Source organism: Setaria viridis, chromosome 9, assembly GCF_005286985.2.
Source record: "Setaria viridis chromosome 9, Setaria_viridis_v4.0, whole genome shotgun sequence".
NCBI classification, from domain to species: Eukaryota; Viridiplantae; Streptophyta; class Magnoliopsida; order Poales; family Poaceae; genus Setaria; species Setaria viridis.
This window is the reverse complement of record NC_048271.2, coordinates 5,181,434-5,311,799: the sequence shown is the minus strand read 5'-3', so window position 1 is coordinate 5,311,799 and position 130,366 is coordinate 5,181,434. Positions and strand designations below refer to the sequence as shown.

At 45.1% G+C, this 130,366-nt stretch overlaps 19 protein-coding genes, 1 long non-coding RNA gene and 3 other non-coding genes across 30 annotated transcripts in view; 16 read left to right on the top strand and 7 right to left on the bottom strand.

The window, feature by feature from the left end:
- Positions 1-10,251: 10,251 nt before the first annotated feature.
- LOC117835124 (cytochrome b5) lies at positions 10,252-11,715 on the top strand. The gene is made up of 3 exons (XM_034714497.2): positions 10,252-10,568; positions 11,014-11,080; positions 11,182-11,715. Exons 1-3 carry the CDS (start codon positions 10,482-10,484, stop codon positions 11,427-11,429), a joined length of 402 nt encoding a protein of 133 aa, XP_034570388.1. The 5' UTR covers positions 10,252-10,481; the 3' UTR covers positions 11,430-11,715.
- A 1,870-nt stretch (positions 11,716-13,585) lies between these two features.
- LOC117835122 (COBRA-like protein 3) lies at positions 13,586-16,882 on the bottom strand. The gene is made up of 6 exons (XM_034714494.2): positions 16,476-16,882; positions 15,748-15,827; positions 15,065-15,521; positions 14,441-14,594; positions 14,066-14,346; positions 13,586-13,980 (listed from the first exon to the last, which is right to left on the bottom strand). The coding sequence occupies exons 1-6, from the start codon at positions 16,558-16,560 to the stop codon at positions 13,688-13,690; spliced, it is 1,350 nt and encodes a 449-aa protein (XP_034570385.1). The 5' UTR covers positions 16,561-16,882; the 3' UTR covers positions 13,586-13,687.
- A 2,033-nt stretch (positions 16,883-18,915) lies between these two features.
- LOC117835123 (COBRA-like protein 3) lies at positions 18,916-21,680 on the bottom strand. The gene is made up of 6 exons (XM_034714496.2): positions 21,330-21,680; positions 21,052-21,131; positions 20,369-20,825; positions 19,818-19,971; positions 19,428-19,708; positions 18,916-19,337 (listed from the first exon to the last, which is right to left on the bottom strand). Exons 1-6 carry the CDS (start codon positions 21,415-21,417, stop codon positions 19,111-19,113), a joined length of 1,287 nt encoding a protein of 428 aa, XP_034570387.1. The 5' UTR covers positions 21,418-21,680; the 3' UTR covers positions 18,916-19,110.
- Positions 21,681-31,175: 9,495 nt separating this feature from the next.
- Positions 31,176-35,313, top strand: LOC140221266 (uncharacterized). Its single transcript, XM_072290626.1, has 6 exons — positions 31,176-31,487; positions 31,775-32,156; positions 32,274-32,470; positions 33,131-33,272; positions 34,033-34,186; positions 34,815-35,313. The coding sequence occupies exons 1-6, from the start codon at positions 31,423-31,425 to the stop codon at positions 34,844-34,846; spliced, it is 972 nt and encodes a 323-aa protein (XP_072146727.1). The 5' UTR covers positions 31,176-31,422; the 3' UTR covers positions 34,847-35,313.
- A 478-nt stretch (positions 35,314-35,791) lies between these two features.
- On the top strand, positions 35,792-39,478 carry LOC117837421 (cleavage stimulation factor subunit 50). The gene is made up of 13 exons (XM_072290625.1): positions 35,792-36,157; positions 36,234-36,331; positions 36,435-36,504; positions 36,705-36,788; positions 36,871-36,957; positions 37,223-37,293; positions 37,449-37,500; positions 37,587-37,644; positions 38,029-38,123; positions 38,228-38,382; positions 38,712-38,820; positions 39,014-39,070; positions 39,156-39,478. The coding sequence occupies exons 1-13, from the start codon at positions 35,981-35,983 to the stop codon at positions 39,309-39,311; spliced, it is 1,269 nt and encodes a 422-aa protein (XP_072146726.1). The 5' UTR covers positions 35,792-35,980; the 3' UTR covers positions 39,312-39,478.
- Positions 39,479-39,766: 288 nt separating this feature from the next.
- LOC117840243 (serine/threonine-protein kinase 1) lies at positions 39,767-47,981 on the top strand. Its single transcript, XM_034720722.2, has 18 exons — positions 39,767-40,560; positions 40,670-40,758; positions 40,952-41,059; positions 41,151-41,258; positions 41,424-41,514; positions 41,629-41,681; positions 43,544-43,606; positions 44,049-44,093; positions 44,198-44,233; positions 44,452-44,507; positions 45,326-45,407; positions 45,513-45,629; positions 45,716-45,821; positions 46,342-46,492; positions 46,601-46,835; positions 46,966-47,166; positions 47,280-47,365; positions 47,463-47,981. The coding sequence occupies exons 1-18, from the start codon at positions 39,834-39,836 to the stop codon at positions 47,560-47,562; spliced, it is 2,454 nt and encodes an 817-aa protein (XP_034576613.2). The 5' UTR covers positions 39,767-39,833; the 3' UTR covers positions 47,563-47,981.
- A 2,937-nt stretch (positions 47,982-50,918) lies between these two features.
- On the top strand, positions 50,919-56,552 carry LOC140221265 (ABC transporter B family member 25). Its single transcript, XM_072290624.1, has 17 exons — positions 50,919-51,086; positions 51,194-51,241; positions 51,388-51,423; positions 51,514-51,588; positions 51,951-52,075; positions 52,331-52,430; positions 52,522-52,693; positions 52,916-53,034; positions 53,221-53,331; positions 53,409-53,553; positions 53,730-53,862; positions 53,957-54,032; positions 54,848-54,913; positions 55,013-55,120; positions 55,625-55,732; positions 55,809-56,006; positions 56,119-56,552. Exons 1-17 carry the CDS (start codon positions 51,021-51,023, stop codon positions 56,377-56,379), a joined length of 1,947 nt encoding a protein of 648 aa, XP_072146725.1. The 5' UTR covers positions 50,919-51,020; the 3' UTR covers positions 56,380-56,552.
- Positions 56,553-57,867: 1,315 nt separating this feature from the next.
- LOC117837419 (uncharacterized) lies at positions 57,868-61,230 on the top strand. Of its 2 annotated transcripts, none has more exons than XM_034717037.2 (7): positions 57,868-58,284; positions 58,938-59,987; positions 60,091-60,172; positions 60,257-60,323; positions 60,407-60,592; positions 60,683-60,743; positions 60,826-61,230. In XM_034717037.2, the coding sequence occupies exons 1-7, from the start codon at positions 58,017-58,019 to the stop codon at positions 60,999-61,001; spliced, it is 1,890 nt and encodes a 629-aa protein (XP_034572928.1). In that variant the 5' UTR covers positions 57,868-58,016; the 3' UTR covers positions 61,002-61,230. The 2 variants fall into 2 exon arrangements, with proteins under 2 accessions (XP_034572928.1, XP_034572927.1); XM_034717036.2 differs by having other exon boundaries at positions 57,869-58,284; positions 58,917-59,987.
- Positions 61,231-61,348: 118 nt separating this feature from the next.
- Positions 61,349-63,402, top strand: LOC117837420 (uncharacterized). The gene is made up of 4 exons (XM_034717038.2): positions 61,349-62,028; positions 62,133-62,236; positions 62,352-62,517; positions 62,622-63,402. The coding sequence occupies exons 1-4, from the start codon at positions 61,852-61,854 to the stop codon at positions 62,754-62,756; spliced, it is 582 nt and encodes a 193-aa protein (XP_034572929.1). The 5' UTR covers positions 61,349-61,851; the 3' UTR covers positions 62,757-63,402.
- Positions 63,403-65,385: 1,983 nt separating this feature from the next.
- On the top strand, positions 65,386-67,223 carry LOC117840032 (large ribosomal subunit protein uL13w). The gene is made up of 4 exons (XM_034720487.2): positions 65,386-65,728; positions 65,834-65,950; positions 66,053-66,140; positions 66,906-67,223. The coding sequence occupies exons 1-4, from the start codon at positions 65,457-65,459 to the stop codon at positions 67,047-67,049; spliced, it is 621 nt and encodes a 206-aa protein (XP_034576378.1). The 5' UTR covers positions 65,386-65,456; the 3' UTR covers positions 67,050-67,223.
- Positions 66,400-66,476, top strand: LOC117841244 (small nucleolar RNA R12). The gene has a single exon (XR_004637264.1). It is a non-coding gene; the product is annotated as a small nucleolar RNA R12 (small nucleolar RNA).
- LOC117841216 (small nucleolar RNA SNORD24) lies at positions 66,642-66,724 on the top strand. The gene has a single exon (XR_004637237.1). It is a non-coding gene; the product is annotated as a small nucleolar RNA SNORD24 (small nucleolar RNA).
- Positions 67,224-67,718: 495 nt separating the features above from the next.
- On the top strand, positions 67,719-68,578 carry LOC117840033 (uncharacterized). The gene is made up of 2 exons (XR_004636933.2): positions 67,719-67,890; positions 68,357-68,578. It is a non-coding gene; the product is annotated as an uncharacterized lncRNA (long non-coding RNA).
- A 705-nt stretch (positions 68,579-69,283) lies between these two features.
- Positions 69,284-69,356, top strand: TRNAR-ACG (transfer RNA arginine (anticodon ACG)). The gene has a single exon. It is a non-coding gene; the product is annotated as a tRNA-Arg (tRNA).
- An 89-nt stretch (positions 69,357-69,445) lies between these two features.
- LOC117840031 (LRR receptor-like serine/threonine-protein kinase RPK2) lies at positions 69,446-74,776 on the bottom strand. Of its 2 annotated transcripts, XR_004636931.2 has the most exons (3): positions 71,232-74,776; positions 69,967-70,202; positions 69,446-69,840 (listed from the first exon to the last, which is right to left on the bottom strand). XR_004636931.2 is itself a non-coding variant. In XM_034720486.2 (2 exons), exon 1 carries the CDS (start codon positions 74,463-74,465, stop codon positions 71,277-71,279), a length of 3,189 nt encoding a protein of 1,062 aa, XP_034576377.1. In that variant the 5' UTR covers positions 74,466-74,776; the 3' UTR covers positions 69,446-70,202; positions 71,232-71,276. The 2 variants fall into 2 exon arrangements, 1 of the variants encoding a protein (XP_034576377.1); XM_034720486.2 differs by having other exon boundaries at positions 69,446-70,202.
- A 4,491-nt stretch (positions 74,777-79,267) lies between these two features.
- On the bottom strand, positions 79,268-81,615 carry LOC117836095 (PLASMODESMATA CALLOSE-BINDING PROTEIN 2). Of its 2 annotated transcripts, none has more exons than XM_072291145.1 (4): positions 81,264-81,615; positions 80,907-81,130; positions 80,686-80,719; positions 79,268-79,714 (listed from the first exon to the last, which is right to left on the bottom strand). In XM_072291145.1, exons 1-4 carry the CDS (start codon positions 81,328-81,330, stop codon positions 79,581-79,583), a joined length of 459 nt encoding a protein of 152 aa, XP_072147246.1. In that variant the 5' UTR covers positions 81,331-81,615; the 3' UTR covers positions 79,268-79,580. The 2 variants fall into 2 exon arrangements, with proteins under 2 accessions (XP_072147246.1, XP_034571357.1); XM_034715466.2 differs by having other exon boundaries at positions 80,891-81,130; positions 81,264-81,607.
- A 2,910-nt stretch (positions 81,616-84,525) lies between these two features.
- LOC117838018 (protein CANDIDATE G-PROTEIN COUPLED RECEPTOR 2) lies at positions 84,526-87,449 on the bottom strand. Its single transcript, XM_034717878.2, has 6 exons — positions 87,010-87,449; positions 85,949-86,140; positions 85,378-85,537; positions 85,182-85,284; positions 85,012-85,093; positions 84,526-84,745 (listed from the first exon to the last, which is right to left on the bottom strand). Exons 1-6 carry the CDS (start codon positions 87,307-87,309, stop codon positions 84,668-84,670), a joined length of 915 nt encoding a protein of 304 aa, XP_034573769.1. The 5' UTR covers positions 87,310-87,449; the 3' UTR covers positions 84,526-84,667.
- A 376-nt stretch (positions 87,450-87,825) lies between these two features.
- Positions 87,826-92,521, bottom strand: LOC117838017 (guanine nucleotide-binding protein-like NSN1). 2 transcript variants are annotated; one of them, XM_072290803.1, is made up of 9 exons: positions 92,137-92,521; positions 90,887-91,025; positions 90,629-90,802; positions 90,321-90,535; positions 89,570-89,834; positions 89,211-89,390; positions 88,927-89,138; positions 88,161-88,412; positions 87,826-88,129 (listed from the first exon to the last, which is right to left on the bottom strand). In XM_072290803.1, exons 1-9 carry the CDS (start codon positions 92,398-92,400, stop codon positions 88,058-88,060), a joined length of 1,773 nt encoding a protein of 590 aa, XP_072146904.1. In that variant the 5' UTR covers positions 92,401-92,521; the 3' UTR covers positions 87,826-88,057. The 2 variants fall into 2 exon arrangements, with proteins under 2 accessions (XP_072146904.1, XP_034573768.1); XM_034717877.2 differs by having other exon boundaries at positions 87,826-88,412; positions 92,137-92,520.
- A 552-nt stretch (positions 92,522-93,073) lies between these two features.
- Positions 93,074-97,866, bottom strand: LOC117837300 (uncharacterized). The gene is made up of 7 exons (XM_034716899.2): positions 97,676-97,866; positions 96,070-97,246; positions 94,626-95,591; positions 94,385-94,433; positions 94,070-94,296; positions 93,769-93,876; positions 93,074-93,606 (listed from the first exon to the last, which is right to left on the bottom strand). Exons 2-7 carry the CDS (start codon positions 97,230-97,232, stop codon positions 93,378-93,380), a joined length of 2,742 nt encoding a protein of 913 aa, XP_034572790.1. The 5' UTR covers positions 97,233-97,246; positions 97,676-97,866; the 3' UTR covers positions 93,074-93,377.
- A 134-nt stretch (positions 97,867-98,000) lies between these two features.
- LOC117837301 (protein Asterix) lies at positions 98,001-103,882 on the top strand. The gene is made up of 3 exons (XM_034716900.2): positions 98,001-98,236; positions 98,466-98,566; positions 103,602-103,882. The coding sequence occupies exons 1-3, from the start codon at positions 98,066-98,068 to the stop codon at positions 103,666-103,668; spliced, it is 339 nt and encodes a 112-aa protein (XP_034572791.1). The 5' UTR covers positions 98,001-98,065; the 3' UTR covers positions 103,669-103,882.
- A 3,635-nt stretch (positions 103,883-107,517) lies between these two features.
- On the top strand, positions 107,518-109,712 carry LOC140221440 (UDP-glycosyltransferase 83A1-like). The gene is made up of 3 exons (XM_072291059.1): positions 107,518-108,057; positions 108,351-108,886; positions 109,005-109,712. The coding sequence occupies exons 1-3, from the start codon at positions 107,562-107,564 to the stop codon at positions 109,350-109,352; spliced, it is 1,380 nt and encodes a 459-aa protein (XP_072147160.1). The 5' UTR covers positions 107,518-107,561; the 3' UTR covers positions 109,353-109,712.
- A 1,444-nt stretch (positions 109,713-111,156) lies between these two features.
- LOC117840229 (UDP-glycosyltransferase 83A1) lies at positions 111,157-114,613 on the top strand. Its single transcript, XM_034720698.2, has 3 exons — positions 111,157-111,938; positions 113,344-113,882; positions 113,994-114,613. Exons 1-3 carry the CDS (start codon positions 111,446-111,448, stop codon positions 114,339-114,341), a joined length of 1,380 nt encoding a protein of 459 aa, XP_034576589.2. The 5' UTR covers positions 111,157-111,445; the 3' UTR covers positions 114,342-114,613.
- A 12,231-nt stretch (positions 114,614-126,844) lies between these two features.
- The window catches only part of LOC117837841 (UDP-glycosyltransferase 83A1-like), a 5,290-nt gene continuing 1,768 nt past the window's right edge, over positions 126,845-130,366 (top strand). Inside the window, exon 1 of one of the 4 annotated variants that reach the window (XM_072290753.1) lies at positions 126,845-127,436. In XM_072290753.1, the coding sequence (XP_072146854.1) occupies positions 126,944-127,436 (493 nt within the window). In that variant the 5' untranslated portion in view covers positions 126,845-126,943. Of the gene's footprint in view, positions 127,437-128,557 lie in introns of those variants that run through there. The other 3 variants (XM_072290755.1, XM_072290756.1, XM_072290754.1) reach the window with 3 other exon arrangements.

Sequence of the window (130,366 nt, the reverse complement as noted above, 5' to 3'; positions counted from 1 at the left end):
TCGCCGCCTGACGGACGGGCCGGTGGACGCCGCGGCACGGGACAGACACCAACAGCCGGTCAGTGGGAGCGAGAGCGAGCGACGTGGGGAGAGCCGAGCCAAGCCCAAGAGGCGGGAGGCGGCGGCGAATCCGAGGCGGAGATCCGGGGTCGCTGCCGCGCACAGGAGCCGAATCACAACGTGTCGAGCCGCCGGTGGCGCCGCGCGAAATGCCCGAAAGCTACTGCAGCGGCCCGCTAGCTGCTACCACCGCGCCTGCGCTCACGCAACGCGTCAGGCCGGCCGGGCTACGAGGGGGCGGGGCGCTCCTCATTCCTCAATCCTCTGGCTCCGCCAGCGGCAAGCCAGAGCCTTCCGCGCGGTCAGATCAGCGCTCATCACATCACGCACGGACACAGTCGCGAGAAGAGCCATCGTTTAGACCACTGGCTCACGGCTATTTACCCCGCCACCACCAGTCAGCCATCGTCACCCACCGACCGGCCGGTCGGCACGGGCGAGGCAGGCAGCGCGGTTGCGCGCGCGCCGACCTGGCTGGCACGCGTGCTCCGCCACCGCCTCGTACGCGGCCGTACGCGCGGCGGCCGGCCTCGCTCGTCTCGTCGCGGCAGGGCAGTTGCCGCTGCCGGGAGCGGGACGGCCGGGATCGGACGCGGCTGACTTGCTCGCTACTCGTCGCTACGCATAGTATACGCCGGTAGGGACGCGCGGCCACAGTGCGCGTCGCGTCGCGGGGTCACCGATCGGCCCATCGGCTCCGACGGGTCGTCCGGCCTCACGTGGCCAGACGTCCTCGCCCTTGCCTCGCCGTCAGGGACGATCCATGTCATGTCAGGGAGGAGAGCGCCACCGCACAGTAGTAGTGATGAACAGGCAGGGCACGCCTGGCCAGGGCGCCAGCTAGCCGTTTCCGGTAGTATATCGTCAGTGCTACAGTAACTGCAGTCCGCGGCGGCAGCTGGACCCGCAGGCCGCAGCCTTGCTTTTGCTGTGGCTTCTGGGCTTCTGGCTTGGATAGCATCGTAGGTTTGGTTCAGGTAAACCCATGTTTGATCCCTTCAATCCATGGATTAAACTTTAATCCATAATCTGTTTAGATCTAGGGACTAAAATCAATTAATGCATATGAATAAAAACGGTATTAGAGCAACTCCAAGAGGCTGCTAATCTTACCCCAATACCTTTTTTTAGGAAAAAAGGAGAAAACGAACTCCAACAGTCCACCCAAACCTTCCCCAACTTTTTAGCAACGCTAAAAAACAGCCTACCACCGCGTATATTTTAGCGTTAGCATTCCTCCCCCAATCCTGATTCCCGCACGCTCGCGCGTCCCTTCCAATGGGCCCAATACGATGACGTGGCCTGTTTTAAAATATTAGGGGCTATTTATTAGCGATCTGCTGTGGATTGATATGTTTTTGGAGGAAATTTTTTTTGGAAGAACCCCCAATGCATAGTTTTGGGAAAGAATTTTTTAGCGTACTCTTGGAGTTGCTCCTCCTATTTTGAAGATGGAAACATCCTGCTCAGGACGCCATGCCCGACCGCATTGCTGCGGGTTCTGTGCGCCAGGAAAATGTTCAACATTGTTCATACATTCGAAAAATTGTTCATACATTCGAAAAATTATCCATACATTCAAAACCATCACAGCTATGACCTACTAAACAAACCATCAGCTATCCATGCCTTCCCGTATGTTGCACTATCTTGTTGGCACCACAATAGAGACATGTGTCCCATCTATTGCTACAATGCAATTGTCAAATAACGGAGAAAAACGAGGAGATTGCAAACTAGGATGCACACTCCTCAATTCAGGGTCTACTGCCCTAATAATATCAGCTACAAGCTTGCTCACACTATGTAGTACTTTATCAAACTTCCTACTACATGTCTCCAGTGACCTAGTAAAATGATCTTCAGGTTGTCTAACAGAATGGGGGGCACCACATATCCATAAAAACAGCCCTAAAGCCTCCATAGATGACATCCTTCGTGTCAACTTCAACCCATATGACTCAACTAGCAAATTATGAAGCTTATCAAACACACACCGACTCATCCTAAACATATTGAAGCAAGAAGTGCTATTTGCTAATGTTTTCATGACCCATTCATAACCACTTTCAGTTGGTACTCTGTACTCCGATTTGTTCATGTATGTACCAAAGTGGTACATACCGATCATGGCACTAGTAATAAAAGCAATTCTTCTCCTCTTCTTCTGACACTTCAAGATATGTGCTTGTCGGATTTACTAGCCCGTCAGTCCACCAGGGAGTTACCCAAGTGGTAGATTTGTAGGTAGGGAGGATTGCGAGACCAAGAACTCGAAGGTAATCACAAGAAAGCGAAGGTTTAGACAGGTTCGGACCTCCGGAGAGTAATACCATACATCCTGTATTCTGCTAGATTGCATTGCTAGTATTGTTCACGAAGAGGTGATGTGCCTTCGGGAGGCACCCTTGGCCACCTTATATAGGCTGACGACCTAGGGTTACAAGTCGGTTTGAATCTAATCCTAGTCGGTTGTTACATGAAAAACAATCCGAGTCGAATTACAACAAGTATCCCACGATATCCGGGTTGATTTGAATCGCCCGGCCTCCTTGACTTGTGCTCCAAGTATCTTCACATCCTTGGTCCGCACATTCTGGTTGGGCGGGCCCACTTGTCAGGATAGGCCAGTATCCACCTCCTCTTCACGGACAGGCTCTGACCGACCTCCCGCGTGGTTGTCGTGGTCGCCTCGGCGGTGACCGGATCTGCTATGAGCGGATCGGCTTCGAGAGTCATGGGTAGATGTGGACCGGGAGTATACTGACCTTCTTCAAGAGAAGAGGTTTCACCATCCCTGGGTGGGTCATTGGCAGAGACCACGAAGGCTTCGCGATCTAGCGTGGTGGAGTTGCTCTCGACATCGTCTCCATAAGGGTTCGGAGCCAGGACGATGCGGGGGATATGAAACTTGCCACAATGCGGAAATTGGGCGGATGTGGGTGGGTCTTTAGATCGGATCTGAAGAGGCTGCGCGAGTTTCACGGAAAACATGGCAGCCGAGTTCCTTAGACCAAAGGGGGCACGGGACGGACCCTGCGCTAACCTTGTTGGGCGTAGCGCTGCCTTAGAGGGGTTAATGCACTCAGCAATGGTGTTGCTGATGCAATCAGGCCCTGCGATTAGGTCGGAGGGCGTGGGTGGGTGGGTCGCAGCAAGGATTTTGGGAATCCTCCCGGAGAGAGAGAAATCACCGACCTGCTGGGCAAGTGGTGTGATGATCCTCGAGTGAAGACCTTGCTTCGTCAAATTAGATCCAACGGATGCTAAGCTGGCGGCGAACGTCAAGTCGACAAAGGAAGCCGCGGAATCGGAGTCCGCCGGCATGGTCCTAAAGCGAAGCTGGATCGGGTTGGCAAGGATGCCGTTCATGCTCTCGAGGAAGATGACGCCGGGGCAAGATGCCATCGAGCTCGCTGGGGAGGATCTCAGAATCACTGCCTAGCGCGCCAACTGTCAGATTTAGTAGCCCGGCAGTCCGCCAGGAGGTTACCCAAGTGGTAGATTTGTAGGCACGGAGGATTGTGAGACCAAGAACTCGAAGGTAATCATGAGAACACGAAGGTTTAGACAGGTTCGGGCCTCCGCAGAGTAATACCCTACGTCCCGTATTCTGCTGGATTGTATTGCTGGTATTGTTCGCGGAGAGTTGACATACCTTCGGGAGGCGCCCTTGGCCGCCTTATATAGGTTGACGACTTAGGGTTACAAGTCAATTTGAATCTAAACCTAGTCGGTTGTTACATAGAAAGCAATCTGAGGTAGAATCTAATCCTAGTTGGTTGTTACATGGAAAGCAATATGAGTCGGATTACAACAAGTATCCTGCAATATCCGGACTGATTTGAATCGCCCGGCCTCCTTGACTTGTGCTCCAAGTATCTTCACGTCCTTGGCCCGCACGTTCTAGTTGGGCAGGCCCACTTGTCAAGACTGGCCAGTATCCTGGTCGGTGGGAACCATGGGATATCCATATCCCTCAGTTTTGCTATCTTCACTTCTTCATCAGACCCCTGTTTAATCAAAGGAGCATCAACAGAATAATCAGCAACAAAATTTATTCAAAAAAGCATCAACAAAATGATTAGCAAGACAATTTAATCAAAGCAGCATCAAATTATAATCAGAGGAGCATCACACAATAATAGAATAATCATCAAACATTCAAAGGTTTATCACACAACAACAGAAAAGGTTCCACATAGATTAAGCTACAGCATCAAATCAATTATAGTCATTGCAACATCTCTTCAACCACTTCAACCTGTGTTCATTCTTCTTGAACTGGTAGAAGACTTGTCGGTTGTATTCAAAACTAAACAATTTAGTAGCCATGTAGTATTCCTCTGTGTCACAATCCACAGCCTCCTCCACGGCCAAGGGAGGTAGCCCTTGGTCACCGGGAGCAGCTTTCGCCTATAGGTACTCCTGGTACGAGCCAAGGTAGGGGAAGTCGTCGGCTTGGAAGTTGAGATCCAGATGCTCCATGCGCATCTGGGAAGCGGAGAGGCTGGGAGAAGGGGCCGAAGTCATCTTTGTCACCGGCGTCCGGGGAAGCAGGGAAGGTGTGAGCCGCCGATGAAGAACCCACCTGAGAGAAGTAGTCGCGGTAGCCGTTCCCGTGGCCGTCCATGGTGGATGCGGTGGTGGGAAGGAGAGGGGGCGGTGGCGGCGGCGTGGGGAGGAGCGGGGGCGGTAGCTCCGGTGTGGGAAGGAGAGGGGGCGATGGCGGCAGTGTGGGGAGGAGAGAGTGCGCTGGTGTCGGGGAGGGGAGCGAGCGGTGGGGCTCCTGGAGGAAGGGTTCAGGACAGGTGGGATGGGTAGTAAATGAGGGGCAGGGGTGTCTTCCAGGACTTTTAGTCCACTTTAGTCCACCCCTCTTGGACTAGAGGACTAAAGGGTTTAGTCCACATCTTAATCCACATGTTTGGCATTTTAGGGACTAAAAGGGGTTAAAATGGATGGACTAAAGTTTAGTCCAGAGTATCGAACAAGGCCTAAGCTGGCGGTAACACTAACGTAATCGATAGGTGGTGGTACAACCGTAATTTGTTTGGTTCAACCATGGTATTGGAAACTCATTACAGAGCTCATCCCTCCGATGCGCCGTCTTCCTCACGGCTCGTCAAAGTTGAGTACGTAGCTTAGCGTGTCGGAGTGGAACTCCCTACGGCCGCACCCCGCCGCGCCACCTGGCCCCTCTTCGTGCCCCCCGCATCGGCACCGTTCCCTGGTCGAAGTACCAGCACACCGTGGTCAACAGCTTGTGCCGCAAATTCGATAAGTATGACAGCGACAATGAGGCTGCCATGGATCTCGCTAGTGTCGATCGGATGGATTCACCTCAATTTGCTGCTTCCATTTGCTTCGCTTTAGTACCAGCTCTGTATCCATCCCATCTCGAAGGGCGGCCGAAGGAGCCTACGGCCTGGCAGATGGCCTCTACGGTGGTGGCGGCACTTTCACGACGACAACGGAAGAGATGACGAAAGATCAAATTGCGGCACAACTAAGGAATTTGATTTGTATCTGGGGCCATGAAGATGGGCAGCAACCGAGGTGATTAGTTGATGATCAGGAAAAAAACGAATCATTGATGCCGCGAGGAGACGGGGCCTACGAGAAAGTTGATACGATAGATTTTGGGTGGTATCGGAATTGTACGGGGCTGTATCAGATACCGAGGCAGCCATTTACGGACCGGCCAAATCAATCACAAAATAACGTAATCAAATCGCAGCGTGATCCGATTACACCGCAAAACGGCCTAACCAAACGCTACCATAGTAGCCACCCCATCATAATTGGTTTGAGAGGGATGATCTTGAACACTAGGGTTGGAACTTGGAAGGGAATTCCGGAATTAGATGGTTTTGAGCCGAGAGTGAAAAGAATGCGATGGTCAAATTATTTAGGGGTAGTGGGATATTAAAATTGCAATGACGATCAATTGCAGCAAATTAGGTTATATTGCGGATGCTTCGAGCACAAGTGTTTTTTTGTTTTTAAGAATTGAACACAAGTGTTATATATATATATCTATATATATATCTATATATATATATATATATATATATATATATATATGTTATTAGTTGCCCTTTGCCTATTCCGTGTTTTGGGCCTAAAATCTTTTTAGAGCATGGTTGAGTCGCAACTTTAAAGCAGATAGAATATTACTATTTGTATTGCATCTTCACTGGAGCTATATATAGAGAAGATAGAGCAAGCTAGCCACACATAGTTGTGCATGTGACACAAATCGCATCCGGCTATCTCGTTCATTCACCCTTATCTCTATGGGCCTTTATGCGCTCTTTTTCCTTTTGTCCGACCTATCCACTTATCATTATATGCTGCTTTTCAGGCATACGATATGTGACACCCATTCCCTCAAAAAGGCATATAATAATGAACCGAATATCAATATGATTCTGATAGTTCTTTTTTCATAGGCAAAAGGAGGGGAGGGGGTGTCAGGTCTAGTTCTTCGAAAACCTAAACAGCATTAGCCTAATTAGTCCTATTTAGCACGGCTCCACTCCTAAACTCCAGCAACTCCATCAAAAAATTCAGCCAAACACCCCAACTCCAAAACTCCATGGAGTTGCCAACTCCATAGAGCTGTAGTGCAAATGGAGGTGGAGTTTTGGAGCACCTCTTTTGCTGCTCCAGAAACCTCTCTTTTAAACCTTCTCGTGGAGTTGGTGGGTAATTACCCACCAATGCCACTGGTTACACAAAAAACGTTTCATTCTATTCTCCCGAGCCCCACTCGCCGCCAGAGCCCTGCCCGTCGCCGCCCCCGTGGCCGGCCAACCCCGCCGCCCGCCGCCCCCCGTCGCCACCCGCCACCCGCCGCCACCCGTCGCCGCGCCCGCCGCCCGCCGCCGCCCGCTGCCGCCCGCCGCCGCCCGCTGCCGCCCGCCGCCGCGCCCGCCGCCCGTCGCCCGTCGCCGCCACCCGCCGCCTGTCGCCCGTCGTCGCCTGTCGCCACCCACCCAGCCGCCTGTCATCGCCCGTCGCCGCTCGCCGCCCGTCGTCGCCCGTCGCCACCCACCCAGCCGCCTGTCATCGCCCGTCGCGGCTCGCCGTCCGTCGTCGCCCGTCGCCACCCGCCGCCCCATCGCTACCCACCCCGCCGCCCGTGGAGGGTCTCCCGTGTGCGGCACAGTGCAGTGGAAAAAGGGGAAGAAGAAGATGGGATAGAGAGGATGACAAGTGGGGCCTTAATTGGGGGGCAACAATGGCAATCCACACTGAAATTGATCTTTTTTGGAGCTGAGAGCACCCATCTAGCCAAACACCTCATTTTTGTTCTGGAGTTTTGGAGCGGAGCTGGCTACATGTGGAGTTCTGGAGTGGAGCAGCTCCACCCGGAGTTGGAGCCACCGCAATGCATTCATTCATGTATAAAAAAAATTTATCATCATACAATCCAGAAAGCGATGTTTAAAATTTCTCTATTTATGCCTATTTGTCAACTACGGGCTATTCTTTTCAGTCAATTTACATTTTACACCAATACTGAAAATAACTATATAATTATCGAGGGACTCTTTTTGTTATGAACCCATGGTAACAAATTAAAACACGGTTCGATCTTTTGTGGCCGTCGGATGTTTGGATACCCGGACTAAACTTTAGTCTCTATCACATCGGATGTTTGCACACTAATTAGAGTATGAAATATAGTCTAATGATAAAACTAATTGCATAAATGAGGACTAATTCGCGAGATGAATATATTAAGCCTAATTAGTTCATGATTAGCCCATGTGATGCTATAGTAAACATGTGCTAATTATGGATTAATTAGGCTTAATAGATTCGTCTAATTAGTCCATGATTAGCCCATGTGATGCTAAAGTGAACATGTGCTAATTATGAATTAATTAGGTTTAATAGGTTCGTCTCGCGAATTAGCCCTCATTTATGCAATTAGCTTTATAATTAGTTCACGTTTAGTCATTCTAATTGTATCAAACATCCAATGTGATCCGAACTAAAAATTAGTCCATGGATACAAACAGCCCCTGAGTAAACGGATGGATCAGCGCAAGTGCAACAGAGGATTAAGGGGGTGTTTAGTTCCACGGACTAAAGTTTAGTCCCCGTCACATCAAATGTTTAGATACTAATTGTTTGTATTAAACATAGACTAATTACAAAAAAATTGCACAGATGAAGGCTAATTCGCGAGTGAATCTATTAAGTCTAATTAATTCATGATTAGCACATATTTACTGTAGCATCATGGACTAATTAGGCTTAATAGATTCGTCTCACGAATTAGCCTCCATCTGTGCAATTGGTTTTATAATTATCTTATATTTAGTCCTCCTAATTAGTATCTAAACATTCGATGTGACAGCAACACCCCCTAAGAGAGGGTCGGTATGAGAGTACTGGGCGCTGCGTCCAGCAGAAACCACCAAGGCGTAAAGTGAGGGGGTATCGGTATCTCGATACCAGGTGCTAAACTTTACCCGTGTCATATCGGATATTCGGATGCTAATTAGGAGGACTAAACATGAGTTAATTATAAAACTAAATGCAGAATCCCTAGGCTAATTCGCAAGACGAATATATTAAGGCTAATTAATCCATCATTAACAAATAGTTATTGTAGCACCACATTGTCAAATCATGGACTAATTAGGTTTAATAGATTCGTCTCGCGAATTAGACTACATCTGTGCAATTAGTATTGTAATTAGCCTATGTTTAATACTCATAACTAGTATTAAACATCCGATGTGACGGGTGATTTAAGTACGATAGCAGTCAAAAGCTCCGAGAAACCAAAAGCAAAAAAGATCAATAGAGGAAGTCATGTAGTAGTCGTACGCGCCTACAGTAGTGGAACGGAGCCCCAGTAAAGACGGCAGTCACATCGACGGACGACGGGCTGCACCACGCTTCGCGCATCGCCGCCGCGTAGGGAGGAGATCGCGTCGGCCGGGGAGACATGCCGGGCATCTCGGCCGGCCGTAGGCCCGATCAGAGCACGGCCGCGTCGGCGTCGTCCGCGCGTCTGCATCCATCAGCCCATCGTCCGGCCGCGCGCCGGCCGTGCTAGAGCCCGGGCGGCTGGCCGCGCGCTGCAGCGCGCGACAGCGCAGGCGGCCTCGGGTGTCCGCTCGCGGCGCGGCCGTGGGTGTCCTTGCGGATGGGCTGCCTTCCGTTTCCTCCCGGGCCTGTGCCTTCAGTGCTCGGCGCCAGCGCGGGCTCGAAACGTGGCGCGTGTGGCAGGAGGATGCATCGGAATTGCCTCCGACCCCGGGCGGGCAGGCGATGGTGCGGCGCGCCAGTGGCCGCAGTCCCACTTGGCTAGGGCACTGACCCACGCAAACGCTTCTGCTGCTTTCCCATTGACCCGGCACGTACGCCTCTACTATTTAATTTTCTTCTGGTTTTGTTTTTCTTTTGGTGTGCATACAGCATACAGCTATGTGAACTCATGTGGATTCTGTGCATACATGAGGAACAAGGAATCGCAAATCCCTTTGATTTTCTCCATCTCAATTCTCAAGCAATTTCTTGTAGGTGAGGTACGCTGTGCCGCCGTCTTTTCCTTAGGTCAGTTAAAGAGTGGCGTATCGTAATCAAGTGAGTAAATCAAAGTATCACGTATGCATATTATATAAGGGGAAAAAATGTGTGGCCATGTAAAAAAAACAGGATGCAACTTTATTCTTACTCGTACATCCTTGGTTGATGCAATGGTCGAGATAATTCCTTAGTGCGTGTTTGGATGAACTAAAAGTCGAGGATTAAAGTTTGGTCTTAAGTTTAATAGTGTACTAACATGAATTAATCAGGACTCATAGGATTAGACCACCAATTAGCTAATTATTAGTTCAGCAATTAGTTCATATTTAGTTCTCCTAATTAGTATCTAAATTTTAGGACTAAACTGCGATCCATACCGGACCTGAACTTAGAAATCAAACTTTATTCTTCCTAATTTTAGTCTTTTTTTAGAAAAAGTAAAAGATTTCGTTCGTTCATAAAGTACGAGTTTACAATTTTACATCAAACAAAAGGATGATGACATTGGATGTCTTTGGGTTTGGGCTTCAACACGTTACTCGCCCTCTTTTTTGAATGCGACCTAGTATCGGCCCATGGGCTAGATTCGTACTGGGCCGTGCGGCTACTCGAATAACCCTAGCGGCCCTAACGAGAGACCAAAGCGGACGGCAACTACCCCCACCCCGCCTCCAACTTGTTCTTCCGCAACAAGATAGCAGCACAGGCGCGAAGTCGTGGATCCCAACTCCCAAGAACCGTAGCCTTCTACTGCTACCGTCCTCTTCTTCCCCGGCAAGACGCCACGGTCACTGCCCCCTCACCATATAATCAAATCGCCGCCCGTCGCCAATTCGATTAGATTGATAGAAAGCGGAGCCGACGAGATGCCGACGCTGACGAAGCTGTACAGCATGAAGGAGGCCGCCCTCCACAACACTCCCGAGGACTGCTGGGTCGTCGTCGACGGCAAGGTAGCGCCGCCGTCCCTCTCCCTCCTCCCCCCCTGCTTGCTTCTATACGTACGGTGTCGGTAGGTAGGCATGCCCGGTAGGTATAGAGATGTAAAAGCGCGTGGGGAAGGGTGAGCGGCGTAGCGTTCGAGTTTGATGCGAGGTCGCTGGTGATGTGTTCGATGGAATGCCTGGGAGGCCTTTGCCTCCGTGCGCGGCCTGTGGTGCGCTGTTGTCGATCTAGCGGTGCTCTGGATGTGAGGCTTGGGGGATTGGGAGGGCATGGAGTTAGTAGATTGATTGTGCTTTCACAGCATTAGATAGCCTGTGGAATTTCTTCCTTCTGTTCGTCACTAACTATCAGCACAACTGCGTCAATTGAAGCTTCAAGTTGAGTGGAATCGAGATATGGTGAACTGATATTTCTGCTAAGTAAACTCATGGTCTGCTGATTAATGCAATGCAGATTTATGATGTGACCAAGTATTTGGAAGACCATCCTGGGGGTGCTGATGTTCTGCTTGAAGCAACCGGTACTGCTGCCCTGAACCCCTGGTTCAGTTTTCCTATTCTTGACTATGTGGGTGTTTGCTTCCTGTATGGTTTGTTTGACTCGGTGTCAATCTTTCTGAAGGTAAGGATGCTAAGGAAGAATTTGACGACGCGGGGCACAGCAAGAGTGCCAAGGAGCTAATGCAAGACTACTTCATTGGGGAGTTGGACCCGACTCCTGAGATTCCTGAGATGGAGGTTGTCAGGAAGGAGCAAGACTCGGGATTTGCCAGCAAGCTGATGGACAGTGCGGTGCAGTACTGGGTGATCCCAGTAGCCGCAGTTGGGATATCCATTGTTGTTGCCATATTGTGTGCACGAAGGAAGTGAAGTTCGCCGTGTTAAGCAGATGAACGTTTTGAGAGGGATCAAGCCATTTTTACCTGGAGCATGTACGGATATATGTACTGCTGTCCAGAACCAAAATACACTATGATACTCAATTCTTAGACACTTTTAAGTAAAACATTTACCCGATCGATGGCACTATTTTATCGATATGATGTCCATTTGATGGATTTGTTATTCTCTTCGAACTAACTGTCATGAGTGCTGGCACAATTTTGTTCCATGCCACCTCTGCTGCTTTGAATGTCATGGTCCTGCATTTAATTTACTTGTTCAATCTTTTATCTGAACCACTGAATGGCTTTTGTGTTATCTTATAGTTTCACAATATTCAGAAGATCTGAAACTGAACTGCAGAAGCTTAAAATCAAAAAGCTCTCTATCCATTTTATTGTCAATCTGAGCCAATCTTGAAATAAGGTGTAGATAGTTGGGCAGTACACTTCAGAAGGTTATCAGGTAGCTTTTGATCCTGTCCTTTCACTTCAAGTGTTTCACCGACAATTCAAAATAAAAAAAGTGTTTCACCGTCACCCACTAATATTTGTAGAATTCTCATGTATCCTGAGTAACCTGGAAGAGTGCACTTAGATGGCATTGCTTAAAGGAGTAGCAAAAACCAACGTGTGGAAGGTGAGGGTGATGAGAAGCCAGGGTTTGCTTTGAACCGCAACTAGCCAACAAACCAAAAGCTACGGCCGAACCATCAGCCCATCCTTCGACTGCACTGCATCTATGGTCTCTCCTGGATATATATACCAGGTCATGGTGGCATATGCCCTCCTCTGATCTCTGACTCTCTGAGGCTTCAGAGCACTAGCACGATGAGGCTGGGCACAAGCCAAAAGCTTTGGTTTCCTTCACAGAAGGCCATGTTTCTTCAGAGTGGGTTCAGAGCAATCCAACTGCATCGAATATAAAGTGAGTTGTTTCGATGAATTCGTTTGTTGCTCATAAGATTATGAGATGTATTTTGCAGGTATTAAAATATTTCATTGTTGTGGTTCTGTTATAATTTTGAGTGTTGCTCTTTGCTCTGGTTAGATCTATTATTGAATCTGCAGTTTTGTACTTCCGTTGCTTCCAGCTCCTGGTTAGAACTTCAGCCCTTGTTTACTTCCCTCCAAAATCCCAACTTTGGCACTATGCAAAAAAAAGATTCCCCATCACATCAAACTTGCGGTACATGCATGGAGTACTAAATGTAGATGAAATCAAAAACTAATTGCACAGTTTTGTTGTACTTTGCGAGACGAATCTTTTGAGCCTAATTAGTCAATGTTTGGACAATAATTCATAAATACAAACGAAATGCTACAGTTGCGCATTTATGGCAAAATGCTAATTTTGCCACTCCCAAATTGGGAACTAAACAAGGCCTGCAGTATCATAGGTAGAAATCTGTGATCCAGTTTCGTTCAAGGATATATGTTGTGTACACAATTATATAGCACCTGTCCTGTCAGGCCATTCTTCAACTAGGCAGTAGCCCACAAGCCACAACTATCAGCAAACTATCCTTTTGCTATTCTTCTCAGCGGCTCAGAACTGCTTCCTAAGCATTTGGTATGTGACAAGGCACAGCAACTAAGCAGGCTCCTAGGAGTTCCCAGGCCAACTAGAATTTACATCATCCTTTTATTGATAGGTCATTTTACGATTCACAGTCATAGATCATCTTAATTGATGCTGCAAATTAACATGAGCGCCAATTCATGATTGCGGTTTGCAGTTTCTGTAGTAAATAAACCCAGTGTTGCAATTATTCTTGTTCTGTGTTCTTGCTCTTTTGGTTCAGTGAAAATGACCATTAGTAGATGTTATCTATTTAGCTCAAAAAGCTCAGTGAGCAGCAGGAATGAATTAAGATGCCAGAACTTAGTGATCTCAATCATCATTGTCTTTTCTGTTCAACAAATCTTACAAAACGAAAACCGCGCATTTACTACAAGAGGTCATATAATCCAATGAAAAATTCTGAGTTTGCTATAAAATACAAAAGGTGCAACTGTAATTACCTAGTTTGCAGTAACTAAGTGTTGTGGGGCCAGTATATACGAAACAAGAAATACATTTCGGCCCTTTAACTTACAAAAACACACACACATAAACTTTTTTTCTCAGCGTGGTGTCATCTCTTCTGTGCAACCATGGAATTGAATGAACAAATGACCCGTTGCAGTGCACCTCATGGAATCTGACATCAACTTGAAGCTCACTAAACCTCTTGATCCCACTCATCATGCATATGCCAACAGAGTAGCCAACACAACCCAGAATACTAAAAGTGGGAGGGTCAGCGGTTGTTTTGTTAGAGGGCTTGCGTTGGGCAACCATGGATAGTTTTCAGGAGATGGCATGACACAGTTGTCACCATTGAAGTACACTCGGCGTGGGAAGGCCCATCCCTTTTCGAAGGTGAAAGTCTGGGAGTCCTTGCGGAGAAGTAGTTCTGATTGCACATTCCCAAGTTTACCAGCTTGCATCAGCAAATCATTGTAGAATTTTACACCCCAGAACATAGCCGTATCATCTGAAAATGGGACAAGCAAACAACATCAGGGGAGGGAGGGAGATTATTTTGATTTCTTTTTTTGAAAAGAAGACAAGTTTCTTACTTATGCCACTGCCATATGGGGTAAGTGGTTTGTAGTTGAAGCTGAACAGCTGAGTGATATTATCAAAGTTTGGATGCTGAGCGACTAAGTTCCACTGCGTGTAATTCATGCGGAAGTTGAAGTTGGTGATAGTGATTTTCACTCTCCAGTATTCCTTGTAGTTGAGCTTCACATGCCAATGGATTCTTATCGGGCACATGTGGGAAGTGCATTGTACAAGAGGCTGACCAGTCCATTTTCCAGGGCCATCAATTGCAGATTGTAGATTAGGTGAATCCTCACTGTGAAAATGAAACCATACTCATTAGACATTTATAAAGACAAAATAGAACCTTAGTATGAAGTGTATTAAGAGTAAAAAGTAGGTAAACTCACTTCACACAGTTTGACCCATTTGGATTTTGGCAGCCACAAGAGCATGTTGGGCAGTTCACAATTGTGTCATTGTAAAATGATGAAAGAGAGACACAGCAGGATGGAGTCTTTTGAGCAAGAAATTGGGAATATGTGCAAGTCACATTCCATGTCACTGCAGATAGAGAATGTCTTTATTAAGAACCATCAAGTGAAATAAAAACCTCTACAATAAAATTTTGGCAGAACAGCAACTTGTATGGAATCGGAAACTTTCCTACAACTATCTGCAATTTTAATTTATTATTTTGTGAAGAACAAAAAAAAAGACTACATTTTATTGGGCCTAGCAGCAGCTTATTGTCAAAAGATATCAGTTAGCATTCCTTCTTTGAGAATAAATCCCTCCTGTTAAAACGTTTTCATTTCTTTACTAATCTGGCAAGTACTTCTTAATATATAGATACGCAGCTCTCCTGCATGTTCGAGAAAAAAACTAATCTGGCAAGTAACGTAACCTGAAATTCTGATTAAGGAATAGGAACACGCTGAACAATACGATGATTTAGATGTACCTCATTTCCACAAAGTACACAAGCAACTGATAGCAAGTAAAATGTAGAGTCCAATAGATGAGAAACTTACTAAGAGCTTGGGTTGCCCTGCGCCCATCCGAGGTGAAAAACTTTGTCGGCCTGCCAACAATGGCACGCCCACATGTGTACCCAGGACCTGGAGTCTTAAGAGTGAAGTTCTTCGGCACCTTAACAGTCTTATTGGTAGTCCCAGCAAGACCTACACTAATCTGGAAGGAGGCAGCAGCATTTGCCGGGTCCTGGTTAAATGTATTTATAACTCCTGCTTTGCAGCAATTGGCAATCTGCATGTTGTATGGAGTGCCTGGAAGTAAATCGACGATCGTGGGATCTTTTTTGCAGCAGTGGGGAGTGTTGCCCTTAAACTTCGAACAGTCACCCTGTTCGGTAGTCTGTGCCCCAACCATCGACCATATGACCTCCTTCTTTGCCCATGTCCACCCAAGCTGCCACCCAGGTGCCCCAATGTGCCGGAATTGTTGGTAGTTGAACATTGTGACAACAGCCTGCAGGAGAGATTTTATGGGAAATCATGAATTGGGTATGCGTAGCATGCTGCTGACATAAATTTTGCATGTTATTCTTGTTATCTGTGATGTAGCTTTCTACTCTAGCCATTGGCCATTTTACATATATTGTACAGGTCAAACCGGAACATTCAATAGAATATATAAGGTCCTACAAGGTTGAAGATGAAAGAGATGCAGCTGTTGGAGTGGGCATGCTACTTACGACATATCCATCAGGAGTCCACTGCATAATATCCCATTTTATAGTGATGTTGCCATTTGGATCCAAGGAATCATAAGCCTCTGCAGGAGCAACAAAGGGTCCACATCAAACACAGATCCCAATTACAGAAGCAAGAACAATGAATTGGCACAATAGATGAAGTCTATGTTACATCCCATTCCAAGTTGGAAGATCCACACACCTAAGTTTGCCACTGGATCCCTTTAAAGTGAACTAGAATTAACTAAGATCTTGACTAATTTGATCACTTCTTCAACAGATCTATCATCAAGGTGCTCAGTATGGAGCAGCTCAGGACAAGATTCAGCTGACAGTGGCCCTGGTTAAGTGGTTAGCCTGAGAGGGCAGCTCCATCTCCATGTGTGCTACTCTCCCGATCCCGAGAAGCTAAGCCAACTTAATTTCGAATCATAATTGGAGCAACCGAGAAAGCTCGAAGGATCGAGCTGAATTGGAGAACGGTGGGATCAAAATTAGAAGACACCGACACTGCACTGGAGCCACCGACACTGACCGTACCAGCCAAACGGGGCCGCATTTGTCAGCGCGCAACGGACACCGGGAGCGGAATCATCATCGCAGCTCTCCGAGCTCCCGTTGCATCAGACGCGACGGCGATCGGGCGCCGGATCTACCTAGCTCGCGAATTCGCGGCACAAGCAGGACGACATACACAGAGAGGAAGAGGAGGAGCCGAGGTGCCGAACCTGTGCCAGTCGGTGCGGAGAGGAGCAGCGCGGCCGCGAGCAGCACGGCGGCGCAGTACGCTACGGATCTGCCGCCCGCTGCCATCCTTCCTACCTTCACTTCCTTCCCACCCGCCTCCTCACCGACACCGCGGGTCTCTCCCACCGACAGATACAAGCGCCGCGCCCGTCTGCCCCGCCGATCTCGCTCCTGACAGCGGCGGCGGTTGCGGCCGCGCGGGGAGGGGGGCGCCGGGGAATGTGGGGAGGTGGGAAGAGAGGCGGAGATCTGGGGCGGTGGGGAGTGAGACTTAAAGCATGTGCGGCAGGCAGCGGCCGCGTCCTCGTCTCCCCTCCCCTGTTTTTACTGCGACGGCAGCCAGCACGACACACTCTGCTCCGCAGCGGCTGCTTCCTTCCGCGCCTCGGTGCGGGTGGGGTTATATCGGGGACGTTTCTTGCCGCGAGGGGAGTAGATGTGGACGCCTCAACCTCCGGCGGACATTTACCGGAATGCCCCTCTGGTGATGCACAGCTGTTGGTGATGTTCGCTTGGGGACAGGGACAGCCCGGACAGGTGATTAACGGTAAGTGAAAGCTGAAAATCTAGCGCTTCAGGGACTTTGCACGGGAACAGCGATACACAAGAGGCTGATGAAAAAGTCGATCCTTATTGCCGCTTTTATTGTTCAATTAACTGCATAATAAATTGGAGTGGTGCAAAACATCGTGGAGGAAGTATAACGCCTTTGTTGTTTTCCTAATTTTTTTCCTTTCGTTTTTCTTTCCGGTTTAGCCGGATGTAACCCTCATCTTTATCAATGAAATAGGCACACTCTCGTGCTCCTTTCGTTAAAACAAACATCATGGAGAAAACAGAAGTTTGAATCCAACGGAAGAATTCCCATTGTCGGTTACTATAAAACAAATTTCAAATATCATGCTTTTGATAGTGGGAAAGGATTCAAATCCCTATATTTAGTTGACACTAGATTACTTCTAAAAGATACCATTACAAGTTCTGGAGGTAAAGCCAGAATTGGGCACAGAAGATCACCATCGTGTTCATGTGAACTGTGAAAGAGCGTTCAGTCAGCTGCTGCAGCCTGAGAGTCCCAGTCGCCAGGGGCAAAACCGGAACGACCAATCAGTGCGAAGCTTTACGAGTGGGATTAAGTAATGACAGAGGGCGATGACCACCCCCATGAGGCGAGGCTAAACGCACACATGCGAGCCGACACTGGAGGGAATAAAGAAACGCGGGCACGACAGAGCCCCTCCTCCCTCTTTCTGTCGGTGGAGGGCGAAAACGAAAACAAAAAAAAGAAAAGAAAAGAGCAGCGCCACTTCACTGATCACCAGCGGTGCGCCACGCAAATTGCAGCAGGCCAGGGGACGAGGGGCCGAGCGCGACCGTGAGCCCGGTCCACCAACCAACGCTGTAGACCCCATCGCCATCGCGGCGGTAGGTGCTGCAACCTGGACGTACCAACAACCCGTGGCGAACCATGCGAGATTAATTTAAATTATTAATTGATTTTTGCGCTTAATTAATTAACTAATCGGTATCGGCGTCAAGATCTCCAGCTGTACTAGTCTATAGCCCGGCTCCTCTAACAACCTCCATGTGTTGCATTTCTTTCCCAACGGAAGCATGGAATGAGTGGAGCTTGTAGCTGGGAAAACCGATCCGCGGTGGGGTCCGCATGGCAGCTAGTGGAAGGAATGCCGGGGGAATGTGGACAGCTTAGCTAGGCAAAGGCAGTCTTGCACCGACGTCACGTTGCGAGGGAAAGTTTTTGTGCAGACTGTGGCCATTCATCGGAGGCGGTTTGTCATTCGATGTTTGAGTGCACATATGCACTACGTTTCTGGGAGTGGGAGTGCATCAAAGGGATGACGGGCAGGAAGATGCCAATGCTGCATCCTCTCACTTGGGCGAAGGACCTGCTGGTGGGAGGTGTATGCTCGGAGGAGGAGCTGACTCTCTACATGTGCGGATGCTGGTCACTTTGGACTGGTAGAAATGCAAGACAACATGGTAAGCCAGCGTGGAGCCCTTATGCTGCGGCGCATTATGCAACCAAAATGATTGAGGACCTGTTGCAGATACATCAGAAACCTATGCAGGTCACTAGAACTAGAGTCTCCTGGAAAAAGCCAACACCGGGTGCAGTCAAAATTAATGCAGATGCGGCTTTCTACAGGGAGAGAGGAAATGGAGCTGCTACAGGTGCTGTGGTGAGAGACGAGCATGGCGAGCTGATCTGTGCTCGGGCCCAATGGTATGATCACCTGGAAGATGTTCTGATGGCTTCTGAGGCAGTAGCTGTGCGGGATGGTGGCAAGAAGGTGTGGGCTGGCAACAGAGCCCAAGAACGACCACTCGGTTTGTTTACCTTTGGGCCCAAGAGATGGCTTTGCATCCATCGATCCAATCATCCAACCACACAGATTCACATCATCAAACTTCCTGCTGCAGCTGGTTAATCGATGATGAACTCATCACTTATTCAAGTCACAGCGTAAATCATAACCCGTAGGCCACCGAGTTCTGGCGCAGCCAGCAGTAGCCTTTCATTTTCTAAGTACAAACGATCTATGCGATCAAGCCTGCTCATAACGTTTATTCTGTGGAAATGACAATCAACCATGGTCACCCGGATGGTTCTTTCGGCAACGACGGATAATTTTCAGGAGCTGGCATGACACAGTTATCGCCGTTCAAGTACACACGGCGTGGGAAGGCCCATCCCTTTCCGAAGGTGAAAGTCTGGGAGTCCTTGCGGAGAAGCAGTTCGCCCTGCACACTCCCAATCTTATTGCCGGCTTGCATCAGCACATCGTTGTAGGGTTTTACACCCCAGAGCATTGCCGTGTCATCTGAAAAGGGTCCAAGAAAAACTACATCAGAAAGATAAAAAAGGGGAAGGTTCATAATCTTTCTATGAAAGGCTATCAATGTTTGCTTACTTATGCCGGCGCCGTATGGGGTCAATGGTTTGTAGTTGAGGCCGAACAGCTGGGTGATATTGTCCAAGTTTGGATGCTGAACGGCTAAGTTCCACTCCGTGTAGTTCATGCGGAAGTTGAAGTTTGTGATGGTGATCTTCACCCTCCAGTAGTCCTTGAAGTTCTGCTTCACGTGCCAGTTGATTCTTACCGGGCACATGTGGGAAGTGCACTCGACGAGAGGCTGGCCAGTCCATTTGCCAGGGCCGTCAATGGCAGATGGTAGATGAGGTGAATCCTTACTGTGAAATGCACCAACTTATTATTAGAACATTTGCAGAGAAAAAGAATGGAATGTTAACATCAGGGAGAATACAAAGATTTAAGAGTAGAAATAAACAGTCGACTCACTTCACACAGTTTGTCCCTTTTGGGTTTTGGCAGCCACAAGAGCATGTTGGGCAGTCCACGGTTGTGCTGTTGTAGGAGGATGAGAGAGATACACAGCAGGATGGAGTCTTCTGAGCAAGAAACTGAGAATAGGTGCAAGTAACATTCCATGTCACTGTAGATATAAAATGTCTGTGTTAAAACACATCAAGTTAATAAACTCCACTGAAATAAAACTTATGCAACACAACTTGTGTGGAACCTTATGATGATTCTATGGATTTAAAATACATTATTTACTAGAGAGAAAATTAACTGAAACGGAGACAATCCGTGGAACCTAGCAGTAACCTGTCGTAAAAAAAAAAACTCCTCGTGAACCTTTTCCCATTTCAGAGCAATGCCTCTTGCATTTTCACTTGTATACAACAGTGCTGTGACGCCAATTTTCTCGCAATCATGATTAAAACTTAAAAGAAGGGCTACTATGGTTTACCTTGTAACTAATTTCTACAATTTTAGAAGCAACTGATGGCAAGCAAAATGTAAAGTCCAATAGATGAGCAACTTACTAAGAGCTTGGGTTGCCCTGCGCCCATCCGGGGTGAAAAACCTTGTCGGCCTGCCAACAATGGCACGCCCACATGTGTACCCAGGACCTGGAGTCTTAAGAGTGAAGTTCCTTGGCACCCTAACGGCCTTAGTGGTAGTCTCAGAAAGACCTACACTGAGCTGGAAGGAGGCAACAGCATTTGCCGGGTCCTGATTGAACGTACTTATCACCCCTGCTTTGCAGCAATTGGCGATCTGCATGTCGTATGGAGCGTCCGGAAGTAAATCGACGACCACGGGATCTTTCTCGCAGCTGTGGGGGATGTTGTCCTCGAATCTCGAGCAGTCACCCTGTTCGGTGGTCTGCGCCCCAACCATCGACCAGATGACCTCCTCCTTGGTCCATGTCCACCCCAGCTGCCACCCAGGTGGCCCGATGTGCCGTAATTGTTGGTAGTTGTACATTGTAACAACAGCCTGCACAAGACATTTTACTGGAAATGATGATCCAGATATGCTATATATTCTTCTTATCTGTACTGTATGTTTCTGATTTATGACAACATCAGTGCTACATGGTTTGTATTGTGCTAATCAAACCGGCCTAGCTATTCAATGTAGAGGATCAACAGCCTATTACTAACTAGCAGGTTGAACTTGAAGGTGAAAGGGATACAACTGTTGATGTGGGGATGGTACTTACAACATATCCATCAGGAGTCCATTGCATAACATCCCATTTTATGGTGATGTTGCCGTTTGGATCTACGGAATCATAAGCCTCTGCAAAGGAAACACGAAGGGTCTCCATCAGAGACAAACCCCAAATTTTGAAGCATGGATGCTACAGCATATGAAAAGGGCACAGTGCGTTCAGTTTGAGCACCAAGTTGCCCCCACCAAATTTTGGTCACGGCCAATTTAAAGGCAGGAGCAAAATCTCTGCGAGAGTGAGGTGGATCGGAGGAGGGAAGCAACAACCTGTGGCGTCCGGTGCGGAGAGCAGCAGCGCCGCGGCGAGCAGCACGGCGCCGCAGCAACAGGTGACTGGTCTGCCTCCCGCCGCCATTATTCTCCCTTTCCTTTCCTCACTCCGATCTCGCTCCAGACTGCTCAGTTTATAGCTGCGAGCTCGGCCACAGGGGGTAGCCGGCGAAGAATGTGGAGGAGGACAGGGGAGATCGGCTCGGTTTATACCACATCAGTCAATGCCCTGCAGTTGACCTCACCGACCGAAGCGCCCATAATTGCCGGTCACGTACGCGTCATTGACTGCAGAGTGTTCTCACAACGGCCACGCATGGCGATCCCAATCCCTAACGAGGCTCGCTTCAGTCATAAGCCGCGGCCTAGCGAGTAGAGGGTGATGACTGGGAGTTTCTTTTAACAATGGCCGAGGGTGATGACTGGTGACCCGTGAGAGATCAGATCGACTAATCCCACGCGCGAACCGACGCTCCGATCAGGGAATAAAGAACCGTTGCGCAGGCAGGACGAGGACAGCGCCTCTGGTCGCCAGCTAGCGATGCGCCCGCGCAGCGCAATTTGAAGCTCGGAAAGAACGAAGAGACCGACCCCCCGCCCGCTCCGCCAACAAAAGCGCCGTAGACCCGGCCGGTGCTGCTATATGGACATGGACGTGTACCAACAACCCCGTGGCGGCCAGCCATGCTGCATACAATTGTACCACGCTCACATGGGCTGGCGTCTTGGGGAGCGTGGAGTATCAGCATGTTGATCAAGAGGGGATTTTCTGTGTTGCTGGTGATTATTGTTCGTAAGATGTTGAGAAAAGAAGTACGGGTAAATATTTTTTGGGAAAAAGTTAGTAAAAAGCTTTGAAATACTGCTGAACTAGAGTATTTATAACACGAGCATGATCCCTGCTTGCTATGGAGTATAGTCAAACCAGAAACGAAACCTAAATTACTATTCATTTTGCTATGTATCTGGATATAGTAGGTTCGTTTTGGTTAATTATGGTGAGTGGTGGACATGTGCACCCTCTCAACACTTAGTTTTATATTATAGTATAATCCTTTAAACCTTAAATAGAAAATATCATTTAAAACTTATATAGAAAACTCATTTTCTAAACCTTAAAACAAGCAATAAAATTAGATTGTTCGGAATCAGGTGACCTTATAGCCCATCTCAACATCATCTTCGGTTGCCTTTTGATGGTTGTCGTCGAAGTTGTGGAGGCCTCGTCGGTGTTGTTCTAGACCAGCGGTGGTGGTTGGTTAGGCACGAACTCAAATCTTGCTTTGAGGATCAGGTAACAAAGAAATGCACCCAAACATAGTGCTGCCGCTTTTGATGATCCCAAGATTACCCAAGCATCAGCTAGTTTGGAACAGATAAGGCTTCGAGCGATCTTATGGAATACAATGATGGGTGAGTTTTGTAGAGATCTTAGACGATACTACCTTTCCGAGCAGTAGTAAATAGAAGAACTTAACAATAAGTACATCACTCTCAGGTGGGTGTAACACAACAAACATCCGCTAACACTAATAATTCATGGAAACATAGAAGATAACATACAACGCAGAGTCACATCCTTGAGAAAAAACATAGCACTAATTAACAATGTACTTTAGACAGGTTTATGACATGCCATCATTGAATTGATACCGAATTTATTAGTAAATTCTAATCTACCCCATTCATTCATTGTATATCAATAAATATTCCAATGAATTCTTTTTAACAACGTTTTTTGCCTGATGTCCTTATTTCCATGTGTCCAATCCAAATATTTTGTTTCCATGAATCTTCGGCCAAACAGAAAAAAAGTGTTTACGGCACACATTCTATGTTTTTTTGGGTAAGCCTTTGTTTAATTATTCCATGCGTAGGGCTGCAAGTTCCACTCGTCTGGAGCCATTGAGTGAGCCGACAAAACAAAATATGAACTAGAATGGCATGGCATGTAAGGGGGAGAGAAATGAAATAAATGGCATGCAATTATTTAGTTGATCTAAAAACACTACAGACCTACTCGCGCCCAGACATCCGATCCGGGCGCTAGCTTCGGACGGTGACGCAGCCTGGGAGAACTCCCGCCGCAACATCACACCCGCTGTTTTAATGTTGCATGCAACATTCACGTCCCCAACCTATTTGCACGTGTTCTTCTTCGTTCCTCCTCCCACGGCACGAGCTCTAGGGCAAGCGCCATGCCCTAGACGAAATCCGCTGCTGCGAGACCAAAAACTTGTGAAAAATGTCGCATCTCCTCTAGAAAATCGACCCCCCCCCTCGACAAACCACCACAAATTGTTGCAAAGAACCCTAGGGATCCACCACCATTAGTGTCTGTCCACTCAGGATTTGAGCTGCGTCCATAGGGACTTGAGCTCTGCATCAAGGCTGCAATCTCACCATGTTGCAGGAGCATTAGGGGGTGCGGTTGCTTCACACCAATTGCCGTTTGAATTTCCACCACAGGTTAGTGGTTTTCGACCCATATGCATCTACTCGATAGGATCCGTATGATGTAGGTTTTTTGAGGATTTTTCAAAGTCCGTTCAATCCTTGGGGCTTACATAGTAGATAGAAATTGTATTTGTACGTCCGCAACATCTAATTCAACCTTTCGCAATATGGATTTCGCAGGTGCGTGGTTCCCATCTGCCATAGAGTGCAACTAGCTCAAGGAACAACAACGGTAGCCAACATGATGTTGCAAGATAACATGAAGATTACGAGGGAGCTCAAGCAGATTCAACCGAAGCTCTGATTTTACATTATTTTCTCTTTTTAGCATTAAGTTGAACATGTGAAACATTAAATTATTGGTATTGCAATAATTGGTTTGGTCTGCTGCAACATGTTGGTGGCCTGTTCGTACCTAAAAGGTATTGTTCTTAGTGAAGTTATGTCAATGTTTGCATGACGTTCCCAGTGATGTTATGGTGCACATGTTTGCCTATTTAACTAGGGATTTCATTGGTTAGCTGTGACCTGCAACATTTATAATGTAGTATGGAAACAATGAAAATAAAGTACCAAAACATATGAACATTTTAAATAATCATCGAAGTATATATCATATATGTTGATGTTCCATAAGCAAATCTTCAATGTTTCAAACGTTTTTCACTAATGTTGCAGGTAGAAAAATAGTTCTGCATATTTGCAACATAGGATAAAAGGGGATGAAAAGTTTTATGGCCACATGTGAAACATCAAAAGAATGTCACGGACACATGAGTATGCCACAATATTGAGTACATAAGAAACCAGAGATAGATATACAACCTTGTATGGCAGGAAAACATGGTTAGCCCTATACAATCGTGTATGGTAGGGCAACATGGTCGACCCTAATTGGTACAACTGTGTATAGCAGGGGAACATGTTAGCCCTAATCAGTACAACCACGTATGGCAGGGCAACCATGCATAGATACTAAACCTTATGGTACACAATATATATAATAATGTTGTAGCTAAAACAGCCTAAATCCCTAAAGCCCTAATCAGTACAACCATGTATGGCAGGGTAACATGGTCAGCCCTAATTAGTACAACCAAATATGGCAGTACAAATAAGCATGGTAGGGCAACATGGTCAGCCCTAATCAGTAGTTTAGCACAACTAAGTATGGCAGGGCAACATGGTCGGCTCTAATCAGTACAACCTTGTATGGCAGGGCAACATCGGCCCTAATCAGTACAACCGTGTACGCCACCAGAACCAAAGGCAGATAGAAAAAATGTATCATAAAACATCTGAAAACATTGAGTGACAGACAAAGAGCAGGGATAATAATAGCTGAATCATAACATTTCGGGATTGCAACATTTTAGTATATTTTCTAAGACAATGTCAGATCTCTAATGCAACATAATTCGACACAGGTTCATGTCCCATAAGCAAATTTTAAAATGTTTCAAATGTTGATCACAAATGTTGCATGTTGAAAAAACGTGTCAGCATATTTGCAACACAAGATGAAGGGGGTAAAATATTTCATGGCCATACTGAAACATAAAAAAAAAGATCACGGGCACATGAGCATGCCACAATGTTGAATACATAACCAAAAGATGGATAGAAAAAGGTATCATAAAAACATATGAAAACATTGAGTGGCAGATAGAGAGTAAGGATAATAACAGCTGAATCATAACATTTGGGATTACAACATTTCAATATATTTTTTTGAGACAACGTCATCCCTAATGCAACATAATTTGACACGTGATGGAGAAGAATCTTCCCATATCTTAGCTGAAACTTACAAACTCCATGAGCCAAAATAGAAAAATGCTACTGCTAGCTTAGACAGAAGATAAAAGCCTATAACTAGGGCAGATAGCTCATTAGTTGACATCCTTCGTGTTGCAATACTTCTTGACAAACTCAACTGTTTCGATCTCATTTCTTTGAGAGAGTAGTAGTACCCCAGCAATTGTCGTACATATATCTATGGGCCCACTAGAAGGTTTGGACAGTCCTAAATATGGGGCTGGACACCGAGACACATTTGACATAGAGACCATGCGCAGGATGGCGTAGTCTATATGGAAAGACATGAACTAGTCGATGATTAGGAAAGTACTCTTTGCAATAAGAGTAGAACTCCTCTAGTCGTATCCGACTAGTATTCTTGTAACCAATCGACCTGTAACCCTGCCCCCGACAATATAAGGCGAGGCAGGGACCCCTCCAAAGCAATTCAATCCAACCAACACACAGGACGTAGGGTATTACGCAATCTAGTGGCCCGAACCTATCTATATCATGTGTCTATGTTTACCTTCGAGTTCCTGATCTCGACGAGCCCCACTAATCAAAACACTACCTTGGGTACCCCCTCGATAGGTTGCCGAGTTTAAACACCAACAACAACCAACTTCCTGTAATCGAAGATCATGGGCTGCCATAAAAAAAGTAAGGTACACAAGCATTAGCTAGAAATATTGAAAAAACAAGAGAGCATTCGGAAAAGGATGAGAAAAAATACAGTAAGGCAAACAAGGGTATGTAGAGCATTGAAACATGCATTAATATAGAGCATTGTAACATGGAAGGTATGCAACTTACAAAGTTCTTTGCTACGGGTAGTCCGTGGGAAACAACCATTATATTGAAACATAGACATCTTCTTTTGTAACTCCTGCTAGTATAACACTATATTTGCTTTTGTAACTCCTGCTAGTATAACACTATATTTGCAACACAAATGAAGCCATATATGCACTATGTGGATAGATTCAGAAATCCATAGTATCATAGCAGATACGGCAAAAAGAACATATCTAAACAACATAATATGTGTCATGCTAAACTAGATACAAAAGATTGAAATGAGTTGTAGATGTTTCACAACCAAAAATAACTTTGTTCCATGAGACAAACCACTACTAATTAGGAATATTTATTTTATTGCATGACACCGAGCAGATAAACATGGTATATTTGCAGGTCTAAAATTATACATAGACTAAATATGCCCCAAAAATCATACATCCGGAATGGATCAAAATCAAACATCACAAATGCATATATAAGATCTAAATCACATGGCAAAAAACCTAACAAAATAAATTACTGGATCAATCATTTTGACAATACATGGCTCAGTACATGGCTCAGTTCATAGGTAACCTGGGGATCTAAAAATCTCACAACATGAACTGGGGGAATCTCATGCTAACTATGTGAAACTAACCAGAAAATAAGTACATATCCCACCATTTGTGTCGAACAAGAAACAGTGCAATATGAACAGTATGAGTAGATGAAACTGGATACTAAAGTGAACAAAATCCCCACCCAAATACCTACAAAATCAAGCCGCTAGATGCAGGAAACGTATGAACTCACTAAATTGTTCTCGGGGATGAACCCCTAAATCCTAAATCGAACAAAATCCCAACCCAAATCTGCACAGCTGAAGCGTCCCCATATCAGCGGAGACTAAATGTGATACAAATATCAGTCCCAGGAGGTTGATAACACATTTATTCAAACAGATAGTTCAAATATCGTACAACTCCCGAAGGAGTGGGCGCGAAAGCCACGCCGAAATGATAAGCAAATAAATAACAGCAGCGAGCCAAGCTACTGTCAAGAGACAGCACTCGGGACTACACGGCAGCAAAAGTATTCTGCAAAGGCCAACACCACAGGCAGCGTTGGGTGCGGAAGCGATCTCCTACTCAAAATCCTCGGCGATGAAGTCCGGGTCCTCTGTAGCAACAAAACAAGGGTGAGCACAAAAGTACTCAACAAGTCCAACCCCATCCACAGAGGGGGATACAATCAAGAATGTGCACAGGATATAGTAAGGATAAGGCTAAGGTTTATTTGCCATAAAGTTAGGTTTTTCAACACATGCAGGGGTTCATTTTCGAAAGGGTTTTTTTTTCCAAAACATTGTCTTTAGTAACCGAATCAATAAAAGGGGTTGATCCTACACAAATGATCCAAATTTTAACGCTACTGGACTTCCCGTCCACGGTAGCTCACGGCACAACTGCCGGATACCTTCCAAAATTCAACTCACACCATGGAAACCATCCATCACCCAAACACTAGTTATGTGTCCAAGCCGTAACTCGTCCAATGCCGTGGACACAGCTACTCGGATAGGTTTTAACTCTGCAGAGATTGTATACTTTACCCACAAGTAGGGTACCGCAGCACGATCACCTTAGTGTCGGTGCAGATCCTATCAAAGCCATTACCCACCTTAGCTAAGACTGACTAGCCAATACGGAAGCAACCAAGGGGTTAATGACCTTCCAATGAGGTCTTAACTGGGATCTAAGTTCACAAAATTTTTAGTCCTTCTCCATGGTCTCCCGTTGCTTACCAGCTCTCTTGATGGCTAACAGACCAGCTAGTGGGATTTATGCTAAGCCGCCGCCCACACAACGGTCGAGTGGTTGCACGATAGTGGCTTAGGCAAGATGGCACATCAACTCGGTCCTTAACCATGACAAGATGGATATCTCCCAACCTTGCTCAACCACAAAGGTACGAGCCCAACTTATTGGCATTTCACACAAGAAACACCCATCCATCTCATCTAAGCATTTCCTTTCTTTATTTCCAAAAACTCATTTTCTCATTTGAAAACACTCACACATTTATCCTTTAAATAAACCATTGTGGTCATGATTGGATTTGACTAACAAGGTCCTAAGCATTCTAGCAGTAATTATCATCCAAACAGAGCAAATCATATTTAGAGGTAATTTTAGGACAATCAAGGAATGTTCATAACAATCAAGGGGTGGCTATCCAACCGTGTTTCAGTAGTAAAACAATATGCAATTTTATAAAATAGGCCAATAGGTTGCATTTGAAAAACTAGGAATAAATATGCATCAAAGGGTGAGATTCGACTTGCCGTCCTCAAAGCCTTCTGGGAGTTCCTGCTCGCGGTGCTGGTCCTCGGGCTCGGGCTCATGGTCAAACTCTTCCTTGGGCTTCTGCTCGGGTACTCTGTGACCTACGGCACACACAATCGAGCACACAATAAATAAAAGAAAATAAGGTTTTACCCGTTGAGCTTTGAACAGAGAACGCGAACGAAAAATAGAAGGAATGAGTATTTTCATGGGATTTGGATATGACTCGGCAGAAGTATATTGGAGGATGACGTGGTCGAATTTGGGGTTAATTGGAGGAAGTTTGGCGCATGAAATGACGAGATAACCGTGTATTTAGGGGTTAAAACAAGGCTTTAGAACTAACCTGCAAGAAACTAGGGACCTATTTGTAAATACTTTTGGGAGGTGGAGGGGCTGATCTTTGGAAAGAGTATGAGAGAGGTGGGAGGGTTATTTCGCGAATAGAGAGAAGTAGGGGGTTAGATCGAAATTGGGGGGGGGGGGGTTTCCTTCTTCCTCCTTTCAACCGTGACTTGGAGAGGAGCGAGGAGGGGAAATCCGGTGGGGGCGGCCGGCCATGGCTTGCCGGCGGCGAGATTGGGCGGTGGGGGAAGGTGGAGGAGGCCATGGGGACTCCGTTTTGCCCCTTACCTTGGGGATTTGGTGATGAGAAGGGGGCGGTCGGCGGTCGGTAGGGAGTTGGCAGCGCACGGGAGGGGGCGGGCGTCGCAGCGCGGCCTACGGAGCGGCGGCCGGCGCAGGGCGAGGCCGGCACAGTGGTGGAGCGGGGCCGGGCAGGCGCGGTGGCGAAGCGGGGGCTGGTCGGGGATGAGTCGGCAGCACAGCCGTCGAGGCGCGGCCGACCGGGGCTGGGGACGGCGTGCCAAGAAGCAGGGGGTGCCAGGCACGGGCGGGGCCGGGCGCGCAGGCGCTAGGGGAGTAGTGGCGCTGGGGGGGGCGGCCAGGAGGGTGGCGCTAGGAAGGGGGGCTGGCCTGGAGGGTGGTGTGCGTGACCAGCCAGGGAAGAAGGTAGGAGAAGGAAGAAGGAAGAAGAAGAAGGAAGAAGAAAGAAGAAAGAGAAGGAAGAAAAAGAAAAGAGAAAGAGGAAATAGGAGAGAGAGAAAAAGAAAGGGAGAATCGACGGTAATTGCGGAGAACAGTCGGAGCACGCGCGACGGTTTGTCGACCGGCACGCAGCGAAATTTACGGAGAGGATAAAAAGATGGTTGTCGGCTTTGGGTGCTGGGATGGCGAAATCGCCGGGAAGATTAGATTCTCATGAGCTCAACGGTAAAAACATTTTGAAAATAATTTTTAGCGGGTGATTTAAGTTGGTGATTTTTACGGATGTTACAACAGCCTAGCGAACGAGATGCAGGGGCATGATGAACTCATTGGTTAGCCTCGCAACGTTGTTCGCCTTGGCCTCAATCGCATCGCCGCCCTCAATCGCCTCACTTGAGGTAGGAAGGTCCATTGACGCTGTCGCGGGGAAGGCGATGGCCATGCAAGGTGCGTGCGCGAGGAGACTCCACACGAGGAGAAACCATGCTCCTCCAAGTCGCTTGGCTCGCCAGCGGTGGCCTCCGCCACTCTCCTTGCCGCCGGCCGGGGAGAAAGGAAACAGACAGGGGAATTGGAGGGTAGCGTGTGGTGGAAGAAGGTGCCGGGGAGAAATATACGCGGGGTGACTCAAAGTCATATGATTCAGATTCGGATGCAGACGGTGGATGGCGTGTCCGACGGAAGGATGGGGACGTCGGACGCCATTGCTGAAAACACTATTGAATAACCGCTTGCATCTTTACCCATAAGACTAGAAGCATATTTATAACTTTATTTAAACTCAAAAGTTTGCTGATTAGTGATCATAGTCTTTTAGAGGGGGGTTAATAGTTCTTTTCGTTTTAAGGGCAAGTACATTGCTACACGTCAGCGGTCTCATAGGTCGTCTCATGCAGTGCCACATAGGATTTTTTATGATGTGGAGGAGAGAGAGCGAGAAGAGAGAAAGAGGTCATCGCTTCGCGAAACAACCACCTCATGAGCTAAATTGTAGAACTACGAGATAACTTAACAACCATTGTACGAGTTATTATTGCCATGCAACTCATAATATTTTATTTTTCTTATGCACAAATTAAGGAATTATATACCACTACCAGACAACTTATAAGACAACCCATTATACAGGTTACCTGTTAAATTATCTCAAGATTACGTGTAAATGTATGAGACCGTCTATTAGACGACACCAATGCACTTGACCTGAGGAGCTAAATCAGCACCAACCAGCTTCGAAGCGAGAGTTCAAGGACCACCATACACATGGCCTACGGGTGGGGCCATTCGCATAAACTAACAAGCAAACGGGCTTGCCAACCGAGCCCAACAACGATCAGCCTTTGCCTTTGGGCCCAAGAAAGAAGAGCCCCCCTTCCCGGATGCCATTGACGCGGCGGCGCCCTCCAACGAAGCGGAAGCGGCGAGGAACACATGCTCTGTCCCCAATTCTTGGCGAGTTGTTGTGGACAAAAAGAGCACGAAGGCGGAAAAAGGGAAAACAGGAAGAAGCCACAGCCGAAGCAGCCCGCCCGCCCGCCATTCTTGCCAAGTCGAGTCCACGCCCCCGGCCGCGGCGACGCGGCGCCCTCCTTCGGTTCTCGCCTCGGGAGTCGCGGATTGGTAGAGGAAGCGGGTGGATTTGAGCGGGCGCGGCCATGGATACGACCACCAGGGCCGCCAAGATCCCGTCGCTCCACCAGACGGAGATCAACTGGGACAAGTAAGCAACCGCCCACCATCCTGTAATTCCTTAGATTTCCATTCCGTGCAGATTCCCCCGGTTCTTGCGGTTCTGGAGATTTAGCTCCGATCGGTGAACTGTGTCCTCCGCCCCTATTCGGGATCAGCGTTAGGATTAGGAATTGTGGTTTGAGGATTCGACATGGTTGGTCTTGCTCCTGGATGAGGCGCGATCCGGGGAGTCCTAGCTGATTCTGAGTTTTTAACAGGTTGTTGCTGATTCCTTGCTTGTTCTGTTTCTCAAATTGCGGTGCTGAAATGTTGCAGCCTCGACAAGACCAAGCTCTATGTGGTGGGCGCTGGCATGTTCAGCGGCGTCACCGTGGCGCTGTACCCGGTCTCGGTAGTCAAGACCCGGATGCAGGTCGCCTCTGGGGACGCCATGAGGAGGAACGCGCTGGCCACCTTCAAGAACATCCTCAAGGTGGACGGGGTGCCAGGGCTGTACCGGGGTTTTCCTACTGTTATCATCGGGGCTGTCCCAACTAGGATAATCTTCCTCACGGCACTTGAGACAACCAAAGCTGCTTCGCTCAAGCTCGTTGAGCCCTTCAAGCTGTCGGAGCCGGTGCAGGCTGCCTTTGCCAATGGCCTTGCCGGTCTGTCTGCATCTACGTGCTCACAGGCTATTTTTGTTCCGATTGATGTGGTATGCCTATTGTTTGTCCTTTACATGTTCTATATAGAGAAAAAATGAGCTTGCAATTTCGTGCTGTTACCACACTAGGATATTGTGTTTATTGTGTTGTGCATTGGAATGTTTCAGATAAGCCAGAAATTGATGGTTCAAGGATATTCTGGTCACGCCAGATATAAAGGTGGAATAGATGTTGCTCGAAAGGTCATAAAGGCTGATGGGGTTAAGGGGCTATACAGAGGATTTGGACTGTCTGTTATGACCTACGCACCGTCTAGTGCTGTGTGGTGGGCGAGTTATGGATCCAGCCAGCGCATCATTTGGAGGTTAGGAATAATCTGATTGGCTCATCACTATGTTCCTCAGTCTCGTGCATTCTATTATGTTTAAGAGTAAAAGGCCAGTAGTACATTTCTACATCATGATCATTTGAATTAGTATTTTTCATCCGTCCACAACCTTTTCGAACTGTGCCTTTTGATGCCCAAACTGCAGTTATAATTGCATTTTTATTTTGTGATGCTTGTTCAATTGTGTTGATATATATATATATATATATATATAGAAAACAAGAATGCATCTCAACGTGAGCTGTGGTGTGCTGGTTAGATTTATTGTGGTGATCGATTCACATTTGCTCCATAGCTAAAAAAGTTGCCAGGATAAGTTTGATAACTGACCAAAAGGACAGCAAATAAAATACTTAGATTGTTCCATATGATGGCAGCTCAGAGAGCTTTATTACCAACCTGAAGCAATTTGATGGGTAAGGAATCCACATATAGCCTGCACTCTGCAAACTTAATGGAAACATCATCTGTTATTGTGCTGTTACTGTTGTTAAGAGCGTGTATGTAAGTGTACTGGAATTAGTACCTTTTGTTAGTTTATTTCTTTGTGATTGATGGTTAAAAGATTAGATTTCTTATCTTGTTAACTTAGCTGAAATGATTCACTGTTATGCTCTTTTTTACTTCTTTGAACAGTGCCCTTGGCCCTTGGCAAAACAAAGAAGAGGCTCCTAGCCAGTTGAAAATAGTTGGTGTTCAAGCGTCAGGGGGAATTATTGCTGGTGCAGTGACCTCTTTTGTTACAACTCCCATTGATACAATCAAGACCAGGCTGCAGGTACTGTGTGACATTCTGTTTACTGCTTGATCTTGTAATTTGTTTTGAGTGGACTATATTTTGTCAGGCTTACCCTTGTGACCAATGATTCTTGACCTTACATTTATGCATCTTATTTGTCTATAATTTGATTCCATATCAATACAATGCCACTAAGTTTAGGGCCATGGATATTTGTTTTGGAAGTATGTTTGATGCCAGACTTGAAGACCGAAATGAATTTTATACTAGTGTATTCTCCAATGGCATGGTAGCTAGACTGGAATGTTGTCTGTATTAAAGCAACATCTACTTCTATGTTTAAAACTGTTTATTTTCTGCTGGTATACCAGGATCAATTTGTCATAGATCTGTTATAAGTTTATTAGGTAAAAAGGAAACTCTCGTTGGGACAACTTGATCTATCTACGATCTCACTGCTTATTGTGAGTGACAAAAGTTAGCACTTTCAAACTGACTAGGAGTATGCCAGGGATATGGCATGCATTTTAACAACAAGCTTCACATGTCTTCAAATATCACATTACATTTGTAGTGACATGCAACCACCAAACCTGAGAGTTCTCACAACACTATGTTTTGACCATTGTGTTCAATCTCTTTCTCTCCCATCTATTCATATATTAAATTTGTTAAGTTTGTAGTGATAATGCAGCATATTGTTTCTCTCTATATTGATGTCAGATTTTACATTTGTGCTATATGTGAGTTGACCCTTATTTATAGATGATTTCATCAAGTTTTGTTTCTCATCATTTAGGTTATGGATAACGAAAACAAGCCAAAAGCTGGGCAAGTTGTTAAAAAATTGATTGCAGAAGATGGATGGAAAGGTTTGTACAGAGGGTTAGGTCCAAGATTTTTCAGCTCATCAGCTTGGGGTACCTCAATGATAGTATGCTACGAATACCTGAGTATGTTTCGCCTCCTCTTGTCAAATGTATACTTATGCTCCTGGTTATCACATCAATTGGCATCTCCAGTGCATTGTTTTGTAAGTTCTACCATAAATCTCACGTGCAATAAAAAGCTTAACTAAAATTGGAAAATTTTCTTTTCCTGTTCCAAACAAAGCTGTTACCTTACATAAAACTTGCTTGTGTTATTACCAAGGAGCACATATTATTTTGTTGTAGACTGGCTGTATGCTGAACCATTGGCACATGCAAGTAGCAAATATTACCAGTTGCTTTGTTCGTGCATCAGCCTACTGTGGATGTACCACTGTAAAAGAAACCAATCAGTCATTTGTATGAAACATTGCATTAGTGTGTCATGAATAAAACCACTGATTATGTTTTCTTATTTCTACTGAATGGCTGGGCATTTTAGTGTTTAGTGGGTGATTCTACTGCTAATTAAAGATCTCTTTCATCTAAGTTGTGTAATTAAAGATCTATTTTTTATATAAGTTATTTATAGTTGTACAACAAAATTTATTTAGTGTACATCATATGTTTACTTTTGGTAATTTTGTGACCTGAACTCAGACTATTTTGATGTTCTTAGTTCTTACTGTAATTTACTTTTGTTTCCCCACAGAGCGCTTGTGTGCTAAAGTTGAAGAGGTCTGACTTCTGGGTCTCCTTAAACCCGAATGCAGTTCCTAAATGCTGGAAGTTTTGTATGAGCAAAAGTGAAATAATGTTGTACGTCAACAACAGTGACACCCACCCGAAGGTCCAGTTCCTGCTGACATAGGCGAAAGCATTAAGCATGGATGTTTGATGGTGTTAAAGACTTCATTTGATACTAGACAATAGTCCTTACAAACTTGGTTCTCTGGGCAGTATTTTTAAAAATGCAGGGCCCTTATTTTTTTTTACCTCTTCTGCTGAATATGGGTTAGGAAGATTATTTTAGATGACATATAAACGAGATCAGATGTACACACTTCTCATTCTTTTAAACCAAGGTTTTTATAGCGAGGCTGGATGATTGAGACCGGTTGTAATGAGATGGCGCAATGCTTCCAGCAGATGCTCGTTTTGACTATTTTTTTTTCTCCAATATACATGCGGTTTCAATTGTTCTTTTTTAATCTGTCCTTGTTGCAAAAATGTGGAAACGTAGAAGTACCCATGTTTATTGAATCACTGTCGAAATCATATTATGATGCTTTAGCAATCCTTCCTAACAGACCATAATCGTCTAGGGATTCATTGCTGGTACGCTACCGTTTGGGTGTCCTGGACATTGTGCGTTTTTTTTTAATATAAGAAGACATTGTGCGTTTAATTTGGCGATCAAACTACACTCGTTTTCCTGAATTTTTGTGGGTGGTACCATTGCCACCTCTGGTTAGTGCTAAGGGTTAGGCACCCAGATCTATTTCAAACGATGATCAATCGCTGATTCTGGGAAATCGATTGCGGATTGCAGTGGAAGAACAACTTATTTTCTGCAAAGTAAAAGATTTTTGCATGAGCAATATGCTTCATGCAATCTATTCATATTTTTACCCCAAGCCAACGATTTTTAACGGTTTTTGTTCGGGTTTTGTCACATAAAGATTTGGAATCTCCTGAATACACAAAGGACAGACTAGTGTGACTACGGGAGCTTTGCTAGTCCTCTTCAGCTTCAGTCCAGTCAAAGATCGCAGTACAAACTGCAAACCGAATCCGCTGCGCAGGAAGGCATCGAAGCATTTTGGGGCGGCCTCTGGAGTGGGAAGTGAGGGGAATCGAAGCTACGAGAGCGAAGCAATGGACGAGGCGGTGCAGGAGGCGAAGCTACTGCGGCAGGTGAACGCCCTCATCGTGGCCCACCTCCGCGGCCAGAGCCTCGGGCAGGCCGCGGCAGCCGTCGCCGCCGCCACCATGACCCCCCTCTCCGCCGCCGACTCCGTCCCCGCCAATCACCTACTCCGCCTCGTCGCCAAGGTCCTCCCAAATCTCCCCTTCTTCTTGCCTAGGATTTTCTTCTGCACCGGCCAAAACCCTCGCTATCGGTTCGCAGGGCCTCGCGGCGGAGCGAGGAGGAGCCGCTTCTGCGTTCGACTCCGCCGGGTTCGGCGGGGTGGTGCCGCCGCTCGGTTCCGGTGCGGTGGATTTCAGGTATACCCCCTAACCTTGCTCGCCAGTGGTGTTGCTTAGTGATTGTGTGTTTGGCTCTGGTGCTGAATAGTGAGTGGTGAATGTTGACGTCGGTGCTGTGTAGTGTGCAGGACGTCAGGGGCTCGTCGAAGAGCTTCCCCAAGCACGAGGCGAAGCACGTCTCTGACCATAAGGTGCGAATGATTCTAGTTTTTCCATGCTATTGCACTGCTACTTTTGTGTCAATCGCCAGCTTATCTGAAAATTTACTGCTACTATTGCACATTTTGCACTTGAGGCAGTACCTTGATTATGTGTAGTGCTTGAGATTCTACTAATGAGTTGGTAATGGATTTTGCTGATATCCATTGGTTTACCCTTGCATTTTCTGTAGAACATTGCTCGGTGTGCCAGATTTAGTCCTGATGGCAAGTATTTCGCAACTGGGAGTGCTGACACATCGATTAAGTTCTTCGAGGTAAAGCTTAAATAGCCACTCTGAGTGCTATGTGGGCTCCTGCTGTTTTCTACTTGCAACTCACTATTGCTCTCTCTTGCAGGTTGCTAAAATTAAGCAGACGATGGTAGGAGACTCCAAAGATGGATCTGCGCGGCCTGTGATACGAACATTTTATGATCACATGCAGGTGAGCATGTCTTATGTTCATATATGGTAGTATATTTAGTGTTCAAGGCTTAAGACTCCAACACTTCCACAAGATTGCTTCTGGTTAGGGCTCCTGTGGTTTATAGTTGAAATATTTGCAGCTGTGTGGAGCATGGCATGTACTCAGTATTGTAATAAATAAATTCTTGTACTCTATCTGTCACTAGTGGCTTATTTTTATTTTTTTCATTGCTCAAATTTCCACTGTGCCCTCTGCCAGCTGGTAAACATTTGATTTCTTGCAGCCCATCAATGATCTGGATTTTCATCCTGAGAGTCCAATACTGATATCAGCTTCGAAAGACAATACCATAAAGTATGCTTATCCTTGATGTCTACCCTCCTTGCTGTTTGATTGTCTATTTGAGGTGCTCATACTGGGATTTAGCATACCTTTCAATTATTCAAGTGTTTTTTTGGGTATTAATTGATCTCTTTGTTATTTCCTTGGACCTGAAATTTACCCAACAGATTCTTTGACTTCTCAAAAACCAATGCAAGGAAAGCATTCAGAGTTATTCAGGTATTAAATTCTAGTAACCCAATCTATCCCTATATTATGTAAAATGGTATGTTCATTATAAGGCTCATTTGTCAATACTTGGACAGGATACCCATAATGTTAGATCTGTATGTTTTCATCCTTGTGGGGATTACCTTTTAGCAGGTACTACAATCCTTTCACTCAATTTGAATTTACCTATAATTGTGCTGTTATACACTGATTCCTGATTTTTTATATCAATTCCACTGATTCTTCTGCATGATTGTGAAATCATAACTGTTTAACATATTTAAACTTATTATCTAGTACAGCAATTGGATTGTTTTCACAAATTTATTTTTGATATTCTAGCTCAAGGATTTAAATTTTGTTCCTGTAACAAGCAGTTTCTACTTCTTGGGCATTTAGAAAAATACTGCAAGTACATCGTATGGAGCTTTCATCGTTTGTAAAGTTGAATTTGCCTTTTTTTGTTGCAAAAAATCATTTTAATCTGTTAAGTATGCAAGCCCTGGAAGTGACAGGTGCTGATGAAAATATTTGCAGGAACTGATCACCCAGTTGCTCATCTGTATGATGTAAACACTTTCACATGCTATTTATCAGCAAATCCACAGGATTCTGGTTCTCCCATTAACCAGGTAGTCTTTTTTTTTCTCCTCAATCTGCTTCAGAAGCATTAGCTATTTTCTCATTAGAGGTTCATTTTTACTCTGCTAGCCTTACTTACCGATGTTGGTGCCAGGTTCGTTACTCTTGTACTGGGAGCTTGTATGTTACTGCTTCTAAAGATGGCTCTCTGCGCATCTGGGATGGAGTTTCTGCTGAATGTGTTCGTCCTATTATTGGAGCACATGGATCTGCGGAAGCTACTAGTGCAGTTTTTACCAAAGATGAGAGGTAAACGAGCTGTTGGAAGATGCTCTTCTCTCAAGATAAGACTCTGTTGTTGTTTGGTTTAGAGAACAAAGAGAAAGGTATATGTTGCAAGTTTGGCTCAAGATAGTAACAACCTATCTTGTAGGATTCTGAAGGATTTGTAACATGTGCTTGAGACTCCTGTGCTCCAGCCATTTCTAACTGTTTGATAACCTGAAGAGTGACTAGCAAGTTTTACTCTGTTTCCTTAATGTTTCAGCAATATTTAGGAACCTACCTATAAACTTCTTTTGAAAACTTCTGCTCAAAGCTTGTGCTTATCTGTAATGATTTTTACAATATTCTTTCAGGTACCTCCTGTCTTGTGGGAAGGATTCTTCTGTCAAGTTGTGGGAAGTTGGGACTGGACGACTTGTGAAGCAATATGCAGGAGCTGTTCGCAGACAATTCCGTTGTCAGGTTAGTATTATGCGTGCTTCTGTAAGGTTATCCTTTTTCTGATTTAAATTTACTCGTTTGTTCGATATGTTTCTGTTGTCCCGAAGCTTAGAAAATGTGTTCTTAAATTCCTTTTTAATGCAACACAAAAATTGAAATTTTTTAATGCAAAATAGACTTGTTTGAGCATGTTAACATCTGTCTTTCTGTTTAGGCTGTCTTTAATGAAACTGAGGAGTTCGTGCTATCAGTTGATGAACAAAACAATGAGGTAAATTCCAATTTTAGAACAGGGTTTATGTTTGTCTTTGCAGCAGGGCAAATAGAGCCTAACTATGATAATGCTTGGTCTTCAGGTTGTCGTCTGGGATGCACTTACTGCTGAAAAAGTTGCAAGATTGCCCCCTGGCGGCACCGGTGCTCCTAGATGGCTTGACCACTCCCCAGTAGAGCCAGCGTTTGTTACTTGCGGAAATGACAGATCCATCAGATTCTGGAAACAAACTGTGTAGGCATGTAGATTCAACCATTCAAAGTAAGAGTTTGTTTGTAGCATTACTATTTCAGGGTAATTTTGAGCAACTCGAGCGGTTGTATATGGGAGAAATTTGCACAAGCTATACATTTATTTACTTTGTAACAAACTATGGTTAGAATGTTTTTCGCTCTGCATGGAAAATGGACCATTATTTTTTTTAAAAAAAAGTGCTTTGAGGGATGTGTTTCTTGATTACGACGCTGCTGGTGGTATATTGCCAATAGCGGTTCTACAATTTCTCGCGTTATATTTGAGAGGAGAAAAGAGACAAGTTCTCCATTCCACCTCTTGACGACACAATATCTCTGTGGGCCCAGCGGAGAGAAAAGAATTTAGCCGAAATTTCTATGTCAAGTGGGCCAAAGACAGGATGGCCCATTCGAGCCCGACCCATATTGCCAGATTCGAGTGAACTGGCTCCAACTAAAAAAATTTCCCCATTTGCCATTTCCGACGAGCACCTTCCCCGTCCTCCTCCCACCTCGCGTGGCACGCCATGGCCTTCTCCCCGCGCTCGCCGTGGTCGCGCGCCAGGAAGCCCGACGTCTACTCAACCTTCGTCGTCCACGGCGATGACGAAGATGACGACGTCCGGGGCGGCAGGGGTCCCGCCACGGGGGCGGAGGACGACGAGGATGAGGACCCCTCCTCGCTGCCACCGCTCCTCCAGCGCCTCCCCAAGGACTTCGGCGGTGCCTCCTTCGACGACGATGAGGACCCCTACTCCTCCGACCCCGACGAAGCCTCTATCTCCGCCACCGTCGTCGTCAAGCGCGGCGCCCCGGCCTCCGCCCGATCCCCGTTCCTGGATCTGCGGCGCTCCAGTCCCCGCGCCGCCGAGGAGGACCCCTACTCGACCTTCGTCGTCCACTCCACCGCGCGCTCAGGGGTTGCCTCCTCCAGCCCACGCGAGTCCGCCTCCGGCACATTCATCCGTCACCCGGGTGGCTCGTCCAGCCCCCGCGAGTCGTTCTCTGGCACCTTCATTCGCCACACCAGCGGGGGCTCTAGTCCCCATGAGGTTGCCTCTGGCAGCGGCGGGGGGTTCGGGTCCTCTTTCTGGAGTCCAGCGGTGGAGCAGTCGGAGGAGCTCCGGCAGCCATCGCCTCTGATGCAGCAGCAACAACAGCAAAATTCAAGGCGGAAGCCATCCGTGAGCTCAGTGCCAGACAGCGTTACCAGGGAGGATCCTTCCACCAAGTACGAGCTGCTCCATGAGCTTGGTACGATTCTTGCTTTGGAATTAGTATTTCATTGATTTGATATCTCTATTTGTAGAATGCCTGAAGCTTCGAGCTGTTTCCATAATGCAAAATTCAATTGGCAATGCAGGGAAAGGTTCATATGGTGCAGTGTACAAAGCAAGGGATCTCAGAACGCAGGAGCTTGTGGCTGTCAAGATCATCTCCTTAACAGAAGGGGTCAGTTTCTATTATAAAGTTCTGTGAAGATCCTAAAGGCCACAAGATACATATTTTTCATCCATATTGCTTTGATTGTGAGCATTTAGTTTGCATGGGCTTAAATTGTGAGAGAACCCCATAAATATGAAGCTGTCTATTGTCTGAGCATTTGCATGTTTCCAAAGTCTAAGTATCTAACTTTGGTCTTCAGGAAGAAGGCTATGAAGACATACGGGGAGAAATCGAGATGCTGCAGCAATGCAGCCATCCAAATGTTGTCCGCTACTTTGGAAGCTATCAAGGAGAGGAATACCTATGGGTATAATGAAATAACCTGATAGTATCCATCTTTGCGATACTTGCTTAAACGCTTAAACAAGCTTGATATGAGTGTGGTTCTCTACTTATAGATAATTATGGAGTACTGTGGTGGTGGAAGTGTCGCTGACTTGATAGGCATCACAGAGGAGCCTCTTGATGAATCCCAGATAGCTTACATATGTAGAGAAGCACTGAAGGTATTGTTCTTCTAACATGGTTGCATGTGGAGTTGAAGTATCATATCACATAACTATGAGATTTGCTACTCATATTGCAACACACTTAGTCACCAGTTTAAAAAATATTGTATATTGGCTATTTCCTTCAGATATTTAATTTTGGCTGAATACTTTCTTCTCCAGGGTCTTGCTTACTTGCACTCAATTTTTAAAGTCCATAGAGACATTAAAGGTGGTAACATTCTTCTAACTGAGCAAGGCGAGGTGAAGTTGGGTAAGTACAGTTGTTTTCTGTTTTTTCGTAATTTCATTTATTACTGCTTGGTATTTCTGCGTGTCCTGACTTGTTAATTCGGCATGGTGTACCACAACAACAATGTTTCAACAGGCGATTTTGGTGTAGCGGCCCAGCTGACGAGAACCATGTCAAAGCGCAACACGGTATTCTTAGCAGTGTTTGTTTTGCTACTTCAAATTGAAAGTTCCAGAACCATTACATCAATGTAACGGAAAATGAAGTGACAGATGAAAGTTTAGCATAAGAGCCTCCATTGTGCTTATGCATAGTTCTTTACTATGATGGCACTTTGATGGAAAACTTGGAAACGAGTTTGTGTTGGGAAAAGATCACTCCCAACATCCGAACTATTTGTGTTGAATTTTATGCAACTGCATTAGGTTCTATACTTCTATTAGGTTAAAAACGAAAAAAAAGAGGAAAGTATCTAGTATGTACTGCCTCATTTGTTGGCACTTCTTCTGTTCTTCGAAGCAGATACTTGTTGAACCCAACCCAAGTGGTTCCTGCGCCAACACTCCCTGCACTGTTTCCCCTCCCTTTGTGACTATCTCTAGGCCCCAAACAACCTTTGTGAGCTTGCTCACTCCCATGCTTGAATTCACCCACGGCCACCCCTTTACACTTTTTGGGGGGCTTGAACACGGAGGAAAATTGCACGTCATTGTAGTATGATTAGGAAAAAGGTTCAATTACAACACACACACACGCACCCCTTTTGCATCCAACTCATCACATTCATGCCACACTCTGTTAAGAAAACGACCAAGGACCAATTAGACACTCTTGTTCACTAAGCAAAGCCCTAACCCCCTTCACTCCTGCCATACTCCAATTGCTTTTCTTCCTTGACATCATGAGCGACTAACAGCACACTTGGGGCAGGACCACTCAACAATTCTTCTTTTCTTGGTGACTGCAAGGCTCCATTTCTGTAGGGCAGGCGAAAGCGTATTCCTCTATTTTTCGTACTGCTGGGTGCAAGCTGGCAAGTTCCTGGAGCTATGGGAGATAGTACAGGGTTACTGGGACAGTAACATATCCTGACTTTCCTAACTCTGACTCAATCGCTACCATCACAAAAATCGCCAGGTTGGGAAATACTATCCAATGTGTTTGACATGTGGCAAGCAGCCCAACATGTCATCTTCACTATGGACAGCACTTTCCAAATTGTACCTCTGGGAGGGCACTGAGCTAATTTCTTGTCTCTTCTTTCTTTTTATGGGTTGCGGACTCCGTTTGGCGCTAGAGGAAGAGTTGACGCAGAGGGAGTGCAAATTAGTTTGGGTCTTTGGGAGGGGAGTCAAATTGAGTCAGAGTTAGGAAAGTCAGGATAGAGTATGAAGGGGTGCAAGTTATAGCCGTAGGAGGGTTCTTTCATGTAGTGCTATAAAAGAATTGGCTATATAATTTATTAAAAATCTAACAAGAAAGAAATAAATCTACTCCCTTTTTCAACTGCTCCCAAGGCTTGTATTTTCTCTTCTACCCCTTCTAGGCCGCTGCACTTCTCTAGTTGCCAACCATGGCCATACCTAGATGCTGGAGGAACCCATAATGATTAATTCTACATCGCATTGTTGTTGCGGCAACAGTTAGTGTCTGTTCTAAATGACAGCCATTGTTTTTCTACAAGCATGCAGAAGCAGACACTTCTAAAATGCACATACTGATTTGTCGGATTGGCATGCAGACATGTTCTGAGACTGGATCCCTCATGACGGACACCACAAAACACATCATATATATGCATAGTGTCTTGAATGTCTCTGTTGTTGGGCCGCTAATATACTTCAACCAAATGCATGGATAAAACTGTCCCAAGTTTATGGCAAATAGCTCTACTGTTGCAGAACAGGCTGACAACATCACTCACTAAACTTAGTCTTGAATGACATTTTCCCCAAAAAAATATATTGCGGTGCCTTTTTTTTGGCATAGAATAAAGGTTTTAGTGGCATACTAGTTTCCATAACTCAGTGCTTCATGTTTATACTTTCAGTTCATTGGTACTCCACATTGGATGGCGCCAGAGGTCATTCAAGAAAGTCGCTATGATGGAAAGGTATCATCTCATCCCCTCTACACTATAGAGCTACAAAATTGTTAGCAGTATTAATGGATTTTGGCATTTTGCTCTATAACTAGTGGCTGTAAAATTTATAGTTGGATGCTTAGTTTTTTCAGCCGTAGGGTTTTTTAAAAACATTATTCCTTTGGGTGTGAATATTTTATATATGACAGGAGTGTTACATGTAGCTGAAAGGGCATAGGTACTCACTGCATCCAGCAAATGAATATTATAGGGAGATCTTTTCTTTTCTTTCCCTCTTGATGGTTTCTCAAGTGACAAAACCCTTCTAGTTACTACCTAATAACTAAACCTCTAAAACAACAATCTACTGTTTCCTATATTGAGAACATTTGACCATTGGATTATTTCTTTAGTTTGTCTTACCAATCTATCATAACAAAGGTAACCTTATGTTCTTGTCTTTTGCCCCCAGGTAGATGTTTGGGCATTAGGTGTATCTGCAATTGAGATGGCAGAGGTAGACATTGTTCATTGCTTCTTTCTTTTGTAACCATACACTTTTTTCTTTTTATTTTGTGACGTGTTAATGTTTTTATATTTCTTTTGTATCTCTTACTGTAGGGCATGCCACCAAGATCCACTGTGCATCCAATGAGAGTACGTGCAGTGCTTCTCAGTGCCTGTTAGTATCTGCAGTTAATGTTGCTATAACAGAATTAAGGCTGCTTTGTCTTTGGTGTACTGTATTTCTTGTGTCTTTATTCTGCATATGTTTCTTTACTTTGTCTAGCTATAAATACTCACCAATCTATTACACCATCTTCGTTTAACTTGATGCATCGACTAACTGTCTCTCTTTCCTTCCCTTATTTCAGGTTATCTTCATGATATCTAGCGAACCTGCACCAATGCTGGAGGATAAGGAGAAGTGGTAAGTGGTTTCTAATCATCGATTTCACCTATTTGAAGAACGGTATAGGCCCATCACATCTAATATTTTGCAATATCAGATTGTGAAGTGCCTAGACATAAGGATTTTGGCCCAAATTTCTTTTGATTTGCAATTAAATCGATATAAACATAAGCTACTGGTGAAATTATAGGCACACTCATCCAAACAAGCTCTTCCGGGACTGAAAACTGATGCTTTAGTCAGTTATCTGACAGTACCATAGCTTCCCATATGTTACTCTTTTTTTATGTGCGTATCTGGGCCATATTTTAGCTTGAAGACATAGTATAGAAAGTGAGAAGACTTATGAGCAGAAATACATGCTGCGTTTCTATTAATTGAGTTCTACAGTCAACTTAACTTTTTTGCTATGACCAGCAGTTGTGTTACCCATCTTAAATTTACCACTTTGGCCTGAATTATATGAGATAGTTGCTCCTTCTAGGTACAGCTTGATGGAAGTTGCAGCTAGTTCTCTTTATTATCATTCAAGAACTCCTTCCCTTAGCGCCTTTTGTCCTCTTTATCCTATATAGGCTTTGAAAACACCAGTCCAGTTGACAGATATGAAACTCCGTATTTGGGACTCTTAACTTATTTAGAGCATAAAGTAATCTTTTCTGAAAGATAGTTCAACTATAGGCTACTAAATTTGATTTTATCTTTTTTCTCAGACACCAACACTTGCCATACTGATCTTTAAGTTGTTTTTAGTAAAAAAAGCATCAAAAGCTTAAAACATAAGACAATAGTTTTGAACATCAGTTGGCCTAAATTCTTGTTATCTTGCCCATCAGGTCTCTCCTCTTCCATGATTTTATTGCGAAGTGTCTAACAAAAGATCCAAGACTTCGTCCTGCTGCAAGTGAGATGGTGAAGGTACTTAATTCGTGCCCAGGGGTGACTTTTAAGGTGCATTTTCATTATCTCTTATTTATATATTTACTCGTTGTTGTATTTTTTTCCTTCAAATTCCACCTGCAGCACAAATTTATTGAGAAGTGTAATACTGGAGCTTCAAAAATGTTGGCAAAGATTAAGGATGCAAAGAGGATTAGAGCCACACTTGCTGCACAAAGCCAGCTGGATGGCCCTGATGATGTATGCCACGCTCACACTGTTATCTGCATTTGATTGGGCATTATGGTATTCACTCAGCGCTGTTGAATTGGCTTTAATATCTGCAGGAAATGCTAGATGCAACTGTTCGAATAAATGAAGACTATGGGGAAACTGTTCCCGCAAACTCTCAGCAACACATGAATCAGGCAACATATAATGATGGTCAGGCAGGTAACGATAAATGAGCAAGTCTAGTAAATCACTGTCGTTCTTTATGTTGCTTATACATCGAGTTCTCGTGGTGGACTGGATAGAGCACTCCTGAGTCGTTGAAACTCCCATTCTGACCCGGGTTCAAAGCATGGCACTTCTTAGAACAAAGCCTAGGGGGAGTCTCCCCCCGTGGTCGGGTTTTTTACAATTGACTATTGAGATTTTGTTGTTATCTCAATTGCGATGCTAATGATTGATTGCTAAGCTGACATGATCACCAAAATTTTTTTCCTTGTGAGTCTTTTGTCGAGCAACTGTGATGTCAATTGAATACAAACATTTTTCTATGACGTGCTCATAAATCGTAACACTCCATATGACTTATATTCAAATAGCTGATTGGGAGCTTCTCTGGATATCTTGGTGTGCAGTTTATTATGTTGTTCCTTAAATGAGATGCTTATAAACATAGTGCAGTTTCATATGTTCGTCTTGTGCTATTACCCTTGAAACCACCGTTTAATTATTTTCCTTGTAGGTGATTTTGGTACTATGATAGTCCATTCTGAAGATGGTGACGAAGTGGCAGAATCACCCATTTTTCCAAGAACAGAGTTCATTCCAGGCCTTGGTAGCATCAATTCTTTCACACATGATCCAAAGAGAGCCGAACTCATTTCAAAGTTTTGGTATGATAAAGTGAATTTTATCTTATATATATTTCCAGTCATAGAGAACAGCACGGCAGAAACTTATTCTTTACCCCATCAGAAATCTTATGCACGATATTTTGATAGGGCGGAGAATACAACTGATAGCGATGCCAATAAAGATCGGGATCTAGATGACCATGTTGACATGCAGCAACCAAAAGCAATCCCAACTTCAACCGGAACTGTGAAGAAACATATTGGTGCAGAAGGGACTATGCGACGCCATGATAGTCAAATTAGTTCTTCACCGGGTCTTGCCAACGCAACGATGAAGTTAAACAACAGCCCAAGCCGTAAAGCATTTTCTGTTCAGGATAAGGTATATGCTTTGTGGTCAGACATAAACTACTTTTCATATAACTGAACCATGCTAAAGTACATTTATACTTGGCCACCTTCCCTTTGAGCCCCATGTCTTTTCCAATGACCCTATGATTTTTCATTTGTAGCTCTGGTCAATTTATGCTGCCGGCAACACTGTGCCTATACCATTTCTTAAGGCGATTGACATTTCACCGCTAGCTCTAGTGTCAGAAAATGACGCAGGAAATGGCCTGGCTGGGTCAAGTACAAATGATGCCTTGGAGGCAGTTAGGGAGCTGTTCAGTGGTGATGGACAGGCAAAGAAAGGGCGCAAAGGGCAAAACGAAGTATGCTGCATACTCTCTCTCTCTCTCTCTCTCTCTCTCTCTCTCTCTCTCTCTCTCTCTCTCTCTAACGCTTGCGAAGTGATACAGACTAATACAGGATTTGGTTGCATTAGGTCCCTCTTCCTCCTGGTGTGCACCACAGATTAACGACATGCCCCACATTGATGAACCTGGCCCAAGCTCTAGCTTACCATAAGACGTATGTCTATTTTGGACTACTCTGTTTTGCTATAGTTTTTATTTGTTTGCGATATACCTGAAAAAAATTAATAGCTTACCTCCATTGTTTTCTGTAGCTGCTACGAGGACATGCCTCTACAAGATTCACAAGCAACACAAGAGCAGCAGACGATACAAAATCTTTGTGATACACTTCGAACCATACTGAGGTTGTAGACATGCATGAATGCATGAGTGAAGGATACAACCTTGGGAATTCTGAAGACGCGGCATGGAGCCAAGGATGAATATGGCTTCCCATGGTGGACAATGCCCCTGCTCAGGGTGGAGACCAGGATTGAAAGGAGGCATGAGAAATGGTGCGGATCGCAGGGTAACGCAAATGGCGCCTGCCGTTGAATTTTGTGGACGCTTGGTGACTGGAAGCTGTGAATTCTCTTCTGGAAAATGGAAATTTTTGACTCGTGTTAATACCCTCTAGGTGTTTCAGTGGTCGATGTATGTAGAGACTGCATCGATTTTGGCTAATCAAATTTTGCGGTGCCGATCTGCACCTTGTTTCTGGGACTTCGACATGGCAATTATCATCCATCCAAATAAATAGAAATAATTGATAGGTAGAAATAAACAGCAAATTCTGTGTTTGACAGCTGTGTTCGATGGTTGGAGACGGCCGGACAAGTTTTTTTTTTTCGGTCCGTACATCTTTTTTAGCTGTTACCCTCATCCGTTATGGCGTTATGTCAGACTCTTCAAAATACTGGAAGGCGTGATGTTTGCTGCCTTTTGGTCATTTTACGGCACGCTTCTCGTCGTCACAAGTGCCAGTTCCTTGTAGCCGCACATGTGAACGGCGTTGGTCCTTGTTGATGGACGCTCACGCCGCCTGCCCCAGTTGGGGCCGGCCGGGAACATCGATAAATATTCAGCTTGTTTGTATACTGACCATCCATCTAGACTTGCCAAGTACTCCACGTTTTTGAGAGCCAAACACGTTCCACGTACACAAAAAAATCATAGTACTCGCTACCAAGCTGACGCTCCGAAACGAAAACCAGCACAGGTTGGCTGGTCTTTGCCCGGAAACAACCAAAAATAAAGCGGGTACAGCTGAAAGCTACTAGATGTGACAGCCTGGGATCTGATGCCGCATCCCACTAAGCCCTTGTTCACTTGGGGAATTTGGGAGGTGCCAAATTACTGTAGCAACACTGTAGCGTTTCGTTTGTATTTGTGAATTATTGTCCAAATATTGACTAATTAGGCTCAAAAGATTCGTCTCGCAAAGTACAACAAAACTGTGCAATTAGTTTTTGATTTCGTCTACATTTAGTACTCCATACATGTACCGCAAGTTTGATGTGATGGGGAATCTTCTTTTTGCATAGTGCAAAAGTTGGGAGTTTGGTGGGAAGTGAACAAGGGCTAAACCACGGTGGCAGTGGCGACTAAGGGGGTGTTTGGATACCAGGGTTAAACTTTAACCCTGTCATATCGGATGTTCGGATGCTAATTAGGAGGATTAAATATGAGCTAATTACAAAATTAATAGCAGAATTTCTAGGCTAAATCAGGAGACGAATCTATTAAGCCTAATTAATCCATCATTAGCGAATGGTTACTGAAGCACCACATTATCAAATCATGGACTAATTAGGCTTAATAGATTCGTCTTGCGATTTAGCATAGAGGTTGTGCAATTAGTTTTGTAATTAACCTATGTTTAATACTTCTACATAGTATCCAAACATTCAATGTGACAGGGACTAAAGTTTAGCCCCTGTCTTCCAAACACCCCCTAACACTAAGCACACGCAATACCGAATGCAGATGCCAATTGCCAATCATCAAAATTAGGGTGGAGAGGACGGGCCAAGCGATGAATATATAGTGCTACTACCTAATTAGGTATCCTTCAAGATAGAAATTGTGCATGTGATTGTGAGTGTGTTGCATGTCATAGTATCCACCATATATCCAGGATTCCAGGTTTTTAGAGCATCTACAACATATCCCCTTTACTCTTTTTAGCCGTAAAGGGGATTTAGGAGGAGAAAAACGTGTCCTAGCAGATCTTCTTTCCCCTTTATTTTTTTCTCAATCCCCTTTATCCCCCTCCATCTCCCCTTTACATAGATGAATTCATCCATCTCTCTTTCTCCCTTCTCCTCTCCAACCAGAAGATCTCCGAGCTGCAAGAAAGCCTAGCCGCCTGATTCACCCGCGCCTTGCCCCGCTGTGCGCGAGCACCACCAGCCACTCCTTATGCGCTCCCCACCGACCACCCACGCCATGGCCACCGACGCCGGCCGCCCTCGGTCCTCCACGGCATGGCTGCCGACGTCGGCTGCCCTCACCCTCCGTGCCATGGCCATCGGGCGCCGAGCACCCTCGCCCTCCATGTGCGCCGCTGGGCGCCCCTGCCATGTGCGCCACCAGCTGCCCTCACCCTCCATGAGCGCTGCCGTCACCAGCCAATCCACCCCACCGGCCATCCTCGAGCCTATCCACCCCACCGCCGGTCTTCAATGCGAGGTTGGGCGTCGCCACCTTGCCATGGGACGCGCACGCGAGCGCGCCCGGCGCCGCCGCCCCCTGCTATGGGTGGAGAGGCAAGCGAGAGGAGGGAGAGGGAAGAAGAGAACAGGGAAGAAGGAAGAAGGTTGATTTGGTCACTGACAGGTGGGCTCCACATGTCAGTGGAAAGAAATAGGGAAAGGGGCAGTGGATCTGCTATAGCATCTATCTTCAAAATCTAAAAATTATAAAAGGGAATTCACCTATAAGAGGATAAAGGTGAAAGGGGGAGATCAATCAGCTGGAGACGCTCTTAAAAAGAAATTGCCTAGCGTCATGAAGATGAGAGTGTTATATTAATATTAGCTATTAGGATAAAAAGCACAAGTGCATCATGGAGATTAGCAGGGTAATCGTAGTGTAAGTGTAACGTGCGCCTATCTGTACTCCGCTAAAAAAATGCATCAAAGGGCAATCTTGACGCCAATGATCAAGCCGCGGATCCCCGATTAATCAAGCAGTCAAATTCAATCCTTAAACCTGAATTCCCCACTGGACACGCACTTTGGATCTTGTTTAGTTGCCAAAGTTTGGAGGCGTCAAATTACCGTTACAGCACTGTAGCACACTGTAGCGTTTCGTTTGTATTTGTGAATTATTGTCCAAACATTGACTAATTAGGCTCAAAAGATTCGTCTCGCAAAGTACAACAAAACTGTGCAATTAGTTTTTAATTTCATCTATATTTAGCACTCCATACATGTACCGCAAGTTTGATATGATGGGAAATCTTCTTTTTGCATAGTGTCAAAATTAAGAGTTGGGGGTGAACAAAATAAGGGCTTGGACTCTTGGAGGGGGTGACACGCCGGATCGCGCACGTAGTCCTAGACTGCTGCTATCGGGTCGGGGACTTTAGCGCCTGTCTCGTTCGTTGGCCTTGGCCGTACGCGCCATGTGATCAGCAGCCACCAGGTACCAGCCAACCGCCCCGCGGCGCGGCGCGGCACGGTAAGGCGCTACGCATCAACAAAAGCAGGTCCTCTCGTCCGACTCGTCTCGTCTCCCTCCCGCGGCTCGCCTCACTCCCCCAACCCCATTCGTTGGCTGCCTCGCCTCGCCTCCCTTCCGCGCGCGGACCGAGGGGAGCTGCGGCGATGGGGAAGAACATGCGCATCAAGACGGCGCCCAAGCCCAACCGCATCCCCCTCCTCGGCAACGGGGTCGGCGCACCGCAACCTCTCCTCTCTTCTCTCTTCTCTCCGTGCCTCGCGGCCGCGGCTTCTCCTATTCGAATTTGGTTTCTGATTGCGTGCGTTGGTGCGTGCAGGAGACGTCGAGGGCGCTCTCCGACCTGGAGGAAGGCAGCAACGTCCAGGTTCGGCGCCCAAACCCACTCTGCATCCTCTCCTTTATTCACCCGCATGCACAATTCAGTCCAGATATACTACCGCCGGCTAGCTAATTAATCCTCCCCTTTCTCTCGCTGCTCCTTTTTTCATCGTCGATTTGGAATCGTCTCAGCCAGCGAACGTCGGGTTCTGCCGGGTCATCAAGTTGGTGAGTGAGCGCTGCTGTCTTCGACTTTTTAACTGTCTCTTGTCTTGTGGTGATGTTAGTTATGCTGAACGTGTGAGCACGGGTTTGCAGGCCAGGCATGACGCCGGGAAGCTGGTGCTCGCCACCATCGCACTGCTCGTCGCCTCCCTCAGCAACATTCTCGTTGTAGGTACCTGCCACATGTTTAAAAAATATTGGTGCTGATAGTTTTTTCATTATATTTTTGAAACAAGGATATCTGCTGAATTTCATTGTTAAGCTGCTCCTGTCTTCATGAAGGCTGAGCACTGCGTGCAGAGCTCTGGTTATTTTGTTAGCAACTAGCATGTATGTTGGTTTAAATTAAGCTAGTACCACAATCTTGACTGAATTGACATATGTTGATCCTGTAGATATCTAGTATGAATCAGTGTTCAGTGATGAGTAGAATATAATGGCGTTCAGTGCAAGTACTATCTTAAAGAACGTGGTCGTCAAATGTTTCTTTCCATGTTGTAATGGATGGATTGTCTTGTGGTGTCCTGCAGCCGAAATACGGTGGCAAAATAATTGACATTGTGTCAAGAGATGTTCGGCGCCCAGAAGATAAGGCTCAAGCGCTGGAGGATGTTAAGGGCACAATTTTGTACATTGTGTTGATCGTTGTAGTCGGGTATCTTCTTTCTTCAAAACTTGACTTTAAAAATCATCAGAATTGTTCTGTACTGCAACTTTACGAGCTTCTATCTGTTCACATTATGTTTAGTGGATCGAGTTATGCTGCAATCTTACTTTGTACTAATTAAACTGTATTTGCTAAATACACTCTCATTTAGAAAAAAGAGAGTTATGCTTATGTGTAGTATACCGACTTAACTTTTTGTTGGATGCCTTGAATTGTTAAAAACCATCTCTTGCCTTGTTTCAGTTCAGTTTGCACGGCACTTCGGGCATGGTTATTTAATTCTGCTAGTGAGAGAGTAGTCGCTCGACTTAGGAAGGACTTGTTCAGTCATCTCATAAACCAGGCAAGGAAGTTTGTTCTGTCCAAAATTTAGCACTTACTGTCCTGCCCACAGCAACGTTCATACTCTTAATACTTATCTTATGCCACCACAGGAAATAGCATTTTTTGATGTGACTAGGACAGGAGAGCTCTTAAGCAGGCTTTCTGAAGATACACAGATAATCAAGAATGCTGCTACAACCAACTTATCAGAGGCACTGCGCAATATCACTACTACAGCTATTGGTCTTGGTTTTATGTTTTCAACTTCGTGGAAGTTAACATGTAAGTAATATGCTTGTACTCTATATATAGAAATCATTGGCTTTTTGTTGTTGGGAGGCCTATTGTGTACAGAAGCTTTATATGCTTAGCTGAACTTCAGAAAGGACATTGACTGGGCGTGTGATACCATCAAATCATCAGCATTTCTTTGTGCATTTTCTTTAGTTTTGTTAAACCCACTGTATTTGATCAAGGAAATCTCATTGATTACTATCTGCTCAGTGCTGGCACTTGTAATTGTCCCGGTTATATCAGTTGCTGTGCGTAGTTTTGGACGATTTCTTCGTGAGCTTTCACATCAAACACAAGCTGCTGCAGCTGTAGCTTCATCCATAGCAGAGGTTCGTATACCAGAGCATCTTGTAGCTTGTGATTTGTTAATGGGCATGTGAGATTTTCTCGAACCCTTTGTTTGGGTATTGTCACAAAAAAAGCAAATTGGTGTTTTCACTTCTAATTGCAAGCATATAGCAGAATTGTTGTTTCTTTGTATTTATGCCTTGATAAGTCTATCTACTACCATTCAGGAATCCTTTGGTGCCATTCGCACAGTAAGATCCTTTGCTCAGGAATCTCACGAGATTTCACGATATGGCGAAAAAGTAGAGGAGACGCTTAAACTTGGTCTCAAGCAAGCTGTGAGTGCCCTACCGTTCATGTAATCTAGCACCGTATTCCACAATTTAATGGTCTGATTTGATGCATTTTTTTATAGAAAGTCGTTGGCTTGTTTTCTGGAGGGCTTAATGCAGCATCAACCCTGTCAGTGGTTATTGTTGTTATTTATGGTGCCAACTTAACCATCAATGGTTACATGACAACTGGTTCTCTCACATCGTTCATCTTATACAGCCTTACAGGTACTTTTCGCGTTAACAGTATTTATACTGAACCAAGCATCATGCTTGATTTTATCTATGTAAATTTAAAAACCATGATAATCATCATGTACACAGGGTGGCACATTTAGTTTTACATGTATCATCTATGGTTTATTGATATTTTCAAACAATTCAAATTACTTGTGTGTATACAGTTGGTTCGTCAGTATCTGCCCTGTCAGGACTGTACACGACTGTAATGAAAGCCTCTGGTGCAAGCCGTAGAGTTTTTCAACTTCTGGACCGTGTTTCCTCAATGCCAAACTCTGGGGATCAATGTCCAACAAAGTTAGTTTCCTTGTCTATCAGTTTTCTAGAGTGGTTCTACTTATTCAATAGCAGTTTGCATTACCTTTAATTATTGACAATTCCATTTTTTTAGTGAGCAAGATGGGGAAGTTGAGCTTGATGATGTCTGGTTTGCATATCCTTCTCGCCCTAATCATATGATTCTTAAGGTACTTTCCAGAATACTGTGCAACTGACATGGCATTTTCTTTTCTTCTGTATAAATAGTGTACATATGTAAAGGAAACTGGGAGCCAAACTTGCATCAGTTATCATCCATATTCTTGTGGGCTTTTCCATGAATACCAGATTAGTGGAGTCTCTTTTCAAAAAAGGAATAATAATCCTTTTCAGTGTGTTTTCTCTCATTTTGTTCCGTTATAATTAGTTCCTCTGTGATCCAAGGTGAGCAGGTGATTGCTCTTTTGTGAGCACAGTTGGTGCTGCCGTGCTGACCAGTGCCAAGCCTGTTTCGGACTCTTATATTAGTCTATCTACTTTAATTAGGGATGCAGGCTCTGGCCCTTCTTATTCCAAAAAGAAAAAAAATGCAGTGACATACATGACTTAACATTACAACGTTGACGAGTTGGAACTTAGTTTTTGTTTTGAAAAAGCCACTGCTCTTTGATTGATTCATATGGGATTTTTTAGAATGACATGTGTGGGGATTTCATCATTGGTTTAAGCGTAAATTATTAATTAAAGGAGATCCAATGTGAAGCTAGCAGTGATGAGGGCATGGGCCCCCTTGTCAGACACATCAATGTTATTCGCCAGCTTGAACCATCTTTGTTGTGCTAGTGGCCAGTTTGTGACATAATTAGATTCTACAACCTGTAAAATAAGGCCTACATGTTTCATAACAGGGTACATTATAAAGTCATTTACGAGCTTTATCAATATCATGAAACACACTTTTCGTCTAGTACTTGCATGGTGAGCATTATAGTTAAGCTTATGCCTGCTGTTAACAATATTGCAGGGGATAACATTGAAGTTAGCACCGGGTTCAAAGGTCGCACTTGTCGGGCCAAGTGGTGGTGGTAAAGTAAGATTTTTTTTTCCATGTGCTAATTACATGACACGCTTTGTCTTAAAGTAAAGTGTTCTCAAACTGCAGCCTCAATTACAACATTAACTTTTGCAGACCACGATAGCAAATTTGATCGAACGGTTTTATGACCCTCTAAAGGGAAGGATCTTGCTTAACAGAGTGCCATTGGTAGAAATTTCACACCAATATCTTCATAACAAGGTATGTCAATGTCATGCAACTATTTGTCATGTGGGAATGATTATTTGAAGTCATACAGTGGAAAAGATTATATTATCTAAGCTAGGATAATGTTGCAACGTTCACATTACTGGTGACTGATAGTAGAATATTGTCCTGACCTGTCTATATGCTAGTTAGATCCTTTCATTTGTACCAAAATTCTAATTAGCTGTTCTACCTAACAGCCTGGACTCTGGTGAATCCAGTAGTTCTGGCTAATTTAAATGATAATTTGAAATAGCGCTGGTATGAAGTTTGGTGAACTGGAGAATGTGAAACTAGACTTTGGTTCATCACTCGAACCAGCATTATCAGCAGCTTTTCAAAATTCAACTTGTAATGGGCACTTAAAAGCAAACAATCTACCCATCTAAACCTATTTTGACAGCCAAAATTCCATACTTATTGTTTCTTCTTTTAAAAAATTCAATATTCCATTCATGTTCTTTTAGACTGATTTCATATTTTTACTGACTGATTTAGGTAAGCATAGTCAGTCAGGAGCCTACACTCTTTAACTGCACCATCGAAGAGAACATTGCTTATGGATTAGAGGGAAAAACTAACTTTGCTGACGTCGAGAGCGCAGCTGTAAGTATCTGCATTCAGAAACACTAGTGCATGACTGCAGGATTGTACATCCTTATCAACCATCTTTCTGATGCAGAAAATGGCGAATGCACACAACTTCATCTGCAGCTTCCCTGACCAATACAAGACCGTCGTTGGCGAGCGAGGGATCAGATTATCTGGCGGGCAGAAGCAGAGGATTGCCATCGCGAGAGCTTTGCTTATGAACCCACGAGTGCTTCTCCTAGATGAAGCCACCAGTGCCCTGGATGCTGAGAGCGAATATCTTGTCCAGGCAAGCACGAATCCTCATCTCCTGAACTGCTGATGCGAGCCCGAAACAAACAGCACCCTTACTGCAATGCCTCTGGTATCGAATATGAAAGTTTTTTCCCTACTTGTCACAGGATGCAATGGACTCGTTGATGAAAGGAAGAACCGTTCTTGTGATAGCTCACCGGCTCTCCACCGTCAAGAGCGCCGACACCGTGGCCGTCATCTCCGACGGCCAAATTGTGGAGAGCGGCACGCACGACGAGCTCCTCGCCCGTGACGGCATCTACACCGCCTTGGTGAAGAGGCAGCTGCAAGGGCCCAAGTTTGAGGCCACCAGCAGCATCAGCGAGGCGTCCGAAATAGAAGCCGAAGCCAGCAGCAATGGGCAATAGCCCTTTGCACTGTTAGGTGTCCTGCCCCCTTCACCCTTCAGTGTTAGTCGGGCACAACTTGACGAATCCCACTGAATTATATGTAACCCTGATCCTGACGTATGCCACTGCGAATCACACGAAAACGTTTTAGATGTCACACGATGCTACAGAATGTTGCAGGAGTTTGCGCTTATGCTGTGTTAATATCTTACTGCTGCACTGTAGTGAGTTTTTTTTTTTTTTGCTCCGTTCTCGAATAGATGAGGGACGTGTGTCAAGTCAAACTTTATAAAATTTAGCCACCAACTCACAAATGTATTAGGATTTGTATGACATGAAAAAGGTACGTACTTTCAACTACATCTTCTATAAATTTCAACAAAAAATGCTTAGAGAAAGTGCTGGTAAAAGTCATCAATTTGAGATTGTAGGATGTCCAAACGGTCGAATAAAAATGATGAGGTAGTAGTTCCCAATCAAACCCAAATGATACTATGATGGAGCAAAAGATCATTAGTGGCAAATATGCAAGGTGACGAAGCGTTATGAGGTTTTCATTGTAAAATCTCGGCTTGCACCACCTGTATTAGGCATTGTTTTCTTGCTAATTCTTACCTTCTTGGAGGTACAATATCCAGTGCGTCACAGTTTATCACAAAAAAATTGGCATAATCAAGTTCAAACTAATCTGCAAGTCTTTCTATTAGTAAGAAAGATAACCCATTTTCATAGGTATTGCAAGTTAAACAGGGGCATACTATTTGAGAACATATTGATGTCCTCGTGGATTTATATTCGTGTTCAAAGGATTTATGATCATAGAAGTACTTCACAAGAGATAGAGATGCTTCTAATCTACTAAGTACATAAGTACATGTACATTTGCTTTCCTTCTTTTATTCTCGTCGCTAATACAATGACATTGCCCCCAACCTCGATAGAGATCGAGTTACTTGTCATGTTGTTCTCTCATCCTTTTCTATCATTTATGTTGCTATTGGAATTTTGGATTTTTCCTGTTCATGAAAATCATTTGTCGGTTTCGTTAACAACATGTTGACTAATTGTAGTACGTTATAATTGAATTTTTTTTCTTGTTTATGTAATCCATTTGTCAGTTTTTTTTACAACATATCACTCCTACAGTACGTTACGATGGGATCTTCCTTATTCGTGGAAATAATTTATCGGTTAACAACATATCAACTATCTACACTTGTATCTCCTACCTGGCTACCTTCTTGTTAGCAAGCACAAAACTCTCGAAAAACATCAATATGACAGGTTCCTCCTCTCAAACTACAACTAAATTAGAGAAACTTGAACTCCAAGATAGAAACAATGGTTCTCACGATCCGAAATAGGGATACACATCTCGAGAGAGAAAAGGAATAAGGCCCACGGTTAACCGTGTCTCGTGTTGTGACAGACAGTGGGACACGCCAAGAACCCAACCGAAAACCTCTGCCCGGCGCCCCGGCTTCGCGCAGCTCGTACACTACGCACGGCTGGTGGAGCACGAGAGGCTCTTTAACGCGTCATGCCTCTCCGGCTCTCCCTTGCAGTTGCGCCCAGACAGAAGCCGGGCACGCCGCCCCTCTCCCCCCGCTCGCAATCCTTTCCTTTTCTGGGCCTGCTCCGGGAGCCAGATCCGGATGGACCAGCCCCCGGCGAGGCGCCGGGACCGCCGACGGAGGCGGCGGCGGCGTGGGGGTGGGGGGAACGCGGCGGACGTGGTGGCCGTGGAGGGGGGAAGCGCAGCGGTCACAACGACAGCCCCGGTGACTGCGCCCGGCGCCGCCACGCCGGCTAGGCGCAGGAACCGGCGGCGGCCTCGCAGGCGGCGTGATCGGAGTAGTGCTGGCGCGGCCGCGGCGGACGAGGCGGCGGCGGAGGAGGAGAAGGCGGAAGCCCCCGTTTCAGGTAGTACATCGCCACTGCCTTTGCTTCGCGTGACGTGCCGCGCCGCGCCATGGATAGGTTTCATGGTTCCTTGACTGCTGCTGGGCTAGCTTCACGCCTCGTTTGTCATGTCATCAAGGCAATCGTTGATGCGGGCTGTAGTAATTCCGTTGCGACTTGATGATGGAATCCGGGGAAATACGTTTTCAGGGTGCCTCTCCTCGCCAGAAAGTAAAATCTGCACTTAATGCGAGTATTTACTTGTGTACCCATTTTTTGTGTTTGTGCCCTTGTGCATGCATTTTCCAACGCCGCGACGCTTTCATGTGTACCAGTCTGCCATATCATTCGATTGTGTGGACTGTGGTATTGCCACCTGGTAGATTTTATGCTCCCAAATGTTCGGAAATTGTTTCTTCACGCTTATTATACGATCACTTCGATTCATTTTAGATATCTGGTCAGCATTTGTGAAAGGGTGCAACTTTCATGTTTCAGCCATTTTTATCAGAAAAATATAGGCAAGGGTACCATTTTGTTGCATTTTATACCTCTTGAGTTTGATTTTGGTATGAGAAGTTAAAGTTAGCTTACACTAAATAAATGCACTGATAGTTAAGGAGACCTGCATGACACGGCTAATTGTCTGGCAGATGCCGTTTCCACTCAAGCAGGTTCTGCAACGCAAGCAAGTTGCCATGTGGAAACAGTGGCAGCACATTTGGGCGATAGTGTGCTGCAGACTACAACCGAGTCGATAATGAACTCAAATAAAACAAGAAAGAGAGATTTTCAGGCTGGAAATAAGGTGCTAAAAGTTTCTGCTGCGGATGGTGCTGCCTGCTCTTGTCTTGCCCGCCATGAACATTCTGTTGGACAAATTGAAGCCTCAAGGAGCAAGTTATATAAGAGATCTGATGTAAGATTCCCAATTGATAATTGCACTGCACAAGGATCTGATTATTACAATAAGGACTCAAACTTTCCAGAGCTGAAGAGTACCGACTTGTCAGGGAACCTGGACGAAGTATACCAGAAAAGAATATGTACTGGCTGTAGCTCTTTGCAGAAGTCAGAAGAATATAAGGAAAATGAAAATGGAGCTTCTATCAACTCCAGCAGTTTAGAGAAAAAGAAGAGGAGAAAAAGAGGCGGAAAAAGGCACAATCGTCGCAAAAGATCTACTTCACAGGATTCTCTATTGCCAACCGCTGCTGATAATTCTGGTTTGATGGCAGTCGTTTCTGAGAACACTACTTCATGTCTTGAACCCAAGGAACAAAGGGAGAATCAAAATCAGAACAAAGTAGCCATGACTAACTTAGTTCCACTGGATAATGCAGAGAGATCAGAAGCGTATGGTGTAAATTTGAACCGTGCCACTGAAAAGAGGTGTGAACTGGGAACTAGTAATTTGGACAGCACCTTTGAAAAGAGGAGTGAACTGGGAAAGAGTAGTTTGGACTACACAAATATGGAGAGAAATGGTCTGCAAGAGCAAGATGTACTATGTTCATCAAACGATCACAATGCTAACTATCTGAGCACTTCCCATTTTGCTGAGGCATATATGGAAAAGCTCAATCTTTTCTTTTCACCAGGACGGTCCTTAGGGTTTCCGAAGAAAAAGCTTCTCATCTTAGATCTTAATGGTTTACTTGCGGATATCAATGATGACTACCACAATGCTCACATGGCTGATGCCAAGGTTCGAGGAAAATTAGGTTCAGTTTCTAGTCTTGTCGCCTATAATTATTATTTTACGACAATGGTGATCTAGAATGTGACAGAAGATGTTGATATATGATGATATACCTTTTTTATCAGTTTTCCGAAGGCCTTACTGTGATGATTTTCTCAACTTCTGCGCCCTGAATTTCGAGCTAGGTGTATGGTCTTCAAGAAAAAAGTATGACCTCTTCTCATCTTTCTCCATTTTGGCTTTCCTATTTTGTTCCACTTGGTACTTATTTTGGCACTAAAATTTCTCCAGAGAAAATGTCGCTTCGGTTGTTAATATCGTTATGAGAGATTTCAAACCACGCCTGCTATTTTGTTGGGTAGGTCTAATTAACACATGTTTGTTCTCTTCTGAATTTTTCTTTGCTTGCTCCTAGCATGTTTATGGCCTTAATATGCGCAGGACATGTCTAAATGCACATTTACTGGACATAAAACACTGGAGAACATGCACAAACCATTAGTTCTGAAGGAACTGAGGAAATTGTGGAATAAGGAAGAACCTGATCTTCCATGGGAAGAGGGAGACTATTCAGCTTCAAATACATTACTTGTGGATGATTCTCCTTACAAAGCTCTGCGCAATCCTGTACTTCTCCAGCCTCTTCTATACACCAATTTTCAGTACATTACTTACACTGCAAATCTCACACGCTCTTTTTCTGTCTATCTTGTGCAGCCACATACTGCAATTTTCCCTCGCTCCTACAGTTATCTGAACTGGAATGACAATTCACTGGGTATGTGCTCATCACTATTGCAGCTCTACCTCTATCTTATGACAACTTATTCATGCTTTAAATTTCAATTCCCAATAAGCAGGTCCTGGTGGAGACCTTCGCATGTATCTGCAGAATCTAGCTGCTGCAGATGATGTTGAGTGTTTTGTTCGTAATAATCCATTTGGTCAACCCTTCATCACCGAATGTGATCCCCATTGGAATTTCTATGCTCAGATTGCCGATAAAGGGCACTCTCCCTTGACATGTTGTGCTTGAACTCCCCTATTCCTGGGAGTCCAGTAGTGATACATGGTCAGGGATCAAGTTCTTAAACTTGTATGTTGTGGTCTTCTTTGAGGAGTGCCAGTTTGCTTGTATCCCTGTATTGAGGATTACAGAGTTTTTTGTTGTACCAGTTTAACTGTAGCCTGTAGGCTCTATGAAATGTACCAAATGAATGAATGGTGTGGCAGAGTTTATTGTCTCGAACTGCTTGCAATGTTTATTCACTTGTCTTCCATTTTTCTTTTGTGTCTGTTACCGTTCCCAATAGCTAAACTATCAATGATGCAGAATTAGTTGCTTGCTCATCCATTCTGCCAGAATTTTCGTTGTGGCCACTGGATAAAAGGAAAAAAAAAAGATAATGAAAACCGGGCGTGCAAATATCTCAGCTTTTATCCACCTGACAGTAAAAATGAGCTGAGCAAAGCACAGCTTATACAGCTAGCTAAAGCGCTAAACCACGATGTTTTTTGCATGCTCCAGTTGATTTGTCCTTGGTTAAATCCTTTGCACGTTTTGTTCGTTTTACCACCAGTAACTTTGCGCACGTTTAGCTTCTCACCCTTTCTTCAGGCACGTTTTGCGACACGGCTCTGAACTTGCAAATGCAAAACGAGCTCATTTTAGACTGAGCTGACAGCAGAAACGCTAAAATTGGATCCCTCAAGGCTTACTGGCACGTCCCTATAAAATCTTTAACCCCCCATTGCAGACTTCAGATCAATCCACAAGCAACCAAGCTTGTTCCTGTTCGGCCATTCCTCTCCATCGAGCAAAAGACCAACAGGAAAGCTGATTAGCTGAACAGTGTTTACTTTGCATACAAGACCAGCGATCAGCCATGGGATTCTTCCACGGGAAGACCTCCAAGCAGACGTCCAGGCTTAAGAAGCTTCTCGAGCTCGCCTTGTCGCGCCTCGCCGTTGCCCGCCGCCCCCGCCTCGCTCGCAGGTCAATCTGCCGCGGCGATGTCGGCCAGCTCCTCTCCCTCGGCCACCTCCACCGAGCTCTCCTTCGCGTACGAACCTTTAACCTCTACATACACATCAGCTGTGAGGACGTCATACTCTGCCGATGCGAGAGCACTGACGGCTGCAATGCATCTTTAATTTCCCCGTGCAGGCAGAGCAGGTCATAGAGGAAGACAACATGCTGCAGGCGTTCGAGATCATTGAGCTCCACTGCAAGCGACTCATTGAGCATGCCAAGCAGTTAGACAAGCCACAGTACGTGCAGAACACTGAACATCTTAGCTTCAAGTATTTGACCTGATGATCTCTTGTCCAATTTGTTTCTCGCATGTTTTTCGGTTGCGTGACTATTGTGCTTATTGGTGTGCAGGGAGTGCAGCGAGGAAACAATGGAGGCGGCTGCCGGGATCACGTTTGCAGCCAGGTGGTGCGGCGATCTGCCGGAGCTCCTGCTCGCGCGCGCCATCCTAGAAGACAAGTTCGGCGGCGACTTCGCTGCGGCGGCGAAGGAGGGAGCCGGCATTGTCGATCCCATGGTAAGTAGCATGATCTTGTGCAGATACGGCACACATCTCATTGATTTGGAACTAGAAAGGGGGATTCCTGACGTTTACGGGGTTGGTTCGTGCTACCGTTGCAGCTGGTGTGGAAGTTGTCCGGCGACAAGACAGACATGGAGCTGAAGAAGAAGGTGACCAAGGAGATCGCCGCTGAAAACAGTATCCTCGTGGACTTCTCCGAGCTCAAGGAACAGGAAGGAATCGAGCAGGACTGAGTGGCTGACATTGGCGGCAGTCCACACTGTTAGGAGTTCGACAATGTGACAAGAAGGCATGGATGAAAGTTGAGTCCGGAATCCGGGGAGCAGAGAGGAGAATGCATTTGACACTTCCAATTCTGACGAATCAAACTATGGGCAGCTGAAAAACCGAAGGTGACAGCTTCGGGGCGCATAGAAGGAAGATGAATTTTCCAATGCAACAAATTATGCAAAAAATGGATGGATTGTGCATGGAGTGATCGAGGATTTAACAACTCTTTGTATGTAGAGATATGGGTAGCATTTGGATTGTGAACTTGGGAGTAATTGCTTCAAAAGGAGTTTGTGACCATTGGATGCAAATACAAGGAGTTACTTTAGTTATTTTAATTTCCGTAGTGGCACACGACATGGGTAATTTCCGTTGTGACCATTGGGAAAAAAAAGGAACAAAGCTAGAGCCATAAAAATCTTAAGAAATCGTACCAAGTGTCAGTAAAAATGAGCTAAGCTACACTTTTTTTTGCTAAATTACCACATTTTTAAACTAAATTTCCATTTTTTCTCGTGTTTCATTAATTTAGCGCTCATACAGCGTCTTCACGTTTTCCCTGCTTTCCCACCAGTAACTCTGAGCACGTTTTGCTTGTTACCGTGGCATGTGTTGCACACCTTCTTGTTCTTGAAAATGGAAAATGAGTCCGTTCAAACCATACTGACAGCAGAAGCACTAAGATTAGACTTCTCAAGGATGTAAAATCTCTGTCCCTCCAATGAAGACTTCAGAACCACAAGCAAGTCAGTTTCTTCAATCCTCATTCTTGATCATTCATCAAAAGACAGTCAAATGTGGCGTACTCGAAGCTCGAAGTCCGGCCGCAAATCAACATCCCGGTGGACTTCTCGGAGCTCGAGGGCGCGGCGAAGCAGGATGGCTGAAGGGCACCGGCGGCGATGCACTAATTTTCCCTCACTTTCACGATACAATCTTCACTTTCCAAATCATCAGCCAAATAGATCACAGACTAATTTGATTAAACAATGAACAATAGCAGCGGAACTAATCAGAACAACATTAGATAGAACCAACTAGAACTAGGGTAATTAGATTAACTGTTGGCGACTCTTCACCTGTGGACAAAAGCAGCCACGACCAAAGAGGAGGAACTCACAGAATTCAAACGTACCCAGATTATACACAATTTGATCGCGTTTCTTCACAATCCAAAATTGGATCGACTTCAGATAGCAGATGGGATCGCCATCTTCTCTGGAGCAGTGCCCGACAACAAAGAAAAAACTCCCCCAAAATAAAACCAAGTCTGAGGCCACAAGACCGGCTCCTGGCCAATTAAAAGTGCACGCAAGCACCAGCTAGGACTCAGTTGGCCCTGGCATAAACCGAACTCAAATCTGACTCAAAACAAAAAAGATCAAACTGACCCGGAATCCCAGACTCAAGTAAAACACCTGACGAAACAAACCTGGATTCCAGCAAAACAAGCTAGCAACTCACATTTAGAAATAATATAAAATAATCCGGCCACATTGCTAGTGACCTTGTTAACTAATCGATCTTCAACAACATGGATCCAATTTGAACAATTGGCTTTGATTTCTTCTCTCGATGCTTCTTGCAAATATTAGATCCAATAAATACCATATTGCATGGCACGGCTATAGCTTGAACTTTATTCTTCGACTTCTCCCCATGTTCATTACCAAAAGATAAGGAATCAAATTTAATTGAGAAAGTATTCGTAACCTGGTTAGGATTTTGAGCAAGGATAATATCCGAATGGATGGTCACATCAATGACGGTGGCGATGCAGCACGCTGTTGAGAATGAGAGCTCCACAACGAAACGGTAGATGTGGCTGGAAGGCATTAGGCATCGCCCAGTCCATCAGAGTCGGACCCAAGAAGGCGACAGCTTTCAGTTTCAGCTGCTCAAAATGCCACAGATTCTGCTAGGAACGAATGAACCGAGCACGGAGCGATCAGGCCAGCAGCCCGGCAATGGCGAGCCCTGTTCTAAGGTGAACTGGCCAGATCTGCATGTGATGCAGCTCTTGCTACCCACATTTCTCTGTTGACTGCCGATGCATGGAGAACGCAGGCTTCAGCGCTTCATCGTAGTGATACTCCACCCATTTCAAATTGTAGGTTGGTTTGACTTTTCTAGGTTTATAAATATTTGTATGCATCTAAATATAAGTATATATTTAAATGCACATAAACATCTATACACCTAGAAAAGTCAAAACGACCTATTTGACACTGAGGGAGTATATATATAACTTTTAAACGTACAACGGTTCTTGTCAATAAACCGTATTTATACGTACAAAGATGTGTTTTGGGATTGTATTCTGCAAAGTTAGCATAATTCACTTATTTTACGAACTCAGTTTTTTATTCATTTTCGAACAGAAGTTTTTTTAATACTGGGAAATGAACTTGAGCACAATTCTAGCGGAGAATTAAAAGAAAGGTTAAAAAAAGGACACCACGCGACACGGACAGCCAGCCCTTTAGAAGCGTGTGCATTGGGCCTCCGAAACAAAACAGAGGCCACGGCCCGGCCCAATACTGAACCCTAATTGTCGACCTCTATAAATAAGAAACCCTACGCCGCGCCTGCACTCCATCCGCCTCCACCAGCCACTACAAACCCTAGCGCGCCGCCGCCGCCGCCTCACAGGTAAGGCCGCGATGGTGTCCGGCTCCGGCGTCTGCGCCAAGCGCATCGTGGTGGACGCGCGCCACCACATGCTCGGCCGCCTGTCCTCGATCATCGCCAAGGAGCTCCTCAACGGCCAGAAGGTCGTGGTGGTCCGCTGCGAGGAGATCTGCTTGTCCGGCGGCCTCGTCCGCCAGAAGATGAAGTACCTCCGCTTCCTCCGCAAGAGGATGAACACCAAGCCGTCTCACGGGCCCATCCACTTCCGCTCCCCCGCCAAGATTCTCTGGCGCACCATCCGCGGGTACGTGAGCAGCTTCCTGGATCCGTCGCCGGTTCGCCGGCGCTGCTTTGATGTGCCCATTTTTCAATTTGTAGGTGAGATTTTCTGCTTGTTGTGGTTTTGCAGGATGATTCCGCACAAGACCAAGAGGGGAGAGGCTGCGCTGGCGAGGCTCAAGACGTACGAGGGTGTCCCGCCGCCGTACGACAGGACCAAGCGCATGGTCATCCCTGACGCGCTCAAGTACGTGTTTTTCATTCGCTATCGAGAGATCACGTCTTGATTCCTGAGTGATTTTTGCATTGTGATCTGTGTCTGATGGTATTTCCCCGTTGTGGTTTGTAGGGTTCTGAGGCTGCAGCCTGGGCACAAGTACTGCCTTCTCGGGGAGCTCTCCAAGGAGGTCGGATGGAACTACCACGACACCATCAGGGTAAGCTTCTGCCTATGTGCTTGTTCTTATGTGGTGATGTTTGGACATGGATACATGACATGCATGTTGCTAGTTTGAGCTTGGTAGCATCTTGATTTTAAAGGAATTTCGCTCTAGATTTGAAATGTCTGCACTTGTTTGACTAATGTGAGTTTGTTAATTTGCGTGTTTGTAGATGTAGTTTTGTTTGTGACGACCATCTTGAGAATTATAAAATTTTGCTATTGAATTCTTAGAATAGAGTATTGAAATTGCATGATTCTGGATGATGAAGAAAATCAATCGGATTCCCATTGATTATTCAATATGATTTCAACAACCAGCTACTTCTGACAATCATGCTGTTTCAGGTTTTGTTTGTTCTTCATCTGTCTTAGATTGTGCATTTGTTATGATAGTCTTGATTGCAAATCTTGCTTGAGTATATGAACAGAATATTTACTTCCATCATCTCTTTGTAGTTTACCCCTGAAAATGTATTTACCTGGTTATGTTGTGATGAGCCGGTGATGCGATCAAAATATTTGCTACTCTTGATGGGTGCTCCCATTTGATGATCCTAAACCACCAAGATCTCTGAGGCCATTACTTGATTTATTCTGTGCATCCATTGTATTTATACGAGTTTGTTAACAGAAATACTTTGCATGGTTGTTTTAATTGATCTTGTTTCAGGTTTTGCTTTTGTAGTTCTTGTGATGTTCTTTTAATTGTTACTGCTGCTTGTTGATGATCTCATTCTCCTGTGTGTTTAACTTCAATCAGGAGCTTGAGGAGAAGAGGAAGGAGAAGGCCAAGGTTGCCTATGAGAGGAGGAAGCAACTGGCTAAGCTCCGTGTCAAGGCTGAGAAGACTGCTGAGGAGAAGCTGGGATCTCAGCTGGAGATTCTTGCCCCGATCAAGTACTGAGAAGCTGTGCTTTCGTGTTATCAGTTTTGTGGAACATCTGGCCCCTTATTTTAAGTAGTTTGGTAAAACTGTGACAGTATAATCTTTGAGTGGTAAACCGAGTTATCCATCAGCTTCTGCGAATGTTATTTGAAACATTTCTAGTCGGTGAATGAACCCGTTTCGTTTGTCAAATGTTGTGGTTGTGCGCAGCTGGTTGTCTTGTTCGTTCATCGTCATGCATGATTGATATTGTGTACCGTTCTCTGTTCGTCACGGCTCAGCTTGAGAATTTGGAGCTGTGGTACATGACGGATATGCCGCACCCGTTTTGGGTAGCTTCTAGTTAGAAGCTCGTTCTGCAAGCCGAATCGAAGTGATTAATCTGTCCCTCCGGTGCCGACCTAGCACTCCGCCCCTCTCCTCACGCGACCCTGCACACCCTGTTGCGCCCCCCCCCCCCCGGGCTCGCCGTCCTCATAGCGCCGGCCACGCTGCGCAGGTCGTCTCCGCCCCTTCTCGCTGGGCGGCACCCGAGGCCTCCAGAACCGGCGCATCCTCCTCTTCCACCAAGTTGATTGTCCGCATTCTCTACTGGTGGGAGAGTGATTAGCGAGTATAGAAGTCTGACAAGCAAGAATCTAGAAGCATTAATATGCCTCCAGGATTGGTTGAGAGCAGAAGGTACACATTTCTGTTAATTGTACTTAATGATATGCTTGTTCAAGTAATTGTGTCATGCTAAAGGATGTTCATCGCTTCCTCTTATTTCAGGTTATACCAGCTTCAAGATGGCAGAAGATATTGACGATAACGAGGATCGGTACTATGAAGGCACTGCATGAAGTAAACTCTTTTCATGGTGAGCTATGACTACTCGTGTTGAACACCATGCTATTTGTCTGCGCTATTTTCCAGCAGCAACTGCAACAAACCATTCATAAAACTGAGAAAATCAGTACAATGTTTTGCTAGCTGTTGATCTTGTTCAGAGTAGTACTGTTGGCCTAGTACTGAAATCACTATTTTTGTTCAGAATAAGGTATCATAAGTTTTATTTGAACTTTAAGAGGCATGGTTCTGAATTTATATTTTATATTCATATTATGCAATCAGAACTACGGAGCTCCTGTCATTTGTTTTTTCTGCTCAGACAGTAGGAATATCATTTGATGTTGTTTCTCTGTTCTAATTACTTGTCACTTTCTGTTTTGCATTGCTTCGTCTTTATGTCTCAAGACCATAGTGATTGAATGTGTTAGTTTAGCACTGAGCAGCAGGTATACTTTGAAGCTAATGGGTGAATATTTTGGTTTTGAATTTTTCAGAATCGAAGAAAGATGGTGCTTGGTCGAGCAAGGTTCTTTAGTACAAGTTATTCTGAAAGAATTGAGATATTGAGTTGACCTAGTGAACGTACTGAAAATAGCTATTAGTTCAAGTTCATCTATGTAATATATCCAGAATTGTTTGATTGATCTGACTATCCAGAATTGTAATGTTAAATTTTCAACATGGTTCTATACGATCATAATGTATTTTTCTTTTAAGTGGAAAAGTAAAGCCACAGTAGCGGCAAGCAAGCCAGCGCCGCATGCTATATATCATCTGCTAAAGAGCAAGTAAGCTAGCTACAAATGCTTTGCGGGCCTGGCGGGTTTTTACGTATCTCCCACCGAGTCCACCGGATAATAGCGAGCAGTACCATTGCGGCAGCGGACAGCCACTAACCCGCATAATTAATTTGCGGCAGGTTTATCCCTAAATGGAGGTATGTACGAATTATTTTTACAGTAGCATGACCTTAGTAGAGAGTTTGAACCTGGGTGCCTGAAGAAACAACTATATGGATCGAAAGACCTGGTGCCTAGGAACAACTATATGGATCAAAAGAGAGACATTAGAGACTTTTTCTCATTTAATTTCGAACAGCATAGAAATAAAAGGCCGGAAACACAAAGGGTACCCAAGAGCACCAATTTTAGCGGCAACTAACCAAGAGCACAGGAGAGGAACGTAGTTCAGGATTCTTCAGATACCCGTTCTAAGGGCTAGTCAGGCTCCCCAGAGCCAACCAATCCATTTTTGGTTGCCTGGTTGGGCACTGTAGCTATGCTGCTAATACAAATCCTGCAAGCCAACCAAATCCTGACAAAAAGGTTCAAAAAATGCGCCTGACCTCACAAAAGGTCAAAAGCGCTGATTTGCTGAACATATTTGTATTTTGTTATTGGGGATAACGACCCTACAAGAAGGACTCCGTGGCCCAATGGATAAGGCGCTGGTCTACGGAACCAGAGATTCTGGGTTCGATCCCCAGCGGAGTCGTTGCGTGAGTATCTTTTTTTTATTCCATTCGCATTCCAGCCTCACTACGGAGGCCAATTCTCAGTTATGCTGCTACTACAAACACTACGAGCATCAAAATGTTTTGCACTTTTGCTACTATCTTCCAGCCTACACGTTTCAGTTTACATCAATGATTAATCAAAGCAAAATTCCTCCAGGTCATTTTCATCAGGAACAGAATGACAAGACAGATGCACAACACGAACTAGAATGACAAGAGAGTGGAATGTACAATTACAAATGCGAAGTCGGATAATCTGTTATTTGACAGATGCCGTTTTGCTTTGATTGATAGGTATCCAGTCCACTGACAGATAATCCAGTCCTCTTACATGTCGCCCAGAAGGCCAGCACTGACTCATTGTGTTCGATCCCCGGTCAGGAGAGCAGCCAGGCGCATTGTGCCAATTTAATTGCCCGGCAAGGTATATAAATGCATCCTGTTAACTGGGTAATGCCTCATCTTGTACAGGAACGATGATACAACAAAGGGTGTCCTCAGGTTAGACGAGTATACATGAATGAAATTTTCCAAAAGAAACAGCAGCGCGGCAGGCAGGTAGGGAGAAGATCAGAAGAGGCTGCTTACATATTTGGCAGGCATGGCAGAACTTCCTCTCGCTGGCAGTGGCATTGAAGGAATAGCAGTGTCCCATAAGGTGGCATCCAAGGCCACATTTAAATACCATGAATGTCCCGCTTGAGGGCCCTTGAGAGATGGCATTTGAATTGTTTGCCACCAGCTTGAATGTCCTGCTTGAGGGCCCCATGAGAGATGGCATTTGAACATTACTGGTAGTTCAAGTCACCAGAACAGCCAACAGCCTACATACGAAAAACAGAACATTTCAAATTTTGATGATAAAGATGACACCAACATAGCGGATGCTAAAACCCTATAAATGCACATTCAGAACATCTAAAGGTATTTATCGACAAAATGCATAAGAAAAAGTAAGTGGAACTATAAAAAAATTGCATTTTCATCGATTGACAATCAAATATTGCTTATAGCTCTTCTACAAGACAAACTAGCTGCAATAAAGAACCATCTGATCGAGAATACAAGTCATGCACTTCATCCCTCAGACACTCTACCAGATGTTGTGTCAAGTATCCAGGAAACAAGCACCCATATAGTGAGTAGCCATACAATGGAACAAGCAGCTGTTTTTTAAATAAAAAAAACTTGACCACAGGGATAAGACCCCCCCCCCCCCCCCCCCCCCCCCCCCAGCTTTGTCATATAGGACGCGTCTACCAAACCCTAGCTGGGCAGGTAACCTGCTAAACATAAGTTCTCAGGGAGATATATGTGGACATGCAGGCACCCAGGTTCAAGCCCAGGTGAGCATCCTCTCAACTGGAGGCTCCACTAACAGCGCTGTACCACTCGGTTCTCAAGCAAGCAGATATTTTCACGGACCAAGTTAACAAGAAGGAATTGCTCACACCTACTCGGCCTTTTATTTTACCAATTGCTAGCTGATATTTAGTACTATCGATATCGATCAGAACATGAATGAAACGTAAATACGACCAGAACTCAATCCAATCCCAAAGAGCAATTTCATATGGTCAGGGAGCACATCAAATTTCTGTCAGAAAACAGTATCCACAGGGCAACGCAAGTACGTGGCGATGGGACAAAATGAGCACAGTTATCATACAAGAAGATACATGGACACTTGTATTTGTTAAGATCCGTGGTTCTTTTCTCAAACACAATCACATGCAACAGAATGATCTAACTTTTTCTATAAAGAACTATCAGTACACAAATCATAATCAGAATAAAACACTATTTGGTTGAGTCCAACAAAGCAAAAGGACAGAAAAAAATAGTTTATTTACCTTGCTCTTAATTTACAGAAGGAAGCCAATCTCTGCTTGCTGTTACTAGTAAGATGGCGGTCTGAGTTCCTTTAGTCGTCGGACAACTTGCTTCATTGTGGGCCTAGAAGAAAGAGAATCAACTGTACACTTGATACCCAGGTGTAGAATCTCAACAAGGTCATCATGCGGAGCCACATCCCACAGCCCTTCTATGAAGAACTCACGAGCTCGGCCCTTCTGTAGAAGCATGCAAGCCCAGGCAACTATGTTGAATCCATTCCCGTATGGAGAGAAAGAAGGATCTAGTGCCTTTTTGTCTGAAATAAGTTCAAGAAGTACGACTCCATAGCTATACACATCTGCCTTATCAGAAACACGGCACGTCATTGCATACTCTGGAGCAACATATCCAAAAGTACCTGCCACACCAGTAGTTGCGTGTGTTTCCGAATTTCCAAGCAGCCTTGCTAATCCAAAATCAGAAAGGTATGCGGTGTAATCATTGTCAAGCAAGATGTTACTTGGTTTGACATCCCTGTGTAGGATGCGTGGGACACAGTTGTCATGAAGGTATGCAAGTGCACGTGCAACATCTAAAGCAATTTTGTGAAGCATTCTCCAGTCAATTGGTCTCTTATTCCTTTCTTGTATGAACCTTTCCAAATTGCCACCAGGTAGAAAATTATATATTAGAAACATCTCATTATCGCTGAGATGGTATCCTATGAGTGTTACAAGATTTGGATGGCGACACCTCCCAAGTGTTTTGACCTCTGCTTGGAATTGCTGAATACCTTGGAATCTTCCAATAGCAAGCCTCTTTATTGCCACCAATTTTCCTGGTGCGACCTCAGCTTTGTACGTTGCTCCGAAGCCACCACTTCCAATGCAATTACTTGCATTGAAGCTGCCACTGGCACGTAAAACAGTCTCATATGTCAAAGGAGCACCAATATCAACAAAAACAGTGACTTCCCTTCTCCTGAGAGAACGTCTTGACGGTCTTGATGCACATTTTCGTGTGTAAATATAAAGGATGATCAGAGCCAGGAGAACTGCAACAATTGCTGATGCTGAAGTTATCGAGGCAATCTCTATTTTGCTGAATCCGCCACCACTGCTACTTCCATCAGGGGCTGTATTGTCAGCTGGTGGATTATTGTCAGTCTCAGTTAGAGCTCGGACATTCGCTAATGGATTGGAGAGTGCTGACATTTCACAAGGTAGGAGGGATGGATTTCCAAGAACACTGTCACACGTCAGTGAGTGAATTTTTGAAGGCAGTGGCCCAGACAAGTCATTGAATGAAACATTGAATATGGACAACGACGGAGAAGAGGTAAGATCAGGAATGTTTCCAGAGAGCCTATTATTGTTAAGTAGAAGCACACTGAGATCTCTTAGTGTCACAAGGTTACTTGGGATCTTCCCAGCAAGAGAATTAGATGAGAGATCTAAAACCTTCAGTGATCTCAACTGACCCAAACAGGATGGTATTCTACCACTGAGGTTGTTCCCAGCCAATGAGAGAAATCTCAAGCTCTTGAAGTCTTTGAAACTGGCAGGTATCTGACCCTCCAGAAAATTTCTGCTCATGTCCATCTTAACAAGAGCTCCCAACAAACCAACATTAGCAGGCATCACTCCTGATATTTGGTTGCCAGCTAAATCCAAAGCTCTGATAGCAGTGCATTTTGTACTAAACTCTGCTGTGAGCTGACCAGATATCTTGTTGTCTCGGAAGCTTACAATCAGTCCCTTCAAGATGCTACACTTTTCCAACAGAATTGCATCCAATGACCCACTGAATTTATTGTGATCAACAACAAACACATATGTCATCTTGTTTCCGAACCTGTCTGCACTGAACGGCAAGGATGTAAGATGACCTTCAAGATTGTTGTTTGCAAAATTATGATACACAACAGAACACTGTCCAGAGTTGCAGAAACTAAATGGCAGTTCTGCTAGAGTTTTGGACATGAGGACTGAAGAATAACTGGATGTCATTTCATCTAGCATTAGCTGAGATGCACAGACTTTATTCACACATGCTGGAATTGATCCTGACAGTTCATTTCCGCTGACATCAAACACAGACATACAATGCGGACAGAGATCCTTATCCAGCAAACCAGATAATCTATTCAAGCTAAGGTTGAGAAACTTGAGGTTGCTGCACTGTCCTAGCTCCCTTGGGATCGGTCCAGAAAATAAATTCTCCCCAAGGTTAACCATTTCCAAACTATGACACCTTCCCCAGTTGGTTGGCACATTTCCTTCCAGCCCAGCCCTCGGCGCCCATAGCACCCTGAGCCTCGGCAAAGCTGTTACACTCTCTGGAATCCCTCCTTCAAACAGATTGAGCTCATGCGAATTCATTGAATTGAACTGGCTAGACAATACAAGAACCGACAAATCTGAGCAATTACCCAACTCCTGTGGTATAGGACCGCTCAATCTGTTACTCGAGACATCTAGAACCCGCAGCTTGGTCAGCCTTCCAATCTCTGCTGGAACAGAACCATTCAACAAATTCGAGAACAACCGCAGTGAGAGGAGCTGCGCGCAATTCCCCAGACCAGTGGGGATACTCCCGGCAAGAAGATTTCCGGACAGGTCAAGCCACTTAAGCTTGGGCAGGCCGCCAAGAGCTCCGGGCACCGATCCAGTGAGCCGGTTGCCTGAAAGATCCAACCTTTCCAAGTCTTTGCAGGTGGAAAGGGAAGATGGGATCTCACCGTGAAGCAGGTTGGAAGCAAGGGTGAGCACTCTCAGCCGCGGCGGGAAGACGGCCGGAAGGGCGCCCTGGAGAGAGTTCCCCGAAAGGTTGACCACCTCGAGCTTCTCCAACCCCCAGATCTCACCGGGGATCTCACCGCGGAGGCCGTGGAACGGAAAAGAGACCTCTTTCAGCTCGGTGAGGAGCCCAACCGCCGCGGGCAGCTCGCCAGCGAGCTCCCGGCCGGGTACGGAGCGCCGTGAAGGGGAGGGCACCTCCAGAGCGACGACCCGGGACCTCGCGTCGCAGGTGACCCCCGGCCAGGTGCAGTGGTCGGCGCCGCCGGAGTTCGGGGACCACCGCCGGAGCAGCTCCACCGAAGGGAAGGCGTTCTTGAGCTGGAGCAGCGCCGATCTGTCCTGCTCCTGGCTGCGGTGCAACTCGGCGGAAGAAGAGATGGAGACTGCAGCCGCGAGCAGGAGTAGCAGGAGCGCGGCGGTGGAGGCCGTGCTCCGGCGAGCGGCCACCATCTAGATAGCCGACGGCGACGACTCAGGAATGGACCTGAACCGCAGGAGGAGGCGTCGCTTCCGGTAGGTGCAGGCGACGGGGAGGGGAGACTTACATGGGGGAGAAGGACCGGAAAGTAATTAGCTAGATTCCAGAGGGAAGGCTGCTAATTTTTTCCTGCAAATTTCTCCCCCTCCCTCTGATGATCTCTCGCTGGCTTCTGTGTTCTTCTCGCGGCTGCTGCTTCTCTCTCTTGGTTGGTGACGGTCTTCGTTCTGTTGCTTCCTTCGCTGGCTCAGTGGCTCTTTCTTCTTCTCCGCCACCGTCCTCTACTCGTCGTCCAGGTCCAGCGATAATTCTTTTCTATTTCTTGCTTGAATTTTTTTAATCTTTTTTAGAGGTGATTGGCGTGACGATTTTGCCCTTGGAAAGATTGGTTTTGTTTGTTGATGGTGTCGCTGCCTCGCCGTCTGCCCATGCTTTGGGGCTGTTGACTAGTTCCGCGTCTCGTGCTCATGTTTCCATTGGTGAAAAGGAGATTAAGAAAGGAGAATGGTAATAGAATTGCTTGATACTCCACTATTAGTAGTACGGAAGTACCACGTCGACGTACTACTGGTACTTCGTTACTCGATGGCTTGATCATACTAATTATTCTTTCTAAGAAGATGCTCTACTTTCTCTTGAAACTGAGACTGTAGGAGTGAGAGATGATTACCATGTGCTTGGATATTTATAGCTTGATACTGTATTCTCTCTATCCCAAATTATAGGTTGTTTTGGTTTTTTTAAATTCATACATTTTGCTATGCACTTAGATATATCCTATGTCTAGATGCATAATAATAATATTTATGAGGGAGTAATAAGCACCAGTTGTTTTAGAGCATTTCTAATATGTTTATACTTTCCTTTTGAAATGTACATCTTGGTTAAACTTAAACAATGCAAAGATAATCCTTCCCGTTACAAAATTCGGTGTTTTGGAAATTGATAGGTCTTCGAATTACAATTGTAACTAGTATATTTTGTTACAAAATATTTATAGAACATAGGAAAAGTATACTTTATGAAACCACACTTCAACTTAACACATTCTCTCATGCAGATCTTGGTTCATTTCTTTCCTGAACATAATGGAAATTCAAGACACAAAAGATATCAGCTGCCCCTATAGATCGTGATCTAGGGGCATATATAATCAAAATCCGCAACAATTATATTTGTTCTCACCTATGAATATATATTATTCTCTCATGCATATCTTCATTTCATTTTTTACTAAATAAAATGGAGATTCATTAAACAATGGACTCGAAGATAGCGGCGGCACCTAGATCCTCAGGCCCACAGGTGCACCGTCGAAATCCAGAACAATCACATTTCTTATTATCACCTGTTTAGGATATATCGTTCTCTTGTACATATCTTCATTTCATTTCTTTTCTAGACATAATGGAAAAGCATTATCAGCTTTCGAAGATATATTATTCTGAGGCGCACCATCAAAATCCGCAAAACATACATTTTTTATCGCATATCAAAGACATATTACTCTCGTGTGCAGATCTTCATTTCGTTTCCTTTGTAGACAGAACGGATCGACACAAAGATATTAGCATCCCCTAGATCCTCAAGGCCTGTAGGTGCACCATCGAAATACACAATATATAATTACATTTCATATCGCTTATCAAAGATATATTATTCTAAGGTGCACCGTCGAAATCTGCAACAATTACATTTCTTTATCACCCATCGAATACCATTATTCTCTCGTGCAGATCTTCATTTTATTTTTTTTAATAAAATAGAAATTAATTAAGCCATGGACACAGAGATATCATCATCCCATAGATCCTAGGGGGTCGGAGGTGCACCGTCGAAATCCGCACACAATTACATTTATTTTTCGACTAAAGTTGGCAGGGGAACCTACCCATTTTTTTATATAATTTTTTTATTCTAGATTTGTTTAATTCGCTCCCACGGGGAGTCGAACCGAATCTGTTGGGTACTACTGAGGTGCTCTAACCACTAGGCTAGAAACTCTTCGTGCAACAATTACATTTCTTACCATGTACCACCGAAGATACATTATTCACTTGTGCAGATTTTCATTTCATTTCTTTTCTAATTAGATTGGAAATTCTTTAAGCCCCATGAACACAAATATATCCACGGCCTCCAGGTATGGACGTGCATTATTCTAGGAAAAGTCTGTTGTCGCACAAAAAAAAGTTATAGCATGTTCTACTTCATTAAAATTTGGACAAATCTCATTGGAAAAGGAGTAAAATTTACCCAAATTGAATCGAAATTTCTTTCTTTCTTTGTGTTTACGTGCGCATTCCCTTGTGCAGCTTGCGCCTCCCTTTATTTTGCATTTCATTGCACACCGTAGGCTTAAATTCTTTTTTTAAGCAAACCGTAGGCTTTAATTGACCGCCCATGGAGCTATCCATCTACCGACACGTGGGCCATGCCAGGGAAGACTTGGAGGGAGACTGGGTCGGACGTCCAGGAGCAGAGCACTAATCATAGTGATGGAGGGATCGCTGATGGATGCTGATGGTGCCTGCCTCCTTCCCCTTTCCTTACACATTCCAATATTTTTGGCACGTTTCTCCCTTCTTTTTTTCTTCTTCCTTGAGTTGTTCATTATTCATTTATACTAATCCTCCCAATTTATGTTAGAAAAAGTTAAAAACTTTTTTAGATGCAAGATTAAAAGGAAAATATCAAGTGAAAGTGAACATGAGATATTGTCGACATCACTTAATTTGCTAAGCTATGTTGAGTTATATCATGGTTTGGGGCAGATCCACGACCATCATGGTCGTGGCTCCTATCCATTTCGCTTATTTTTGTCGGTAATAGGAAAATAAGAGGAAACAAAAAAAAAACTATGATATATTTTTCAAATTGAGCGATAGTTTGTATTCATATCCAATACTTGTACAGTTGTACCCCGTACGTTTGGGTTGAACATTGATGCTTACTTCATGCAACAAAGCCTAGTCTATGGCTTTGAATCTGAAGGGGGCTGTGTGCCCATGTTCCAAATCTTGATACTTCACTAACTTAGATACTCCCTCTGTTTCAAATTGTATGTCATTTCAATTTTTCTAGGTGCATAATTTTTGTTACGCATTCAGATACAGTATATGTCTAGATGCATAATAATATCTTTGAACTTGAAAAAGCCAAAACAGCCTACAATTAGGAACGGGGGAAGTATATCTATAATTCTTACACAGCCTACAATTAGGAACGGAGGAAGTATATCTATAATTCTTACACAGCCTACAATTAGGAACGGAGGAAGTATATCTATAATTCTTACACTTCTAATATCTGCATACTTCTTTACTTTCTAGTGTAGTTTGTGTTTTTGTCCAAAGAAACGAATTGCTGTAACGGCGTACTCATGTCACGCATCGGTGATGCACAGCTTTGCTAGATTGCACTGGCAGCCAGCCAACATCTATTATGGGGAAGAAGAAGAAATATTTGCTGTATAATAAATGAATCAAAGGACGAGATGGTGGCGCGTTATTGCTTATTGGCTGCGGACAGCCGGGCTGCGACTGCGAGGTCGGTGCCAGGTGTGCGCAAGCGTGCACCACGAGCTCCCAACAACCCACCTCACTGCACTAACCGCCCCTAGGAGGACCCACCTGTCAGCTCCTGCGCACGGTGCGCCCTCGAGCTCGCGCTTGGCTTGACCCAGGCTGGCGAGCGGGCGAACACGTGGCGTGACGTCGGCGCGACGTCGCGTCGCGTCCACGTATGGGAGGGTGGAGGGAGGACTAGCCGACTGCGTGCTGACTCGACCCAAACACCAGCCTTTCTTATCCTGTGATGACAGGCAATTAATTACCGAGCATGGGTGACGTCCCGTCGGTAAATTAGTGTGAATTGTTAATCCGTGGAAAGCTACTCCAAAGTCATTTTCCCGCACCAACAACCAGGTGAAAAAGTTACCAGCCCTACCTGCCACCCGGGATCTATCGGTGGAGCAGAAATGGAGGCGAGAGGCGACGGCCCGTGTCGCTCGCCGCGAAAAGGGCAACCATAGCGGCGTCCATGATCGATCCCACTTGGCAAGAGCTGCTCGTGGTTAAGAATTCACTAGAAAATGGTTAAGAATTCATTCAGGAGGATCCGCTTTTGAAGCTCGTGGTCAAGGGTTCAGAAACCGTGCTCGTGCTTTCCTGACTCCTGAGTGAGAGGCTACGTTTCTGGAGACGACGACGGCCTGAGATTTTGACTGCCACGAAGGGTTCCTGGGAGAATGCGAATGCGAAAATGGTGGTGGCTCGTGTGTGTGTTTCCAAGCTCGCGCCAGGTCACCTGTCAGTTTCGGGAGCGAATGGCCCCCGGCCTGGGCTGCTAGAGTGAGAGAAAGGCCGAAATGAGTCCGTGGGCCGGCCTACAAGAGCATTTCAGGAGACTGGCCTGGCCTGTAGGGCTCAAAATGAAGTGCCTTTTTAGCAACTTCTTCAGTTCTCACCACCATCGCCTAAGCATTTTTATATTTTTTCCAGCACACTTTTTTTTTCAACTGAATATTTTTGTGTCATTATTCCAGTCCTACTGTCAACACGAAACCAGAAGTCATACTCATACGAGGGAGAGCCCTATTACTCAGGGTCAGGGGGCTCGGGCTAGGGTATGATGCAAAGAAAATCAATTGTTCACGGATCCGCGCAGCTCTCCAGCTCTCTCTCTCTCTCGCACGAGTTACACCTGCTTTCTCAGCAATGAGCAAAAGATTAGTCTGCATCAGGGCAAACAGATGCAAAAGCAACACCAGGCATAAAATCAGGCAATAACAAATTAACACATGGACCCTAAACACCATGTCCACAAAGTCAACACAGAATTCCCTCCTACTAGAATCTAAGATTTACAGCAGAGAAAAGTGAATGGAAATTGTAGCAGCAACGATGCCATTCATCCAAGCAAAGTTGTTCTTCACCCGAACGCAGTGCCGCCACCAACAAAAGGGTTCCCTCTGCCTGCCACTAGAAAAGTTGAACGAACAAGACGCCCAAACCCAAGCAGTGCGACGTAGGGGCGCCATGATCACGCACAAAGGTAGAGCGCCATGAGCGAGCAGAAGGCTAGGATCACCAGCCGGGCAGCGACTCCGGCCACCGGGAGGACATTGGCGCCGCTGTTGTCGTTGAGGGCCGACGGGCCCATGCCCATCGTCGGTGGGCTGTACACGCCGGGCGAACCGCCGTTGCTAGTCCCAGCAGCGCTGCACAACACAGATGAACATGAACGGTCAGTTTCAGTGTATGAGACAGTTCTGGGATGCTATTACATCAGTTGCGGTGCGTTCAGTGATCATATTCCAAATGTGGTGTTTGCCGTTCATTGGATTTGATGCTCAATGTTAGTAGCAATTTATTGCAGGTATTTACAGATAAAGCGTGAGAGCAATGCAGGCCTTTCTTGCAGTTGCAGCCAAAGACCAGCTGAATGCCAGGGTTCATCGACCCCACCAGAGAACGGGACCAAACCAGCAAGGCATGAAAATCAAAAGACTAATGAAAATCTTGGAAACCCACTTGGAAGAATCCAAACATCTAATGACCTGATGATAACATTCCAGGTTCTTATGAATACCACTACTCCCCTAGTTTGAAAAGGAGTCACGAATAATGCGAGAACCTACACACAAACAAACACACAAGCAAAAGCGACAGAGGCAGAGAGGCTGGCTCGTCCAGCTGGGAGACGGAACCAGAAGGGTACATGATTTCCTAAAAAGACTCCATGGATACAGAGCTGTTCATCGATGCAGCCAAATGCGGGAAAAGAAAGAAAGAAAGTAACGGAGTCCCTCCCACGCGCAAATCGCCTTTATTCCAGGATATCCAACTCAAGAACAACACACGGCCGCCCACCGGATGGTGGTACTGGTACCACAAGGCCAAAGGGACCAAATCTGGCATGGCACTTGCTAGGACCCAGGCTTAAGGGATTAAGACTTTCTCAAGAAGGCCAAGCAAAACTGGCAATGTCCTTCAGATTGTTTCAGAAAGATGCAACTTTTTCCTGATTAATCCCTATCTTCTTTCAATCGGTTCAGTAAGCGGGAAATGTTTTCTGGTTTTAGCTCTGAGTAGTAAAGGTATAAAGTAATGAATCTAAAACGTCGGTTGTGCTTGTGCCAAGAAAAGAGAGAAAGGAGTGCACAAAGTAGCAATGCCGTGCAAGGATTACCTCGGGGTTGCAGGATAAGTGCACCCATTGCCGCCTGCAGCCAAAGAAACACAGCGTCAGGAACCTAAACCAAGAAATCGAATCTCTCCCCAACCAAACACAAGGCATTTTCATCCGAACTCTGAGCAGAGCGATTCAGAAAGAAGGAAGGAGGGGACGAGAAAAAGAAAAAAAAAATGTCTAGCAGGTGTGGCTGGTTCCTTACTCGGGTCGGTGCTTACGAGCGTGGCGGTGCCGGAGAAGACGCATGCCTGCGCGTTCTGGTTGTTGCGCTGGTAGAAGCTGTTGACGGCGTAGGAGCAGTGCGCCCTGACGGTGTCCGGGGCGAAGCAGGGCCCGTTCTGCAGGATGGGCTTGCAGTCGGCGCCGTCACCGCACGCGTAGTCCAGCGTCTTCTGCAGCGCGCTGTCCCCCAGTTCCGGGCGGCACACGCACCACGCGCCGTCTTGAACGAATCCAATCGCCACGGGCAATGCAAGAAACGACTCTCAGAAAAGATTGCCAAGGAACGAACCAAGAGAACAAATCCATGGCATGCCAAGAAAATCAGCCGGAGGGGTGGGGCCGCGGCGACACACCTGAGCGGCCGGCGAGCGCGGCGGCCACCGCCACCAGAAGCAGGAAGAGGCGAGCCGCGTCCGCCATGGAGATGGAGCACGCTGCTGAGTGGCTGTGGGAGGGCGGTGAGCTGCGACGGCGGGTGAGCGAGCTCGATCGATCTCCGTCGCACCGCGCGGCGTCCCTTCTGCTTGCTACTCTCTCGAGTCTCTCAATCTCTGAAGCGAACGAGGGGTTTTAAATGCAACGGCAGGCAGGCAAGGCAGGCAGGGGTTTCGCTGCTTGGCTTGGCACAGTGGAGGCCAGGCACAAGCAAGCAAGGGTTGGGTCTTTCACGAGCACACGCAGCCGGCTGCCCGGCCGGTCCAGCCGTCCAGCGCCAGAAGGCAGTGTGGCTTTTCATGAACGGTCAAAAACGCATGGTGGGTGGCATGGCAGACACGCTGGCCAGAGCTGTGTGCCCCTGCGCGCCGGGTCCCACCAGGGGTGCAGTAAATGTGACTAGTCTACTAGTACTACCGTGTAGAATGTGAGGAGTGAGGACACTGTGCAGAGCACGCTGACCACACAACCCTACCCCAAGGGTAATGAGGACCTGAGGTCCCAAACCAACCCGGGCTTCTGCTGCTGTCTTGGCAAACGGCAATGGTAATATGGTAATCCGTGGATTTGTGGGGCCCCATGGTCAATGGACCCCTGGAATGTCGGATACGTTCGTAGCGTATCCATTTTAAGCCGTGCGTAGCGTGTCTCGATGCATCATCGGTTCATCAGTGCAGCAAGGTGATGCATTAGAGTAGTACCACTTGGTCCACTACACTCTACTGTGCCGTTAAAAGGCACGCGGGTGTACGATCAACTGGCCGGTTTGAAATTTATGCATGCCAAAGTGTATCAACTATCAAGAATCTACTGCTGCAGAGGTTTGCTAGGAGCATATGCTAAGCTTACCCAACGAACCCTTATCGCGTCTGCATAATGACAGTTTATGCACCGCAAGTTTAGGTGATGTTTGGATCCAAAGTTCACGGACTAAAATTTAGGTGGTGTTTGGATCCAAAGTTCACGGACTAAAATTTAGCCCCTCAAATTTAGTTTTGCTGGGGTGTTTGGATCCATGGGCTAAATTTTAATCCTCATCAAACAATGACTGATTTGCCCTCCATCCTCCTCCTCTCCCTCTCTCTCCTCTCCCCTTCGCCGCTGCTCCCTCCTCACCACACGCATCATGCCGCGCCGCTGCTCCTTCCTCCTTCTCAAGCCCTCGTAGCAGTCCCCATTGCTGTAGAACTCGACGCCCTCGCGCACGACGCGGCCGTGCGCGGCGGCGGCCTTGTCCACCCGCTTCTGGGGCTTGTCGTCGTCGCCGATGAACCACTGCACGGACCCCGACCCGGGCGAGCGGCGCAGGCGGATGCGGCCCCGGAGCAGGCGCGCGGCCCCCGCCGCGGCGCCGAGCGCGGCGGCAGTGGAGGCCGCGAGGAGGGCGAGGTGGTGGCCGTCCCCGCCGCGGAGCAGGAGCAGGAAGGCAAGCGGGAGCGCGAGGACGAGGGGTGGGCGGGGCCGGCGCCGGGGTGGAACTGGTGGGGCGAGGCCTTGGGGTGCGCCTAGGCCTTCTTGTCGTCGGGCTTCGGGTCCTCGACCACCACGGCCTGGAACGAGGAGTAGTTCCGCACCGTGGGGGAGCGCAGCAGCGACGAGGGCGTCCGCGTCAGCTTGCCCGCGCCGCCGGGCCCCGCCCCGCCGCCGTGACCGTCCATCCCTCCGCCCCCTTCTCGCCGCCGCCGCTCCCCGGCGCCGGAGGTGGCGGGGCTGGAGGAGGCGGGGGGTCGGAGGCGGCGGGCTCGGGCGGAGGCGGCGGGTGTGTGGGAGGCGGAGGAGAGAGGAAGTGCAGGAGGGGCAAGACACGGAGGCGGAGGAGAGAGGAAAGGGGGCAGGGGTGGAATTTGTGGTCCAGGTTCACTTTTAGCTCCTTTTAGGGCCTCTTTGGTGGCTAAAATTTAGCTCCAAAATTTTAACTATTTGTCACTTTTAGCCCTCCTGTTTGGATCCCAAGAGCTAAATTTTGGGCTAAAAGTGCAGAGCTAAAATTTAGCCCTTGGATCCAAACATGCCTTAGTTTTTTTTAAAAAAAACATGCACCACAAGCTTGATAATTGATATTTAGGGGGTGTTTGGGAAACACCTCCTAAACTTTAGGACACGTCACATCGGATGTTTGGATACTAATTAAAAATATTAAATATAGTCTAATTACAAAACTAATTGCACAGATGGAGTCTAATTCGCGAGACGAATCTATTAAGTCTAATTAGTCCATGATTTGACAATGTTGTGCTACAGTAACCGGTTACTAATGGTGGATTAATTAGGTTTAATAGATTCGTCTCGCGAATTAGTATAGGGGTTCTGCAGTTAGTTTTATAATTAGCTCATATTTAATCCTCCTAATTAACATCCAAACATCCGATGTGACACTCCTAAAGTTTATCACCCCTTACATCTTGCCCTGACAAGGGCCTTGTCCACGGCGTGCGGGCATGGCCCATTGGGTGTTTGGGGTGTTTTGCTGTTTTAGTACTTTCTACACGTTGAGGTTGAGAGGTGGTGCTGTCACGGTCAGAATTCAGAACAGTCTTTGTCCGGTTTCACCGGGATACCGGATGGACACGAACCTTTCTCTTCCAGGCGTAAATAATACAGGCACCGTCACCAACACCAACCAATGCAATGCGGCACTCCCTATACTGCTATACTGACGCTCTATCCAGTAGCCAGTAGGAGTAGAACGCAGGCCGAGAAAGCAAGGCTACGAATACCAATTTTTGCAGTACATGGCACCGAGAAAGCAATAGATTGCTTTCACGAAAAAAAAGAGAGAAGGGTGCTGCACAATCTGTCTTCTGGTGAAGAACTTTTCCCAGCCATGGATGACACTGGCGTGGCTTTCCGTGGTTGGGAAGCAATCACGCCCTAAAAAATAAATACTTCGTCTGTTGACTTTTCTATATTCTCTATATTCACATCTAAACATACACTATATCTAGATGCATACCATCTATACACTAAAAAGCAATCATAAAAACATGCATACACATGTAGCATTAACTTATCTACTCCTGATAGAATCCAATGCGATACGCTGACATATTTAAAAATGAGGCTTGTAACATGCAATTTCTGACGGTCCACTTCGTGGTTCTCTACCATGGACATGAATTTCTCATTCATCGATGGCAGTAATCTCAACCAACATCCGTGATGACCCAGAAGCTGGAAGTATGCAGCAGTAAAATTTTACATATTTTCATTCATCACCATGGTTAGCTACATACATTTTCTGTCATACGCTGTGAGTACAGAATAAAGAAAAATACAGCGTGCAGTTCACATGGGAGTGGTCTTACAGCTACAACGCTGAAGATTAATCCCAGTCAGCATCAAAGAACCCAGCGTCTTTCATTTCAGAATAGTAGACGTTCTCTAGGAGCATGTCTTCTTCCTACACACAGACAAATCAGCAAAGACAACAATTTCAATACAACAAGGCACATGAAATTGTACCAGTAGACAAGCTCAGGAAGAAGCACTACAGAAAAACTAATCCCTCCGTCCCAAATTACTATTCGTTTTGTCTTTTCTAGGTACATAGCATTTAGACATAATATATATCTAGGTACCTAGCAAAAACTATGTATCTAGAAAAGCCAAAACAAATAGTAATTTAGGACGGAGGGAGTAAGTAACAAATCATAGGCAAGAAGGTACCTGGAAGAAGTCGGCTAAGAAAGTTACATATAGGAGAGGAAGGTAAAGAGAATGATAGCACACGGTTGTGAGGTTATACAACCTAAAAAAAAGGAAGCATCATCAAGTATTGCTCTTGAAGGCGAATAAGTTACCATAAACTTTGAAAAAAAATAGTGTTCTTTATGTACCATAAACCAAATCCAGCTCCACTTGCAACAAGGAAACAGCCAAACAGTGATACTCCATTCAGTAGCAACATCGCGCACACATAGTTGTAGTATGCTGGTTTTGCTGCAGCAAAACAATCACGACATCATGGTCATTAGACAGCAATCAAAAGAATTTAGAAACATACAGGATACTACTGAGACAGTAATCAATTACCAGGTAGCCTGTCCCTCCATCTTGAGTGATGCATGAAAACAATCAGGCCATACACTCCAGTAAGCACCAGTTTGTGGAGAATCCATAGGCCCCATTTCCCACCAGTTCCTTGATCAGCATCAATGAACAAAGGAACACCGAAGCCAAAAACATATATAGTCTGAACAAGGACAAAAGTCAGTTTCATACATAACACAGCGTAAAAGGCCATAATAAGGGAACTGGAGTATTAACGCACTTTCCACTGATGATATAATTTAACACATTGAAACAAGGCAAGGCATATTGGGTTATTAAGTCATGGAGCCTCATCTTTCATTGAGGAGCCAAAAAATCCTTTTGCAGTGGCATGGCAAGAAAAAGCAAGATTTATTACCAATAGAAAATATGTACCAACTTATGGAAAAGTGGAAATAAGTAACATATATTAAAGAGAATATGGCATAGCATCACAATTTTTTCTAGCCCAAAAACAAACTGCAAGAACTGAGTATAGAAACATAACACCCAGCGCTTGTACGAAAAAGCTAGTTACTGTCCATTATGCCTGAATTATGGAGTAGCATCATACCTTGAGCAATACATCAGCAGCAACTACAGCTCCAGATATAACAAAGGTTCGTGCCAAAGACTCAAAACCACCAGCATCATTTCCTTGAAGTAGAAATGCTATCAGACTGACTTCCAAGAATAACATTCCTGATTTTGTAAACAGCGACAGTACATTCCATGAGAATGCCCTGTCAGGCAAACATTGCCATGCCTGGAATTAGAGGGAACAAAATAGGCTTCATCATACTTACATAAGAGAACAGGCCATATACAATGTAAAAATTACAATACAAATGAATTTTGAATTCATAAGGGCAGAGTTGGTTTCCCTTCACTAAAGCAGTACCCTATCAATTATTAAATATGAATTAATCCAACTATTTTAGTAACAATACCGAGACGTTCACCTGAAACCTAAGCCTAATAACCAGACCAATGTGGAAGTCTAGGTAATTGAATTTGAACATCAAAACCTTGCCACCAGGGATTTTATTTTTCCTTAACCCAACAGAGCTTGCTACCTATCACCTGACCACTAGACCCTTTCACTTTCCTTTTTGGAAACCCACCAAAGCTTGCTACTGGCTCATCATTGTGATTCCCTGACCAGTGACCAGTGACATGCCTACCCATCCTACACATTGGATCCAATCACAACCTGATCTTCAGTTATTCCATTACCAAGTTGAAACATCAAAAGACTACTCAGCTGGCTAAGGTTCACCAAAAGTACACCTTCCACTCTGTTATCCATTTATTCTACTCAGCAATCGAGCATTAGCAAAACATACAAACATTAATGCTCAACACCACTTAGGGTGGTGTAGGCTTCTGACAACTGATTTTCACCAAGAAATTCATGACTCGTTAGCTCCATTTGCCCCTAATTTTCAAGAAGGAATGTCCCTGCCTTTCACTAGTCATTGCTAGAACAACACGCACAATATACTGCTACTTTTCATGGAAGGCATTCCCCAACTTATTGACTGCCCAAATCAACAACTTAATCAAATCACAGAAAGCTTAATGATCAGGCAATCCGGGACTTAGAGATAAGCAACAGAGGCTAGCAATCGGAACCTGCAGGAAGCACCAGAGGAGGTTGAGCACGGCGACGGCCCAGAGGAGCGCGTAGTACGCGACCACGACGACGTGGGAGCGGCCGTAGCTGAGCCTGCGGAAGCTCCGCCGCGCCTGCCACGCCAGGAACCCCACGAAGGCCAGCGACGGCAGCATCACGGCCAGGCTGTACCACACCCCATGGCACTCCGATACCCACCACAGCGGCCCCGCCGGCGACCCCGCAGCGCCACCCGACGACGCGTTGGCCTCCGGCGCCACCGCCAGCGCCATCACGCCCTCCGCGAGCAAGGCCCGCATCTCCGTCGCCCGCCCGCCCGTCCGCTCGCCGGAGATAGGGAAGGGGTGCGGGGTGCGCGCTAGGGTTTGGGTCGGTGGGGGATTCCGGTTTCAGGAGGTGGAGTCGCACGGAGATCGAGCCGGTTGCCGAATCGGTAAGATTTCGCAGGCTCGTGGGGTCAAAAGGCAGAGGGAAGAGGACACGGCGTATGCAAAGTTTCGGGCTGACACGTGGGACCCACGGACTTCCGTTCCCCTGTGGCCCTGTCCGGTCCGGAACTGGGGCCTGAAGGGGATATATCTTCTCGGATCAAAAATAGTACTCTCCTCCGGTTCAAATTATAAGTTATTTTTTTAACTTTGATTAAAATTATAAAGCATATATAAATATCTAACCAGTCATACTAGATAATGAAATATCTTCATACTACACTCATTTGATTTGGAACAAACAACTTTATAATGTGAAACGGAGGAAGTACATATTCACCACGTGTTAGACTGCTGCTATAGTATATGAGAAGTTCGAAATATCACTTGCACAACAGCGCCCAACCCAGCTGCAAATTTTAAACCGCGTGAAAATAGTAAAAAATACAAGGCTACTCAATATGGTCTAACAGTTCAATATCTATTATCTTATACTTGAAACAAACTGAGTACAAAACTTTCGTGGGTTAATTTTGTAACCACACACTTGGCACATTTTTTTTTTTTTGCACTCATCACCATGAGTCACCGACTCATGCACACGGAAGAGGGCATCATTTCACGCATCATCAACGCCGGTCATTGGATCATTATCCTTGGCTTCATCTCCATCATTTTTATCATCGTCATGCTTCGGTGCTCTCATCATCCTCGCCAGCTGCTGCCGCATCCTGCATTTGATAATCCACCTTGAAATCATAGTCCGCATCCATGTCGCTCAGCGCACTGAACTTGTTCACCTTGCGTCGTTTCTTCTCTGCTTTCCTCTTGCGAGGATCGAGTATGCCCTCAGCAGTGTACAGCTTGTCATGCTGTGTGCTAGCACTGGTTGTCTTGCTTCCTTCACGGTCATTAACGTCAGACATCGATTCCTCACGACTTTCCTCAACGGGCTGACTCGGCTTCTTGCCATCCTGGTTAGTGGACAATAGGTCAGATAGCAAGAAAAGCAAGCATTGTCCATCATGCCATAAAAATTTTGTATACAACAAAGCATACCGTCATGAAAAAATTGCATATGAATTATGTGGTACAACAAGACCTTTGGAGCATTCCTAGGGAGTTATTTTCCCTCCAGAGAGAATATGCACTACCTTTTAACATGATGACAGTTAAATGACTACACGGCTTACTAGTGTTACCCATAGATTCTTAGTGCTACTGCAGACCAAAAAGAATGACTGAACCTCTAGCATAAGCATGTAAACCTGGGACCACGCCAGCAACCAGACACAAGCAAGCAACAATGACTTCGAATCATGAATTAATTAATTAATGCAATGAAAGTGACCCTCACAAGGAACAGGACTGTAGGACTAATAGGAAAGAGTAAGAAGACTGTAAAAAATTATCAGACAGCAGGAATGATTTCTATAGCAAAATTATCATCTGAATTCAGGGCAAAATCACCTTTGGAAAAGATATTACCTCGAGCATCTCTTCATCAATACCAGGTGGGGCATTCGGTGGAATCTCAATATGATGGAAATCCTCAATAGACTTCAGACCACTAATGTACGAAGACTCAGCTTTGTAAATTTCATCAATATTAAATTCTTTCCCACCTTCTGAGATAATCACTGCATCTGAGTCCTCCCCCGCATCTCTCTTAGGTGGCAATGTATAATATGGTATTTTACCTAGAAACAAGAGGGTCACATCACTAAAGATAAATAAGTAACAAATTTAATAACAGAAATTGTCAACCATACCTTCATTCCAGTCGTGAAGCACAATTCTTGCCGCAGCTTCAACATCCACTATACCACCTTTTTTCAATTTCCCCCGAAGAGTGGCAACTTTTTGAAGGAACTCATCAACTGAACTAAAGCTTGGCACCTTGTACAGAGACAACAACTTCTCGTGCGGGCAAATACTCAGAATCTCCTTCACTAAAAGCATTAAAAAACAGAAAAAAATTGAAACATGTCAAGTCATACTGCAAGCCATGTTATGTTAATTGTAAGATGGAATAGTATCTACAGAATAAAACAAGAACAAGACTACTAGAATAATGAAAAAAGTCAGCAAAGCTAATATAATGAGGGGGAAAATGCAAAGTAGCACTTACCAGGACTGATTGTATCTTCCATTTTCTCAACTCTTTTGCAGTTGCGAAGGGCTACAGACACACCACTGTTGGAGGATTTGAGCATAACTACACCAGGACAATCCAGCAACTTCACCTTCTTGTCTAATTGGACCTCTTGCATTGATCTAGTAACCCCTGGAGTGGAACCAACATTAACAACTCGGGACCTCTTCAAGCTGTTGATCAGACTGCTCTTGCCAACATTAGGAAGCCCAACAATACCCACCGTAATTGCCAGTTTGAGCTGCAAGCACACCCATAACAAAACTTAACTAAAATGGCCAAACAAAGCAGAACAGAAATGAAACATATAAATGCGTACAAGAGCATTACAAAATTGATAATACTGAAGCACAAGGATCTAGGAAAAGAAACTGAAAATTAACATCAGATATGACTAGTAATCAAACTACCATGATAAGATACAAAGTAAAACAACTACAAAAAACAAGTTACTAGGTCCAGATTTGAAACTTAGGACACCCGTGAAAATCAAAAGGGTTTTAACATTGCCATAAACGGCAATATGGTTCACACAAAGTAGGGCACATAAGCAAGAAAAATTAAGTGAATATCCAATTAGAATGAGGGAAGTCAGGTGATAAAGCACACATGATGCTGATGAATAAGCATAAGATGCTTAACGTATAGTCCTAACAGCAATCAACTAGTGAGGCAGGTGACCGAAGCTTATGCATAACAATTCTCCAAAAGCATTGGGATCATTTACCTCGTGGCTTCTGGAATAATTCTTGAGTAATTTGATCAGATTCTCAGCACCGAGACAATCACTGCTTTGTGGGATGTTGCTCGCTTTATCAAGTTTTGATGATTTCCATCCCAGCTTGGTCCTCTGCTCTTGGGTATTACACTTAAATGCAACTGTTGGCATTTCTTCTCTTAGATACGTAAGCCACTTCTCTACTGCTTCCTTGGGTACAAGGTCTAGCATTGACAAATAAAAAATTGATATGTAAAAAGCCAAAAATCATAAGAGCAACTTCTAGAGTCTAAACTCCATTAATTGTTTTATTATACCTATCTTGTTGAGAAGCAGCACGATTCGTTTACTTGGATCAGCCTTCCTGACCATCCTTTCCATATCAATGCAACGGGTTCCCAGTGGGTCCCTTGCATCAAGAACCTCCAGAATTACGTCAGAAGCCTCAATTACTTTAACAAGCTCCTTGTAAAATGACCTCTCTGAATGATCTGACAACACATTAAGCATCTTTAATCAGTAATGTAACTGCATGCATTAGCCAATTATATCACCAATCATAAAAGAGAACTTACCATGGCTCTTTGCGATTTCTGAAGGAGTGTTCTCCTTTGTTGTATCCTTTTCTGCAAATCCACTGCCCTGTGCAGAAGCTGCAGAGGCCAATTTAGCAATGTCCTCATCCTCAAGCAATCCAAGCTTCCTCTTCCGAGCCTGAAATCAGAAAGCATATTTATGTATTGTTGCTCCACCACCACAAGGAACAAGAAAACCAGTGTATCTATGGAACTAATAAAGAATATAAATGACATTCAAGCAAGAAACGACACATAGTTCATCTGCCTTAATTTAAATATTTGCCAAGGCCAGAATGTTGGCATTTCCATGGTCCACAGAGTGAATGCAGAGTGTTTAAGAAAAACACTAAGTATCATTCCACAAAGTCACTACCATACTATCTGCAGTACTACTGACTACACTTGGCTAATTTTCATTTATTCTGTGAAATGGATGCTCTTTGGATGCTATATCAAGGTCACTTGTGTGATTTGTACTGTCTCGTCGATCTTAAAGCTGCATTCATATTCAAGGGAAACTTCAAGTATGCTATAGTTTCAATAAGTGTATGTAGTTGAAAAAACATGTCATACATTACCACGAGAACATACTGGCCCCAAGGTGATACAAGAACTAACCCAATGCTACACCCATTAGGATTTAGGCTGCTACCTATCGGAAAATTGTACAAACATCACAGATACTCTGAAACAAATTTTTACATCACAAAATATTTCTATCCTTTGGCATGATATCAATCATAGAATAGGACATGCATTCAGTTCAGGTTTCAACTGATGGCCCAAGTTTCAAAAACAAACATCAGTTTTCACAAGCATTTTGTTGTAGCTGACAGCAAGAATCAGACCCAACTTTGTCAAGGTAGCACAAACACAGGCCATCTACTTATTAGACCCACAACCTGTTTCCATCTCTGCCTCGAATACACATCTCACTCGGCTCCAAAAACTGCACAGAAGAAATTCATTTGCCAACCAAATACAGGCATCTGAATATTTGATGACAAGGTCCAGACGAAATTGACGATGTCCATGATTTTCATGTTTCACACTAACTACCAATCTATGGAAGCATCTCATAAGGAAGAATTAGTTTATTACACTATGAAAATCAACTAACAAACAGGAGATAGATTCGGTCGAAGATATAGAGCTTTGGCCCCTATCACTCACGGAATAGCACCACAAATAGCAACACCAGATGGGAGAGAAAGAATCATGCAGGGAAGGGCAAACAAGTGACATACCCTCTCCTTGCGCGCCTCTTTCTTGAGCTCGAGCTCCTGCAGCGCCTGCGCTCGGCGCGCCTCGAGCGCCTTGAGCTCCTGCTCCTTGAACGGCCACTCGTTGGGGATCCCCGGGTCCTTCTCGACCTTCTTCCGGCCGGCCTTGCCCTCCTTCTTGGCCTCCTTACGTTTCTTACGGTGGTGCTCTTTCACCTTGCGCAGCACCTTGTGCTTCTGGCGCAGTGTGACGCGCTTGCTCTTGCTCTTCTTGCTCTTCTTCACCATCTCGCCGCCGCGTCCTCTTGTCGCTGCCGCTGGCGGGAGGGGAAGGAGAGGGGCTCGGCTAGGCGGCGGAGGGTCGCGTTTGGGAGTAGTGGAGGAGGCGGCGTTACCGAGCTAGGGTTTAAGACAGGAGAGTCTCCTGGTGACGGAAGGGAAGCGTAATGGTTGTGTTGGGCTCCGAGATGGGCTCACTGCGACGTCTTTGAACGGCCCGATAAGAGCGAGCACGCTAAAACTTGTAAGCAGGCCCACAAAACTGTAACTGTACCGCAATTCTGTTTCAGAAAATTATATTATCTCTTTACAGTACTCCCCCTCCCAAATTACTATTCATTTTAATGTTTATAAAAATATAGTTTTTTAATATGCACCTATATTATGTTTAGATAATAGCAAAAATTATGCATCTAGAAAAACTAAAATGAATAGTACGGACGGAGTATAAACTTAGCATCTCATGTAAAATTGTATAGTATTCTGAAGCAGCTTCATCCAAACTTCTGTTCCACTTTAACAGTTTTGAGCCTCTACTCCAAAGGTGAGCCCAGAAAGAAGCTCCCCTGCACCACACAGGGATCCACGGACCGTCCAGATACAGGTGGTCCCACATCACAAAGTCCACGAGCATAATCATCTAATCTAACAACGAAACCGAAAGAACATTGACATCTGTGAGTTACAGACAACTAGCGACCCCAGGAGTAGCATTAGCCTCTTTAGCAAACATGTCATAGCTACATTTGCAAAATGACGACATCAACCGTGCTCCTACATCTCATCACAGAACCGGAGATAAATTACATCACAACACCATACTCCTACGTTTCAATCCACAAGTTGCATCTAACTTTTTCCTAAGGCAACAGGGACGGCAGTACATTCTATGGTTATATTCCTACGCAGCCCAGCACTGCGGCGATGCGCGGCTGCTGAAAACTGGGCAAAACATGGAAAGACTAGTTAATAGTCACTGAATCACTCTAGTTCAGTAAGCGACACTTGATGCTACTCAGCGAGTTTATTGATGCTGCAGCGGCACCGTCATGTTTCTTGATAGTTGTTGTGTAGGGGATGAGCCCTGAATTAGAGGTATCGCCCCCACGCCTTTGAGTGTATCCGTGCGACCTTGCAAGACGATGGAGAATATGCCACCGCTCCAAGTCTTGTAGCTCAGAAGCCAGATCATGTAACGTGGTTGCCTTCTCAGCGCTGACATTCAAAGGAAAATGCATAAGAATGGCAAATCATGAGAGTTTAGGAGCAACATATTATTGCAGCGATTGTAAATAAAAAGAAATGAAATCATGATAAATCGAAGAAATTCAAATACTAAATCCTGCCAGTTGTAGTTGAACTATTGGTACACCATACCCTGATAAGTAACTTTCCAGCTTGCCAAACCGCGACTTGAAGGTTTCCAGAACTTTTGGTAGGACTTTAGAGTCTTCCTTCCCAGAAGTGCTGGTCTGGTTAAGTAGCCTGGCCAAACACCACAAGAAGAAGGCTTGAGCAGCGTGAAAACCTCATCTACTTATGACATAGTTATATCTAAATCAAGTAATTATTTATTTAGTTTTTATGTAACTCCTAACTCTCAAGATACTAGAATCTTGGAGAAATTTTTTTATTTTCACAGCTGGATACACGTCAACAGAAAGAGAATAATGCTTACGTGTCATCATTCACAAAAGATAGAACGGTGTCACATGCTTCACTGAGTGCTAGTTTTGAAAGGTGGTATACAGTGCTTTCACCAGAATTAGTCACGTCTGTTGCAAGCAGCCTAGCTGGCACAACAGGAAGAATGTACTGAATCAGGCTAGTGGTCAGAATAAGTCTTTTCCGAGCTCGAGTCCCAAAGCTGCTTCTTTCCATTGTTGCTGCATTCCCATTATCTACCTGCTATGCACGATAAGCATGTCAGACCAGGGAATATTTACTTGCACAACAGAAAAGGGTGTTATACAACATAAAGAAATTATACAACCTTCTCAACCAATCTTTTAGTAGCACGAGCCCAATCCAACTCCGATGTTCTACAGTGCAAAATGACAAAACAAGCATCAGCCCCTTCGAACATGTATCTCAAGCCAAAAGGAGTAGTATAAACATTTTGTAACAAAAGAAGCAAAGCAAGCCAAACTGAAAGCTCAAATGGTCTAAAAAACTAAAAGCTCAAAAATATATTGTTCAAAGAAGGAAGGGTGAGCTCTCTTCAAAATCAGCACCTTCTATGACACATGCTCCCACACCCAATGACTTGTGCATGCCATGCTAAAAGATTTTCTGTTGCCCTTTTCCGCTTTTTCTGCTGTGAAACAACCTTCCCATCAAATTTGCCAACGGGCAAAACATCTGAGTGAGAAGGTTTGCTTGCTGAGAGAATGGTACTCTGCTGAAGACCAACAATCTGGCTATAATCATCCATTTTTATATTCTCAGGAGCTTTTTGTTCAAAAGACTTGGAGTGGAGGATGCCATGGCATTCAAATTTATTAAGCCCCAGGTGATTATGGGTAGTATTGTATGTTGCTGTTAGCTCACTATTCTTACACTCTGTTCCTTCAATACATGATAAGTTGGGGTCCTTGAACAAACTCAGGGCAGTCCCTTGAACATGAGAAGGCTGTGTAACGGGTAGCTGCATATCTGAATGTCCGTCATGGTTTGAAGCACGTACCCCAAAGGGGCAATTTACAACCATTTCCGGTTGTGCTGCCTGTACGACTTTGTCTGCCATTTCTTCATGACGTACGGAAGCCCCTATTGGACAAGATTGGTCATCCAAGCTTGTAGTGAACTCTAGATAGGAATTAACAACATTGTCGGTCATTCCCAATCTAGTATCACTAGCAACACTCTGTTGTTGCTGTACTAAAGCATTGTCGCTTGCGGGCAGCAGATGACCTTTACCATTTCCCCCAAGGTTAATTATAGAACTGGGCTCACTAATGCTTTTGTCACCACCCAATAAAGGCAATCCAGAACTCGAAAAATTTTGCCACTGTGATGCTGAATCATAAAATAAACCACACGTTTGAGAAGTAGATTGACACTGTTCAGGATAAGATGTTCCGTCAGATATAGCTGACTCCAGGGGCCCAGTTTGCATGTATGCGGCAGTATTGCTAAAGCAAGCAGCAGAACCACTTTCCTCTAATTTGATCGTTGCATCAAATTCAATCAAATTGTCACTGCATAAAATTTTAACACAGTCAATCAGTTTGCAATACAAAAATACCAAATCATGTAGTGATGCTTAAGGGCAGATGAAACTCCATAGAGAAAATGTCGACCATTTGCTACTATGGGCTTCTTGTAGAGTAAGCTATTATGATCCATATAACTGGAAATGGCAAGAGCCATCACCAAAGAAGTTGGCTTTTTGTTACAAACCAAAAATCTATCTATGGAAATAGTTCATGTCTGTAAGTGTTGCAGACGTGTTCGAGAAATAAAAGTGTTGCAGACACCTTGCTGTTACTGTGAAGAACCGGTATCACTAATAGAGCATCATAAACTAATAATTCTATCTGCACATAGAAATATTTTAGGTTTTATATTTAATTGTACAAGTCCAAACATATGAAAGGAAAGTTACAGGTTTCTAATTTCAACAAGAAAATGAAACCAAGGCTTTAATCAGCAATAGTATGCAACAACTCGGTGTACCTTTGCTGGAACATGCCATATGTTTGTGAAAGGTTATCAGTTGAAACACCAAATGAATTTAGAAGTGAATCAATTTCCATTTGCTCTTCACATTCATATAGGAGGTGTGACTTTTTTGAGCTATCATCCACGGATCCATCTGCACTATTTACAAATGAACTCGACAGTTGATGTGATCTATCATTTTGTCTGTACTCGGTGCTTGGCATAAAACCAGAAGAATCTACATGACCAGCATTTTCAGCAGGATACATTTCACCTCGGTTTTCATAAATATGGCTTTCAGTGGACGTTTTCTGATGGGGCAGTTCAAGCTCAAAAGATGATATGTTTTGCTCGTTGTTATTCATATTATGTTGGAAATCAGAAATGTTCTGAAAGCTACAGACAGTGGAGGTATTTGTGAGAGTGGTCTCAGAATCACCAGGGTAGGGCAAAAAATTTGAGGTGAAAGATGGGCTTGTCAGAGAACCATTGTCCCAAGCAACTTGATGCTTCATGGTATTTCCACCTGAAAGTTCTGCATGATTGAAAGTCAAGTCACTGCACTCTTCATTGAGTCCATTATCACTGTTAGATGCTCCCAAAGCCTCTCGCATTTGCATAAGAGCATCCCAAGTCCCATCCCGTGTGTCCGAAATGTGATTATTGCTTTGCAAAGGAGTATTATATGGACAACTTGCAATTCCCGTGCTACAACTACTTCCAAATGAGATAGCTCTGTCATCATTGTCATAGGAAGTTATTTCTTCTGTATGATCAATACAGGATGCATTAGAAGGTCTGCGCCGGTGGGCAATATTTGCATTGATATTTTGCATTTGCATTCCTTCATACTCTCCAGGCTGATGAGGCCCCCAAAAGTTGTCAAATTGTTGATATCCCCCCAGCGCAGCAGAATCATCATTCAGACCAAACTCTGGTGCACTGGCTAGAAGACCTTGGTCAAATCCCTGCTTTGAAACTGAATAACTGTGCTGTAAAGCTCGATTATAAAATTCCTGATTAGCATCTTGTGTAAAACAAAATGTGGTTGGGTCAACTGAAAAATCTCTTGCACCGAATCCATCCATATTTGCTAAAATTTCAGCACTATTGCTAGACTGGGGCTGCAATTGAAAAGTGGCTGGCCCCCTGAAACTTGAAACAGGAGTGGTGCTCATGCTTTGATCCGCATCTGCAGATGATTAGAGAGAAGCATTTACACGAAACAGTTAGAATTAAGCAACCCAACAAAACCTGCAGTAACCATAAGACCCAAATTACTCATTCACATCTTATCACCTACGAAAAATCACCTCACGTACATCTACTAATAAAATAAAACGGAAAATAACGCGTACAAAAAGGAAGCAAGAACTGCAAGCCGCGAGCTAAAATTATAAAGGAATGCACACCCCCATTCCCCAAATAAACCCCAGAGCTCTAAAACGCCGAGCGCGTCGCCATTCACACTGGAGAACCAACAGCCAGCCACCTCCAAGCTCAAGCTAATTAACAACTAGGACGGCTAGCTAAGCAACCAATCAACCTCCAGAATAACTAAACAAGCCACCGACAGAAGTAATGAGCGTGAGCGGCGAGCTGAAGCGAGGCGAGGCCTTACCAGCAACCGGCGAGGCGGACGAGGCGGAGTGTAGCGGCGGCTCGGCGGTGAGCTCCTGGACCCGCTCCCAGCTGCGGGGCTGCCTCGCGGGGTTAGGGTTTTGGAGCTGGGAGCGGAGCAGAGAGCAGCAGTGAGAGAAGGGGGGCGCAGTGGGAACGGGGAAGCTGCCTCTGCCTGCGAAATTGCCGACTCGTGCGTTTTGACTTTTCTTTCAGCGGTCGGCGACCAGGCGGCGGGGGCCGCCAACTGGGCCGTACCGGGCCCGGCCCGTATGGGCCCACGTATAAATCTACATTCGATCTCTCTCTCACCCCTCGCCTCTCTCTCCGATCTTTTGCTTTGGATTGGATCTCCAGAGGAGGAGAGAGAGTTTAGAGAGGGAGAGGGAGGATGAAGGAGGGGTCGTCGTCGGGGGGAGGGGCGGCCGCGGGGGGCAGCGATCCGCGGCAGCCGTCGACGGCGAAGCCGTACGCGCCGCCGAAGCTGTCGCCGCAGGACCTGCCCATCGACTACGCGGGCTTCCTCGCCGTCGTCTTCGGCGTCGTCGGCGTCATGCTCCGCGTACGTAACCATCTCCCCGCCTCACCCTGTCCGATCTGAGTTTGATTTGCGAGTGCTGTGCAGATCTGGGCTAGTTAGTGGCTTAGTGGTAGATCTATATGCTTCTGCGCGAGTGATTTGTTTCCCTGTAAAGCATGGTGATATTGCGCTTGGCTTACTGGGTTGCTCGCTGCGATATAGTTTTGTCTGTGTTGGCTACCTGTGAAATCTGATCGGCTTCTGTTTGCAGTACAAGCTGTGCTCGTGGATCGCCATCATCTTCTGCGCGCAGTCGTTGGCGAACATGAAGAACTTCGAGAATGATCTGAAGCAGCTCTCCATGGCTTTCATGTGAGTTTTCTTAACAGACCTGAGGTTTATGCATTGAACTATGACTTGGGCTTCTAAAAAAGTCTACAGTTCAAATCTAGAGTGCCGCATAGCAACATATTCTGCAGTATCCCAATTGACACTTACTGTCTCTTCATACTGTAAGCTTATCAACATATACATAAATTCAGGAGCCTATATAGTGATCGTCCCTCCTTAGTTATTGCATTATGAGATCCTCAATTTGTGGGTTGTTTTTTAATGCTGGTTTGATGTGTGCCATGGTTAAGTAAGACTAACATTTCTGCCTATATTATGATTCTCTTGATATGAATTGGTTAGGATGTTATTGCTGGTATAATGTTGCAAATTCCAAGCCTTTCTGTTGTTAAATGATGCTTCCTGACGTCGACCTCTAAAGTCAAAGTTACCATGAGCTTCAGCCATTGTGATTTTACAAAGAGTAAAGCGTACCAGCAGTCCTCAAACTTGTTCAGAGGACATAAGCCCTCACTGTTAATTTATAGATCTGACTCACTAAACCTTATAATTGTACCAGAACCACTCAAGGTCTAGTTTGAGAACCTTTGTGACTCCTCTGAACAAGTTTGAGGACTGCTAGTACAGACACTGGTAAATGTATATTTGAGGCAAAGTTTCCAGCAAGGCTCAACTTGCCCAATCTAATGTTGTGTTGCTCCAAGTTAATACACCCTCCACCTCCAATCACATTGCCATTCTAGAAATCATTGTGGTCCCCAAAACACCTTGATCATCAATTCCAGTTCTAGTGTATTTGTAAAATTTAAATATAAATAAAATAGTAATAGTTTACCTAGCGAAAGTAGGATTAATAACCTATGACATGAGGAAGTAATTAATGCTACATGTGCTTCACTGTTTGTGAAACTATCATTAAAACCAAAGCAAGTATTAACCAGATGGGAAATGATATTATGGGCTGTGGTTGCAAGTTGCCTGAGCAAAATTTGATCAATGGATGGTCTTAGCATTGCGAAATACTCAATTTTCTTACCAGTTATACACTCCTATTTCTGCCTTTCCTTCTCATTGGTGTTGCAATTATATGGTTCATTTCCTTTTCATTGGTGTTGCAATTATATGGTTCATTTCCTTTTCATTGGTGTTGCAATGATATGGTTTATATTTTGCTAACCCCTGGAGATAAGACCTGATTTATTGATATTGTATATGGAAATAAAAGAAAAGGATTGGTGTACTGTGATGGTACGTAGAGACTTAAAAAATTGACATGCAACAATACATTGACCTAACAATGAGATAAGAGGGACCTACATAGCAGCACACTTCGTTTTTCGTTACTTTGCTTCTGTAGTTAGGATTTTGCTTTCAAATATTCTGTTTGGGTTCTGTCTTCAATATATTATGTCAGCAGAAATCTATTTTTAGATGCAAATTCCCACCTTTCATCTACAAAATGGCATGAATAAACCATATCGCCAAACGTATTATACGTATTCGATGCCATGTTAACAAAGCCATAAAAGTGTTTCATAATACTTTACCATTCTCTTGGGCAGTGCGTTTCAAAAATGATTTCTTCGCTTTAGAAAGCAGGAGTGTAGTTAACAATATTTCCACTTTTTTACTGTTGCTCTAATGATATGAAGGAGGTTACGTGATCGTAGCATGTTGTTCTCTGTAGGGGGATCTGTGACCTCATCAACTATTTTTTAGACTTGGTATTTTTTAGACTTTGGTGGTGGAATGAGGAAGTCCAAAGGACTATTAAGGAGAAGAAAGAATGCTATTGGCGCTTGTTCCATGATAGGAGTGTGAACAACATAGAGAAGTACTAGGAGGCAAAGAAGATCGCGAAGCGAGCTGTAAGTGTGGTTAAGGGTAGGACGTATGAGGATCTTTACCAACGATTAGGCACGAAGGAAGGAGAGAAGGACATGTATAGGATGGCTAGGGTTCGTGAGAGAAAGACGAGGAACTTCAACCAAGTTAAGTGCATTAAGGATGAAATGGAGAACATCTTGGTAAAGGAGGATGAAATCAAACATAGATGGCAAGAGTATTTTGACAAATTGTTCAATAGTGAGAATGAGAACACAACCTTTCAGTTGGATTACTCTTTTGATGACACCAACATGCACTTTGTGCGGAAGATCCAAGAAACTGATGTTAGAGAGGCGTTGAAAAGGATGAGAAGTGGTAAGGCAATGGGCCCGGATGGTATCCCAATTAAGGTGCGGAGATGCCTCAGGAATATAGCCATAGTATGGCTAACCAAGTTGTTCAACCATATTTTTCGGTTGAACAAGATGCCGGAGGAGTGGAGGAGAAGTATATTGGTACCAATATACAAGAATGGAGATATTCAAAGTTGCACTAATTACCGAGGAATTAAGTTGATGAGCCATACTATGAAGCTACGTGAGGGAGTCATTGAGCATCGTTTGAGAAGGATAACGCGGGTATCTAGGAACCAATTTGGTTTCATGCCTTGAAGGTCAACCATGGAAGCTATTTTCTTAATAAGACAAGTTATGGAGCGGTATAGGGAGAAGAAGGATCTACACATGGTTTTCATTGACTTGGAGAAGGCGTATGACAAAATTCCAAGGAATGTTATAAGGAATGTTATGTGGTGGGCTTTGGACAAGCATAAAGTACCAACGGAGTACGTTGGACTTATTAAGGATATGTACAACAATGTTGTAACTAGAGTTCAAACAAGTGATGTCGACACAGATGACTTTTCGATTAAAATCGGACTGCATCAAGTGTCAACTTTGAGCCCTTATCTATTTGCCTTGGTGATTAGGGATGAAAGCGGTCAGGAACGGTCGGGAAAATCCCTTAACCATTCCCGCTATTGTATTTTTTAGCCGGGAACGAGAGTGGGAATAGGAAAGTCGGACAGAAAAACGAAATCGATATTACGGGATATTGGGAACGGAACATTTCGATCTGGAACATGTTGATTACGATCCGATCGTAATCGATAACTCAAATCGGGAATACCAATGCATGTAACCACTTCAAACATTTAGCTTGACATAATAGTTACAACCATGCATATAAGCAAACAAATAAACAATACACAGATAAGAACATAGATGCATATAAGCAAATAAGTCTTAGTCTCTTAGATGCACATGCACAAATAAATCTTAGTCTCAACTCACACACATGCAACATAACACAACAGTACAGAACACATGCACAGCCACAGCTTTTGCTGTGCATGCAACAAGCCAACAAGCAACATACATACTGCATGAGTATGCAACAAAACAACTACTTGTGGCTGACGAAGAATCAGACTCAGAAGATCTCCAGCCGGCGGCCAGATACTTGTGCGGGGCTCTAGCTGCCTAGGGGTGATGGCGACCGGCCTGCAGCGCAGCAGCAGACGGGCGGGAGCTTGGCTTGGCCGCGTTGGTGCGTCCGGCTGACGACGCACAGTGGAGTGGCTTGGACGCCTGGTGGTGGGTGGTGGCCTCAGACCTGGAGATGTGAGAAGAGAGAGAGAGATTGGAGTGCGGCGGCGGCTTAGGAATCGATGGGGAGCTGGGGACGGGGAGGGGGTAGTCATGACGCGGTGGCGCGGGGTGGTTGAGGCGGGCCTTAGGGTTCGGGGGTGGTTGAGGCGGGCCTTAGGGTTCGGTGGTGGGTTGAAGCGCTGGGCTGAGCGAAGGAGTGGGCTGCAGAGGAGTTTGGGGACTGAATACAGGAAACAACCGTGCAATTTTTTCCCAGCCAAATGCGGGAACCGGCAATACAGTTGGGAAAAGGCCCCAACTGGTTTTGCTGGTTTTTCCTGGTTTCCTATTTTTCCTGTGAAAATGATATCTGATCGGGATATACGATCTACGGTGTTGGTCGGTACAGGATTTTCCTATTTTCATCCCTACTGGTGATGGATGAGGTCACAAGGGACATACAAGGGGATATCCCTTGGTGTATGCTCTTCGTGGATGATGTAGTGCTAGTTGATGAAAGTCCGATTAGGAGTAAATAGGAAATTGGAGTTGTGGCGGGAGACCCTAGAGTCAAAAGGTTTTAGACTCAGCAGAACTAAAATTGAATATATGAGATGACTTTGGCACTACTACACATGAGGAGGGAGATATCAGTTTGGAAGGTCAAGTAGTGCCTAGGAAGGATACATTTTGATATTTGGGATTAATGCTACAAGCATCAGAGGATGTTGATGAGGATGTTAGCCATAGAATCAATGCGGGGTGGATGGAGTGGCGCCAAGCATCATGAATTTTATATGACAAGAGGGTACCATTCAAGCTAAAAGGCAAGTTTTATAGGAAGACGATTAGACGTGCAATGTTGTGTGGTGCAGAATGTTGGCTTACAAAAAGATGACATGTCCAACAGATAAGTGTTGCGGAAATTCAAATGTTGCGTTGGATTTGTGGTCATATGAATATATGATAGGTTATATGTGATAGGTCAGGGGTAGCACAAATTGAAGAAAAGCTTATCCAACACCGGTTGACATGGTTTGGATATGTCCAACGGAGGCCTTCGGAGGCATCGGTGCGTAGTGGAACCGTAAGGCGTGATAGTAATGTGAAGAGAGGCAGAGAAAGATTAAAATTGATATGGGAACGGACAATAAAATGAGATTTGAAGGGATGGAATATACCTAAGATTTAGCCCTGGATAGGAGTGCTTGGAAAACATCTATTCATGTGTTTGAACCCTGATTTGTGGCTGTTGTTAGGTTTCAACTCTAATCTACCTCAACTTGCTTGGGATTGAAAGGCTATGTTGGTGCTGCTGCTGTTGTTGTATGTATAGGCATGGTGTGCTTGGATAGATATCTTGAAGAGAATTATGTATGTTGTTTTGCTATTAAAAGTAGCACTAGTTAAGAACCAAATTCATCATGAAGTTAGGTTGCATCCTTTTTCTACTTTTGATTCGTAAGTTCCTCAGATGTTCATTGATAGTTTTTGTTCTTTCAGAGAAATCACAATGTTTCTACAAGTAATTGCATCTCCAACTAGAAAAGCTCACCAAAGTTTTTTTTTAACATTTCCAGGTTTGCGGTTATGGGTCTGGTGACGAACTATTTTGGTCCCCCTCGTCCAGGCAGTACAAAGAGCTAATCTGTGGATGCGCACCATGCGCTTCATCCTTCATAGGATATCTAGTCAATCTTCTTGGTGCCTCAATATGCTTTATGAGTGCTGACATTTATGTATATTCGAGCACACTTCATTTGGACGACGTCAATTAATGGACCAGTACATCTTTGATGCTCAATAATTTATTTGTGCAGTACCTGTTCTCCCGGATATTAATTTGTAACTGTGTTCACAAGGGTTTTGGTGCCTTCCCGGTATGTTGATCGATGCTTCTTGGGACTTCTTTTTTGTTGCTTCATTGCCCCCTCTCCTTTTTTTTTTCGACTCTTGTTTTTTCTCCTTTTGTTGATGTGAAAACTTTTGTTTGTTTATGCATGCTGGGATATACTCCATCCATTCTAAATTATAAGTATTTCAACTTTTTTTTGAGTCAAACTATTTTATATTTGATCAAAATTATAGAGAGGATTACAAAGATTTATAGCACCGAATATATATACTATGAAAATATATTTAATGAAGAAACTAATGGTACTTATTGGTATTATGAATTTGCATCATGAATTTTAGTACTTTATTGTATAAATTTGATCAAACTTGAGATATTTTGATTCTTCAAAAAATTTGGAATGACTTATAATTTGGAACCGGGAGTATCTCTGATTTACTATCTTCGTTGACTTCCGTGCGCTCGTGGCCGGTCTATTTCGTTCAAACCGAGACTCATTTCTAAAAAAAAACCCCAACCCACTCCGCTTAATCGACTGATTAATGCCTGATCTTTGTTTCCTTTCGTTTCATTCACTGCATTGGACCATCTGGCGCTTTCACCCTCATGGCCTCATCCATGCTCAAAATGTCAATAGATGGCCCCTATCTGTTATATTTTACGTGGATCACAAAAGCAAAGACCTTGTCTTTGCACGATCTCCCGTCATCTGCTTGGTGGGATTGGCCATCCGAACAAGTTGTTGTTCGCCGTCCACATACTCATGTGGTCACAAGATATCGCCCACTAAACTAAAGATCCACGGGACAATCCCCTCGCGGTCTGGTGCGCGCCCCTGCTCATCCGCTGAATTCTTGTGGCGCATGCTCATCTGGACATCTGATGAAGTGGTGAGGGCACATCGTACATCAGCTTAGTTAGAGCTACACGGGTGTTTCTTCTGAGCGGATGCGTGCGTGCGTCGCAGAGCAACTCTCCCCAAGGCCACGACGAACTCTCTTTTGTGTGGTGCTGTTCGCGACCACGACTCTCGGTTTGGCGGATCCTGTAGCCGGAGGCAAGTGTGGCTGTGGCGTATGGTACTCAGCCTAGCTCAATTAATTAGGGTGAAAGATGCGATCGTGCACTCTAACCATCAGGTTCGAGTCCCTCTAACTCGAATAGGTACATATTTCTTCATTTTGATGAAAAATCATCTAGCTCCTTCTAAATTTGATCTAATTTTTTTTAGAGGCGACGATCTCCTAGATTCTTCTAAATTGATTTAATTTTATTTAACTGCGACGACCAGGAGATAGCGACCGATGCAATTCTAGCCTGCATGAGTGGAAGAAATCCACCAGCCGAGGAGCGCTCTCATCACATTGAAAATGATATCCATAATCCATCGTATCAACATTGAAAATGGCATCCGTCCTTCGGCAGACGGCTTGCGCGTTTTCCACGGGAGCAGGTACCATACGGCTAGTATTTGCGCGTTTTCTACAACATAATGTTTCTGCCGTTCGTCAGGGCCGTACCGGAAGATTTTGAGGCCACGGAGCAAACTAAGAAATATGCCCTATATACTATAGTAGTGAAATAAAAAAATAGAGATATATTTGGATTCCAGTATATGAGTAATAAGTATATGCCTTTTTGCATACAAAGAACTGCAATATGAAATTAGATACTCATGTTATATAGGATTAATAAAGGACGAATATTACGTACCAATATCTTCTTAACCTCTAGTTAAAGCCCAATAATTAGGGCCCCTAATTTTTAAGGTCCGGCTCGATCGCTCCAATTGCGCTACCTAATGTACAGGCCTGTCATTCGTAACATATATACGACGTGTTGGACACCAGTATGGTCTCCAAGGGAGTACAGTTTTAACCCGTGGACACCAGTATGGCCTCCAAGGTACAGTTTTGACCCGTACAATTTCCTATATGAAAACATTAACTATAAAAGATTGCAAAATTATTATTATATTAGGTCTTTCAAAGAAATAAACATAGCATTATTTTCACAACAAATACAATATATCCGCATAATCAATCAAACATACTCCTAGTGTCGTTGTCGAGATTAGCGGATCAAGACTACGGCCAGTAAATTTCTTTTATGCGCGTAAGGCTTCGGATGGTGGCGTGAGAGGACACATGGTTAGACTGGTTCGGGCAGGAATAGCCCTACGTCCAGTATGAGGAGCTGCTCGTGTTACTCACGCGTGATCTGTAGTAGGGGTTACAAACAGGCGAGGGAGGGAGCTGGTCCCAAGTCTCTTGGGTGTGCACTTATGCTCGTGAGGAGAGTGTGTGGGTTATGTTGGCTTGAGCCCCCCTGTCTCAGGCCCCCTGGTTCTCCTTTTATAGCGCAAGGAGGGTACCGGGGTTACAGATGAGCCAGGCGTGTGGAGAAGTAAAAGAGATAAGCTAAGTAAGGTACAACACGGGACCAGGAGCGAGTTCCCAGGTCGCTACCTTCCTCTCCGGCCTTTATCTCCCGTCAGCGTGGCCGCCGGAGGGGGACGGCTGCCGTTGGATTCTGTCGGTGATTCTCTGGTCGACCGTCGCCGCCAGGCACGATGATGATGCCCGGCCACCTTAGCCGTGCGCGTCGTGGGGGACGGCTGACCCTTGTAGTCCTGCGTGTTGCTCGTGGAACACGGACGTCGCGTCCCTATTGCCGAGCAAGCTGAGCACGGTGCATTTATGGCGAGATTGGTGGGGGCCCACGAGATCCGCGCCCTTGTTTGCTGGTCTGCGCCTGAGGCGGACCCTTGTCTTGTGGCCCCGGATGAGTCCGACCCCCTACGCCCGGGGTTGGGTGAGGCGGAGCCTTGCGGCGAGGGGTCGAGCGCATCCGACCCTGGGACCGTGGGTCGGGCGAGGCGGAGTTTCACCAGCGAGGGGTCGGGCGTGTCCGACCCCGGGACCTTGGATCGGGCGAGGCGGAGTGGAATGCTCCTTGCCCATGCCGGGTCGGCAGGGATCGCTATTGCCATAGGTGGATCTGGACCTTTATGATTGTTGTTTAAGAGGCTTAAGGAGGTCGTTAATATTTCCCCCAACATCTAGTATTTTTCTGAAAATATAATTACACGCTTCATGTTCGAATTATAGATCATTTTTGACTTTAAACTATGTATCTAAATATAATGTAATATATATATATATATCAAAACCTATAAAAAATTCAAACCGACTTATAATTTGGAATCAGTACATTTTAATTAGGACGCCGTATATTTCCGAACACGTGGTAATATATCTGTACAGTGTCCACACGACCCGAGGGGTGCGATTGTCGCATTGAAAATAGCACGGGCATGCTATCCGGGGATCGTTTTGTACTCCATTTTCCTGGCACATGGAATTGTAGACCCACGTGGCCACGTCGTTGATTACCCCGACCGGTGACTCAGACGTGCAGGTCACGCTACTTGACTCAGGAAGTGGTCGGTTATGCTGGCTGCAGCTGTCAACCACCGCGAGCATCAGCTTGTCACGACGCAGATTTGTGATTTCGCCATCGCTTTCACTCTGATATTCATGCGTGCGCGCCTGCCGATGCGCCAGAAAAAAGATCCGTGCTCTACCCCACAGCTCGTTATCTTCCCCTCCGGCTGCCTATATATGACCGACGACCACACGCCACAGAGAGACGACAAACAGATCGCAGAGGGAGGGAAGAAGCCATGGCCATGAAGGCTCACGTCCTGGTCCTGCCGTTCCCGTCGCAGGGCCACGTCACGCCGCTCATGGAGCTATCCCACCGCCTGGTCGACCACGGCTTCGAGGTCACCTTCGTCAACACCGAGGTGGACCACGCGCTGGTGGTCGCCGCGCTGCGCGGCGGCGAGGCGACGCTGCTGGGCGGCGGCGGCGGCATACACCTGGCGTCCATCCCGGACGGGCTGGCCGACGACGAGGACCGCAAGGACCTCAACAAGCTCATCGACGCCTTCACGCGCCACATGCCGGGCCACCTGGAGCGGCTCATCGCCGGCCTGGAGGCCGCTGGGCGGCCCAGGGTGAAGTGGCTCGTCGGCGACGTCAACATGGGCTGGTCCTTCGAGGTCGCCAAGAAGTTCGGCATCAGGGTCGTGTCCTTCTGGCCGGCGGCCACGGCGTGCTTGGCCTTGATGCTCAAGATCCCCAAGCTGATCGAGGACGGACTCATCGACGACAAGGGTAATCATCATATTCTAGTCGATCAGTTGTTCCTAGTAAACTTTTTACCATTATTCAGTAGTTAGCGCGCGCACTAAATCGAAGGCAGATCAATCTAGTCGATCAGTTTCAGTTTTCTTTAGTGGTCTCTCGCCCTCTCCAGTTAACAGCAGCCAATGGCAGAGCTGCAACCTTCCGGGCAAGTTTGAACTAATCCAACTTGCGACCAGAGTGGACGACGTGGTCGTTGACAATTTGTCGCACGCTCGCACGCCCTTGTGGACTGAATCTAACGTGCCGGAATAACTCTGCAGGCTTGCCACGGCGTCAGGAGACGTTCCAGCTCGCCCCGGGGATGCCGCCGCTGCACACGTCGCACCTGTCGTGGAACAACGCCGGCGCGCCGGAGGGGCAGCACATCATCTTCGACCTGGTCACCCGGAACAACAAGCTCAACGGCCTCGCCGAGATGACGGTGGGCAACTCCTTCCACGAGGCCGAGGCCGGCGCGTCCAAGCTCTTCCCCAACGTCCTGCCCATCGGCCCGCTGTTCGCCGACCGGGAGTTCCGGAAGCCCGTCGGGAACTTCCTGCCGGAGGACGAGCGGTGCATCAAGTGGCTCGACGCGCAGCCCGACGGGTCCGTCGTGTACGTGGCCTTCGGCAGCATGGCCATCTTCGACCCGCGCCAGTTCGAGGAGCTGGCCGAGGGGCTGGAGCTCACCGGCCGGCCGTTCCTGTGGATAGTGCGGCCGGACTTCACCCCCGGCCTGAGCAAGGCGTGGCTCACCGAGTTCCACGAACGCGTCGCCGGCAGAGGCATGATCGTCAGCTGGTGCTCCCAGCAGCAGGTCACCTCGAACTGAACCCATAAACGCCTAGTAGTTGAGCTAGCTATCAGTCGCTATCGTTTGCCCCTGTTGGACGACAGAGAGTGATCGACGGCGCCCCGTTTCATTTTCTTGACAGGTCCTGGCGCACCGTGCGGTAGCGTGCTTCGTGTCGCACTGCGGATGGAACTCGACGATGGAGGGTGTCAGGAACGGCACGCCGTTCCTGTGCTGGCCCTACTTCTGCGACCAGTACCTGAACCGGAGCTACGTGACCAACGTGTGGAGGACCGGCCTGGCGGTGGCGCCGGGCGCGGACGGGATCATAACCAAGGAGGAGCTGAGGAGCAAGGTGGAGGAGGTCGTCAGCGACGCCGAGATCAAGGAGAGGGCGCGGCTGTTCAAGGACGCGGCTCGCTGGTGCGTCAGCGAAGGGGGGTCATCGTACGAGAACTTCAACAAGCTTGTGAACCTGATGAGTGAGTGAGGAGTTGATGAGGAATCCTTTTTCGATTTCGCGTGCATCTATTGTGATAGCAAAGTTGTCTTTGGTCCCAAGCATGTGTCATGATGTGGCCTTGACGTTGTTCTGTTTGTGCGGTCACCAAATTGCGCAAGAGTGCGGTAGTGCACTGAAAACTGCTGTACGAAGTTACGAGAGATCCATCAAAATATATACAACTCCATCCGTTTTCAAATTGTAGATCATTTTAACTTTTTTAGATTCATTAATATTATTATGCATCTAGATATAGTGTGTGTCTAGGTGTATAATAATATCTATGAACCTAGAAAAGTCAAAACGACCTACAATTCAGAACGGATGGACTAGTTACTACTTAGTTAATCCGCCGACGATTTGTAGTATCTGACTAATTAAACGGTGTAGCTCATGCATTATGCCTGAATCCTGATAATCCGTAAAGTGAACAAGGGATGGAATCAAATCGTAGACTTGAACTAATAAATTTAAAAGGGGTGGATGGGGACCGTATGATATTCCATGCTGACAGCAATTACAAATAAGAAAAATGTATAGTGCATCACTAAACTTGTATCAAATTCTCACAAACAGTACATGGTGCATGAGTGCATCATCAAACTTGCATCCTTGTTCAATGGAAGTCACGTAAGCACGGGTACTTCCACGTAAGCCGATTTAATCTATAGGAGCGTGAGGATGCAATGCACAACGGTTATTTACCGCAAAACCCCTTGAAAGAATTAGGTAGCGCATATTTGATTTTTGTAAGGGTGACACTTGGCTGGGTTATGGATTGATGATTTCGTGAGACCGCTATAAAGTGGCATTGTAACAGTAATATTACGCGCCTCACTGAAATCAGGGAATATCGCTCAATCTATGAATCATGGCCAGACGACAAGTGCATTTTATCAATTGATAACCATACAAGTGTATTGCATTGCATCAAATTCTAAAAATTATAGCCGAGAGATATTGCATTGCATACAATTCTAATAGCTATAGCTATAAGATAACATGGATTCAATTCCATTCCATTGTAGGTCACAAGTAGGTATACTCTCTCCGTCCCAAAATAGATACAAATCTAGCTGTGTATCTAGACAAACACCTATCAGATAGGTAGTCAGAATTGTATTGTTTTCGGAACAAAGGGATCGGAGTATGCTTGTCCGTTTACGGAGCCAAGCAATATCAGCAGAGACTCCGAAGCACGGATCTTCTTGGCGCAACAGCGATTTTTGCATTGTTTTTTTTTCACACACGCTCTAGATTGGTGGTTTCCTATCAGATCAGTTACGCGCCCAACAAGAACCAGAACTCCCCCGTCGGTCTTCTTTGCCCATCAGGATTCCAATGTTCTTCCTGCTTTTCCAAGTTCCTGAAGGTTTATGCCAAAACGAGTGTTCAATTTTCTTGTAGTGATGCAAGAAGGCTAGTTTATGAGAGTAGCGATCTTAGATTAAAATATACTTCCTCCATCCCAAATGGTAAGTCATTCCAAGAATCTTGGAGAGTCAAAACATCTCAAGTTTGACCAAAATTATAGAGAAAATTACAAAGATTTATGACATCAAATAGGTATACTATGAAAATATAATTGATGAAGAATCTAATGATACTTAGATGACATCATAAATGTTATTATATTATCATATAAATTTGATCAAATTTGAGATACTTTGACTCTCCAAGATTCTTGGAATGACTTATAATTTAGGATGGATTGTCCAATGTTCATCACTCATCCTGTCATATGGTTGTTTAGGTTTTCCTATGGATTAAACTATGCCAAAAAGGTCCGTAATTCCAATAGTTGCCACGTGAACAGGAGGCCATAGTTCATAGTACATCTCCTAGTTGACCGACCATCTTGGTTCGGTGTACCAAGCAAGGGCGGTGCAAGTGTGGCCAGGGAGCCATAAAAATTCAATTCCGTGCTCTTTTATAGCTTCTCTTCTCCTCCGGCTGACTATAAGGCAGTGATCGAATCAGTGATCGACCACATGCCACAGTTCTGGAAGTGATTTGCCAGGTCGCCACCACTCACAGATCGAGACAGAGAGAGACGAAGGAAGGTCTAGCTTAGCTAAGCCATGGCCAAAGCTCACATCCTGGTGCTGCCGTTCCCGGCGCAGGGCCACGTCACGCCGCTCATGGAACTCTCCCACCTTCTGGTCGACCACGGCTTCGAGGTCACCTTCGTCAACACCGAGGTGGACCACGCGCTGGTGGTCGCCGCGCTGCGGGCGTCCGGCGGTGAGGCGGCGCTACTGGGCGGCGGCATCCACCTGGCGTCCATCCCGGATGGGCTGGCCGATGACGAGGACCGCAAGGACCTCAGCAAGCTCATCGACGCCTTCACGCGCCACATGCCGGGCCACCTGGAGCGGCTCATCGTCAACATGGAGGCCGCCGGACGGCCCAGGGCCAAGTGGATCGTCGGCGACGTGAGCATGGGTTGGTCCTTCGAGGTCGCTAAGAAGTTCGGCATACGAGTCGTGGCCTTCTGGCCGGCGGCCACGGCGGGCTTGGCCATCGTGCACAAGATCCCTAAGCTGATAGAGGACGGACTCATCGACGACAAGGGTAACTGATTTTCTCAACTGATCGTTCAATTTCTCGGGCCATTTTCTGGTTATAGTTTCTTTCCACAGTTTTCAATAATGCTACATTATCTAAAAGAGTTTGGGTGGTCTCATAGGCTAGAGTTATGACATGTAATTGTGATGCACGAGATTTAACGTCAAATGAAATACAATTCTAGTTCTAAACTCAGCTTCAACATATTTCTGTCTTAGAAATCACATACCCAGTTTGTCTGAATGAAACCACTTTTATCTCTCTTTATTAAATTTTCCATGTCATAAAAAATCTAGTATAGTACCTTATTTAATGAAATGAAATTTTAATTAGAAGTGGCTAGTAGTTAATGCACACAAATCGAAAGCAGATTTGAAGCAAGTCTCAGTTTAAGTTTTCTTTAATACTGCAATTAACATCAGTAAGCTCTCTAATTAACATCAGACAATGGCAGACCTGCACCATATGCAACTCGCAACTCGAGTGGCCGTTGACGTTGACAATTTGTCGCACTCCCTTATGTGGACTGAATTTTAATCGTGTCGTTTCTTAGAAAAAGGGACTTGTCTTTTTAATGTCGGAAGGTAGTTCTGAGTTTTGACTTCATTCTCCTATGAAAAGGAAGAAACAATCCATCCATTATTTACAGAGATTGCTACCTGTTGGTGAGCGTAGCCCGCTAAACTCAGCTCGTTAAGTTATACTAACGAGGAAAACACTCGGCTCGTTAGAAAAATTACACCAAGCTAAGTCAGTCGCAAACGGACGAGCCACGAGCATTTTATTCAGCCCGTAGTAGCCGAACGATACATAATTTCAAGTAAATATTTAATAACATCAAATTCCTTATTAATAACCAATACGTTAACTAAAAGGTCATCATGTAATGGAAGACAGCATAGCACTGACGTCTTCAATATTCGACATGTATGAATCATGAATCGGTACGTTCCGTTGGTCATCATCACTGTGTTGCAACTTAACCACATCAATTTGTCCTCCAGAATAGAACCTGCATGAAAATGTTTTGTTTGCATTCATCAAAACTAGAATCATTTCTTGTTAGCCATATTGTTCAAATATTTCATTTTTAGAGTATTTGGTTTTCTAATGACTTGGATTCATCCTTCTATGGTAAAAAAAAGGTGAAACGAAAATGGAACATTTCACTATCTACTTGGAGCATTTTTTTTCTTATACCTGAACATCGCAAATCCAATATATTGTTGCTAGAAAATCTGTTGCCCCTGATTTTTTGAAGAATATTTTATTTTTCTACCTGGAACATTTTAATTTAAGCGTCGGAACATTTTCTTTCCTTGAGACTAGAACATTGGAACATTGATAGATTTTTGCTAAAAGAATCTGAACGAAAACTAACGTGCCGGAATAACGTGTGAGCATGCTACAGGCTGGCCACGAAGGCAGGAGACGTTCCAGCTCGCCCCGGGGATGCCGCCATTGCACACGTCGCAGCTGACATGGAACAACGCCGGCCCGCCCGAGGGGCAGCCCATCATCTTCAACCTGGTGGTATCCCAGAACAAGCAGCTCAAAGACCATGCCGAGATGTCGGTGGGCAACTCCTTCCACGATGCCGAGGACGGCGCGTTCAAGCTCCTCCCCAACATCCTGCCCATCGGCCCGCTGTTCGCCGACCGGGAGTTCCGGAAGCCCGTCGGGAACTTCCTGCCGGAGGACAAGCGGTGCATCAAGTGGCTCGACGCGCAGCCCGACCGGTCCGTCGTGTACGTGGCCTTCGGCAGCATGGCCATCTTCGACCCGCGCCAGTTCGAGGAGCTGGCCGAGGGGCTCAAGCTCACCGGCCGGCCGTTCCTGTGGGTGGTAAGGCCGGACTTCACCGCCGGCCTGAGCAAGGCGTGGCTCCACGAGTTCCATCAACGCGTCGCCGGCAGAGGCATGGTCGTCAGCTGGTGCTCCCAGCAGCAGGTCACCTTGAATAATTGATCCCATGAAGCTACCATTAGCTATTGAATTTTTGCCCGTTGGGCGACAGATCGAGAGTGATAGACGGCGCTCCGTTTCGTTGTTCTGACACAGGTCCTGGCGCACCGTGCGGTGGCGTGCTTCGTGTCGCACTGCGGGTGGAACTCGACGATGGAGGGTGTCAGGAACGGCGTGCCGTTCCTCTGCTGGCCCTACTTCGTCGACCAGTACCTGGACCGGAACTACGTCACCGGCGTGTGGAGGACCGGCCTGGCGGTGTCGCCCAACGCGGACGGGATCGTGACGAAGGAGGAGCTGAGGAGCAAGGTGGAACAGGTCGTCGGCGACGCCGAGATCAGGGAGAGGGCGCGGCTATTCAGGGGCGCGGCTCGCAGGTGCGTCAGCGAAGGAGGATCCTCGTACGAGAACTTCAAAAAGCTTGTGAACCTGCTGAGTGAGTGAGTTGAGGACCGCGGCCTTCTTTACTACGCTCAAAAGAATCCTTTGCAATTCGCCTGCACTTGTTACGATAGCAGAGTTTCTGTTCCCATGCATGTGTTCCAATTTCCTTGACAGGGCTAGTACTCGATCTAGACTTTTTTTGGAAGCAAGGCAGTGTTACGTTGCTGTCGTTTCTGGGTCAGTAGATCTTTGACTTCGATTATTTTTTAGAAATAAGGATGTTTCGACTTTGTTTGTGATATATAAAAATGATGAAATAGACGTTCATGGCTCATGCGGACGAGCAGACTGCGGCTGGACCAGAAATATCGTAGCTGACAGAATTCGACAAGAACTGTTTGTTGCTTTTGATTCTATTTAGAACATGCTTCAGTGCAATTATTTGAGTACAATTCAATACAACATTTTACTTAAGTACATTGCAGTGGCGGAGCTAGGAATCAACTCAAGGAGGGGTTGCACAGTTGGCTCTGCTATCCGATGGAAGGGTCTCGGTCGGCGCGAGCTTAGAACGGTGGAAGGGTGAAGGCCGGCGACGGGCACGCGTCGGCCGTAGGGAGTGGCAGCTAGCTAACAAGTGGCGAGCCGTATCGCCAAAAATGGAAAGACGTACAGCAGAATAGCAGCTGTAAGCTTGGGCGTTGATGAAGAAAAGAATGGAGTGCAAGGGTTAAAATGGAGACTTCGAGTGGATTGTGTGATGGCGTGCTGCTTGCTGTGCTTACTGCAAGGAGACTTACATAGTTACGTAGCAGTGCTCATGCTTAGTTTTTTTTTTTTAAAAAAGACTTTAATAGTAACGTGGGCTTGCTAGAGTTAAACAGGCATGGCCTGACTTGTAATTCAGGAACGCTTGCACTTCTATACCGGTGCTTAGAAATCTGCATGGACAAGGGGGCCGTGGCCCACCTTGGTCAATACCTAGCTCCGCTAGTGGTACACTGTGTGTACATATTAGTCATGTACACTATTTTTTTAAACACGGTACAGATGCATGCTTATATAAACGCACGCGAACTCAATCCTATGAAATATGGATACGCAACCTAATATGGATACGCAACCCTACCCATATGTACACTTTTGAGACTGATTCGTCAGATCCTCGAGATTGATAAAGTCGCCACTAGTGACTCGCTATCGACAGGCACGTCGTATGTCGCCTACCACTGAAAGAATAGTACCGGTTAAATCTTGGAATAAATTCAGAAAAATGCGAGCACCAGTGAGGAGTTGAGCACTTAAACATATTAATTGCACCACAAAGGAACCTTACCAACTGAGCGGCGGTCATACACACTATTAATCTTACGCATGATGCAGCTAGATAGTATCAACTATGGAAGTATCCTAATTGTATAGAGAAAATCCCTTATTTGACATAAGAAGGTAACTCAATTTTCCTTTGACCATGAAAAAATATTTCTCCTTATTTTATTCTGAGTTCTAAATTTCATTGCTTACTGACATTTTTGGCACTGCCGTTAGTTAACTTAGGCAGAGTGACATCCAAATCACCTTCAAAATTCATAGAACTTTTTTTCCGGTAATAGAATATATAGCTGGAGATAAAATCATTTTGCTTAAAAAAACGCACATGTACCTTAACAAGTTTAAAATTGAAATTAACTAAATTAGGCTACCTTTGAAACTTACTTGATTTTTATGGCAAAAAAATACTTTAAAAAATTGATGGAAAACGACTAATTTGTCACAAGGGATGCAATAGTTTATAAATAGTTTCCCATCATAAGTTGAGAATTGTGAAATTATATAAAATTTCGCAAACTTCCTATTTTTCAAAAATTCTATATGTAACTTACGCTAGAAAATAATTTAATAAATTAATGCATCTCAAGTTAGGTATATTGGTTATTTTTTGGAAGTATTTTGTCACCATAAAATTTAGATAAGTTTTAAAAGTAGCATAATGTGGTCAATTCTAATTTTAAAACTGTAAAGATAGATGTGTAGTTTTAAGCAAGATGGATTTTTCTCCATATGTCTATCACTAGAAAAAGTTTCATAAGTTTTGGAGGTTATTTAGATGTAGTTTAATACGACTTAACTAACGAAAGTGATAAAAATATCTAACAAGGTATGAAAGTTGGAACTCTGTGTCATATAAGTAAAGAAAATCTTTCAGTATCCATAAAGAAATTGAGTTATATTTCAGTGTCAAATAAGGAAAATTTTCAAGTTCACCGATATTCAACAACTATCATACCTCTACTTTTCATATGACTGATCGACATCTGTGGAACCCTGGCCGTTTTAAGCTTGGTATTTATGAACATTCAAAACGATACAGTACCTTTTGCGATGTTCATGCCTGAAGCTCGATTCGGCTTTACACCTTTCATCGACAGGGGATATTTTTGTTTACGTATCACGTGCATCACGAGAAAACGTCGTACTGCTAGAATTGCATCACAAGAACATTAAGCACCATATTTTCAAAAACAAAAGACAGTGTTGACGCTTTTTCTTCGTGTGTTAGGCAATCACCTCGTCGGCACCTCAGCACCTGGCCGGTCAGACCGGTCAGGCAGGCTGGTCGGACCGGTCTGCTGCTGGGCGTCGCGAAAACGTAAGAACGCCGCCTCGGGAGGGACCCTGTTGGAGATGGCGCGCCTAGGGTTGCTCTGAGATCAGTCTGGCCACTCAAGAGCTTCCTCAACCGCCATCGAGACGAAGGAGGAAAGTAAGGTGGTTGGAAAAGCTAGGGTTTGGAGATAAAAGATAAAAATTTGTTTGTCGATTGGGTATTAGCCTTCAATCGGCTAGGACCCTCTATATTTATAGGGTGGGAGGCCTTTTCCCGCAAGAAAGTTCTGCCTTCAACTCCAATTCGGTCAGGACTCTCAATTTCCTTTCGGACTCAAACAGACCGGTCTAACCGGTCAGGCAAACCGGTCAGATCGGTTTCGCCTGCCAGATCAGCTTTTGAGCCTGATCGGCGGCGCTGCCACTTTTGGGCATCAACACATCCCCTTATTTCTTGGTAAAACTTGCGTACCAAGAAATACTCCTCAGGACAATGGATCCCACCGGCCATTTATTCTAAAGATGATATTTTAACATATCGGCCATACTGCTTCTACTTATCTTGCCAAACACTTGGATAATACTTCTTCAAGTACTTCCCCCTCAGAGCTCTAGGTAGCTAAAATCCACTTAAAGTTTCTACCATAAAGGAATTACCACGGAACATATTTGTAATTTTGTAAGGTCCTTCCCAACTTGGAGACCACTTCCCAAACTCATTGCTCTTAGCTCCTATAGGCAGAATTATTTTCCAAACTAGATCTCCCACCTGAAACGCTTTGGCTTTAACTTTCTTGTTGTATGCCTTAGCTACTCGAATTTTATCCCTTTCAATCTTAGCCAAAGCCTCCATCTGCTTGTCGGTCACTTCATCAATATTATCCATCATCAAAGCATAATAGGTATCGAAATCAAGATCATCTTGCTTATCTAACCTCTATGCACCCAGATTTACCTCAACGGGTAAAACGACTTCTTGACCGTAGACAAGCTCCAAAGGAGTAACTTTAGTCGCACCATGCCTAGAAATACGATGAGCCCATAAAGCCTCAGATAATACTTCGTGCCATCTCTTGGGATTATCTTCTATCTTCTTCTTTATGAGGTTAATTAATATCTTGTTGCTAGACTCGGCTTGACCATTGGCTTGAGCATAATAAGGAGATGAATTGAGCAGTTTAATACCATAGGATTCCACAAACTCACACACCTCTTTGGATATAAATGAAGTCCCTTGATCAGTGGTCAAAGTTTGCGGAATACCAAATCTGTGTATAATATGTTCCTTGACAAACGCAATCATCTCTCGATATGTCATATTCTTAAGGGGAATCACCTCAGTCCACTTGGTAAAATAATCAGTAGCCACAATTACAAAACAATGCCCCTTTGACGAAGAAGGGTGAATTTTACCAACGAAATCCAATCCCCATCCTCTAAATGGCCATAGCTTTATAATCGAATGCATTGATGTAGCAGGTACCAACTGAACGTCCCCAAACTTTTGACACTCTTCACAACCGTTGTAGTAGCGAAAACAATCATCTATCCTATTAGGCCAATAAAAACTAGCTCGCTTAAGGAGCCACTTCATCACACGAGCTGATTGATGCGTACCACAAACCCCTTCATGCAGCTCTGCCATTGCTAACCTAGCCTGATCAGAATCCAAGCACTTCAAAAGCAATCCATCCACTGTCTGACGATATAACTTGTCATCCATCAACACAAACTTGAGCGCCCACCGTCGAATCTTTCTGTCAACCAGATCCTGTAAATAATTAATCAGAGGTGTTCTCCAATCATCCACTTCGTCTTTAGCAAATTTGGGACGATTCATAGCCGAAGTGGACTTTTCTCCAGTTAGACCGGTCAGACCGGTTGGACCAGTTAGACCGGTTTCGGAGACCGGTTGGATCGGTTCCTCCAGGATATAACACCTGGCCTCGCAAAGTGTTGACTTTCTTTCATGAAAGTTTCTTTTCTGGACAATATAGCCAGACGCTTGTTGTGCCAGAGCATTAGCTCTCGGATTCTCTTCCTTTGGTACATGATAAATAGCAAATTCATCCATGCAAGATATGATGTCTAGACATCTATCAAGATAAGTATTTAGAAAACCATCTAAATATTAACATACCTTGGATACTTGTTGTACCACCATTAAAGAATCACCATAAGCTTCAACATGTTTTACCCCTATCTCTTGTAAAATTACCAAACTGAATAACAAAGCTTCATATTCAGTTTGATTATTGGTACACTTGTGATCCAATCGGCTAAGAAACTCAAAAACAACTCTGTTGGATGAAATAAGCACCACACCAACACTGCAGCCACTTTTGCATACCGATCCATCAAAGTGCAACTTCCAAGGGGTAAAAGTAACATAACCGACATCCAAATCGAGTTGCTCATTAATCCTATGCTCGACGATAAAATCGTCTACAACTCGACCCTTCATTGATTTCAACGGTTCACAAACCAGAACATACTCAATGAGAGGATAAGCCCACTTGCTAATTCTGCCACTCAAAATAGGTTTTTGCAACATGTATTTAATTATGTCGGTTTGACAAGCTACTATGCAAGTATTTGATAACAAATAGTGTCTCAACTTGGTACAAGCATGATATAATGCTAAACACAATTTTTCAATAAAGGTGTATCTCGTCTTGGCGTCCAATAATCTTCTACTTACATAAGTAACGACATGCTCCTTCCCTTCAGTCTCTTGAGTCAAAACAACCCCAATAACACCCTCTTCGGCAGCTATATATATTTTGAAAGGAGTACCATGCTTTGGTGCCTAAAGAACGGGTGGTGATGTCAAATAATTCTTGATCTCCTCAAATGCTTCTTGCTGCTTTGCCCCCCAAGCAAAATCAGCCTCATCTTTTAACCGAAGTAAAGGAGTGAATAAATTCACCTTCCCAGACAAGTTGCAAATAAATCTCCTTAAATAATTCACCTTGCCCAAAAACTTCTGCAATTCCTTCTTGCAAGTTGGGGCTTGTATTTTCTTGATGGATTCGATCTTTTTAGGATCAATCTCAACACCTTTTTCATGCACTACACAGCTCAAGAATTTCCCAGCCGATACACCAAAAGCACATTTGAGTGGATTCATCTTTAAACCATACCGACACATTCTTTCCAATGCAAGTCTCAAATCAGCCAAATGGGATTCAGGCCTGGCCGATTTCACAATAATGTCATTGATATATAGTTCCAGCACTACTCCAAGGAAATCATGAAAAATTAAATTCATAGCCCTTTGATAAGTAGCACCAGCATTTTTTAGACCAAACATCATAACGATCCACTCAAACAAACCGACAAATCCTGGACACACAAAAGCCGTTTTGGATACATCCTCTTCGACCATAAAAATTTGATTGTATCCAGCATTGCCATCAAGAAAGCTAATCATTCTATGACCAGATGCAGCATTAATAAGTACATCGGCTATAGGTATAGGATATTCATCTTTAGGCGAAGCTCTATTAAGATCTCTAAAATCAGTGCACACACAGAGCTTGCCTGTACCTTTCTTTTCAACAGGCACAATGTTAGAAACCCAATCAGCATATCGATAAGGCCTAATAAACTTAGCATCAAGTAACTGATTGATTTCCTCTTTCACTTGGTCATAAATAATAGGATTAAAACGTCTAGCAGGTTGTTTATGAGGCCTAAAACTAGGTTTGATAGGCAGTCAATGCTCAACTAACTCGTGGCTTAAACCAAGCATTTCAGTATAATTCCATGCAAAACAGTCGACATACTCTTTCAATAATTTTATCAAATCAGCCTTAAAAACAAGCTCAAAATTCTTGTTTACAAACGTCAGCCTTGGTATAGTACCATCACCAGTATCCACCTCCTCTAAAGGATCAATCGACGTAAACCCTTGTCCTAATTTACTCATGTCATCAATATCCTCAATGGCCTCACACCTATCGTTCTTTCACGCCCGATAGTGCTCTAGCCTCTGTTGCAGCCATTCTAGATTTACAACCATTACATCACATAGCTGATCATCAATTAGCTTTAATATAGCAGCAATAAAGCCATCCTTTGTGTAACTAATGTACTCATAATTAGAAAGATCTATGCCAGATAAGCACCTAACATTATCGTGAGCACTCATGGTAGAACTATCGGCCACAACAACAAAAGCCGACGTATCACCATGAACAACCTCCACTTCGTCGCCAATCCACTAAATCAAGCATTGATGCAACGTAGAAGGAACACATTGATTTGCATGTATCCAATCACGATCCAAGATTAAGCTGAAGTTACCTTGGGTTTTGGCGACGAAGAAAGCAGTAGCCAACGTCTTACTCCCAACGGTGAGCTCCATAGAGACGACGCCTTTAGCTCCTATAGGCTCGCCTCCTCCCACACCGCTAAAAATCATGTTGCTCTTGATCAGCTCCTCATCTGAACCTCCCAAGTTCTTGAACAAAGAATAGGGCATCAAATTGACAATTTCCCTACCAACATTCGAGAAATCGGCTTCCCATTGATGTGACCTCGCATGTACAATGCCTTCAGATGATTTTCAGTGGCTTTAGGCTTCTGGAATACTGCTTCCTTAGGCCCAAAGTCAAGATGAGCCAAATCCTCTTCCGAGAGCGCATAGCCATCCATTGATATATGAACTACATTTATGTCCAGCGTCATTCTCTCAGGAGAAGAACTAAAATCAACAAGTTGTTCATTGTCCTTCATCTCATGGATTGATGCCAACTCGCCATCGCAAGCCATAGGGTCAAAAAGAGCAAAAATGGGTGATGTTTCTGACAGGACCGGTCTGACCGGTTTAGAAGCTGGCTCAGATGCTTCGACCGGTCTGACCGGTGTGGCCTGAGCGTCGGCCTTGGCTCTCCACTCCTTCCTTTGAGGCGCCATGGGTCTGTATTTGTTGAATGCCTTGTTCCTCTGTTTCTCTTGCTCCTGTTCCCTTCTCTCTTGTAGCCTTAGCCTCTGCAACTTCCTCCTTTGCGTGCGAGTTAACCCAGAAGGGCACCACCTTGATAGGAAGTATTAAGAATTTGACCCATTGCTGCTAGCTTCAGGATCATTGGCAGCGGGTACCCTCTGAACAGGAGCTACAACCAGATCGCTCGTGGCAATCAGTCTTCCCACATTAGCTTCAACGAGAATTCCCAAATACCCAATCTGGATAGTAGCCTCTTTTTTGCACTCCTCTGGGTCTACTTCTACGTTCTGAACTTCACCCTCCTTCTGCTTGGGACGATACATCTTCTTAGGAGGGGAAACGCGCGGCACCTTAGCAAACTGGTCTGACCGGTCAGGGTGGACCGGTCTGACTGGTCGGGTCTGCTGACCCCGGCTATATGAATGAGGTGTTGGGATACGAGGTAGGCTACGCTAGCACAAAACAAAAATTTTTCTACCGCGTAAACTAGGAAAACTGCCGTATATGGATCACGGGATTACCACTCGACGTACTGGTGCAGAAGATGTAGAATCACGTCGGGGCAGCGAAGTCGATCAGCGTAGTCGAACACGTAGTCGATCACGTCGACATCGAGCAGCTCCTCAGCAGCTCGTCCACATGCAGCAAGGTCGTCCTCGTGTCGCGGCTCGTCGTTGGCTCGTCGTGGCTTGTTGGCGGCTCGTCCAAGTGCTGCAGGTGCAACACCTCCAAGGTATCCACACGTGCAGGGAGGAAGCGTCGCAAGCCGGATTGCTAGGTCCGCGAGTTGCAATAGGGCGAGGGCGTGGGAGGCGTGGCAGATGTGTTTTTAGCCAAAAGGGATGAAACCCTAGGGCGCCCCACCCCTCTATTTATAGAGGTTCCTGACGGGCCTCTGGGTCCGAGGCCCATTAGTACTTCTAAACCTGGTCCAACTCGGATCATATCCGAATTGGGCTTCCAGCCCGTTAAGTGTGTGACCCTATGGGTTTGGATACGTATGGACATGGTCCGAGTATTCCTACTCGGCCCAATAGTCGGTAGCGGCCTCTAGCAAGACGTGCCAACTCCTATACGCACACGAAGATTATATCAGACGAACCATCACAACATCACGTACATGTTATTCCCTTTGCCTCATGATATTTGGTCTAGCTTCAAGCCGACCGCTCTTTCTCGATCCTGTGATTTGGAATCCCTTTGTAGGTTAACTCTTAACCGTATGTAGCATGGCCATGCATTTTCGGATCCGATCACTCGAGGGGCCCAGAGATATCACTCTCAATCAGAGAGGGGCAAATCCCATCTTGATTGACCATGCCTCACAGCATGCTTCCTGACAAACTCGAAAGCTACCTTTTTAACTACCCTGTTATGGTGTAGCGTTTGATAGCCCCTAAGTAAGTCGATCCACATCTTGAGTACATGCGACAATCTCAGGTCTAAGGACAAAGCTTACATGTTGTGTAAAGAGAGAACTACTTCTCGCGTTGGGTTAGTCCTAGCACATGTCTCTACATGTGCCCACATTATTAGTTTGACATCTCCATATCCATGACTTGCGAAACATAGTCATCAACTAATACATGTGCTAGTCTAATATTCATGTGTGTCCTCACATGAACTCCGACTAGGGATAACTTTAGAATAACCATACAAGTAAATAGTTTCATATACAATTCACATAATTGCAAATCAATTTAAGTAGCCTTTTAATGGATATTCAATGAACACAATATATAAATCATGGATACAATCAGATATCATCATCTCTATGATTACCTCTAGGGCATACCTCCAACACGAGGTGCCCATCGGCCATGCACGGGGTGCGAGGTTCTATCCAAAACTGACTTTCTGGAACCTCCCCATCCAGGATGGAAAGACGGCTGCTGTATGGATTGGTAGAGCACCCACATCACCCCATTATCATCCCACACCGAGCATGGACGACTTGACATTGTAGGAGCCCAAGATGTGGAGGGATGCTACCTTTGCTTCACCTGGTCGCTCCTCTGTCTAACAACCGCTCTCGGGGGCGAACCTTGCTTTCTTGGTGAGCAGGTGACCTCATTCTCTTTTTTACCGGCCGATCACTTGTAACGGCCTTTTCTTTGGTATACTTGTTCAGAAGCATATCAAAGGTGACTTTCTGCCTAGGGCTGCTCCCCTGCTCCCCTGGTCTCCGGAACCGGTCTAACTGGTCCAGCCTGACCGACCGGCTCGGACGACTTTTGGCCAGATCCCGAGTGTGAGGCTTGCCCCCCGTGTCCATAGGCTTTCACAGTAACCTTGAATGACTCTCTGCCATCTTGAGTCCTTTCACACACTACTTTCCTCATCCATTCTTTGCCTCTCAAATCGGGCTTCTCTTCCCCAATTATCACATTTTTCCCTTAGTTGCTTCAGTTTGATGCGGCCAAACCAGCACCTTGGGTTGCTGAATATCCATTGTGTTGATAGGAAAAGGTGTCTTGTCCACTTGCATTTTATGGAAAGTCAACCGGCCTTCATTTATAGCCGATTGAACTTGTCGACGAAACACATTGCAGTCATTAGTAGCATGAGAAAAACTGTTATCAAGTAGAGGCATGGTATGAGTTATTTTCAAGTGCCCAAGTTTAAGTAATTCATCAAAAATACGATCACACTTGGAAACATCAAAAGTAAATTTTACTTCTTCTTGCTGACTCTTTTGGGCTGGCTTAAGTGATGCACAAGAGTAAGATTTAGCTTTAGAAGGCCATACAAATTCAGTAATGTAAACTTCATTGTCATCATCGTTCGAACTATCGGAATCATACTCGATGTCATGCATATTAGACCAATGAGACTTAAAGCTATCTTTTTCTTTGGCAATTCTAAGTTCCATTGTTGAGGCCTTCATTAACACTTGTGCGGTAGTGTGAAGCTCAAAACCTTCTAGCCGATCTCTAATGGAGGATTTCAAACCCTTAAGCACGAGGTCGGCTAAATCACTATCGGTTAGTGGCAAATTAAAGCACCGATTTTTTATTTTTTTGAATCGTCTTATGTAATCAAAGACAGATTCTTCTTTGCCTTGCCTAACCGATGTCGAATCTGTCAATTTTAATTGAAAATTCTTGGTATAAAAATGATCATGAAATTTTTGCTCTAATTGTTCCCATGAATCAATAGAGTCGGGAGCTAAGGACGAGTACCAAGCGAAAGCGGTTCCAGTTAATGACAAGGAAAATAAATGAACGCGCAAAGCATTATAATATTCCGCCTTGCCTAGTTGAGCCAGATATTGACTAATATGTTCCCAAGTAGTTTGGTTATCTTCGCCACTAAATTTAACAAAATCAGGCATGCGCCAACCGACTGGGTAGGGAACGTAGTCAAAATCGGCTTGATACGGCTTTTGATATAATTTCGAACTCCTCTCTTTGCTTTGCATCAAAGATAACACCTCCTCTCTAAATTTCCTAATCTCGCGAAGGGAGGGTATCTCTAAGTGCTCTTGGGCTGATGAATTCACGGTGCTCACATGGGGTGGGTTGCCGTTCTGAATGCGGTGCAAATCAGAAAACACGTCATTCGAGATCCCTCTAGATGCCACAACGCTATTGGGGATTGGAGGAAGCGTGTATGCTATCGTGCCAAACGAGGATGGGTTAACCCCAAACTCACCAACATGGTCAGAAGCGACCGAGCTGGGCACAACAGCGATCGACACTGACGTTTCAGGGACGACGGTCAGCTGGCCGGCCTGAAAGGCCTGACCGGTCTGACCGATCGCCTAGACCGGCCTGACCGATCTCCTAGACCGGTTTGCCCCAAATAGAAGCTCAATGGCATGCCGTATGCAAGGTTTTCAGGGATGGCTCCCATATTTGCTAGTGAACTAGTTTGTGTAGCCCCACGCGAGTCAACTTGCAAAAAGTCATTTTTATTATAAGAAATGGATTTATTTCCTACAAGTTGATCTATCCGAGCCATTAATGTATTAGTGATCCTATTTTGATGAGCAAGACTTTTACGGAGCTCATCATTAACAGCGGCATGGTCGGAGGGGAAGATAACTTACATTGCGTACTTCTTCGACCATGCTGTCTTTCATCTTGATCGCGGGCAACTCGAAGTCTTGCACTCTCGTCGTCTTGCCCTTGCGATCTTTCTTGACGCCCACGAGATATTGTATCTTGACGTATTCCTGGAGCGCTGCAAGATTCCGTTGCTCCTCCTCACTGAGATCTTCCACGGAAGCCATGATGATATTATCTTTGTCGATGTCCGTATTAGATTCCATCTTGCTAGGGTCTTCCGGAACAGTTATAGAAACCAGATCTTTCTTTCCCCAGCAGAGTCGTCAAAATGTGTTGACGCTTTTTCTGATCAACACACGAGTGCGCTAGCTCGCGCGTGTGTTAGGCAATACCTCGTCGGTGCCTCAGCACCTGGCCGGTCAGACCGGTCAGGCAGGCTAGTCGGACCAGTTTGATGCTGGGCGTCGCGAAAACCTAAGAACGCCGCCTCGGGAGGGACCCCGTCGGAGATGGCGTGCCTAGGATTGCTCTAAAATCGGTTAGGCCACTCAGAGCTTCCTCAACCGCCGTCGAGACGAAGGAGGAAAGCAAGGGGGTTGGAAAAGCTAGGGTTTGGAGATAAAAGGTAAAAGTTTGTTTGTCGATTGGGTATTAGCTCTCAATCGGCCAAGGCCCTCTATATTTATATTTATAGGGTGGGAAGCCTTTTTCCGCAAGAAAGTCCAGCGTTCAACTCCAATTCAGCTATACCTCTCAATTTCTTTTCGGACTCAGACAAGCCGGTCTGACCGGTCAGGCAAGCCGGTCTGACCGGTCAGGCAAACCGGTCAGACCGGTTTTGTCTGCCAGATCGGCTTTTGAGGCGGCGCTGCCATTTTGGGCGTCAACGACAGCCATGCAGAGTAACGTCACTTTTCTTAGGCCCACGTAGCTGGCGCCATCTCAATTATTGGCGCGCTGCTACTGTTGAACACGATACCATCCACAGCCAGCCAGTGAGGTAGTCTGGCGGTGGTAATTGGTATACAGTGTCTACCACCTCTCCACTGCTCCTGCGCAACCCAAAGGATAGAGAGAGAGAGAGAGAGAGCGCCATGGCCAAGGCTCACGTCCTCGTGCTGCCGTTCCCGGCGCAGGGCCATGTCACCCCTCTCATGGAGCTCTCCCACCGCCTGGTCGACCACGGCTTCGAGGTCACCTTCGTCAACACCGAGGTGAACCACGCGCTGGTCGTCGGCGCGCTGCAGGCGGCGGCGGGCGGCGGCACGTCGGCGCTGGCCGGCATCCACCTGGAGTCCATCTCGGACGGGGTGGCAGACGATGAGGACCGCAAGGACCTCAACAAGCTCATCGACTGCTGCACCAGACACATGCCGGGGCACCTGGAGAGGCTCATCGCCGAAATGGAGGCGGCCGGGAGGCCCAAGGTGAAGTGGCTCGTCCCCGACGTGTGCATGTGGTGGTCCTTCGACGTCGCCAAAAAGTTCGGCATCCGCGTGGCCTCGTTCTGGCCGGCGGCGGTGGCGTGCTTAGCCATTAGCCTCAAGATCCCCAAGCTGACAGAGGAAGGGCTCCTCAACAACAAGGGTTAGTACGAAATATGTTAAAGATCTATTGCTTCTGATCATACTCTTTCTTCCCTCTATTTAATTGTTATTAGTTATGGTTTTTCGTTTGATCATGGACATATATAGATAAGATAAGGGGGTGTTTGGGAAACACCTCCTAAAGTTTAGGACATGTCACATCGGATCTAATTAGAAGTATTAAATATAGTTTAATTACAAAACTAATTGCACAGATGGAGTCTAATTTGCGAGACGAATCTATTAAGTCTAATTAGTCCATGATTTGACAATGTGGTGTTACAGTAACCAGTTGCTAATGATAGATTAATTAGACTTAATAGATTCGTCTCGCGAATTAGTATAGGGGTTCTGCAGTTAGTTTTATAATTAGCTTATGTTTAGTCCTCCTAATTAGCGTCCGAACATCCGATGTGACACTCCTAAAGTTTAGTACCTCGTATCCAAACAACCCCTAAGATAAAGAGTTCTGACCTGCTACTATAAGATAAGAGGCCAGTGTGCAAAGTGGCAGAGCTTGCCAAATGAATTGATAGAAAGCAAATAGGTCGTGGAACCTGCTTGGACAAGTTTTGGAGGTCAAGGAGCATGGCCTACCTTGGCTGAAAACAAGGCTAGATACTTGATACTATGCACTTAACCAAAAGATAAGATTTGAACTTATTAAAACTCTAATTGCACAATTAATATTATCAAGGGGTGGATTGGATGCTGCTAAGAAAATGGCCTTCTGTACCGGTTGGGAATCCTTTTAGTACCGATTGTGCAACCAGTACTACTAGTTCGGTACTAAAGGGGCCCTTTAGTACCGGTTGAAATAACCGGTACTAAAAGGGTATTAAAAAATTAAAAAAAATCCCGACCTCCCTCCCCCTGTCCCCCCTCCCACCCGGCCCCTGCCACCGCCCTCCCTCCTCCTGCCAGCCCCCGCCGCCCTCCGCCCGGCCAGCCCCCGCCGCCGGCCCCGCCCCCTGCCGCCCCCGCCCTCCCGTCCTCCCGCGCGCTAGCCGGCTCCTGCCCTCCTGCCGCCCCCTCCCTCCCTCACCCCCCCCCCCCCCCGCTCGCCCGCCGCCACCTCACCTCGCCCCGTCGCTGCCCCTCACTGCCGGTGAGGGGCAAGCGGGGGAGGAAGGGGAGGGAAGGCAGACGACGAGCGGAGGGTGTTGAGATGGATGGATGGATATATGGATAAGAAGCTAAGTGGCGGCAGCGGGTAGCGGGGGCATCGGCGGACGAGAACGCTTTAGTACCGAGTGGGAGCTCCACCCGATACTAAAGGTCATCCATTAGTACCGGGTGGAGGCTCCACCCGATACTAATGTGCTTTAGGGCCACCCGGTAGTAATGGGTGACCTTTAGTACTGGAGCCTCCCAACCGGTACTAAATGGGGTCACGGGAAACTGTACGTTAGATCTGGTACTAATGCTCACATTAGTACCGGGTAAAAAACCAACTGTGTTGGATGAAAGGTTATTTCTTTAGTAGTGGGACCAACTGAAATAACTTGTAAGAGTAAATTGAACATAAATTTTTTTTAGGGTGTCAGGTAGATAAAGTGGCTGAAATAGTAAAATAGATATTTTGCCTTTTATTTATAATGGCAGATGAATGTAGCATGGAAGCATATTAGATCATGACTATTATATTGCTGTCAACAGTGATCGAGTCCACAAAATGTACGACTAAATGTCTTTGCTTTAGTTTTGGAATTTCTAGGATTTCTTTTTTAAGTGTATCTTATAAAGATTAATATTGAGGCTTCCAAAGAGTTTCCGGTTAGTGGTAGTAGGATGAAAGAGCCCCAACATTGGCTAAATGAACTTTGTTAAAGAAGGCAATTTTGTAGTGAGAGTTTAGAGTAATAATTTTGAACATCTCCAACAATTGGATAAATGCGGACTTAAACATTAGCGTTGGATATTAGCCAACTTGTTTTAAGGTTTGAAATATAGTTTGACTCAACATTACTGTATTGGAGGATTTTCTTAGAGCATCCACATTAATTCTCACGAGACACTCTAGAAAAAGATAAATTTTAGATATTCTCAAAGAAATCAGAAACATTCTGCCATGAATCCAATGTGCTATATTCATCATAGCCATGGATCTACTATATTTTCAAAAAAAATACCCACCTCTACCATTTATAAAAATAGTGTTCAGTAACACCTAAATCTAAATTATCCACCTTTACCATTATAAAATATAACATAGTAATCCCTAAAATTCAGCTAAACTACTCACTTAATCACCTAAATTTGCATCTAAATTACCCAAATCTTCCATTATTAATTAAAAAAAATCCCAAAACTGAATTTAAATCATTTACATATATCATTATTGTAAAAAATCATAAATTACACCATGATTCTAAATTATATATTTCTACCATTGTTAATACAGAAAATAAAAATTTAATATACCTATGCACATGTATGGAGGACATGATGAAATATCGATTTCCATGTTAAACACGCAACTCAGACTAAGGTTTCAACTACCAATAGTTAATATAGATGAAACATTGTGTACAATAATTAATAAATTATTAACTAAAATCGATCGTGAATGAATAAAGATAAGTGCGTATCTATATGAGTGTTGTATTAGAATATTTAACAAATAAATGAGAGGAAGCGTTTGATAAATAATCTTGATTATTAGTTGGAGTCACTAATTTGGTTATGAATTTCTAACACCTGCGCCTCTCTAGCTGCGGTAGTACGGGTGGACGGACCGGCTTACTCAATTTTAAATTGTTTTTAAGCACATTACTTCCAAAAATTAAAAAAATAACCAAGCAATGCGATCTGGTCAATGAACTATTGCATAGGCCCACGTAGCTGGCGCCATTTAATTTGACGTGCTGCTGCCCATCTAGCCCTCGAGGTAGTCAGGCCAGTCGCAGCTGCTCTTGCCTCTTGTGCAAC

Coding starts and splice junctions, on each gene's coding strand:
- LOC117840032 (XM_034720487.2), top strand. CDS start 65,457: ATGGTGTCCGGCTCCGGCGTCTGCGCCAAGCGCATCGTGGTGGACGCG. Junction 65,729..65,833: donor CTCTGGCGCACCATCCGCGG/GTACGTGAGCAG, acceptor GTGGTTTTGCAG/GATGATTCCGCACAAGACCA. Junction 66,141..66,905: donor ACTACCACGACACCATCAGG/GTAAGCTTCTGC, acceptor AACTTCAATCAG/GAGCTTGAGGAGAAGAGGAA.
- LOC117836095 (XM_034715466.2), bottom strand. CDS start 81,330: ATGGCGGACGCGGCTCGCCTCTTCCTGCTTCTGGTGGCGGTGGCCGCC. Junction 81,131..81,263: donor CGCGCTCGCCGGCCGCTCAG/GTGTGTCGCCGC, acceptor GATTCGTTCAAG/ACGGCGCGTGGTGCGTGTGC. Junction 79,715..80,685: donor ACTTATCCTGCAACCCCGAG/GTAATCCTTGCA, acceptor TGTGTTGTGCAG/CGCTGCTGGGACTAGCAACG.
- LOC117838017 (XM_072290803.1), bottom strand. CDS start 92,400: ATGGTGAAGAAGAGCAAGAAGAGCAAGAGCAAGCGCGTCACACTGCGC. Junction 89,835..90,320: donor ATTATTCCAGAAGCCACGAG/GTAAATGATCCC, acceptor GTGTGCTTGCAG/CTCAAACTGGCAATTACGGT. Junction 89,391..89,569: donor GGAAGATACAATCAGTCCTG/GTAAGTGCTACT, acceptor TAATGCTTTTAG/TGAAGGAGATTCTGAGTATT.
- LOC117835123 (XM_034714496.2), bottom strand. CDS start 21,417: ATGGCGGCGGGAGGCAGACCAGTCACCTGTTGCTGCGGCGCCGTGCTG. Junction 21,132..21,329: donor CTCCGCACCGGACGCCACAG/GTTGTTGCTTCC, acceptor TTTCCTTTGCAG/AGGCTTATGATTCCGTAGAT. Junction 19,709..19,817: donor AAAGGGACAAACTGTGTGAA/GTGAGTCGACTG, acceptor TGCATTTCACAG/TAAGGATTCACCTCATCTAC.
- LOC117838018 (XM_034717878.2), bottom strand. CDS start 87,309: ATGCGGGCCTTGCTCGCGGAGGGCGTGATGGCGCTGGCGGTGGCGCCG. Junction 85,538..85,948: donor CTGCTGATGTATTGCTCAAG/GTATGATGCTAC, acceptor GTCCTTGTTCAG/ACTATATATGTTTTTGGCTT. Junction 85,285..85,377: donor ATGGAGGGACAGGCTACCTG/GTAATTGATTAC, acceptor GTTTTGCTGCAG/CAAAACCAGCATACTACAAC.
- LOC140221440 (XM_072291059.1), top strand. CDS start 107,562: ATGGCCATGAAGGCTCACGTCCTGGTCCTGCCGTTCCCGTCGCAGGGC. Junction 108,058..108,350: donor CGGACTCATCGACGACAAGG/GTAATCATCATA, acceptor ATAACTCTGCAG/GCTTGCCACGGCGTCAGGAG. Junction 108,887..109,004: donor GCTGGTGCTCCCAGCAGCAG/GTCACCTCGAAC, acceptor TTTTCTTGACAG/GTCCTGGCGCACCGTGCGGT.
- LOC117837421 (XM_072290625.1), top strand. CDS start 35,981: ATGGACGAGGCGGTGCAGGAGGCGAAGCTACTGCGGCAGGTGAACGCC. Junction 36,332..36,434: donor TCCGGTGCGGTGGATTTCAG/GTATACCCCCTA, acceptor GGTGCTGTGTAG/TGTGCAGGACGTCAGGGGCT. Junction 39,071..39,155: donor TTGATGAACAAAACAATGAG/GTAAATTCCAAT, acceptor CTTGGTCTTCAG/GTTGTCGTCTGGGATGCACT.
- LOC117840243 (XM_034720722.2), top strand. CDS start 39,834: ATGGCCTTCTCCCCGCGCTCGCCGTGGTCGCGCGCCAGGAAGCCCGAC. Junction 41,515..41,628: donor GCAAGGCGAGGTGAAGTTGG/GTAAGTACAGTT, acceptor ATGTTTCAACAG/GCGATTTTGGTGTAGCGGCC. Junction 41,682..43,543: donor CCATGTCAAAGCGCAACACG/GTATTCTTAGCA, acceptor TTATACTTTCAG/TTCATTGGTACTCCACATTG.
- LOC117837301 (XM_034716900.2), top strand. CDS start 98,066: ATGAAGGAGGGGTCGTCGTCGGGGGGAGGGGCGGCCGCGGGGGGCAGC. Junction 98,237..98,465: donor TCGTCGGCGTCATGCTCCGC/GTACGTAACCAT, acceptor TTCTGTTTGCAG/TACAAGCTGTGCTCGTGGAT. Junction 98,567..103,601: donor CAGCTCTCCATGGCTTTCAT/GTGAGTTTTCTT, acceptor TAACATTTCCAG/GTTTGCGGTTATGGGTCTGG.
- LOC117837419 (XM_034717036.2), top strand. CDS start 58,017: ATGGACCAGCCCCCGGCGAGGCGCCGGGACCGCCGACGGAGGCGGCGG. Junction 58,285..58,916: donor GGCGGAAGCCCCCGTTTCAG/GTAGTACATCGC, acceptor ATTGTCTGGCAG/ATGCCGTTTCCACTCAAGCA. Junction 60,324..60,406: donor CACGCCTGCTATTTTGTTGG/GTAGGTCTAATT, acceptor TAATATGCGCAG/GACATGTCTAAATGCACATT.
- LOC117835122 (XM_034714494.2), bottom strand. CDS start 16,560: ATGGCAGCGGGCGGCAGATCCGTAGCGTACTGCGCCGCCGTGCTGCTC. Junction 14,347..14,440: donor AATGGGTCAAACTGTGTGAA/GTGAGTTTACCT, acceptor TCATTTTCACAG/TGAGGATTCACCTAATCTAC. Junction 13,981..14,065: donor CCCATATGGCAGTGGCATAA/GTAAGAAACTTG, acceptor TCCCATTTTCAG/ATGATACGGCTATGTTCTGG.
- LOC117837420 (XM_034717038.2), top strand. CDS start 61,852: ATGGGATTCTTCCACGGGAAGACCTCCAAGCAGACGTCCAGGCTTAAG. Junction 62,237..62,351: donor AAGCAGTTAGACAAGCCACA/GTACGTGCAGAA, acceptor ATTGGTGTGCAG/GGAGTGCAGCGAGGAAACAA. Junction 62,518..62,621: donor CCGGCATTGTCGATCCCATG/GTAAGTAGCATG, acceptor CTACCGTTGCAG/CTGGTGTGGAAGTTGTCCGG.
- LOC140221265 (XM_072290624.1), top strand. CDS start 51,021: ATGGGGAAGAACATGCGCATCAAGACGGCGCCCAAGCCCAACCGCATC. Junction 52,694..52,915: donor AACTTCGTGGAAGTTAACAT/GTAAGTAATATG, acceptor CTATCTGCTCAG/TGCTGGCACTTGTAATTGTC. Junction 55,733..55,808: donor CTGACGTCGAGAGCGCAGCT/GTAAGTATCTGC, acceptor TTTCTGATGCAG/AAAATGGCGAATGCACACAA.
- LOC140221266 (XM_072290626.1), top strand. CDS start 31,423: ATGGATACGACCACCAGGGCCGCCAAGATCCCGTCGCTCCACCAGACG. Junction 31,488..31,774: donor ACGGAGATCAACTGGGACAA/GTAAGCAACCGC, acceptor GAAATGTTGCAG/CCTCGACAAGACCAAGCTCT. Junction 34,187..34,814: donor AGTATGCTACGAATACCTGA/GTATGTTTCGCC, acceptor GTTTCCCCACAG/AGCGCTTGTGTGCTAAAGTT.
- LOC117840031 (XM_034720486.2), bottom strand. CDS start 74,465: ATGGTGGCCGCTCGCCGGAGCACGGCCTCCACCGCCGCGCTCCTGCTA.
- LOC117840229 (XM_034720698.2), top strand. CDS start 111,446: ATGGCCAAAGCTCACATCCTGGTGCTGCCGTTCCCGGCGCAGGGCCAC. Junction 111,939..113,343: donor CGGACTCATCGACGACAAGG/GTAACTGATTTT, acceptor AGCATGCTACAG/GCTGGCCACGAAGGCAGGAG. Junction 113,883..113,993: donor GCTGGTGCTCCCAGCAGCAG/GTCACCTTGAAT, acceptor GTTCTGACACAG/GTCCTGGCGCACCGTGCGGT.
- LOC117835124 (XM_034714497.2), top strand. CDS start 10,482: ATGCCGACGCTGACGAAGCTGTACAGCATGAAGGAGGCCGCCCTCCAC. Junction 10,569..11,013: donor GGGTCGTCGTCGACGGCAAG/GTAGCGCCGCCG, acceptor AATGCAATGCAG/ATTTATGATGTGACCAAGTA. Junction 11,081..11,181: donor TGTTCTGCTTGAAGCAACCG/GTACTGCTGCCC, acceptor ATCTTTCTGAAG/GTAAGGATGCTAAGGAAGAA.
- LOC117837300 (XM_034716899.2), bottom strand. CDS start 97,232: ATGAGCACCACTCCTGTTTCAAGTTTCAGGGGGCCAGCCACTTTTCAA. Junction 93,877..94,069: donor TCTTTTGTGAATGATGACAC/GTAAGCATTATT, acceptor GTGTTTGGCCAG/GCTACTTAACCAGACCAGCA. Junction 93,607..93,768: donor CTGGAAAGTTACTTATCAGG/GTATGGTGTACC, acceptor TTTGAATGTCAG/CGCTGAGAAGGCAACCACGT.